General features: G+C 40.0%; 3 long non-coding RNA genes across 3 annotated transcripts; 1 reads left to right on the top strand and 2 right to left on the bottom strand.

Moving 5' to 3' along the window:
- The first annotated feature begins 48,695 nt into the window (after nt 1-48,695).
- Nucleotides 48,696-134,623, top strand: LOC132366907 (uncharacterized). The gene is made up of 4 exons (XR_009503590.1): nt 48,696-48,745; nt 101,268-101,378; nt 114,271-114,464; nt 133,858-134,623. It is a non-coding gene; the product is annotated as an uncharacterized LOC132366907 (long non-coding RNA).
- LOC132367702 (uncharacterized) lies at nt 72,351-76,431 on the bottom strand. Its single transcript, XR_009503837.1, has 3 exons — nt 76,362-76,431; nt 72,599-72,672; nt 72,351-72,483 (listed from the first exon to the last, which is right to left on the bottom strand). It is a non-coding gene; the product is annotated as an uncharacterized LOC132367702 (long non-coding RNA).
- Nucleotides 130,666-138,437, bottom strand: LOC132366908 (uncharacterized). Its single transcript, XR_009503591.1, has 2 exons — nt 138,364-138,437; nt 130,666-130,984 (listed from the first exon to the last, which is right to left on the bottom strand). It is a non-coding gene; the product is annotated as an uncharacterized LOC132366908 (long non-coding RNA).
- Nucleotides 138,438-144,179: the final 5,742 nt, after the last annotated feature.

The raw sequence follows: 144,179 nt of genomic DNA, 5'->3' as shown, positions 1-144,179 counted from the left end.
TAAATTCTCATTATTAAGTTGCAATAGTTCCCTTCTATTTCTAGTTTACTGAACGTTTTTGTCATGAATGAATGCTGGATTTGTCAAATGCTTTTTCTGTATCTATTAATAGGACCATATAGTTTTTCTTCTTTAACCTGTTTATATGATGAATTACACTAGTTGGTTTTCTTATGTTGAACCAGCCTTGTATACCTGGAATAAATCCCACTTGCCCATGGTGTATAATTCTGTTCATACATAGTTGGATTTGATTGACTAATATTTTGTTCAGGATTTTTGCAACTATATTCATTTGTCTGAATTTTTCCTTTTTTTGGTAAGGCTTTGTATGCTTTTGGTGTTAGGATAATGCTGGTTTCATAGAATGAGTTAGAAAGTATTCATTCTAGTTCTATTTTTAGAGAATAAGCATACATTTTCCCTAAAATATTTGTTAAAATTCACCAGTGAACCAATCTGGCCCTAGTGCTTTCTTTTTGGCAGGTTATTAATTATAGTTTCAAATCCTTTAATAGATACAGGCCTATTGAGATTGTCTGTTTCTCCGTGTGTAATTTTGGTGCTGGAACAACTGGACAGCTACATGCAAAAAAAAAAAAACAATGAATCTAGACAAAGACCTTAGACTTTTCATGTACATTAAATGGATCATAGAACTCAATATAAAATGCAACAGGACTTCATTAAAATAAAATAATAATAAAGTAAAATGTAATGCCCCCGGTAAGCCTTTTGAGATTCTTAAATCATGTGTTTCTCCCTAATTATGCCTTAATTTCACCTGGTTTATACCTCTGCAATATTTATAAAAGAAATCTTGCATGTTATATGTACATGCCTATCAACTCCATTGGACTGTGACCTCGTTGAGGGCTGGTAGGATGTGTCATTCATCTTTGGTGCCAGTTCAACATTTGTTCTGGTACAAAATAGTAAGTAGAACATATCCTTTGAATTGAACAATGCAGAGTTTTTGTTAATTGAAAATTCAGTTTCACAGGCCTACAATTACTAAATGGTATAGGGACACAAAACTCTTTATAACTAAAACATTCACGAGTCCATTTATGAAATCAGTGTCCTCTCAGCTCTCCTTTGCTCATCGTAGTGGAATTGATCCCCACCCACCAGGTCAGGTGTTTGATTAGTTCTTTTTGATAGGGGAATGGTGCCAATAACCACTAATCAAAACAATTGCAATGAAGTTGATTGCAAGGGAAATAGTCCCATCAAAGGAGTATGATTAGACTTGGTAAAAGAGGGGCAAAGGGAAGGGAGAAGGAAAAGCAGAAGTGTACAAGCAATCTCCCCAAGTAAGGGGGAAGACCAAAAAGAAGGAAGAGCGGGGCAGTGGTGGAGGTTCTCCCCAGGGTTCTCTGCAGGCAGACAGCGGGAACAAGCAGGGCAGGGAGGTGGTGGTGAGTAAGGACACCTCAGTGTTGTAGGTGTAAGGACACCTACAGTATGGAGCTGCAGGCTTAAACTTTCCAGAATAAATCTCAGCTTTGGATAGGAGCCTGTTATCAGACCCACCCTCAAATCACTAGGCACTAACTATCCTGTGGAAAAGGGCAGAGTCCAAACTTTTGATTAAAAATCATATATGAGCTTAAAACAAATATAAGCCTATATATTTTTAACAGAGAAACTTAACATATCTGCTAGATATCGGGAAATCTGAGCTCTTATGAACCCAAATAAAAGCAGGGAAAAGATAGCAGAGATACTGTTTGAAAGTGACCGGTTTTTTGGTGTGTATGTCCATGCAGGTAGCCCTTCTTACTTTGTGTGCCCATGGTTTGTTGACTGGTGCACATTGTGCTACTCACAATTGCTCCTTGTCAAAGTATCATTTTCATAAATTAAACTCATGACTCTCATGCAAATGTAAAATCAGTATATGGCACAGATTTAATGAACCCATTAATAAGAGAACTGGCATGATGGTAGTGCTGATTCAAAAGAACTAAATGGGGTAGCAGCTTTTCGAGTAGCTGGAAGAATTCTTAAATAGGATTACTGATTTTAGAGAAAAAATAGCTAATGTTCTGTAGGGAAAATCAGCTAACATTCTGAATTTTGGAAATTGTATTTTCCATCAGAAAGGAATCATTTGCATCCCTACTGAACAGACATTATTTGTATTGCTATCTGACAGAAATCAAGGTACAAATTAACATCAACCGCCTCAGAATTACAGCATACCTTTATCAATAGTAAATAACAAGTTACACAAAGATGCAAAGGTACATGCCTAGAGATTCAGATAATCCGCAGGCAGGCCTGATAATCAAACCCTAGCATAACTAAGAAAGAACAGGCAAAAGTCCCTTTAGTTTTTTTCAGGCTTTTGGATAATTTTCCTTAACACCATTTTACAAAGGTTTTTCTCTTCCGTATCTTACTGATGTCAAGGAGACTAGAATTACTGGGAAGGGTATTCTCAGATATAGTATCAAGTTATCCCATTGTAAAAAATACCAAAAACCAAAAAACTAATCTTGAAGCTATCCACATGATTAAAGAAAAACTATACGATTTTGAGTGAGAGCAGAAACTGCTCTTAGAAAGCATAGTGTTAGTGAGTTCTTACAGGCTCCCAGGTAGCTACATCATCAGAGAGAAGGAAGCACCAGAAGAGGTATTTTACCCATGTTTGGTCCATACGAGGGAGTGCAGAATTGCTTTTGACACAGTCTGGAGGCTGACATTGATACCATACCAGAGACCCGTAAGCATGTTGTGCTTTCTCAAAGGTCTTCTCTGTGAGCTGAGCTGCCTTCCAACTTAGAACATGAATTGTATGGTTTTACCTTGAACAAGATTCTGGAAATAGTTTATAAAATAATATCTGCATACAGGCCTCACCTTGGAGAGAGCTCATGACATTCCTGGGCACTGCAGTGCTACCAGATACCATGAGAAATAGAGGCAGGACAAGAATACCAAGGGAGGGTTGCTCAGCATAGATGACTGATGTGACCATTGTGATGATCTGACCAACTCCAAAGTTCATTCCCATGTCACCACGAAAACATTTTTTCCCCTTCATTGCTGATGTCTGAGAGGAAATTTCTTTCCTCTACCCTCTTAGGTTTATTCGTAGGGGCCTGCAAAGTAAACTGACAAACGACAGAATAATGGAAGAAAAAACATATATTATTTTAATTAATATTTTCTGTGTGAAGGAGTCCAACAGGAAGGAAGTGAAACTGAAAGAAGTAGTTAGACTTGGGGGCTTGTATTCCATTTTTAAGAAAGGAAAGGGGGTTTGGAGGAAAGTTTGTAGGAAATATATGGGGAACCTGATGGGAGATAAGCGCTATTTTCATAAGGTTTGTTTATGTAGACTCACCTCAGTGCCCATTCTCCACCTTTGGGGACAAGAGTCACTCTCTTCTTCCTGGTTCGTGAGAGGGGGCCCCGGTCTCAGGGAAAATTCATGCCCTGCTTTTAGGGAGAAAAGGGGAGGGACGATTTCTTCCTGCATCTGCTGATTTTCAGTTGCTTTCAGCTCAAAACCATATTTATGCCAAAGTGGCATATTTTGAGGTGGCATTTTTTTTTTAATTTATTGATTTGTGGCTGTGTTGGGTCTTCGTTTCTGTGCGAGGGCTTTCTCTAGCTGCGGTGAGCGGGGGCCGCTCTTCATCGCGGTGCGCGGGCCTCTTATTATCGTGGCCTCTCTTGTTGCGGAGCACAGGCTCCAGACGCGCAGGCACAGTAATTGTGGCTCACGGGCCTAGTTGCTCCGCGGCATGTGGGATCATCCCAGACCAGGGCTCGAACCCGTGTCCCCTGCATTAGCAGGGAGAGTGTCAACCACTGTGCCACCAGGGAAGCCCCCGAGTTCTTCAGCTTTTTTATAAGATAGCCTCAATTTAACATAATTACACTCATTAGTTTCACTCAGTAAGAGAATGCAATTCTATGCAATCGGTTTGTCAGACATATATCACAAAATAAAACAACCGAATAAAACAATTGAGCATCCCTTCTCCAAACCGTCTTCCTCTCTGTTGCGCTCATGTTCCCTCTTTCTAACACCTAATTTCTATCCGTGGCAAGCCCTCCACCTCGGGTGACGCTTACTGTGTGAGTCCCCATAAACCAGACGTCCATCTGTTCTTTCTTTCTTTCGATTACTTCCGATGATAAAGCCACTCCTCTGTTACTGAGGTGGTGGCAACAATGGATATTTGTAGTGCGCTCCATCTTTTGTATGCCCTTCATTGAAGGCTGCTGAGTTGGTAGCTTCACGAAGGAGGATGCACTCTTCGGCATTTGTACGTGTGTGTTTGGGGAAGAGGGTTTTGTCATCGTTTTCATTCAAAAAGAAATGCTGACAGCTTCACTCCAAATGAATAGTGTATACTTTTCCATGTCATCAATATTGACATTTGGAAATCTTATTCATTAGTCCGTGATCTGGAAGGAAACTCTTTTAATGGCTCTTGGTCCTTGCATCTGTGATTCTCTTGTCATTGAAATCTGTAAAAAAATGATATTAACTCTGAAATTTTATACTTTTAAACATTATTGACTTCCTGGGAAGAAGTCATATGTTAGAACCTTACAGCATACACGTCAGCTATAGAAAAACTATTAAGTGCTGTTTATTTGATTTAATAACACAGATCTAGGCCATTGAATTTTTTAGCCAGACTTATTAAGATATAATTCACATATGATTATAACTCATCCATTTAGAGTGTAAAATTCAGTCGTTTTTAGTATATTCACAGATATGTGCAATGATCACGACGGTTAATTTTAAAACATTTTTGTCACCTCAAGAAGAAATCCCATACCTATCACCCTACTATCCCCACAAGCCTCCTAGCCCTAAGCAATCAGTTACTGCATTTTTGTTAAATCTCTAAAACCTTCATGAATCAGCACTTTGCTACAAATCTACAACTCTCTCTGCCACTATTTCTTTAATTAGAAACTTTTTTTGGAGCAGTGTTAGGTTTACAGAAATATTAAGCCGATATAGAGATTCCATTTATTCTATTCTCCTGCCAACGCCCCATTCCCTTTTCCCCAATTATTAACATCTTGCATTAGTGGTTCATTTTTACAATTGATGAACCAATACTGATATATTGTTGTTAATTAAGTTTTACATTAGAGTTCACTATTTGTGTTGTACGTTCTATAGGTTTGGATAAATGTATAATGACATGTATTGACCATTACAATCTCATACATAATAGTTTCACTGCCCTAAAAATTCTTGTAATCTACCTGTTCATCATTCCTCTCTTGTCCCTAATTCCTGGCAACCCCTAATCTTTTTAGTGTCTCCATTGTTTTGCCTTTTCCAGAGTGTTGTAGAGTTGGAAGATCTTCTTCCATGTTATCTTCCAGAAGTTTTATAGCTTTGTGTTTTATATTTAGGTCTGTGCTCTATTTTCACTTAATGTTCGTGAAAGGTGTAAGGTTTGTTTCTAAATTCACTTGTTTTTTTTTTTTTTTTGCATGTGGATGTCTAGTTATTCCAACATTGTTTGTTGAAAAGACTATCTTTGTTCATCATATTGCCTCTGTTCCTTTATCAAAATCAGTTGACTGTATTGGTCTTGGTCTGTTTCTGGGCTTTCTATTCAGTTCCATTGATCTATTTGTCTATTCTTTTGCCCATACCACACTGTCTTGATTACTGTTAACTTTATAGTAAGTCTTGATTTTGGGTAATGTTAATCCTCCAACTTTGTTCTCTCCCTTCAACACTGTGTCAGCCATTCTGGGTTTTGACAAACCTTAGAATCCGTTTGTCAATATCCACAAGATCACTTGGGATTTTGATTGGGATTAATTAAATCTGTAGATCAAGTTGGGAAGAACTGACATCTTAACAATTTTGATCATCCTATACATGACCATGTAGTATCTCTCCATTTATTTAAATTATTTGATTTCTTTCATCACAGGTTTGTAGTTTTTCCTCATATAGATATTACACATATTTTCTTCGACTTATACCTCAGTATTTCATTTTTGGGTGTTAATGTAAATGATATTGTGTTTTTAATTTCAAAACCCAGTTGTACATTGCTGGTGTACAGGGAAGCAATTAATTTGTATATGTGAAAAATGTATCCTGCAACCTTGCTATAATTGCTTATTAGTTCTCAAAGTTTTTTGTTGATTCTGTGAGATTTCCTACATAGATGATCATGTCATCTACAAAAACAGTTTTATTTCTTCCTTTCCAATTTATATACTTTTAATTTCCTTTTTTTGTCTAATTATATTAGCTGTGAATTCTAGGACAATGTTGAAAAAATGTGTTAAGAGGCGATATCCTTGCCTTGTTCTTTTTTCTTTCTTTCTTTATTTTTGGCTGTGTTGGGTCTTCGTTTCTGTGCGAGGGCTTTCTCCAGTTGCGGCCAGCAGGGGCCACTCTTCATCGCGGTGCGTGGGCCCCTCGCTATCGTTGCCTCTCTTGTTGCGGAGCACAGGCTCCAGGTGCGCAGGCTCAGTAGTTGTGGCTCACGGGCCTGGCTGCTCCGCGGCATGTGGGATCTTCCCAGACCAGGGCTCGAGCCCGTGTCCCCTGCATCGGCAGGCAGATTCTCAACCACTGCGCCACCAGGGAAGCCCCCTTGCCTTGTTTTGTTTTTTGTTTTGTTTTTTTTTAATTTTATTTATTTATTTATTTATTTATTTATTTATGGCTGTGCTGGGTCCTCGCTTCTGTGCGAGGGCCCCCCCCAGCCGCGGCAAGCGGGGGCCACCCTTCATCGCGGCGCGCGGGCCTCCCACCACCGCGGCCTCTCCCGCCGCGGAGCACAGGCTCCAGACGCGCAGGCCCAGCAATTGTGGCTCACGGGCCCAGCCGCTCCGCGGCACGCGGGATCCTCCCAGACCAGGGCTCGAACCCGTATCCCCTGCATTAGCAGGCAGATTCTCAACCACTGCGCCACCAGGTAAGCCCCCTTGCCTTGTTCTTAATCTTACTGAGAAAGCATCTAGTTTCTCACTAATAAATATTATATTAGCTGTAGGTGTTTTGTAAATTCTCATTATTAAGTTGCAATAGTTCCCTTCTATTTCTAGTTTACTGAACGTTTTTGTCATGAATGAATGCTGGATTTGTCAAATGCTTTTTCTGTATCTATTAATAGGACCATATAGTTTTTCTTCTTTAACCTGTTTATATGATGAATTACACTAGTTGGTTTTCTTATGTTGAACCAGCCTTGTATACCTGGAATAAATCCCACTTGCCCATGGTGTATAATTCTGTTCATACATAGTTGGATTTGATTGACTAATATTTTGTTCAGGATTTTTGCAACTATATTCATTTGTCTGAATTTTTCCTTTTTTTGGTAAGGCTTTGTATGCTTTTGGTGTTAGGATAATGCTGGTTTCATAGAATGAGTTAGAAAGTATTCATTCTAGTTCTATTTTTAGAGAATAAGCATACATTTTCCCTAAAATATTTGTTAAAATTCACCAGTGAACCAATCTGGCCCTAGTGCTTTCTTTTTGGCAGGTTATTAATTATAGTTTCAAATCCTTTAATAGATACAGGCCTATTGAGATTGTCTGTTTCTCCGTGTGTAATTTTGGTGCTGGAACAACTGGACAGCTACATGCAAAAAAAAAAAAACAATGAATCTAGACAAAGACCTTAGACTTTTCATGTACATTAAATGGATCATAGAACTCAATATAAAATGCAACAGGACTTCATTAAAATAAAATAATAATAAAGTAAAATGTAATGCCCCCGGTAAGCCTTTTGAGATTCTTAAATCATGTGTTTCTCCCTAATTATGCCTTAATTTCACCTGGTTTATACCTCTGCAATATTTATAAAAGAAATCTTGCATGTTATATGTACATGCCTATCAACTCCATTGGACTGTGACCTCGTTGAGGGCTGGTAGGATGTGTCATTCATCTTTGGTGCCAGTTCAACATTTGTTCTGGTACAAAATAGTAAGTAGAACATATCCTTTGAATTGAACAATGCAGAGTTTTTGTTAATTGAAAATTCAGTTTCACAGGCCTACAATTACTAAATGGTATAGGGACACAAAACTCTTTATAACTAAAACATTCACGAGTCCATTTATGAAATCAGTGTCCTCTCAGCTCTCCTTTGCTCATCGTAGTGGAATTGATCCCCACCCACCAGGTCAGGTGTTTGATTAGTTCTTTTTGATAGGGGAATGGTGCCAATAACCACTAATCAAAACAATTGCAATGAAGTTGATTGCAAGGGAAATAGTCCCATCAAAGGAGTATGATTAGACTTGGTAAAAGAGGGGCAAAGGGAAGGGAGAAGGAAAAGCAGAAGTGTACAAGCAATCTCCCCAAGTAAGGGGGAAGACCAAAAAGAAGGAAGAGCGGGGCAGTGGTGGAGGTTCTCCCCAGGGTTCTCTGCAGGCAGACAGCGGGAACAAGCAGGGCAGGGAGGTGGTGGTGAGTAAGGACACCTCAGTGTTGTAGGTGTAAGGACACCTACAGTATGGAGCTGCAGGCTTAAACTTTCCAGAATAAATCTCAGCTTTGGATAGGAGCCTGTTATCAGACCCACCCTCAAATCACTAGGCACTAACTATCCTGTGGAAAAGGGCAGAGTCCAAACTTTTGATTAAAAATCATATATGAGCTTAAAACAAATATAAGCCTATATATTTTTAACAGAGAAACTTAACATATCTGCTAGATATCGGGAAATCTGAGCTCTTATGAACCCAAATAAAAGCAGGGAAAAGATAGCAGAGATACTGTTTGAAAGTGACCGGTTTTTTGGTGTGTATGTCCATGCAGGTAGCCCTTCTTACTTTGTGTGCCCATGGTTTGTTGACTGGTGCACATTGTGCTACTCACAATTGCTCCTTGTCAAAGTATCATTTTCATAAATTAAACTCATGACTCTCATGCAAATGTAAAATCAGTATATGGCACAGATTTAATGAACCCATTAATAAGAGAACTGGCATGATGGTAGTGCTGATTCAAAAGAACTAAATGGGGTAGCAGCTTTTCGAGTAGCTGGAAGAATTCTTAAATAGGATTACTGATTTTAGAGAAAAAATAGCTAATGTTCTGTAGGGAAAATCAGCTAACATTCTGAATTTTGGAAATTGTATTTTCCATCAGAAAGGAATCATTTGCATCCCTACTGAACAGACATTATTTGTATTGCTATCTGACAGAAATCAAGGTACAAATTAACATCAACCGCCTCAGAATTACAGCATACCTTTATCAATAGTAAATAACAAGTTACACAAAGATGCAAAGGTACATGCCTAGAGATTCAGATAATCCGCAGGCAGGCCTGATAATCAAACCCTAGCATAACTAAGAAAGAACAGGCAAAAGTCCCTTTAGTTTTTTTCAGGCTTTTGGATAATTTTCCTTAACACCATTTTACAAAGGTTTTTCTCTTCCGTATCTTACTGATGTCAAGGAGACTAGAATTACTGGGAAGGGTATTCTCAGATATAGTATCAAGTTATCCCATTGTAAAAAATACCAAAAACCAAAAAACTAATCTTGAAGCTATCCACATGATTAAAGAAAAACTATACGATTTTGAGTGAGAGCAGAAACTGCTCTTAGAAAGCATAGTGTTAGTGAGTTCTTACAGGCTCCCAGGTAGCTACATCATCAGAGAGAAGGAAGCACCAGAAGAGGTATTTTACCCATGTTTGGTCCATACGAGGGAGTGCAGAATTGCTTTTGACACAGTCTGGAGGCTGACATTGATACCATACCAGAGACCCGTAAGCATGTTGTGCTTTCTCAAAGGTCTTCTCTGTGAGCTGAGCTGCCTTCCAACTTAGAACATGAATTGTATGGTTTTACCTTGAACAAGATTCTGGAAATAGTTTATAAAATAATATCTGCATACAGGCCTCACCTTGGAGAGAGCTCATGACATTCCTGGGCACTGCAGTGCTACCAGATACCATGAGAAATAGAGGCAGGACAAGAATACCAAGGGAGGGTTGCTCAGCATAGATGACTGATGTGACCATTGTGATGATCTGACCAACTCCAAAGTTCATTCCCATGTCACCACGAAAACATTTTTTCCCCTTCATTGCTGATGTCTGAGAGGAAATTTCTTTCCTCTACCCTCTTAGGTTTATTCGTAGGGGCCTGCAAAGTAAACTGACAAACGACAGAATAATGGAAGAAAAAACATATATTATTTTAATTAATATTTTCTGTGTGAAGGAGTCCAACAGGAAGGAAGTGAAACTGAAAGAAGTAGTTAGACTTGGGGGCTTGTATTCCATTTTTAAGAAAGGAAAGGGGGTTTGGAGGAAAGTTTGTAGGAAATATATGGGGAACCTGATGGGAGATAAGCGCTATTTTCATAAGGTTTGTTTATGTAGACTCACCTCAGTGCCCATTCTCCACCTTTGGGGACAAGAGTCACTCTCTTCTTCCTGGTTCGTGAGAGGGGGCCCCGGTCTCAGGGAAAATTCATGCCCTGCTTTTAGGGAGAAAAGGGGAGGGACGATTTCTTCCTGCATCTGCTGATTTTCAGTTGCTTTCAGCTCAAAACCATATTTATGCCAAAGTGGCATATTTTGAGGTGGCATTTTTTTTTTAATTTATTGATTTGTGGCTGTGTTGGGTCTTCGTTTCTGTGCGAGGGCTTTCTCTAGCTGCGGTGAGCGGGGGCCGCTCTTCATCGCGGTGCGCGGGCCTCTTATTATCGTGGCCTCTCTTGTTGCGGAGCACAGGCTCCAGACGCGCAGGCACAGTAATTGTGGCTCACGGGCCTAGTTGCTCCGCGGCATGTGGGATCTTCCCAGACCAGGGCTCGAACCCGTGTCCCCTGCATTAGCAGGGAGAGTGTCAACCACTGTGCCACCAGGGAAGCCCCCGAGTTCTTCAGCTTTTTTATAAGATAGCCTCAATTTAACATAATTACACTCATTAGTTTCACTCAGTAAGAGAATGCAATTCTATGCAATCGGTTTGTCAGACATATATCACAAAATAAAACAACCGAATAAAACAATTGAGCATCCCTTCTCCAAACCGTCTTCCTCTCTGTTGCGCTCATGTTCCCTCTTTCTAACACCTAATTTCTATCCGTGGCAAGCCCTCCACCTCGGGTGACGCTTACTGTGTGAGTCCCCATAAACCAGACGTCCATCTGTTCTTTCTTTCTTTCGATTACTTCCGATGATAAAGCCACTCCTCTGTTACTGAGGTGGTGGCAACAATGGATATTTGTAGTGCGCTCCATCTTTTGTATGCCCTTCATTGAAGGCTGCTGAGTTGGTAGCTTCACGAAGGAGGATGCACTCTTCGGCATTTGTACGTGTGTGTTTGGGGAAGAGGGTTTTGTCATCGTTTTCATTCAAAAAGAAATGCTGACAGCTTCACTCCAAATGAATAGTGTATACTTTTCCATGTCATCAATATTGACATTTGGAAATCTTATTCATTAGTCCGTGATCTGGAAGGAAACTCTTTTAATGGCTCTTGGTCCTTGCATCTGTGATTCTCTTGTCATTGAAATCTGTAAAAAAATGATATTAACTCTGAAATTTTATACTTTTAAACATTATTGACTTCCTGGGAAGAAGTCATATGTTAGAACCTTACAGCATACACGTCAGCTATAGAAAAACTATTAAGTGCTGTTTATTTGATTTAATAACACAGATCTAGGCCATTGAATTTTTTAGCCAGACTTATTAAGATATAATTCACATATGATTATAACTCATCCATTTAGAGTGTAAAATTCAGTCGTTTTTAGTATATTCACAGATATGTGCAATGATCACGACGGTTAATTTTAAAACATTTTTGTCACCTCAAGAAGAAATCCCATACCTATCACCCTACTATCCCCACAAGCCTCCTAGCCCTAAGCAATCAGTTACTGCATTTTTGTTAAATCTCTAAAACCTTCATGAATCAGCACTTTGCTACAAATCTACAACTCTCTCTGCCACTATTTCTTTAATTAGAAACTTTTTTTGGAGCAGTGTTAGGTTTACAGAAATATTAAGCCGATATAGAGATTCCATTTATTCTATTCTCCTGCCAACGCCCCATTCCCTTTTCCCCAATTATTAACATCTTGCATTAGTGGTTCATTTTTACAATTGATGAACCAATACTGATATATTGTTGTTAATTAAGTTTTACATTAGAGTTCACTATTTGTGTTGTACGTTCTATAGGTTTGGATAAATGTATAATGACATGTATTGACCATTACAATCTCATACATAATAGTTTCACTGCCCTAAAAATTCTTGTAATCTACCTGTTCATCATTCCTCTCTTGTCCCTAATTCCTGGCAACCCCTAATCTTTTTAGTGTCTCCATTGTTTTGCCTTTTCCAGAGTGTTGTAGAGTTGGAAGATCTTCTTCCATGTTATCTTCCAGAAGTTTTATAGCTTTGTGTTTTATATTTAGGTCTGTGCTCTATTTTCACTTAATGTTCGTGAAAGGTGTAAGGTTTGTTTCTAAATTCACTTGTTTTTTTTTTTTTTTTGCATGTGGATGTCTAGTTATTCCAACATTGTTTGTTGAAAAGACTATCTTTGTTCATCATATTGCCTCTGTTCCTTTATCAAAATCAGTTGACTGTATTGGTCTTGGTCTGTTTCTGGGCTTTCTATTCAGTTCCATTGATCTATTTGTCTATTCTTTTGCCCATACCACACTGTCTTGATTACTGTTAACTTTATAGTAAGTCTTGATTTTGGGTAATGTTAATCCTCCAACTTTGTTCTCTCCCTTCAACACTGTGTCAGCCATTCTGGGTTTTGACAAACCTTAGAATCCGTTTGTCAATATCCACAAGATCACTTGGGATTTTGATTGGGATTAATTAAATCTGTAGATCAAGTTGGGAAGAACTGACATCTTAACAATTTTGATCATCCTATACATGACCATGTAGTATCTCTCCATTTATTTAAATTATTTGATTTCTTTCATCACAGGTTTGTAGTTTTTCCTCATATAGATATTACACATATTTTCTTCGACTTATACCTCAGTATTTCATTTTTGGGTGTTAATGTAAATGATATTGTGTTTTTAATTTCAAAACCCAGTTGTACATTGCTGGTGTACAGGGAAGCAATTAATTTGTATATGTGAAAAATGTATCCTGCAACCTTGCTATAATTGCTTATTAGTTCTCAAAGTTTTTTGTTGATTCTGTGAGATTTCCTACATAGATGATCATGTCATCTACAAAAACAGTTTTATTTCTTCCTTTCCAATTTATATACTTTTAATTTCCTTTTTTTGTCTAATTATATTAGCTGTGAATTCTAGGACAATGTTGAAAAAATGTGTTAAGAGGCGATATCCTTGCCTTGTTCTTTTTTCTTTCTTTCTTTATTTTTGGCTGTGTTGGGTCTTCGTTTCTGTGCGAGGGCTTTCTCCAGTTGCGGCCAGCAGGGGCCACTCTTCATCGCGGTGCGTGGGCCCCTCGCTATCGTTGCCTCTCTTGTTGCGGAGCACAGGCTCCAGGTGCGCAGGCTCAGTAGTTGTGGCTCACGGGCCTGGCTGCTCCGCGGCATGTGGGATCTTCCCAGACCAGGGCTCGAGCCCGTGTCCCCTGCATCGGCAGGCAGATTCTCAACCACTGCGCCACCAGGGAAGCCCCCTTGCCTTGTTTTGTTTTTTGTTTTGTTTTTTTTTAATTTTATTTATTTATTTATTTATTTATTTATGGCTGTGCTGGGTCCTCGCTTCTGTGCGAGGGCCCCCCCCAGCCGCGGCAAGCGGGGGCCACCCTTCATCGCGGCGCGCGGGCCTCCCACCACCGCGGCCTCTCCCGCCGCGGAGCACAGGCTCCAGACGCGCAGGCCCAGCAATTGTGGCTCACGGGCCCAGCCGCTCCGCGGCACGCGGGATCCTCCCAGACCAGGGCTCGAACCCGTATCCCCTGCATTAGCAGGCAGATTCTCAACCACTGCGCCACCAGGTAAGCCCCCTTGCCTTGTTCTTAATCTTACTGAGAAAGCATCTAGTTTCTCACTAATAAATATTATATTAGCTGTAGGTGTTTTGTAAATTCTCATTATTAAGTTGCAATAGTTCCCTTCTATTTCTAGTTTACTGAACGTTTTTGTCATGAATGAATGCTGGATTTGTCAAATGCTTTTTCTGTATCTATTAATAGGACCATATAGTTTTTCTTCTTTAACCTGTTTATATGATGAATTACACTAGTTGGTTTTCTTATGTTGAACCAGCCTTGTATACCTGGAATAAATCCCACTTGCCCATGGTGTATAATTCTGTTCATACATAGTTGGATTTGATTGACTAATATTTTGTTCAGGATTTTTGCAACTATATTCATTTGTCTGAATTTTTCCTTTTTTTGGTAAGGCTTTGTATGCTTTTGGTGTTAGGATAATGCTGGTTTCATAGAATGAGTTAGAAAGTATTCATTCTAGTTCTATTTTTAGAGAATAAGCATACATTTTCCCTAAAATATTTGTTAAAATTCACCAGTGAACCAATCTGGCCCTAGTGCTTTCTTTTTGGCAGGTTATTAATTATAGTTTCAAATCCTTTAATAGATACAGGCCTATTGAGATTGTCTGTTTCTCCGTGTGTAATTTTGGTGCTGGAACAACTGGACAGCTACATGCAAAAAAAAAAAAACAATGAATCTAGACAAAGACCTTAGACTTTTCATGTACATTAAATGGATCATAGAACTCAATATAAAATGCAACAGGACTTCATTAAAATAAAATAATAATAAAGTAAAATGTAATGCCCCCGGTAAGCCTTTTGAGATTCTTAAATCATGTGTTTCTCCCTAATTATGCCTTAATTTCACCTGGTTTATACCTCTGCAATATTTATAAAAGAAATCTTGCATGTTATATGTACATGCCTATCAACTCCATTGGACTGTGACCTCGTTGAGGGCTGGTAGGATGTGTCATTCATCTTTGGTGCCAGTTCAACATTTGTTCTGGTACAAAATAGTAAGTAGAACATATCCTTTGAATTGAACAATGCAGAGTTTTTGTTAATTGAAAATTCAGTTTCACAGGCCTACAATTACTAAATGGTATAGGGACACAAAACTCTTTATAACTAAAACATTCACGAGTCCATTTATGAAATCAGTGTCCTCTCAGCTCTCCTTTGCTCATCGTAGTGGAATTGATCCCCACCCACCAGGTCAGGTGTTTGATTAGTTCTTTTTGATAGGGGAATGGTGCCAATAACCACTAATCAAAACAATTGCAATGAAGTTGATTGCAAGGGAAATAGTCCCATCAAAGGAGTATGATTAGACTTGGTAAAAGAGGGGCAAAGGGAAGGGAGAAGGAAAAGCAGAAGTGTACAAGCAATCTCCCCAAGTAAGGGGGAAGACCAAAAAGAAGGAAGAGCGGGGCAGTGGTGGAGGTTCTCCCCAGGGTTCTCTGCAGGCAGACAGCGGGAACAAGCAGGGCAGGGAGGTGGTGGTGAGTAAGGACACCTCAGTGTTGTAGGTGTAAGGACACCTACAGTATGGAGCTGCAGGCTTAAACTTTCCAGAATAAATCTCAGCTTTGGATAGGAGCCTGTTATCAGACCCACCCTCAAATCACTAGGCACTAACTATCCTGTGGAAAAGGGCAGAGTCCAAACTTTTGATTAAAAATCATATATGAGCTTAAAACAAATATAAGCCTATATATTTTTAACAGAGAAACTTAACATATCTGCTAGATATCGGGAAATCTGAGCTCTTATGAACCCAAATAAAAGCAGGGAAAAGATAGCAGAGATACTGTTTGAAAGTGACCGGTTTTTTGGTGTGTATGTCCATGCAGGTAGCCCTTCTTACTTTGTGTGCCCATGGTTTGTTGACTGGTGCACATTGTGCTACTCACAATTGCTCCTTGTCAAAGTATCATTTTCATAAATTAAACTCATGACTCTCATGCAAATGTAAAATCAGTATATGGCACAGATTTAATGAACCCATTAATAAGAGAACTGGCATGATGGTAGTGCTGATTCAAAAGAACTAAATGGGGTAGCAGCTTTTCGAGTAGCTGGAAGAATTCTTAAATAGGATTACTGATTTTAGAGAAAAAATAGCTAATGTTCTGTAGGGAAAATCAGCTAACATTCTGAATTTTGGAAATTGTATTTTCCATCAGAAAGGAATCATTTGCATCCCTACTGAACAGACATTATTTGTATTGCTATCTGACAGAAATCAAGGTACAAATTAACATCAACCGCCTCAGAATTACAGCATACCTTTATCAATAGTAAATAACAAGTTACACAAAGATGCAAAGGTACATGCCTAGAGATTCAGATAATCCGCAGGCAGGCCTGATAATCAAACCCTAGCATAACTAAGAAAGAACAGGCAAAAGTCCCTTTAGTTTTTTTCAGGCTTTTGGATAATTTTCCTTAACACCATTTTACAAAGGTTTTTCTCTTCCGTATCTTACTGATGTCAAGGAGACTAGAATTACTGGGAAGGGTATTCTCAGATATAGTATCAAGTTATCCCATTGTAAAAAATACCAAAAACCAAAAAACTAATCTTGAAGCTATCCACATGATTAAAGAAAAACTATACGATTTTGAGTGAGAGCAGAAACTGCTCTTAGAAAGCATAGTGTTAGTGAGTTCTTACAGGCTCCCAGGTAGCTACATCATCAGAGAGAAGGAAGCACCAGAAGAGGTATTTTACCCATGTTTGGTCCATACGAGGGAGTGCAGAATTGCTTTTGACACAGTCTGGAGGCTGACATTGATACCATACCAGAGACCCGTAAGCATGTTGTGCTTTCTCAAAGGTCTTCTCTGTGAGCTGAGCTGCCTTCCAACTTAGAACATGAATTGTATGGTTTTACCTTGAACAAGATTCTGGAAATAGTTTATAAAATAATATCTGCATACAGGCCTCACCTTGGAGAGAGCTCATGACATTCCTGGGCACTGCAGTGCTACCAGATACCATGAGAAATAGAGGCAGGACAAGAATACCAAGGGAGGGTTGCTCAGCATAGATGACTGATGTGACCATTGTGATGATCTGACCAACTCCAAAGTTCATTCCCATGTCACCACGAAAACATTTTTTCCCCTTCATTGCTGATGTCTGAGAGGAAATTTCTTTCCTCTACCCTCTTAGGTTTATTCGTAGGGGCCTGCAAAGTAAACTGACAAACGACAGAATAATGGAAGAAAAAACATATATTATTTTAATTAATATTTTCTGTGTGAAGGAGTCCAACAGGAAGGAAGTGAAACTGAAAGAAGTAGTTAGACTTGGGGGCTTGTATTCCATTTTTAAGAAAGGAAAGGGGGTTTGGAGGAAAGTTTGTAGGAAATATATGGGGAACCTGATGGGAGATAAGCGCTATTTTCATAAGGTTTGTTTATGTAGACTCACCTCAGTGCCCATTCTCCACCTTTGGGGACAAGAGTCACTCTCTTCTTCCTGGTTCGTGAGAGGGGGCCCCGGTCTCAGGGAAAATTCATGCCCTGCTTTTAGGGAGAAAAGGGGAGGGACGATTTCTTCCTGCATCTGCTGATTTTCAGTTGCTTTCAGCTCAAAACCATATTTATGCCAAAGTGGCATATTTTGAGGTGGCATTTTTTTTTTAATTTATTGATTTGTGGCTGTGTTGGGTCTTCGTTTCTGTGCGAGGGCTTTCTCTAGCTGCGGTGAGCAGGGGCCGCTCTTCATCGCGGTGCGCGGGCCTCTTATTATCGTGGCCTCTCTTGTTGCGGAGCACAGGCTCCAGACGCGCAGGCACAGTAATTGTGGCTCACGGGCCTAGTTGCTCCGCGGCATGTGGGATCTTCCCAGACCAGGGCTCGAACCCGTGTCCCCTGCATTAGCAGGGAGAGTGTCAACCACTGTGCCACCAGGGAAGCCCCCGAGTTCTTCAGCTTTTTTATAAGATAGCCTCAATTTAACATAATTACACTCATTAGTTTCACTCAGTAAGAGAATGCAATTCTATGCAATCGGTTTGTCAGACATATATCACAAAATAAAACAACCGAATAAAACAATTGAGCATCCCTTCTCCAAACCGTCTTCCTCTCTGTTGCGCTCATGTTCCCTCTTTCTAACACCTAATTTCTATCCGTGGCAAGCCCTCCACCTCGGGTGACGCTTACTGTGTGAGTCCCCATAAACCAGACGTCCATCTGTTCTTTCTTTCTTTCGATTACTTCCGATGATAAAGCCACTCCTCTGTTACTGAGGTGGTGGCAACAATGGATATTTGTAGTGCGCTCCATCTTTTGTATGCCCTTCATTGAAGGCTGCTGAGTTGGTAGCTTCACGAAGGAGGATGCACTCTTCGGCATTTGTACGTGTGTGTTTGGGGAAGAGGGTTTTGTCATCGTTTTCATTCAAAAAGAAATGCTGACAGCTTCACTCCAAATGAATAGTGTATACTTTTCCATGTCATCAATATTGACATTTGGAAATCTTATTCATTAGTCCGTGATCTGGAAGGAAACTCTTTTAATGGCTCTTGGTCCTTGCATCTGTGATTCTCTTGTCATTGAAATCTGTAAAAAAATGATATTAACTCTGAAATTTTATACTTTTAAACATTATTGACTTCCTGGGAAGAAGTCATATGTTAGAACCTTACAGCATACACGTCAGCTATAGAAAAACTATTAAGTGCTGTTTATTTGATTTAATAACACAGATCTAGGCCATTGAATTTTTTAGCCAGACTTATTAAGATATAATTCACATATGATTATAACTCATCCATTTAGAGTGTAAAATTCAGTCGTTTTTAGTATATTCACAGATATGTGCAATGATCACGACGGTTAATTTTAAAACATTTTTGTCACCTCAAGAAGAAATCCCATACCTATCACCCTACTATCCCCACAAGCCTCCTAGCCCTAAGCAATCAGTTACTGCATTTTTGTTAAATCTCTAAAACCTTCATGAATCAGCACTTTGCTACAAATCTACAACTCTCTCTGCCACTATTTCTTTAATTAGAAACTTTTTTTGGAGCAGTGTTAGGTTTACAGAAATATTAAGCCGATATAGAGATTCCATTTATTCTATTCTCCTGCCAACGCCCCATTCCCTTTTCCCCAATTATTAACATCTTGCATTAGTGGTTCATTTTTACAATTGATGAACCAATACTGATATATTGTTGTTAATTAAGTTTTACATTAGAGTTCACTATTTGTGTTGTACGTTCTATAGGTTTGGATAAATGTATAATGACATGTATTGACCATTACAATCTCATACATAATAGTTTCACTGCCCTAAAAATTCTTGTAATCTACCTGTTCATCATTCCTCTCTTGTCCCTAATTCCTGGCAACCCCTAATCTTTTTAGTGTCTCCATTGTTTTGCCTTTTCCAGAGTGTTGTAGAGTTGGAAGATCTTCTTCCATGTTATCTTCCAGAAGTTTTATAGCTTTGTGTTTTATATTTAGGTCTGTGCTCTATTTTCACTTAATGTTCGTGAAAGGTGTAAGGTTTGTTTCTAAATTCACTTGTTTTTTTTTTTTTTTTGCATGTGGATGTCTAGTTATTCCAACATTGTTTGTTGAAAAGACTATCTTTGTTCATCATATTGCCTCTGTTCCTTTATCAAAATCAGTTGACTGTATTGGTCTTGGTCTGTTTCTGGGCTTTCTATTCAGTTCCATTGATCTATTTGTCTATTCTTTTGCCCATACCACACTGTCTTGATTACTGTTAACTTTATAGTAAGTCTTGATTTTGGGTAATGTTAATCCTCCAACTTTGTTCTCTCCCTTCAACACTGTGTCAGCCATTCTGGGTTTTGACAAACCTTAGAATCCGTTTGTCAATATCCACAAGATCACTTGGGATTTTGATTGGGATTAATTAAATCTGTAGATCAAGTTGGGAAGAACTGACATCTTAACAATTTTGATCATCCTATACATGACCATGTAGTATCTCTCCATTTATTTAAATTATTTGATTTCTTTCATCACAGGTTTGTAGTTTTTCCTCATATAGATATTACACATATTTTCTTCGACTTATACCTCAGTATTTCATTTTTGGGTGTTAATGTAAATGATATTGTGTTTTTAATTTCAAAACCCAGTTGTACATTGCTGGTGTACAGGGAAGCAATTAATTTGTATATGTGAAAAATGTATCCTGCAACCTTGCTATAATTGCTTATTAGTTCTCAAAGTTTTTTGTTGATTCTGTGAGATTTCCTACATAGATGATCATGTCATCTACAAAAACAGTTTTATTTCTTCCTTTCCAATTTATATACTTTTAATTTCCTTTTTTTGTCTAATTATATTAGCTGTGAATTCTAGGACAATGTTGAAAAAATGTGTTAAGAGGCGATATCCTTGCCTTGTTCTTTTTTCTTTCTTTCTTTATTTTTGGCTGTGTTGGGTCTTCGTTTCTGTGCGAGGGCTTTCTCCAGTTGCGGCCAGCAGGGGCCACTCTTCATCGCGGTGCGTGGGCCCCTCGCTATCGTTGCCTCTCTTGTTGCGGAGCACAGGCTCCAGGTGCGCAGGCTCAGTAGTTGTGGCTCACGGGCCTGGCTGCTCCGCGGCATGTGGGATCTTCCCAGACCAGGGCTCGAGCCCGTGTCCCCTGCATCGGCAGGCAGATTCTCAACCACTGCGCCACCAGGGAAGCCCCCTTGCCTTGTTTTGTTTTTTGTTTTGTTTTTTTTTAATTTTATTTATTTATTTATTTATTTATTTATGGCTGTGCTGGGTCCTCGCTTCTGTGCGAGGGCCCCCCCCAGCCGCGGCAAGCGGGGGCCACCCTTCATCGCGGCGCGCGGGCCTCCCACCACCGCGGCCTCTCCCGCCGCGGAGCACAGGCTCCAGACGCGCAGGCCCAGCAATTGTGGCTCACGGGCCCAGCCGCTCCGCGGCACGCGGGATCCTCCCAGACCAGGGCTCGAACCCGTATCCCCTGCATTAGCAGGCAGATTCTCAACCACTGCGCCACCAGGTAAGCCCCCTTGCCTTGTTCTTAATCTTACTGAGAAAGCATCTAGTTTCTCACTAATAAATATTATATTAGCTGTAGGTGTTTTGTAAATTCTCATTATTAAGTTGCAATAGTTCCCTTCTATTTCTAGTTTACTGAACGTTTTTGTCATGAATGAATGCTGGATTTGTCAAATGCTTTTTCTGTATCTATTAATAGGACCATATAGTTTTTCTTCTTTAACCTGTTTATATGATGAATTACACTAGTTGGTTTTCTTATGTTGAACCAGCCTTGTATACCTGGAATAAATCCCACTTGCCCATGGTGTATAATTCTGTTCATACATAGTTGGATTTGATTGACTAATATTTTGTTCAGGATTTTTGCAACTATATTCATTTGTCTGAATTTTTCCTTTTTTTGGTAAGGCTTTGTATGCTTTTGGTGTTAGGATAATGCTGGTTTCATAGAATGAGTTAGAAAGTATTCATTCTAGTTCTATTTTTAGAGAATAAGCATACATTTTCCCTAAAATATTTGTTAAAATTCACCAGTGAACCAATCTGGCCCTAGTGCTTTCTTTTTGGCAGGTTATTAATTATAGTTTCAAATCCTTTAATAGATACAGGCCTATTGAGATTGTCTGTTTCTCCGTGTGTAATTTTGGTGCTGGAACAACTGGACAGCTACATGCAAAAAAAAAAAAACAATGAATCTAGACAAAGACCTTAGACTTTTCATGTACATTAAATGGATCATAGAACTCAATATAAAATGCAACAGGACTTCATTAAAATAAAATAATAATAAAGTAAAATGTAATGCCCCCGGTAAGCCTTTTGAGATTCTTAAATCATGTGTTTCTCCCTAATTATGCCTTAATTTCACCTGGTTTATACCTCTGCAATATTTATAAAAGAAATCTTGCATGTTATATGTACATGCCTATCAACTCCATTGGACTGTGACCTCGTTGAGGGCTGGTAGGATGTGTCATTCATCTTTGGTGCCAGTTCAACATTTGTTCTGGTACAAAATAGTAAGTAGAACATATCCTTTGAATTGAACAATGCAGAGTTTTTGTTAATTGAAAATTCAGTTTCACAGGCCTACAATTACTAAATGGTATAGGGACACAAAACTCTTTATAACTAAAACATTCACGAGTCCATTTATGAAATCAGTGTCCTCTCAGCTCTCCTTTGCTCATCGTAGTGGAATTGATCCCCACCCACCAGGTCAGGTGTTTGATTAGTTCTTTTTGATAGGGGAATGGTGCCAATAACCACTAATCAAAACAATTGCAATGAAGTTGATTGCAAGGGAAATAGTCCCATCAAAGGAGTATGATTAGACTTGGTAAAAGAGGGGCAAAGGGAAGGGAGAAGGAAAAGCAGAAGTGTACAAGCAATCTCCCCAAGTAAGGGGGAAGACCAAAAAGAAGGAAGAGCGGGGCAGTGGTGGAGGTTCTCCCCAGGGTTCTCTGCAGGCAGACAGCGGGAACAAGCAGGGCAGGGAGGTGGTGGTGAGTAAGGACACCTCAGTGTTGTAGGTGTAAGGACACCTACAGTATGGAGCTGCAGGCTTAAACTTTCCAGAATAAATCTCAGCTTTGGATAGGAGCCTGTTATCAGACCCACCCTCAAATCACTAGGCACTAACTATCCTGTGGAAAAGGGCAGAGTCCAAACTTTTGATTAAAAATCATATATGAGCTTAAAACAAATATAAGCCTATATATTTTTAACAGAGAAACTTAACATATCTGCTAGATATCGGGAAATCTGAGCTCTTATGAACCCAAATAAAAGCAGGGAAAAGATAGCAGAGATACTGTTTGAAAGTGACCGGTTTTTTGGTGTGTATGTCCATGCAGGTAGCCCTTCTTACTTTGTGTGCCCATGGTTTGTTGACTGGTGCACATTGTGCTACTCACAATTGCTCCTTGTCAAAGTATCATTTTCATAAATTAAACTCATGACTCTCATGCAAATGTAAAATCAGTATATGGCACAGATTTAATGAACCCATTAATAAGAGAACTGGCATGATGGTAGTGCTGATTCAAAAGAACTAAATGGGGTAGCAGCTTTTCGAGTAGCTGGAAGAATTCTTAAATAGGATTACTGATTTTAGAGAAAAAATAGCTAATGTTCTGTAGGGAAAATCAGCTAACATTCTGAATTTTGGAAATTGTATTTTCCATCAGAAAGGAATCATTTGCATCCCTACTGAACAGACATTATTTGTATTGCTATCTGACAGAAATCAAGGTACAAATTAACATCAACCGCCTCAGAATTACAGCATACCTTTATCAATAGTAAATAACAAGTTACACAAAGATGCAAAGGTACATGCCTAGAGATTCAGATAATCCGCAGGCAGGCCTGATAATCAAACCCTAGCATAACTAAGAAAGAACAGGCAAAAGTCCCTTTAGTTTTTTTCAGGCTTTTGGATAATTTTCCTTAACACCATTTTACAAAGGTTTTTCTCTTCCGTATCTTACTGATGTCAAGGAGACTAGAATTACTGGGAAGGGTATTCTCAGATATAGTATCAAGTTATCCCATTGTAAAAAATACCAAAAACCAAAAAACTAATCTTGAAGCTATCCACATGATTAAAGAAAAACTATACGATTTTGAGTGAGAGCAGAAACTGCTCTTAGAAAGCATAGTGTTAGTGAGTTCTTACAGGCTCCCAGGTAGCTACATCATCAGAGAGAAGGAAGCACCAGAAGAGGTATTTTACCCATGTTTGGTCCATACGAGGGAGTGCAGAATTGCTTTTGACACAGTCTGGAGGCTGACATTGATACCATACCAGAGACCCGTAAGCATGTTGTGCTTTCTCAAAGGTCTTCTCTGTGAGCTGAGCTGCCTTCCAACTTAGAACATGAATTGTATGGTTTTACCTTGAACAAGATTCTGGAAATAGTTTATAAAATAATATCTGCATACAGGCCTCACCTTGGAGAGAGCTCATGACATTCCTGGGCACTGCAGTGCTACCAGATACCATGAGAAATAGAGGCAGGACAAGAATACCAAGGGAGGGTTGCTCAGCATAGATGACTGATGTGACCATTGTGATGATCTGACCAACTCCAAAGTTCATTCCCATGTCACCACGAAAACATTTTTTCCCCTTCATTGCTGATGTCTGAGAGGAAATTTCTTTCCTCTACCCTCTTAGGTTTATTCGTAGGGGCCTGCAAAGTAAACTGACAAACGACAGAATAATGGAAGAAAAAACATATATTATTTTAATTAATATTTTCTGTGTGAAGGAGTCCAACAGGAAGGAAGTGAAACTGAAAGAAGTAGTTAGACTTGGGGGCTTGTATTCCATTTTTAAGAAAGGAAAGGGGGTTTGGAGGAAAGTTTGTAGGAAATATATGGGGAACCTGATGGGAGATAAGCGCTATTTTCATAAGGTTTGTTTATGTAGACTCACCTCAGTGCCCATTCTCCACCTTTGGGGACAAGAGTCACTCTCTTCTTCCTGGTTCGTGAGAGGGGGCCCCGGTCTCAGGGAAAATTCATGCCCTGCTTTTAGGGAGAAAAGGGGAGGGACGATTTCTTCCTGCATCTGCTGATTTTCAGTTGCTTTCAGCTCAAAACCATATTTATGCCAAAGTGGCATATTTTGAGGTGGCATTTTTTTTTTAATTTATTGATTTGTGGCTGTGTTGGGTCTTCGTTTCTGTGCGAGGGCTTTCTCTAGCTGCGGTGAGCGGGGGCCGCTCTTCATCGCGGTGCGCGGGCCTCTTATTATCGTGGCCTCTCTTGTTGCGGAGCACAGGCTCCAGACGCGCAGGCACAGTAATTGTGGCTCACGGGCCTAGTTGCTCCGCGGCATGTGGGATCATCCCAGACCAGGGCTCGAACCCGTGTCCCCTGCATTAGCAGGGAGAGTGTCAACCACTGTGCCACCAGGGAAGCCCCCGAGTTCTTCAGCTTTTTTATAAGATAGCCTCAATTTAACATAATTACACTCATTAGTTTCACTCAGTAAGAGAATGCAATTCTATGCAATCGGTTTGTCAGACATATATCACAAAATAAAACAACCGAATAAAACAATTGAGCATCCCTTCTCCAAACCGTCTTCCTCTCTGTTGCGCTCATGTTCCCTCTTTCTAACACCTAATTTCTATCCGTGGCAAGCCCTCCACCTCGGGTGACGCTTACTGTGTGAGTCCCCATAAACCAGACGTCCATCTGTTCTTTCTTTCTTTCGATTACTTCCGATGATAAAGCCACTCCTCTGTTACTGAGGTGGTGGCAACAATGGATATTTGTAGTGCGCTCCATCTTTTGTATGCCCTTCATTGAAGGCTGCTGAGTTGGTAGCTTCACGAAGGAGGATGCACTCTTCGGCATTTGTACGTGTGTGTTTGGGGAAGAGGGTTTTGTCATCGTTTTCATTCAAAAAGAAATGCTGACAGCTTCACTCCAAATGAATAGTGTATACTTTTCCATGTCATCAATATTGACATTTGGAAATCTTATTCATTAGTCCGTGATCTGGAAGGAAACTCTTTTAATGGCTCTTGGTCCTTGCATCTGTGATTCTCTTGTCATTGAAATCTGTAAAAAAATGATATTAACTCTGAAATTTTATACTTTTAAACATTATTGACTTCCTGGGAAGAAGTCATATGTTAGAACCTTACAGCATACACGTCAGCTATAGAAAAACTATTAAGTGCTGTTTATTTGATTTAATAACACAGATCTAGGCCATTGAATTTTTTAGCCAGACTTATTAAGATATAATTCACATATGATTATAACTCATCCATTTAGAGTGTAAAATTCAGTCGTTTTTAGTATATTCACAGATATGTGCAATGATCACGACGGTTAATTTTAAAACATTTTTGTCACCTCAAGAAGAAATCCCATACCTATCACCCTACTATCCCCACAAGCCTCCTAGCCCTAAGCAATCAGTTACTGCATTTTTGTTAAATCTCTAAAACCTTCATGAATCAGCACTTTGCTACAAATCTACAACTCTCTCTGCCACTATTTCTTTAATTAGAAACTTTTTTTGGAGCAGTGTTAGGTTTACAGAAATATTAAGCCGATATAGAGATTCCATTTATTCTATTCTCCTGCCAACGCCCCATTCCCTTTTCCCCAATTATTAACATCTTGCATTAGTGGTTCATTTTTACAATTGATGAACCAATACTGATATATTGTTGTTAATTAAGTTTTACATTAGAGTTCACTATTTGTGTTGTACGTTCTATAGGTTTGGATAAATGTATAATGACATGTATTGACCATTACAATCTCATACATAATAGTTTCACTGCCCTAAAAATTCTTGTAATCTACCTGTTCATCATTCCTCTCTTGTCCCTAATTCCTGGCAACCCCTAATCTTTTTAGTGTCTCCATTGTTTTGCCTTTTCCAGAGTGTTGTAGAGTTGGAAGATCTTCTTCCATGTTATCTTCCAGAAGTTTTATAGCTTTGTGTTTTATATTTAGGTCTGTGCTCTATTTTCACTTAATGTTCGTGAAAGGTGTAAGGTTTGTTTCTAAATTCACTTGTTTTTTTTTTTTTTTTGCATGTGGATGTCTAGTTATTCCAACATTGTTTGTTGAAAAGACTATCTTTGTTCATCATATTGCCTCTGTTCCTTTATCAAAATCAGTTGACTGTATTGGTCTTGGTCTGTTTCTGGGCTTTCTATTCAGTTCCATTGATCTATTTGTCTATTCTTTTGCCCATACCACACTGTCTTGATTACTGTTAACTTTATAGTAAGTCTTGATTTTGGGTAATGTTAATCCTCCAACTTTGTTCTCTCCCTTCAACACTGTGTCAGCCATTCTGGGTTTTGACAAACCTTAGAATCCGTTTGTCAATATCCACAAGATCACTTGGGATTTTGATTGGGATTAATTAAATCTGTAGATCAAGTTGGGAAGAACTGACATCTTAACAATTTTGATCATCCTATACATGACCATGTAGTATCTCTCCATTTATTTAAATTATTTGATTTCTTTCATCACAGGTTTGTAGTTTTTCCTCATATAGATATTACACATATTTTCTTCGACTTATACCTCAGTATTTCATTTTTGGGTGTTAATGTAAATGATATTGTGTTTTTAATTTCAAAACCCAGTTGTACATTGCTGGTGTACAGGGAAGCAATTAATTTGTATATGTGAAAAATGTATCCTGCAACCTTGCTATAATTGCTTATTAGTTCTCAAAGTTTTTTGTTGATTCTGTGAGATTTCCTACATAGATGATCATGTCATCTACAAAAACAGTTTTATTTCTTCCTTTCCAATTTATATACTTTTAATTTCCTTTTTTTGTCTAATTATATTAGCTGTGAATTCTAGGACAATGTTGAAAAAATGTGTTAAGAGGCGATATCCTTGCCTTGTTCTTTTTTCTTTCTTTCTTTATTTTTGGCTGTGTTGGGTCTTCGTTTCTGTGCGAGGGCTTTCTCCAGTTGCGGCCAGCAGGGGCCACTCTTCATCGCGGTGCGTGGGCCCCTCGCTATCGTTGCCTCTCTTGTTGCGGAGCACAGGCTCCAGGTGCGCAGGCTCAGTAGTTGTGGCTCACGGGCCTGGCTGCTCCGCGGCATGTGGGATCTTCCCAGACCAGGGCTCGAGCCCGTGTCCCCTGCATCGGCAGGCAGATTCTCAACCACTGCGCCACCAGGGAAGCCCCCTTGCCTTGTTTTGTTTTTTGTTTTGTTTTTTTTTAATTTTATTTATTTATTTATTTATTTATTTATTTATGGCTGTGCTGGGTCCTCGCTTCTGTGCGAGGGCCCCCCCCAGCCGCGGCAAGCGGGGGCCACCCTTCATCGCGGCGCGCGGGCCTCCCACCACCGCGGCCTCTCCCGCCGCGGAGCACAGGCTCCAGACGCGCAGGCCCAGCAATTGTGGCTCACGGGCCCAGCCGCTCCGCGGCACGCGGGATCCTCCCAGACCAGGGCTCGAACCCGTATCCCCTGCATTAGCAGGCAGATTCTCAACCACTGCGCCACCAGGTAAGCCCCCTTGCCTTGTTCTTAATCTTACTGAGAAAGCATCTAGTTTCTCACTAATAAATATTATATTAGCTGTAGGTGTTTTGTAAATTCTCATTATTAAGTTGCAATAGTTCCCTTCTATTTCTAGTTTACTGAACGTTTTTGTCATGAATGAATGCTGGATTTGTCAAATGCTTTTTCTGTATCTATTAATAGGACCATATAGTTTTTCTTCTTTAACCTGTTTATATGATGAATTACACTAGTTGGTTTTCTTATGTTGAACCAGCCTTGTATACCTGGAATAAATCCCACTTGCCCATGGTGTATAATTCTGTTCATACATAGTTGGATTTGATTGACTAATATTTTGTTCAGGATTTTTGCAACTATATTCATTTGTCTGAATTTTTCCTTTTTTTGGTAAGGCTTTGTATGCTTTTGGTGTTAGGATAATGCTGGTTTCATAGAATGAGTTAGAAAGTATTCATTCTAGTTCTATTTTTAGAGAATAAGCATACATTTTCCCTAAAATATTTGTTAAAATTCACCAGTGAACCAATCTGGCCCTAGTGCTTTCTTTTTGGCAGGTTATTAATTATAGTTTCAAATCCTTTAATAGATACAGGCCTATTGAGATTGTCTGTTTCTCCGTGTGTAATTTTGGTGCTGGAACAACTGGACAGCTACATGCAAAAAAAAAAAAACAATGAATCTAGACAAAGACCTTAGACTTTTCATGTACATTAAATGGATCATAGAACTCAATATAAAATGCAACAGGACTTCATTAAAATAAAATAATAATAAAGTAAAATGTAATGCCCCCGGTAAGCCTTTTGAGATTCTTAAATCATGTGTTTCTCCCTAATTATGCCTTAATTTCACCTGGTTTATACCTCTGCAATATTTATAAAAGAAATCTTGCATGTTATATGTACATGCCTATCAACTCCATTGGACTGTGACCTCGTTGAGGGCTGGTAGGATGTGTCATTCATCTTTGGTGCCAGTTCAACATTTGTTCTGGTACAAAATAGTAAGTAGAACATATCCTTTGAATTGAACAATGCAGAGTTTTTGTTAATTGAAAATTCAGTTTCACAGGCCTACAATTACTAAATGGTATAGGGACACAAAACTCTTTATAACTAAAACATTCACGAGTCCATTTATGAAATCAGTGTCCTCTCAGCTCTCCTTTGCTCATCGTAGTGGAATTGATCCCCACCCACCAGGTCAGGTGTTTGATTAGTTCTTTTTGATAGGGGAATGGTGCCAATAACCACTAATCAAAACAATTGCAATGAAGTTGATTGCAAGGGAAATAGTCCCATCAAAGGAGTATGATTAGACTTGGTAAAAGAGGGGCAAAGGGAAGGGAGAAGGAAAAGCAGAAGTGTACAAGCAATCTCCCCAAGTAAGGGGGAAGACCAAAAAGAAGGAAGAGCGGGGCAGTGGTGGAGGTTCTCCCCAGGGTTCTCTGCAGGCAGACAGCGGGAACAAGCAGGGCAGGGAGGTGGTGGTGAGTAAGGACACCTCAGTGTTGTAGGTGTAAGGACACCTACAGTATGGAGCTGCAGGCTTAAACTTTCCAGAATAAATCTCAGCTTTGGATAGGAGCCTGTTATCAGACCCACCCTCAAATCACTAGGCACTAACTATCCTGTGGAAAAGGGCAGAGTCCAAACTTTTGATTAAAAATCATATATGAGCTTAAAACAAATATAAGCCTATATATTTTTAACAGAGAAACTTAACATATCTGCTAGATATCGGGAAATCTGAGCTCTTATGAACCCAAATAAAAGCAGGGAAAAGATAGCAGAGATACTGTTTGAAAGTGACCGGTTTTTTGGTGTGTATGTCCATGCAGGTAGCCCTTCTTACTTTGTGTGCCCATGGTTTGTTGACTGGTGCACATTGTGCTACTCACAATTGCTCCTTGTCAAAGTATCATTTTCATAAATTAAACTCATGACTCTCATGCAAATGTAAAATCAGTATATGGCACAGATTTAATGAACCCATTAATAAGAGAACTGGCATGATGGTAGTGCTGATTCAAAAGAACTAAATGGGGTAGCAGCTTTTCGAGTAGCTGGAAGAATTCTTAAATAGGATTACTGATTTTAGAGAAAAAATAGCTAATGTTCTGTAGGGAAAATCAGCTAACATTCTGAATTTTGGAAATTGTATTTTCCATCAGAAAGGAATCATTTGCATCCCTACTGAACAGACATTATTTGTATTGCTATCTGACAGAAATCAAGGTACAAATTAACATCAACCGCCTCAGAATTACAGCATACCTTTATCAATAGTAAATAACAAGTTACACAAAGATGCAAAGGTACATGCCTAGAGATTCAGATAATCCGCAGGCAGGCCTGATAATCAAACCCTAGCATAACTAAGAAAGAACAGGCAAAAGTCCCTTTAGTTTTTTTCAGGCTTTTGGATAATTTTCCTTAACACCATTTTACAAAGGTTTTTCTCTTCCGTATCTTACTGATGTCAAGGAGACTAGAATTACTGGGAAGGGTATTCTCAGATATAGTATCAAGTTATCCCATTGTAAAAAATACCAAAAACCAAAAAACTAATCTTGAAGCTATCCACATGATTAAAGAAAAACTATACGATTTTGAGTGAGAGCAGAAACTGCTCTTAGAAAGCATAGTGTTAGTGAGTTCTTACAGGCTCCCAGGTAGCTACATCATCAGAGAGAAGGAAGCACCAGAAGAGGTATTTTACCCATGTTTGGTCCATACGAGGGAGTGCAGAATTGCTTTTGACACAGTCTGGAGGCTGACATTGATACCATACCAGAGACCCGTAAGCATGTTGTGCTTTCTCAAAGGTCTTCTCTGTGAGCTGAGCTGCCTTCCAACTTAGAACATGAATTGTATGGTTTTACCTTGAACAAGATTCTGGAAATAGTTTATAAAATAATATCTGCATACAGGCCTCACCTTGGAGAGAGCTCATGACATTCCTGGGCACTGCAGTGCTACCAGATACCATGAGAAATAGAGGCAGGACAAGAATACCAAGGGAGGGTTGCTCAGCATAGATGACTGATGTGACCATTGTGATGATCTGACCAACTCCAAAGTTCATTCCCATGTCACCACGAAAACATTTTTTCCCCTTCATTGCTGATGTCTGAGAGGAAATTTCTTTCCTCTACCCTCTTAGGTTTATTCGTAGGGGCCTGCAAAGTAAACTGACAAACGACAGAATAATGGAAGAAAAAACATATATTATTTTAATTAATATTTTCTGTGTGAAGGAGTCCAACAGGAAGGAAGTGAAACTGAAAGAAGTAGTTAGACTTGGGGGCTTGTATTCCATTTTTAAGAAAGGAAAGGGGGTTTGGAGGAAAGTTTGTAGGAAATATATGGGGAACCTGATGGGAGATAAGCGCTATTTTCATAAGGTTTGTTTATGTAGACTCACCTCAGTGCCCATTCTCCACCTTTGGGGACAAGAGTCACTCTCTTCTTCCTGGTTCGTGAGAGGGGGCCCCGGTCTCAGGGAAAATTCATGCCCTGCTTTTAGGGAGAAAAGGGGAGGGACGATTTCTTCCTGCATCTGCTGATTTTCAGTTGCTTTCAGCTCAAAACCATATTTATGCCAAAGTGGCATATTTTGAGGTGGCATTTTTTTTTTAATTTATTGATTTGTGGCTGTGTTGGGTCTTCGTTTCTGTGCGAGGGCTTTCTCTAGCTGCGGTGAGCGGGGGCCGCTCTTCATCGCGGTGCGCGGGCCTCTTATTATCGTGGCCTCTCTTGTTGCGGAGCACAGGCTCCAGACGCGCAGGCACAGTAATTGTGGCTCACGGGCCTAGTTGCTCCGCGGCATGTGGGATCTTCCCAGACCAGGGCTCGAACCCGTGTCCCCTGCATTAGCAGGGAGAGTGTCAACCACTGTGCCACCAGGGAAGCCCCCGAGTTCTTCAGCTTTTTTATAAGATAGCCTCAATTTAACATAATTACACTCATTAGTTTCACTCAGTAAGAGAATGCAATTCTATGCAATCGGTTTGTCAGACATATATCACAAAATAAAACAACCGAATAAAACAATTGAGCATCCCTTCTCCAAACCGTCTTCCTCTCTGTTGCGCTCATGTTCCCTCTTTCTAACACCTAATTTCTATCCGTGGCAAGCCCTCCACCTCGGGTGACGCTTACTGTGTGAGTCCCCATAAACCAGACGTCCATCTGTTCTTTCTTTCTTTCGATTACTTCCGATGATAAAGCCACTCCTCTGTTACTGAGGTGGTGGCAACAATGGATATTTGTAGTGCGCTCCATCTTTTGTATGCCCTTCATTGAAGGCTGCTGAGTTGGTAGCTTCACGAAGGAGGATGCACTCTTCGGCATTTGTACGTGTGTGTTTGGGGAAGAGGGTTTTGTCATCGTTTTCATTCAAAAAGAAATGCTGACAGCTTCACTCCAAATGAATAGTGTATACTTTTCCATGTCATCAATATTGACATTTGGAAATCTTATTCATTAGTCCGTGATCTGGAAGGAAACTCTTTTAATGGCTCTTGGTCCTTGCATCTGTGATTCTCTTGTCATTGAAATCTGTAAAAAAATGATATTAACTCTGAAATTTTATACTTTTAAACATTATTGACTTCCTGGGAAGAAGTCATATGTTAGAACCTTACAGCATACACGTCAGCTATAGAAAAACTATTAAGTGCTGTTTATTTGATTTAATAACACAGATCTAGGCCATTGAATTTTTTAGCCAGACTTATTAAGATATAATTCACATATGATTATAACTCATCCATTTAGAGTGTAAAATTCAGTCGTTTTTAGTATATTCACAGATATGTGCAATGATCACGACGGTTAATTTTAAAACATTTTTGTCACCTCAAGAAGAAATCCCATACCTATCACCCTACTATCCCCACAAGCCTCCTAGCCCTAAGCAATCAGTTACTGCATTTTTGTTAAATCTCTAAAACCTTCATGAATCAGCACTTTGCTACAAATCTACAACTCTCTCTGCCACTATTTCTTTAATTAGAAACTTTTTTTGGAGCAGTGTTAGGTTTACAGAAATATTAAGCCGATATAGAGATTCCATTTATTCTATTCTCCTGCCAACGCCCCATTCCCTTTTCCCCAATTATTAACATCTTGCATTAGTGGTTCATTTTTACAATTGATGAACCAATACTGATATATTGTTGTTAATTAAGTTTTACATTAGAGTTCACTATTTGTGTTGTACGTTCTATAGGTTTGGATAAATGTATAATGACATGTATTGACCATTACAATCTCATACATAATAGTTTCACTGCCCTAAAAATTCTTGTAATCTACCTGTTCATCATTCCTCTCTTGTCCCTAATTCCTGGCAACCCCTAATCTTTTTAGTGTCTCCATTGTTTTGCCTTTTCCAGAGTGTTGTAGAGTTGGAAGATCTTCTTCCATGTTATCTTCCAGAAGTTTTATAGCTTTGTGTTTTATATTTAGGTCTGTGCTCTATTTTCACTTAATGTTCGTGAAAGGTGTAAGGTTTGTTTCTAAATTCACTTGTTTTTTTTTTTTTTTTGCATGTGGATGTCTAGTTATTCCAACATTGTTTGTTGAAAAGACTATCTTTGTTCATCATATTGCCTCTGTTCCTTTATCAAAATCAGTTGACTGTATTGGTCTTGGTCTGTTTCTGGGCTTTCTATTCAGTTCCATTGATCTATTTGTCTATTCTTTTGCCCATACCACACTGTCTTGATTACTGTTAACTTTATAGTAAGTCTTGATTTTGGGTAATGTTAATCCTCCAACTTTGTTCTCTCCCTTCAACACTGTGTCAGCCATTCTGGGTTTTGACAAACCTTAGAATCCGTTTGTCAATATCCACAAGATCACTTGGGATTTTGATTGGGATTAATTAAATCTGTAGATCAAGTTGGGAAGAACTGACATCTTAACAATTTTGATCATCCTATACATGACCATGTAGTATCTCTCCATTTATTTAAATTATTTGATTTCTTTCATCACAGGTTTGTAGTTTTTCCTCATATAGATATTACACATATTTTCTTCGACTTATACCTCAGTATTTCATTTTTGGGTGTTAATGTAAATGATATTGTGTTTTTAATTTCAAAACCCAGTTGTACATTGCTGGTGTACAGGGAAGCAATTAATTTGTATATGTGAAAAATGTATCCTGCAACCTTGCTATAATTGCTTATTAGTTCTCAAAGTTTTTTGTTGATTCTGTGAGATTTCCTACATAGATGATCATGTCATCTACAAAAACAGTTTTATTTCTTCCTTTCCAATTTATATACTTTTAATTTCCTTTTTTTGTCTAATTATATTAGCTGTGAATTCTAGGACAATGTTGAAAAAATGTGTTAAGAGGCGATATCCTTGCCTTGTTCTTTTTTCTTTCTTTCTTTATTTTTGGCTGTGTTGGGTCTTCGTTTCTGTGCGAGGGCTTTCTCCAGTTGCGGCCAGCAGGGGCCACTCTTCATCGCGGTGCGTGGGCCCCTCGCTATCGTTGCCTCTCTTGTTGCGGAGCACAGGCTCCAGGTGCGCAGGCTCAGTAGTTGTGGCTCACGGGCCTGGCTGCTCCGCGGCATGTGGGATCTTCCCAGACCAGGGCTCGAGCCCGTGTCCCCTGCATCGGCAGGCAGATTCTCAACCACTGCGCCACCAGGGAAGCCCCCTTGCCTTGTTTTGTTTTTTGTTTTGTTTTTTTTTAATTTTATTTATTTATTTATTTATTTATTTATTTATGGCTGTGCTGGGTCCTCGCTTCTGTGCGAGGGCCCCCCCCAGCCGCGGCAAGCGGGGGCCACCCTTCATCGCGGCGCGCGGGCCTCCCACCACCGCGGCCTCTCCCGCCGCGGAGCACAGGCTCCAGACGCGCAGGCCCAGCAATTGTGGCTCACGGGCCCAGCCGCTCCGCGGCACGCGGGATCCTCCCAGACCAGGGCTCGAACCCGTATCCCCTGCATTAGCAGGCAGATTCTCAACCACTGCGCCACCAGGTAAGCCCCCTTGCCTTGTTCTTAATCTTACTGAGAAAGCATCTAGTTTCTCACTAATAAATATTATATTAGCTGTAGGTGTTTTGTAAATTCTCATTATTAAGTTGCAATAGTTCCCTTCTATTTCTAGTTTACTGAACGTTTTTGTCATGAATGAATGCTGGATTTGTCAAATGCTTTTTCTGTATCTATTAATAGGACCATATAGTTTTTCTTCTTTAACCTGTTTATATGATGAATTACACTAGTTGGTTTTCTTATGTTGAACCAGCCTTGTATACCTGGAATAAATCCCACTTGCCCATGGTGTATAATTCTGTTCATACATAGTTGGATTTGATTGACTAATATTTTGTTCAGGATTTTTGCAACTATATTCATTTGTCTGAATTTTTCCTTTTTTTGGTAAGGCTTTGTATGCTTTTGGTGTTAGGATAATGCTGGTTTCATAGAATGAGTTAGAAAGTATTCATTCTAGTTCTATTTTTAGAGAATAAGCATACATTTTCCCTAAAATATTTGTTAAAATTCACCAGTGAACCAATCTGGCCCTAGTGCTTTCTTTTTGGCAGGTTATTAATTATAGTTTCAAATCCTTTAATAGATACAGGCCTATTGAGATTGTCTGTTTCTCCGTGTGTAATTTTGGTGCTGGAACAACTGGACAGCTACATGCAAAAAAAAAAAAACAATGAATCTAGACAAAGACCTTAGACTTTTCATGTACATTAAATGGATCATAGAACTCAATATAAAATGCAACAGGACTTCATTAAAATAAAATAATAATAAAGTAAAATGTAATGCCCCCGGTAAGCCTTTTGAGATTCTTAAATCATGTGTTTCTCCCTAATTATGCCTTAATTTCACCTGGTTTATACCTCTGCAATATTTATAAAAGAAATCTTGCATGTTATATGTACATGCCTATCAACTCCATTGGACTGTGACCTCGTTGAGGGCTGGTAGGATGTGTCATTCATCTTTGGTGCCAGTTCAACATTTGTTCTGGTACAAAATAGTAAGTAGAACATATCCTTTGAATTGAACAATGCAGAGTTTTTGTTAATTGAAAATTCAGTTTCACAGGCCTACAATTACTAAATGGTATAGGGACACAAAACTCTTTATAACTAAAACATTCACGAGTCCATTTATGAAATCAGTGTCCTCTCAGCTCTCCTTTGCTCATCGTAGTGGAATTGATCCCCACCCACCAGGTCAGGTGTTTGATTAGTTCTTTTTGATAGGGGAATGGTGCCAATAACCACTAATCAAAACAATTGCAATGAAGTTGATTGCAAGGGAAATAGTCCCATCAAAGGAGTATGATTAGACTTGGTAAAAGAGGGGCAAAGGGAAGGGAGAAGGAAAAGCAGAAGTGTACAAGCAATCTCCCCAAGTAAGGGGGAAGACCAAAAAGAAGGAAGAGCGGGGCAGTGGTGGAGGTTCTCCCCAGGGTTCTCTGCAGGCAGACAGCGGGAACAAGCAGGGCAGGGAGGTGGTGGTGAGTAAGGACACCTCAGTGTTGTAGGTGTAAGGACACCTACAGTATGGAGCTGCAGGCTTAAACTTTCCAGAATAAATCTCAGCTTTGGATAGGAGCCTGTTATCAGACCCACCCTCAAATCACTAGGCACTAACTATCCTGTGGAAAAGGGCAGAGTCCAAACTTTTGATTAAAAATCATATATGAGCTTAAAACAAATATAAGCCTATATATTTTTAACAGAGAAACTTAACATATCTGCTAGATATCGGGAAATCTGAGCTCTTATGAACCCAAATAAAAGCAGGGAAAAGATAGCAGAGATACTGTTTGAAAGTGACCGGTTTTTTGGTGTGTATGTCCATGCAGGTAGCCCTTCTTACTTTGTGTGCCCATGGTTTGTTGACTGGTGCACATTGTGCTACTCACAATTGCTCCTTGTCAAAGTATCATTTTCATAAATTAAACTCATGACTCTCATGCAAATGTAAAATCAGTATATGGCACAGATTTAATGAACCCATTAATAAGAGAACTGGCATGATGGTAGTGCTGATTCAAAAGAACTAAATGGGGTAGCAGCTTTTCGAGTAGCTGGAAGAATTCTTAAATAGGATTACTGATTTTAGAGAAAAAATAGCTAATGTTCTGTAGGGAAAATCAGCTAACATTCTGAATTTTGGAAATTGTATTTTCCATCAGAAAGGAATCATTTGCATCCCTACTGAACAGACATTATTTGTATTGCTATCTGACAGAAATCAAGGTACAAATTAACATCAACCGCCTCAGAATTACAGCATACCTTTATCAATAGTAAATAACAAGTTACACAAAGATGCAAAGGTACATGCCTAGAGATTCAGATAATCCGCAGGCAGGCCTGATAATCAAACCCTAGCATAACTAAGAAAGAACAGGCAAAAGTCCCTTTAGTTTTTTTCAGGCTTTTGGATAATTTTCCTTAACACCATTTTACAAAGGTTTTTCTCTTCCGTATCTTACTGATGTCAAGGAGACTAGAATTACTGGGAAGGGTATTCTCAGATATAGTATCAAGTTATCCCATTGTAAAAAATACCAAAAACCAAAAAACTAATCTTGAAGCTATCCACATGATTAAAGAAAAACTATACGATTTTGAGTGAGAGCAGAAACTGCTCTTAGAAAGCATAGTGTTAGTGAGTTCTTACAGGCTCCCAGGTAGCTACATCATCAGAGAGAAGGAAGCACCAGAAGAGGTATTTTACCCATGTTTGGTCCATACGAGGGAGTGCAGAATTGCTTTTGACACAGTCTGGAGGCTGACATTGATACCATACCAGAGACCCGTAAGCATGTTGTGCTTTCTCAAAGGTCTTCTCTGTGAGCTGAGCTGCCTTCCAACTTAGAACATGAATTGTATGGTTTTACCTTGAACAAGATTCTGGAAATAGTTTATAAAATAATATCTGCATACAGGCCTCACCTTGGAGAGAGCTCATGACATTCCTGGGCACTGCAGTGCTACCAGATACCATGAGAAATAGAGGCAGGACAAGAATACCAAGGGAGGGTTGCTCAGCATAGATGACTGATGTGACCATTGTGATGATCTGACCAACTCCAAAGTTCATTCCCATGTCACCACGAAAACATTTTTTCCCCTTCATTGCTGATGTCTGAGAGGAAATTTCTTTCCTCTACCCTCTTAGGTTTATTCGTAGGGGCCTGCAAAGTAAACTGACAAACGACAGAATAATGGAAGAAAAAACATATATTATTTTAATTAATATTTTCTGTGTGAAGGAGTCCAACAGGAAGGAAGTGAAACTGAAAGAAGTAGTTAGACTTGGGGGCTTGTATTCCATTTTTAAGAAAGGAAAGGGGGTTTGGAGGAAAGTTTGTAGGAAATATATGGGGAACCTGATGGGAGATAAGCGCTATTTTCATAAGGTTTGTTTATGTAGACTCACCTCAGTGCCCATTCTCCACCTTTGGGGACAAGAGTCACTCTCTTCTTCCTGGTTCGTGAGAGGGGGCCCCGGTCTCAGGGAAAATTCATGCCCTGCTTTTAGGGAGAAAAGGGGAGGGACGATTTCTTCCTGCATCTGCTGATTTTCAGTTGCTTTCAGCTCAAAACCATATTTATGCCAAAGTGGCATATTTTGAGGTGGCATTTTTTTTTTAATTTATTGATTTGTGGCTGTGTTGGGTCTTCGTTTCTGTGCGAGGGCTTTCTCTAGCTGCGGTGAGCGGGGGCCGCTCTTCATCGCGGTGCGCGGGCCTCTTATTATCGTGGCCTCTCTTGTTGCGGAGCACAGGCTCCAGACGCGCAGGCACAGTAATTGTGGCTCACGGGCCTAGTTGCTCCGCGGCATGTGGGATCTTCCCAGACCAGGGCTCGAACCCGTGTCCCCTGCATTAGCAGGGAGAGTGTCAACCACTGTGCCACCAGGGAAGCCCCCGAGTTCTTCAGCTTTTTTATAAGATAGCCTCAATTTAACATAATTACACTCATTAGTTTCACTCAGTAAGAGAATGCAATTCTATGCAATCGGTTTGTCAGACATATATCACAAAATAAAACAACCGAATAAAACAATTGAGCATCCCTTCTCCAAACCGTCTTCCTCTCTGTTGCGCTCATGTTCCCTCTTTCTAACACCTAATTTCTATCCGTGGCAAGCCCTCCACCTCGGGTGACGCTTACTGTGTGAGTCCCCATAAACCAGACGTCCATCTGTTCTTTCTTTCTTTCGATTACTTCCGATGATAAAGCCACTCCTCTGTTACTGAGGTGGTGGCAACAATGGATATTTGTAGTGCGCTCCATCTTTTGTATGCCCTTCATTGAAGGCTGCTGAGTTGGTAGCTTCACGAAGGAGGATGCACTCTTCGGCATTTGTACGTGTGTGTTTGGGGAAGAGGGTTTTGTCATCGTTTTCATTCAAAAAGAAATGCTGACAGCTTCACTCCAAATGAATAGTGTATACTTTTCCATGTCATCAATATTGACATTTGGAAATCTTATTCATTAGTCCGTGATCTGGAAGGAAACTCTTTTAATGGCTCTTGGTCCTTGCATCTGTGATTCTCTTGTCATTGAAATCTGTAAAAAAATGATATTAACTCTGAAATTTTATACTTTTAAACATTATTGACTTCCTGGGAAGAAGTCATATGTTAGAACCTTACAGCATACACGTCAGCTATAGAAAAACTATTAAGTGCTGTTTATTTGATTTAATAACACAGATCTAGGCCATTGAATTTTTTAGCCAGACTTATTAAGATATAATTCACATATGATTATAACTCATCCATTTAGAGTGTAAAATTCAGTCGTTTTTAGTATATTCACAGATATGTGCAATGATCACGACGGTTAATTTTAAAACATTTTTGTCACCTCAAGAAGAAATCCCATACCTATCACCCTACTATCCCCACAAGCCTCCTAGCCCTAAGCAATCAGTTACTGCATTTTTGTTAAATCTCTAAAACCTTCATGAATCAGCACTTTGCTACAAATCTACAACTCTCTCTGCCACTATTTCTTTAATTAGAAACTTTTTTTGGAGCAGTGTTAGGTTTACAGAAATATTAAGCCGATATAGAGATTCCATTTATTCTATTCTCCTGCCAACGCCCCATTCCCTTTTCCCCAATTATTAACATCTTGCATTAGTGGTTCATTTTTACAATTGATGAACCAATACTGATATATTGTTGTTAATTAAGTTTTACATTAGAGTTCACTATTTGTGTTGTACGTTCTATAGGTTTGGATAAATGTATAATGACATGTATTGACCATTACAATCTCATACATAATAGTTTCACTGCCCTAAAAATTCTTGTAATCTACCTGTTCATCATTCCTCTCTTGTCCCTAATTCCTGGCAACCCCTAATCTTTTTAGTGTCTCCATTGTTTTGCCTTTTCCAGAGTGTTGTAGAGTTGGAAGATCTTCTTCCATGTTATCTTCCAGAAGTTTTATAGCTTTGTGTTTTATATTTAGGTCTGTGCTCTATTTTCACTTAATGTTCGTGAAAGGTGTAAGGTTTGTTTCTAAATTCACTTGTTTTTTTTTTTTTTTTGCATGTGGATGTCTAGTTATTCCAACATTGTTTGTTGAAAAGACTATCTTTGTTCATCATATTGCCTCTGTTCCTTTATCAAAATCAGTTGACTGTATTGGTCTTGGTCTGTTTCTGGGCTTTCTATTCAGTTCCATTGATCTATTTGTCTATTCTTTTGCCCATACCACACTGTCTTGATTACTGTTAACTTTATAGTAAGTCTTGATTTTGGGTAATGTTAATCCTCCAACTTTGTTCTCTCCCTTCAACACTGTGTCAGCCATTCTGGGTTTTGACAAACCTTAGAATCCGTTTGTCAATATCCACAAGATCACTTGGGATTTTGATTGGGATTAATTAAATCTGTAGATCAAGTTGGGAAGAACTGACATCTTAACAATTTTGATCATCCTATACATGACCATGTAGTATCTCTCCATTTATTTAAATTATTTGATTTCTTTCATCACAGGTTTGTAGTTTTTCCTCATATAGATATTACACATATTTTCTTCGACTTATACCTCAGTATTTCATTTTTGGGTGTTAATGTAAATGATATTGTGTTTTTAATTTCAAAACCCAGTTGTACATTGCTGGTGTACAGGGAAGCAATTAATTTGTATATGTGAAAAATGTATCCTGCAACCTTGCTATAATTGCTTATTAGTTCTCAAAGTTTTTTGTTGATTCTGTGAGATTTCCTACATAGATGATCATGTCATCTACAAAAACAGTTTTATTTCTTCCTTTCCAATTTATATACTTTTAATTTCCTTTTTTTGTCTAATTATATTAGCTGTGAATTCTAGGACAATGTTGAAAAAATGTGTTAAGAGGCGATATCCTTGCCTTGTTCTTTTTTCTTTCTTTCTTTATTTTTGGCTGTGTTGGGTCTTCGTTTCTGTGCGAGGGCTTTCTCCAGTTGCGGCCAGCAGGGGCCACTCTTCATCGCGGTGCGTGGGCCCCTCGCTATCGTTGCCTCTCTTGTTGCGGAGCACAGGCTCCAGGTGCGCAGGCTCAGTAGTTGTGGCTCACGGGCCTGGCTGCTCCGCGGCATGTGGGATCTTCCCAGACCAGGGCTCGAGCCCGTGTCCCCTGCATCGGCAGGCAGATTCTCAACCACTGCGCCACCAGGGAAGCCCCCTTGCCTTGTTTTGTTTTTTGTTTTGTTTTTTTTTAATTTTATTTATTTATTTATTTATTTATTTATTTATGGCTGTGCTGGGTCCTCGCTTCTGTGCGAGGGCCCCCCCCAGCCGCGGCAAGCGGGGGCCACCCTTCATCGCGGCGCGCGGGCCTCCCACCACCGCGGCCTCTCCCGCCGCGGAGCACAGGCTCCAGACGCGCAGGCCCAGCAATTGTGGCTCACGGGCCCAGCCGCTCCGCGGCACGCGGGATCCTCCCAGACCAGGGCTCGAACCCGTATCCCCTGCATTAGCAGGCAGATTCTCAACCACTGCGCCACCAGGTAAGCCCCCTTGCCTTGTTCTTAATCTTACTGAGAAAGCATCTAGTTTCTCACTAATAAATATTATATTAGCTGTAGGTGTTTTGTAAATTCTCATTATTAAGTTGCAATAGTTCCCTTCTATTTCTAGTTTACTGAACGTTTTTGTCATGAATGAATGCTGGATTTGTCAAATGCTTTTTCTGTATCTATTAATAGGACCATATAGTTTTTCTTCTTTAACCTGTTTATATGATGAATTACACTAGTTGGTTTTCTTATGTTGAACCAGCCTTGTATACCTGGAATAAATCCCACTTGCCCATGGTGTATAATTCTGTTCATACATAGTTGGATTTGATTGACTAATATTTTGTTCAGGATTTTTGCAACTATATTCATTTGTCTGAATTTTTCCTTTTTTTGGTAAGGCTTTGTATGCTTTTGGTGTTAGGATAATGCTGGTTTCATAGAATGAGTTAGAAAGTATTCATTCTAGTTCTATTTTTAGAGAATAAGCATACATTTTCCCTAAAATATTTGTTAAAATTCACCAGTGAACCAATCTGGCCCTAGTGCTTTCTTTTTGGCAGGTTATTAATTATAGTTTCAAATCCTTTAATAGATACAGGCCTATTGAGATTGTCTGTTTCTCCGTGTGTAATTTTGGTGCTGGAACAACTGGACAGCTACATGCAAAAAAAAAAAAACAATGAATCTAGACAAAGACCTTAGACTTTTCATGTACATTAAATGGATCATAGAACTCAATATAAAATGCAACAGGACTTCATTAAAATAAAATAATAATAAAGTAAAATGTAATGCCCCCGGTAAGCCTTTTGAGATTCTTAAATCATGTGTTTCTCCCTAATTATGCCTTAATTTCACCTGGTTTATACCTCTGCAATATTTATAAAAGAAATCTTGCATGTTATATGTACATGCCTATCAACTCCATTGGACTGTGACCTCGTTGAGGGCTGGTAGGATGTGTCATTCATCTTTGGTGCCAGTTCAACATTTGTTCTGGTACAAAATAGTAAGTAGAACATATCCTTTGAATTGAACAATGCAGAGTTTTTGTTAATTGAAAATTCAGTTTCACAGGCCTACAATTACTAAATGGTATAGGGACACAAAACTCTTTATAACTAAAACATTCACGAGTCCATTTATGAAATCAGTGTCCTCTCAGCTCTCCTTTGCTCATCGTAGTGGAATTGATCCCCACCCACCAGGTCAGGTGTTTGATTAGTTCTTTTTGATAGGGGAATGGTGCCAATAACCACTAATCAAAACAATTGCAATGAAGTTGATTGCAAGGGAAATAGTCCCATCAAAGGAGTATGATTAGACTTGGTAAAAGAGGGGCAAAGGGAAGGGAGAAGGAAAAGCAGAAGTGTACAAGCAATCTCCCCAAGTAAGGGGGAAGACCAAAAAGAAGGAAGAGCGGGGCAGTGGTGGAGGTTCTCCCCAGGGTTCTCTGCAGGCAGACAGCGGGAACAAGCAGGGCAGGGAGGTGGTGGTGAGTAAGGACACCTCAGTGTTGTAGGTGTAAGGACACCTACAGTATGGAGCTGCAGGCTTAAACTTTCCAGAATAAATCTCAGCTTTGGATAGGAGCCTGTTATCAGACCCACCCTCAAATCACTAGGCACTAACTATCCTGTGGAAAAGGGCAGAGTCCAAACTTTTGATTAAAAATCATATATGAGCTTAAAAGAAATATAAGCCTATATATTTTTAACAGAGAAACTTAACATATCTACTAGATATTGGGAAATCTGAGCTCTTATGAACCCAAATAAAAGCAGGGAAAAGATAGCAGAGATACTGTTTGAAAGTGACCGGTTTTTTGGTGTGTATGTCCATGCAGGTAGCCCTTACTTTGTGTGCCCATGGTTTGTTGACTGGTGCACATTGTGCTACTCACAATTGCTCCTTGTCAAAGTATCATTTTCATAAATTAAACTCATGACTCTCATGCAAATGTAAAATCAGTATATGGCACAGATTTAATGAACCCATTAATAAGAGAACTGGCATGATGGTAGTGCTGATTCAAAAGAACTAAATGGGGTAGCAGCTTTTCGAGTAGCTGGAAGAATTCTTAAATAGGATTACTGATTTTAGAGAAAAAATAGCTAATGTTCTGTAGGGAAAATCAGCTAACATTCTGAATTTTGGAAATTGTATTTTCCATCAGAAAGGAATCATTTGCATCCCTACTGAACAGACATTATTTGTATTGCTATCTGACAGAAATCAAGGTACAAATTAACATCAACCGCCTCAGAATTACAGCATACCTTTATCAATAGTAAATAACAAGTTACACAAAGATGCAAAGGTACATGCCTAGAGATTCAGATAATCCGCAGGCAGGCCTGATAATCAAACCCTAGCATAACTAAGAAAGAACAGGCAAAAGTCCCTTTAGTTTTTTTCAGGCTTTTGGATAATTTTCCTTAACACCATTTTACAAAGGTTTTTCTCTTCCGTATCTTACTGATGTCAAGGAGACTAGAATTACTGGGAAGGGTATTCTCAGATATAGTATCAAGTTATCCCATTGTAAAAAATACCAAAAACCAAAAAACTAATCTTGAAGCTATCCACATGATTAAAGAAAAACTATACGATTTTGAGTGAGAGCAGAAACTGCTCTTAGAAAGCATAGTGTTAGTGAGTTCTTACAGGCTCCCAGGTAGCTACATCATCAGAGAGAAGGAAGCACCAGAAGAGGTATTTTACCCATGTTTGGTCCATACGAGGGAGTGCAGAATTGCTTTTGACACAGTCTGGAGGCTGACATTGATACCATACCAGAGACCCGTAAGCATGTTGTGCTTTCTCAAAGGTCTTCTCTGTGAGCTGAGCTGCCTTCCAACTTAGAACATGAATTGTATGGTTTTACCTTGAACAAGATTGTGGAAATAGTTTATAAAAGAATATCTGCATACAGGCCTCACCTTGGAGAGAGCTCATGACATTCCTGGGCACTGCAGTGCTACCAGATACCATGAGAAATAGAGGCAGGACAAGAATGCCAAGGGAGGGTTGCTCAGCATAGATGACTGATGTGACCATTGTGATGATCTGACCAACTCCAAAGTTCATTCCCATGTCACCACGAAAACATTTTTTCCCCTTCATTGCTGATGTCTGAGAGGAAATTTCTTTCCTCTACCCTCTTAGGTTTATTCGTAGGGGCCTGCAAAGTAAACTGACAAACGACAGAATAATGGAAGAAAAAAACATAAATTATTTTAATTAATATTTTCTGTGTGAAAGAGTCCAACAGGAAGGAAGTAAAACTCAAAGAAGTAGTTAGACTTGGGGGCTTATATTCCATTTTTAAGAAAGGAAAGGGGGTTTGGAGGAAAGTGAGTAGGAAATATATGGGGAACCTGATGGGAGATGAGTCCTATTTTCATAAGGTTTGTTTATGTAGACTCATCTCAGTGCCCATTCTCCACCTTTGGTGACAAGAGTCACTCTCTTCTTCCTGGTTCGTGAGAGGGGGCCCCGGTCTCAGGGAAAATTCATGCCCTGCTTTTAGGGAGAAAAGGGGAGGGAAGATTTCTTCCTGCATCTGCTGATTTTCAATTGCTTTCAGCTCAAAACCATATTTATGCCAAAGTGGCATATTTTGAGGTGGCATTTTTTTTTTTAATTTATTTATTTGTGGCTGTGTTGGGTCTTAGTTTCTGGGCGAGGGCTTTCTCTAGCTGCGGTGAGCGGGGGCCACTCTTCATCGCGGTGCGCGGGCCTCTTATTATCGTGGCCTCTCTTGTTGCGGAGCACAGGCTCCAGACGCGCAGGCTCAGTAGTTGTGGCTCACGGGCCCAGTTGCTTCGCGGCATGTGGGATCTTCCCAGACCAGGGCTCGAACCCATGTTCCCTGCATTGGCAGGCAGATTCTCCACCAGTGCACCACCAGGGAAGCCCTCCCCAAAGATTTTTATTGTTCCTTTATAAACTTGCCCTCCCACCCCTCTTTGCTCTTCCCATCAACTGACCATTAGACATGATGCCATTAGACATCAGGTTAATTGGCATAGAGAATTTTATATAAATAGACTCGTACAGTATATATTGTTTTTTTGCCTGGTTTCTTCCACTGCATAATTATCATGTAATTAATCCACATTCTTGCACTTATCTATAATGTATTTATTTTTATTATCGACTATTCTACTATATGGATTTACCACAATTTGTTTATCCTTTCCCTTACTGATAAATATTTGTGTTGTTTCCAGGTTAGGCCTTATAAATAAAACATTTGCTGTCATTAATCTTTTTAATTTTAGCCATCTAACAGGTGTGTAGAAGAATACCATTGTGACATTTGTCTGCATTTCCCTAATGACTATCATATAGAATAGCTTTTTATGTGCTAAATTGTGTTACATATATCTTTGGTAAAGTGTCTATTCAAAATTTTTGGCCACTTTTTCAAAAGGTGGGTTTTTAAATTTGTATTATTATTTTAAAAAATTAAAGTATAATGACACACAACATTATATTAGTCTCAGGTGTACACATAATGATTCAACATTTGTATATATTGCAAAATGATCATTGCAATAATTCTAGTTAACATCCGTCACCATACATAGTTACAAAATTGTTTTTTCTTGTATTGACAACTTTTAAGATTTATACTCTTAGCAACTTTCAAATATGCTATACAGTATTATTAACTATAGTCTCAGTGCTGTAGTTGACATTCTAATGACTTATTTATTTTATAACTGCAAGTTTGTACCTTTTGATCCCCTTTACCTATTTCATGCATACCACCATCCCCCACCTCTGGCAACCACTAATTTGTTCTCTAAATCTATAACCTTGTTTTGTTTATTTGTTTGTTTCTGTTTTCCTTAGATTCCACATATAGGTAAGATCATATGGTATTTGTCTTTCTCTATCTGACATATTTTTCTTAGCATAATGCCCTCAAGGTCCATCCATGTTATCTCAAATGTCAAGATTTCTTTCTTTTTTTATGACTGAATAATATTTCATTGTGTATATATATATATTTTTTTATACATTCATTCATCAGTGGACACTTTGTTTCCATATCTTGGCTATAGTAAATAATGCTGCAATGAACATGGGGGTGCATATATCTTTTCGAGTTATTGTTTTTATTTTCTTTGTCTAAAAACCCAGAAGTGGAATTGCTGGATCCCATGGGAGTTCCAGTTTTAATTTTTTGAGTAACCTCATACTGCTTTTCACAATGGCTATACCAATTTACTTTCCCACCAAGAGTGCAGAGGGGTTCCCTTTATTCCACATTCTTGCCAATGCTTATCTCTTATGTTTTTGGTGATAGCCATACTAACAGGTGTAAAGTGATATCTCCTTGTGGTTTTGATTCCCATTTCCCAGTAATTAGTGATATTGAGCATCTTTTATGTGCTACCTGTTGGCCATTTGAATACCTTCTTTGGAAAAATGTCTTTTCAGATTCTTTGTTCATTTTTTAATTGGATTATTTGACTTTTCTGCTATTCAGTTGCATGAGTTCCTTACATATTTTGGATATTAACTCCTAATCAAATGTGTGGTTCGCAAATATTTTTTCCCATTCCATAGGTTGCCTTTTCATTTTGTTTATTATTTCCTTTGGTGCTCAGAAGCTTTTTAATTTGATATAGACTCACTTGTTTGTTTTTTATTTTGTTGCTTGTGCTTTAGGTGTCATATCCAAAAAAATCATTGCCAAGATCGTTGTGAAGAAGGATTTTTTTTATGTTTTCATCTGGGAGTTTTATGGAAGCCTGGTTTCAGGGCTTACATTCAAGTCTTTAATCTATTTTGTGTTAATTTCTGTGTATGGCGGAAGACACTGGTCTTGTTTTATTCTTTTCCGTGTGGTTGTCCAGTTTCCCCAGCACCATTTCTTAAAAAGACTGTCCTTTCCCCATTGTATATTCTTGGCTCCTTTGTTACAAATTAATTTACCATATACATGTGGGTTTATTCCTGGTCTCTCTATTTTGTTCCATTAATCAATGTATCTTTTTTTTATACCAATGTATATCATAGTTTTGATTACTATAGCTTTATAATATAATTTGAAATCAAGGAGCATGATGCCTCCAGCTTTGTTCTTCTATCTCAAGACTGGTTTGGCTATTTGGGGTCTTTTGTGATTCCATACAAATTTTAGAATTTTTGGTTCTATGTATGTGAAAAATACCATTGAAATTTTGATGAGGATTGCACTGAACCTGTAGATTGCTTTGAGTAGTATGGACATTTTAACAATATTAATTTTCCCAACCCATGAGCACAAAATATCTTTTTCTTTGTTTCCTCTTCAACTTCTTTCATTAATGTCATAGTTTTCAGCGTACAGGTCTTTCACCTCCTTGGTTAATAAAAGTGTGGGCATCCTTGTCTTGATCCTGATCTCAAAGGAAAATCTTTCAGCTTTCCACCATGGTGTATGATGTTAGCTGTGGACTTGTTATATAAGCCCTTTATTATGTTGAGGTATGGTCCCTCTATGCCCATTTTGTTGAGAGTTTTTCTTAAATGAATGTTGAATTGTGTCAAGTGCTTTTTTTCTGCGTCTATTGAGATGGTCATGTGATTTTTATCCTTCAATTTGTTAATGCAGTGTGTCACATTGATTGATTTGTGGATATTGAACAATCCTTGCATCCCTAGAATAAATCCCAGTTGCTCAGGTATGTGATTCTATTAATTACTGTAGAATCTTGTTTGCTAATGTCTTGTTGAGGATTTTTGCATCTATATTTACTGTTCATCAGGGATTAAATCTTTGGGAAAGAAATAGGTGATCCAAAATGATTAGGTTATAAAACATGTTCTTATTAGGTTCTTGTATTTATTTTTATTAGTAATTATATGAGCCATTTATTGATTTTATTTTTTTGGCATCCTTTTCTGGTTTTGGTATCAGGGTAATGCTGGCCTCCTAAACTGAGTTTTAAAGTGTTTCCACTTCATTTTTTGGAAAATTTTGAAAAGGATTGGTATTAATTCTTCTTTGAATGTTTGGTAGAATTTACCAGTGAAGTCATCTGGTTCTGGACTTTTTTGTTGGGATATTTTTGATCACTAATTCAATCTCTTCTTGGTTTGTTCAAATCTTATTATTGGGTTTTAAGAGTTCTTTATTATGTTCTTTATAGATACCAGTTCTTTATCAAATATGTTACTTACAAGTATTTTCTCCAGTCCATGGCTCCTATTTCGATTTTCTTCACTGTGAATGCTTTTTTCAAAGAGCAGACATTTTTATCATGATGAAGTCCAGTTGATTGATTTTTTTCTTTTATGTATTGTGATTTTAGTGTCATATCAAAGAAATATTTGCCTAACCCAAGGTCACAAAGATTTTCTCCTATGTTTTCTTGTAAAAGTTGTATAATTCTAGGTTTTACAATTAGGTCTACAATCCATTTTGAGCTAACTTTGGTATAAAGTGTGAGATATGAATGAAAATTTATTTTTTGTTTACACAAGGATCAAATTGCTCCAGGACTATTTGTTGAACAGACGATCTTTTCTCTACTGAGTTGCCTTTGTAGCACAAAATCAAAACTATTATGTCATGAGTTTTGCCCAGACCCAGTCAGATTCCCATCTTGAAAATCCACCTTAAACCATTGGAGTTCAGACCCCTAATCTTGTAAATATGTTCCCACAACTCCTGCTTCTGATAACTGCTAAGATTCTGCCAAGGTGGTGTTCTCACTCGCTGATGGAGGTTTAAAAAACTTAGCGGTGCTTCATGGAGAGATAACCAACTGACAAATTCCAACCCAATCTGATAATTTCTTTATTTTAAATTGAAATAATTATTTAAGAATGTGTTTAGATAGGAGATATTATACATAATTAGGGTTCATTTTGTCAGGTGTGATTTCACAAGGAATTTTTTATCATAACTTAAGATTTACTGTTGTGAAAAATATTTGACAGTAGCTTTTGAAAAGCACAATTAGTCAAATTTGCACTTAAAATTATAATTCTTTTATTTTTAAATTAGAACTGTTTATCCTTTAATATTTAATAAGGGCTTCATAGGAGTGCTTCTCACTTTTATTTGTTTATTCATACAAAAATTACTTTTGGGAAACATTAGTTTGTAACACTGCAACAAGAAACTACAGGAACTATAGGACTAAAAACAGTAACATTTGAAAAAAAAAAATAAAAAATAAAAATAAAAACAGTAACATTTGGTCACAGCAACTCGTGGCAAACATAATATAAACTACGGCTTAGAGACCACGATGGTATAGATTAAATCTTTGGGATAGAAATGAGTGATCCAAAATGCATTAGGTTATAAAACATATTCTTATTAGATTCTTGTATTTATTTCTGTTAGTAATTATAAATATAAGCCATTTATTGAAGTCTCATGATATTTCTAGCCGTGACCATTTTCCAGGAAGTGTTTTTATAAAATACACGTGATTTTATTCTCATATTAAAACTGTGGATACTGAGGGCTTCCCTGGTGGCGCAGTGGTTAAGAATCCACTTGCCAATGCAGGGGACACGGGTTCGAGCCCTGGTCTGGGAAGATCTCACATGCTGCGGAGCAGCTAAGCCTGCAAGCTACAACTACTGAAACCCGCGCCTAGATCCCGTGCTCTGCAACAAGAGAAGCCACCGCAATGAGAAGCCTGCGCACCGCAAGAAAGAGTAGCTCCCGCTTGCTGCAGCTAGAGAAAGCCCACGAGCCCAAGGCAACCAAAAATAAAATAAATAAACATAAATAAATTTTTTAAAAAATGTGGATACTGAGATTTAGTGAGCTCTGGTGAGGAGCAGAGCTCCAATGCCTTCCTTGTCTCCTATCCTGTTGGGCTCTGTACCCTCTCCTTCCCTAGGTCCACAGAGCCTCAAGTCTATTGAAACTGATTTGGTCCTCTCTCCTCAATGTCAACCTGCCTGTTTTCTTTGTTACTTCTTTGCTCTAATACACTACCCAGATCGTGGCTTGGAGGATTTGTATGCAGGGTTATTTACCATCCACAATTAGGAAACCCCTCCCCGTGTGTTCTTCCGTCTCTGGCCACGGCGTTGGCAGTAGTCTGGGCTCACTCTCACTTATCATTGGAGTCCTGGCGGCCGAGGCACTGTCACTCATGACAGCACAGCCTTTCTCCTTCGATACTTTCATAATCTGAAAATGAAATGCACATCTTTCACTGGTAGATTAGAAATAGAATTTTCTTCTCTACTTTTCGTTTGCAGACTAGGTTTTAAAGCCTCAAGTGACTGTGTGAACTTTATCTTGTCTCTGCCAGCCGTCTGCATCAGCAGCATGGGGTGACTTTGGTTGCCAGACCTTTCTCATGCTATCCACCCATCAAATGGCTTCAACCCAGGGTCCCAGGAGTGTGCTGGTTTCCTGAGGAACAAAATCCTATCTTCCAATAGAACGCTTACTTCCAGCTACTCACTGGCACATACAGCGTCATACAGAGTTTGTAAACCTAGCTTTTCTTCTTACTACTTGGAGATTAATCCTATAATGCCCTCATTCTTCCAGAACAATAGTTCTCCACATGAGAATTAAACAATTGCTTCTTTAAGCCACATTGAGCCACATCTGACAGGAAATGTTGTACTGAAAATTGGAAGATCTAACTGGTGGCTGGATTTGACATCGCTGAGTCTTTTGTAATATCCTCTGCTTCATTTTGCTGAGAAATGAAAGTTTGCATTAGGTGGTCTGGAGTTGTGAAACACAAATGTGGACATATGGAAAAAATTCTCAAAGCTCTTTTTATTTTTCTTGAAGTGACAATATTGCCTTATGTTTAAATCCATTGAGTAGAATAATATTATTTATTTAAAAGCCTACATATTTTCAGCTTTATCATATCAGGCATGCCTATGGAAAGAAGCCTTTCATCAGAGAGGGGAAATAGTGAGTATTTAGAATGACGATTGTAATTTTAGCAGTTTAACTGGGACTTTTTATTTTTTATTATTTGGTTAAAGGGCCAGATAGTAAATATTTAGGCTCTGTGGGCCTGCAACTACTGAACGCTGCCACTGCAGAGTGAAAGCAGCCTTGGACTGTACTTAATGAATGGGTGTGGCAGTGTTTCAATGAAACATTGTTTAGACAGGAACAGAGCAGATTTGGACCTCATGCCAGTTTGTTGACCCTTACCCTAGAAAAAACTCTGAGTTTCACATTCTTTTTTTATATCCCCATGACCCTCCTTTCTAAAATCATCTGCCATCTGTATGGTGCAGTGCAATGTTAAGTTGCCAGATTTATATTTGTTGATTGTAAGTATGTCTCCCAAACTATATATTAAACTATATATATAAACTGAGTTAAATAATAGTATTCTTTAGATACCTATACATTTTTAAATAAGATAAAATACTGAAAATTAGTTACTAAACATAATTTTAAGTTTATATGATTTTGCCTCTAATTTTCACATGGAAAAGAGAGGGTACAGACTTTTTACTTACTATAATATTTTATGTTAATATTTCTCTTCTTCATTTTAGAATCCCTCTTTTAAGATGCCTGATCTCCAGAACTCTAAAACGCTCATCTTTTCCACTTCCTCTCAACAATTGTTCAAATGATTTTGCAGGAACAACGCCAAACAAGAGTCTTCAGGAGATTATTCCTTAGACCCAGATTTGCCCCACTCAAAGGTTTATGATTGCCTCTGTGTTGTTCAACAATGAATGACATTTCTTGGTCATGAACAAAACTGAGGCCCAACCGTTTTGAATTCTACCTGTGATTTGTGATCTCAGAAAACGGCAACAGTTAAGAAATCACCCTATCCTCTGTTTTCTGAAATCCTCCACCTTTTGTGTACCACAAAGAACCACCCCACTTAAGATAAGATTTGCTACCCAGGCCTTCTCAGGATTCCCCTAAGACCTGGAGATCACTCCCTTGTTTATCTGTGACCAGGGAAACACCAACTTTTCCCCTTTTGCCTTAACCTGCTGATAAGACCAGGCACTGATCTCTCAACTTCCCTTTCTTTGTTCCATGAATGATTCGCTGAGCTCAGAACTGTTTGTCCTTCTAAAACTAGCCAGACACAGAGATGAACCTTCCTGTTCATCTAACTGACTGAGACTTCACCTAATTGCAAAATAATTCCAACTGTAAATCAGCCCCACCTGTAACTTTTCTACTTTCCCTAAAAAAGTCTAAGGTAAAAACCACCCTGCAAGACATTCTGATTTCTTATTGCAAAAGCCTGAATAAAATCAATCCTCTTACTTGTTTTGTCTTTGAAAACATGAATCAGGGCATATATATCCAGCAATCTATGTGGGCATATTCTGTTACATACATTAATGGGGCATACATAGCTACAGTGACAGCTGTATTAGCATCCTAAAAAGAACTAAATAATCTATATAGCCAAATGAGGGACAATGCGGAGAGAATCACCTGGAGTGGGGTGGAGAAACTGACTTAAATGTGCTAATTTTTCCAGGATTTTTTACTTTTCAAAAATTAGGAACTGAGGGCAAGAGATGCACCATTAATTTATTTGAGACAGTTTCATAATTAAGCAAGTACACTTAAGGAACATATTAAACTACTACTTTGGGAATAATTTTAGAATAACAGCAAAGTTGCAAAAATAGTACAGACTGTTCCTTGTACCCAGTTTCCCCTAATGTTTCCATTTTATCTCCTCACTTAAGAGTGTAAGCTATACTTCTTAAATTTTTTATGGTTTCCTTAGAGTTTACAATATGCATTTTTAAAATAATCTAATCCCACCTTGAAATAACACTACACCACTTGATGGGTGCAGGAACTTTATAACATAGTATTCCCAATTCTTTTCTCCCATCCTTGTGACGTGGCTGTCATTAATTTCACTTATCCATGTGCCATAATTCCTTAACACATTGTAACTATTGTCCCTTAAAACAGTTATATGTTATCCATTAGGCCACCAGGGCTGATAAAAGTTATTTTTTAGACTGATTAAGAAGCAGAGAACTCAAGGATTTAATTTTACCAGCATTCATTTCTCCTTGGAAGTTCCTCCTTTATGTAGCTATAATTTTCTGATCTTTGTCAGTTGTTCTGTTTTTAATGTTTGTGGTAACATAGGTGCCAAAGGCTTCAAATTCCTCTAATGTCCTTGTTTTTGTCTCTCCTCTTTTTTTTTTTTTTTTTTTTTAATACTTATTTATTTGGCCGAGCCGGGTTTTAGTTGCGGCATTCAGGATCTGGTTCCCTGACCAGGGATCAGACCTGGGCCCCCTGAATTGGGAGCACAGAGTCTTAACCACTGGACCACCAGGGAAGCCCCTTGTCTCTCATCTTGATTTTGGGGTTTCCCTAAGTACTGTTGCTCAGCTTGAGTCTGTGTCTTGCAGTTCTCTTGGCTGTGATCTACTCTTAACTATCCTGGAGGCCTGCGGGTGTGATGGTGAACTGTGCAGGAGGGAAAACATTCTATAATCTTGCAGTAAATCCCAGTCTCTAGTGGGACTCTGTTTGAGGGTGTGGCCTTCACAACTGTTTCTGACTCTCCCCAAGGATATGGCTCTTTCCCCTGCACCTACGCCTTCCCTTGGCTGCAGCATTTCCTTGAAGCCCTATCCCCTGCTGACATGTTCCCCCAACACACCGCATCACATGAGAAAGGAAGGATGTAGAAGGCTGAATTGGGGGAGAATTTATTTCCTCTAGCTGGGATAAGATTTCAGAATTGCACTCTGGCCAAGTCCTTTCTCTGGAGAGTAAGATTCTGCTACATAGAAAGCTCCATTGCCACCCCTTCGTCCCCACCCTCTCCAGAGCCACCTCGGGCACCTCTCTCCATCCTCACCATGAGAGCCTGCAGGGGTTCCTGAAGGTAATGCACCCCAAGAGTCTGGCTCCCAGGATTTTCTCCCTCTCAACTAGTCATCCTTGGCTTCCAGCAGTTTGTCAAAATTACCTTTTAAGTCATCCTGCTCGTCTATGGCTCCTGCTGCAAGTAAGCAGATCTTGGCTCCTATATCTCTCTGGATGTGCCTGGCTCTCCAACTTTCGGGGTGACAATTAGCCTTGCAACTTTAGTTCTTTGATGAGTCTATGAAAACTTGCTGATTTCCAGTTTTTCCAGATTTTCCTTATCGTAAGGATAGGAGTGATGACTTCTGGAAACTGCTTCTCTTAATGTTAACATCTTATATAACCATAGTACAGTTGTTAATACTAAGAAATTAACATTGGTACTACACTATTAAGTAAAATGCAGACTTCATTCTACTTTCACCAAGCTTTTCCATTAACGTCCTTTGTCTGTTCCAGAACCAAATAAGAATAACATGTTGCATTTAGTTACCTATCTGCCTAGTCATCCTCAATCTGTGAGAGCTTCTCAGTCTTTTCTTGATTTTCATGACTTTTTCAAGTTTGAATATCTCTCATTTTGCTTTTTTCTGATATTTTCTCATGATTAGACTTGGGTTATGGGTTTGGGGGAAGCATAGTACAGAGGTGAATGCTTTTCTTATGCATCATATCAGAGGGTACATGATTTCAAGATGACTTGTAATTGAGGATGTTATCAGGACCACTAGACTTAGGTGGTACCTGCCAGGTTTATTCACTGTAAAGTATTCTTTTTCTCTCTCAAATCTCTGTTAGCTAGAAACCCAACACTAAACCCAATACATGATCAAAATAAAACTCCACTTCTTGGAGGCAGGAATATCTAAATATCTTTATATATTATTTGTAATTTTTCTGTAATTTATTTTTCTGGTCAATGATTTATTTATATAAGTATGGACTCATGGACATTTATTTTATTCTTTGGTTTATAATCTGGTATTTGGTTGTTTGTTTTGTTGCTCAATTTGTTAAAATTCTCTAGTTTAATCTCTGGGCTTATAATTCATTCAGTCTGTGTCTGTTTTAAGTAAATGAATGTCAAGTTGCTGTTTCTCCCTGCAGGTGCCTGTCACTCTCTAGAGTTCCTGTTGGTTGCTTGTCCTGCAACCTCAGTTTTAGGAAGGGTTTGAAAAAAGTCATTAATTTCCAACAACACTCTTTCCAGCTCTCTACATCTCTGAAGTCAATTGTAAAATGTTGATACCTGCCTTTCCTGCCTATCAGGAACACCTTTCCATTTATTCAGAAAAATGTTTCAGAAAAACACCTGGTAAAACATGATCTAAGAACTCACATGAAAATAATGGATGTATAATTACAATATAATTTTTGACTCATTGGTTCTATGTGCTTTGAAGTCTTTTCATCCAGGCTGGTGACATTGAAGAAAATAAAAATGGAGAGATTGTTTCTTAGTTTCATTTCCATTCTCTCTCTTTGCATCACTTCCATTTGTCCCTCACTTGATGGAACCTATTACACACATGAGGACCACGACTCTTGGCTTGTTTTACACCCACCTTATCAATCATGCTTTTTTGCCTTACAGCAATATGCTCACTCCCTGCTTTGTCCACAGTGGAGAACATAGTAAATTATCTAAAACAGAAAGCTCACATTACTCCCATAAAGCACAGAAAACAAGCAGGGGGAATGTGCATGTAACACCCCCATCAAGCAGCCCTCGCAGAGAGGTATAACAGTAAATATCAATGGCGATAAAAAGTGAAGGCTTTTCAAATGGCCACACCTCCCAGGATCTTAGAAAGAAATGCAACGTGCATTTAGGACTCGAAGAGGTTTAAAGGTCAAAACAGGTCAGAGAGAGTAGACCTAAAACCATCTTACAGATTTGAGCAATTACCTGAGGAAAAAACCCATTTCCTAATATACCTGACAGATGCTGAGGAAGTAGTAGGGAAATGTACCATCTTGTATGATAAAACACAATAAAAACGTATTCTGACAGGAGACCAATGACATTTAAATTGTAAAAAGCTGTTTTCGCCTTTCTCTCCAGACAACATTAATTAGAAAGAGATCCATACCTATGGCGGGTATTATCCAAATGAACTGGATAATCCGCAGACCACTTGAATTAATAAAAAAAAAAAAAACTTTTGATTGTTGAGGGCTCAAATTATTTGTCAAAAAACAGAAAACTTGAGTTTCTCAACTGAATATTATCACAACATTAAATGATGATTCCAGAATCACTAAAATTGGAAAGGGAAGCAAAAAGTGTACTGCATATTAATGGCCTTCCTATTGTATCTTCAGCTTCTGCTGAAATAAGTAATGGTTCAATAGGAGAGAAAGGGAATCTTTCGAAATCCCCAAGAGATCTGAGGAACCAGGAAAAATGTGATTTCCAGGTGGAATGGATAGAAAATTGACTAAGGTCTAGAAGACCCATGAGGGTGGAGGGATAGAGCTGTGGGGCGGATGGTGGGGAGGGGCCATGGTCCAGCCTCCTCCTCTATTACTCCCTCCTCCACCCTCAAGAGCCCTTTGTGACCAGACCACAGCTCTATGATGTAGGCCTAGGACTTCAGTCCCCAAGTACACATCCTGTGCTCAGTTGCCTGAAGCCAGCAATGTGATTCAGATGATGGAGAATCCTCTCTTTTCTCTGAAAAGCACTTTTGATACTTGGCTGTACTCCAGTCACACTTCCTGGGCGAGTGCCACCATCCTTGGCTTTCTGTGTGGACTGGGGCTCTATTTCCTGTTACTCTCCTACCTCCAGAATAATCTATCTTCACCACCTCCTAGGAAACATGGAAACATCACGAAGGTAAGGAACCCTTGGGCCAGACCCACAAGCACATGCTTCTCCCTTCTTTTCTATTATTATTTCCACTTTTCTGAATCACCTACAGAGACTCCTGAAATGGGAAAGAATTCTTGATTTCCAGTTTTTCCAGATTTTCCTTATCGTAAGGATAGGAGTGATGACTTCTGGAAACTGCTTCTCTTAATGTTAACCTCTTATATAACCATAGTACAGTTGTTAATACTAAGAAATTAACATTGGTACTACGTTATTAAGTAAACTGCAGACTTCATTCTACTTTCACCAAGTCTTTCCATTAATGTCCTTTGTCTGTTCCAGATCCAAATAAGAACATGTTGCATTTAGTTACCTATCTGTCTAGTCATCCTCAATCTGTGAGAGCTTCTCAGTCTTTTCTTGATTTTCATGACTTTTTCAAGTTTGAGTATCTCTCATTTTGCTTTTTTCTGATATTTTCTCATGATTAGACTTGGGTTATGGGTTTGGGGGAAGCATAGTACAGAGGTGAATGCTTTTCTTATGCATCATATCAGAGGGTACATGATTTCAAGATGACTTGTAATTGAGGATGTTATCAGGACCACTAGACTTAGGTGGTACCTGCCAGGTTTATTCACTGTAAAGTTATTCTTTTTCTCTCTCAAATCTCTGTTAGCTAGAAACCCAACACTAAACCCAATACATGATCAAAATAAAACTCCACTTCTTGGAGGCAGGAATATCTAAATATCTTTATATATTATTTGTAATTTTTCTGTAATTTATTTTTCTGGTCAATGATTTATTTATATAAGTATGGACTCATGGACATTTATTTTATTCTTTGGTTTATAATCTGGTATTTGGTTGTTTGTTTTGTTGCTCAATTTGTTAAAATTCTCTAGTTTAATCTCTGGGCTTATAATTCATTCAGTCTGTGTCTGTTTTAAGTAAATGAATGTCAAGTTGCTGTTTCTCCCTGCAGGTGCCTGTCACTCTCTAGAGTTCCTGTTGGTTGCTTGTCCTGCAACCTCAGTTTTAGGAAGGGTTTGAAAAAAGTCATTAATTTCCAACAACACTCTTTCCAGCTCTCTACATCTCTGAAGTCAATTGTAAAATGTTGATACCTGCCTTTCCTGCCTATCAGGAACACCTTTCCATTTATTCAGAAAAATGTTTCAGAAAAACACCTGGTAAAACATGATCTAAGAACTCACATGAAAATAATGGATGTATAATTACAATATAATTTTTGACTCATTGGTTCTATGTGCTTTGAAGTCTTTTCATCCAGGCTGGTGACATTGAAGAAAATAAAAATGGAGAGATTATTTCTTAGTTTCATTTCCATTCTCTCTCTTTGCATCACTTCCATTTGTCCCTCACTTGATGGAACCTATTACACACATGAGGACCACGACTCTTGGCTTGTTTTACACCCACCTTATCAATCATGCTTTTTTGCCTTACAGCAATATGCTCACTCCCTGCTTTGTCCACAGTGGAGAACATAGTAAATTATCTAAAACAGAAAGCTCACATTACTCCCATAAAGCACAGAAAACAAGCAGGGGGAATGTGCATGTAACACCCCCATCAAGCAGCCCTCGCAGAGAGGTATAACAGTAAATATCAATGGCGATAAAAAGTGAAGGCTTTTCAAATGGCCACACCTCCCAGGATCTTAGAAAGAAATGCAACGTGCATTTAGGACTCGAAGAGGTTTAAAGGTCAAAACAGGTCAGAGAGAGTAGACCTAAAACCATCTTATAGATTTGAGCAATTACCTGAGGAAAAAACCCATTTCCTAATATACCTGACAGATGCTGAGGAAGTAGTAGGGAAATGTACCATCTTGTATGATAAAACACAATAAAAACGTATTCTGACAGGAGACCAATGACATTTAAATTGTAAAAAGCTGTTTTCGCCTTTCTCTCCAGACAACATTAATTAGAAAGAGATCCATACCTATGGCGGGTATTATCCAAATGAACTGGATAATCCGCAGACCACTTGAATTAATAAAAAAAAAAAAAACTTTTGATTGTTGAGGGCTCAAATTATTTGTCAAAAAACAGAAAACTTGAGTTTCTCAACTGAATATTATCACAACATTAAATGATGACTCCAGAAACACTAAAATTGGAAAGGGAAGCAAAAAGTGTACTGTATATTAATGGCCTTCCTATTGTATCTTCAGCTTCTGCTGAAATAAGTAATGATTCAATAGGAGAGAAAGGGAATCTTTCGAAATCCCCAAGAGATCTGAGGAACCAGGAAAAATGTGATTTCCAGGTGGAATGAATAGAAAATTGACTAAGGTCTAGAAGACCCATGAGGGTGGAGGGATAGAGCTGTGGGGCGGATGGTGGGGAGGGGCCATGGTCCAGCCTCCTCCTCTATTACTCCCTCCTCCACCCTCAAGAGCCCTTTGTGACCAGACCACAGCTCTATGATGTAGGCCTAGGACTTCAGTCCCCAAGTACACATCCTGTGCTCAGTTGCCTGAAGCCAGCAATGTGATTCAGATGATGGAGAATCCTCTCTTTTCTCTGAAAAGCACTTTTGATACTTGGCTGTACTCCAGTCGCACTTCCTGGGCAAGTGCCACCATCCTTGGCTTTCTGTGTGGACTGGGGCTCTATTTCCTGTTACTCTCCTACCTCCAGAATAATCTATCTTCACCACCTCCTAGGAAACATGGAAACATCACGAAGGTAAAGAACCCTTGGGCCAGACCCACAAGCGCATGCTTCTCCCTTCTTTTCTATTATTATTTCCACTTTTCTGAATCAACTTCAGAGACTCCTGAAATGGGAAAGAATAGGACATCTACTCCTAAGAATAGGACGTCATCCCTCTAAGGGCAAGCCAGCCTGGGCAGGGGATAGAGTGAACACTAGGATTTGTATCCAAAGATCTCAGACCAGTTGTCCAGGTGTGGTAGAGGGCTCCAGGGCAAGTCTCACACACAGTGACCAGAGGTCGAGGACTGGATACTGAGTTCAATCTCAGCCAGAGGACAGGCCCATGAGCAATGGATCACCAGCTGTGAACATGTGTCTCGGATGAGGGCTGATCTGCTGGCAGTGCTGAGGCCCTGAGAGCCTCAGAGCGGGGGTTGGAGTGGCCCTGGCCTCGGGAAGCAGAGACCCACCTGTTGGAGCTCAGATGAACCCGTAGTTCAGAGAATGTGTGTGTTTCTTGAGCAGAGGAACAGTGACAAAAGAAATCCAGGGTGAATCTCACATTGAAAATCCTTCTTTATGTTCTTCAGAGAAGGAAAACAGAAAATATTTTTATCCTCTTTAAAAATGAGTGAAAGGAAAGAAAAACCACAGAGCTCTGTTAGTTAAATGTAAAAAGTCATATTATGTATGGACACTGAGTGTCTGATGCTTGTCTAGAGAGGGGAGAGTGAGAATTGGGTCCCAGGTCCTCGTTTTTTCTGTCTCTCAGCATCAGACGGAGTGGAGGGGGAAACGCAAGGTTAAGATGAAAAACAGAGCTTCGAAAGGTAAGTTGTGCCATTCAGCCCTGTGTGCCCCGAGGGTTAGGCCCCATCTCTCCCAGCCCTGAGGGCCCACTCCACAGGCTCCGAGGAGGCCAGTGGCAGGGCCTGTGCCTCAAGAAGCAGAACCCTCAGGGAGCTTCCTGGGAAGGAGAGCAGAACCCAGATACTTCCCAGATTCCATGCGCACAATGAAGCAGTAAGGGGCCCGGAAAAGGGTGTGGCCCAGCAGGGGTGTGTGGGCTACAGTGGACCAATAGATTGCCTGGATTGGGAGGAGGGACCTCCAGGTCCGACCGTGGACAAGTTGTTTAACTTTGCTCAGATTCCTCTGTGATGTGACCCCTGCCCATTGTCCCCCACAGGGAGGATGTGAGCGCAGCAAGGGGTAATGGATATGGAAGTACTTTGTAAATGATAAACCCTTTCATGAGCTTCGCCATCACTGTCAGGGATCTTGTGGCCCTGGACGCTGGTGCTTGGGCTCCAATCTCCCAATGGTGTCCCCTTAAAGGGACACAGCACTCAGCCTCCTGTAAGACCCCCTAAGCCCTTGCCTTCACCACCATGACCCAGTCTGCTGTTTTCCAGTTTTCAGAGATTGCCTGGAAGAGGTTCGGGCCCTGACTTCACTTCTACAAAGGTAAAGAATCTTCCCCTTCTCTCCTGGGTTCTTCTTCCACCCAAAGCCTATGGTGTGACACCTGGGCTGCAGGCAGCCTGGGGCTGAGCTGGGAGGGGGAGCGCTGAGGGTGGGGTATGGCCAAAGCCCTGGGGTGAGGGACAGCAGGAGCACTGTGAAGTCAGCATGGGGGCCGTGGAGGGCCGTGGGCCACAGGTGCCCACCCCTGCCTGGCCTGCCCCGCCCTCCTGGCCCTGGGGGCTCCTGGCTGCAGCTTGTGCCTCATGTCTCCTGAAGCCACGTGGGGAGGCTCCCTGACAAGGGCAGCTCTCATCAGCTCTCCTATCAAGACCCCCCTGGTGAGGTGTGCAGAGCAGCGTCTGTTGGAGCCCACCAGCCCTGCAGGGAACCTGCTGAAGAGGCTGTTCCTGCCACGTGCCCATCAGCTGCCCTGGCTCCTCTGACCCAGGGCTCTTTACCTGTGGCCTCCACCCTGTCAAAAGAACCTCAAGACCAATCCAACTTGAAGAAAATCACCCTTGGCACTGTTGCAAAGAGCTCACCTCCAGGTAACTCTTTTTTGGCATCTACCATCGCAGCCATCTTGAGTCTTGGCCTCGTATGCTATCCCATTTTGTTCCTGTCCTTCTGGTGGAAGACTACCAAGGCCTTGTTCTTCCCCACCTCATCACAGAGTGAGTCCCGGCAAGAACACCTGTCCCACCAGCCACCAGGGGCCCCGTTCCAGGAAGAGCCCAGAGACAAGCAGGTAGAGACTGGTAGCCCCTCACTTGTCAACCCTGAAGTCCAGAAGCTGCTGGAGATTCTAATCACCAAGAAAGTAGAACTAAAGATTCATAAGGGGAAAGAAAAGGATGGGTCATTCTCGGAACAAATGAGCTCAGACTACCACCTGAACACTTTAGGGAATGCGTGGAAATCACTGGGTGCTGAGCAGGACAACACAACCCCTCAATCTTTCTGGAACAGGAAAGACAAAACAGAGCAGCTACCCGGTCCTCGGCAGCTCTTACACTCCGAGGTCTTGAGGGACCACTTGGAACTGACATACACCCAGCTCTACTGGGGTCACCCCTCTCTGCACAGTGCGTCCCTGGTGGCTACTAGGAGCTCTACTCAACAGCAGGCACTCTTTGTTTTATTCAGTGGAGTTTCTAATGGCTTTCCAGTTTCAACTCAACTTAGAATACCTTTAGGTCCTTCCCAGGTCGCAGTCTTGCCCTGCCCGGGGGTCCCACCCCAGCCTTTCACTCAAAACTTGCCTCCGTGCCAGTCCCCACCTCTGGCTCAGATCCAGGCCCAGCCCTACCTCCCATCTTCTCTCCCATTCAGACCACCTTATTCTCCACCCCAGATGAGTACCTGTGGACTAGATTGTCCTACATTTCAGAACAAGACACCATATTTTATCCCAACTGAAACTCAATGTCTGAAATGCCCCTTGTTGCAGAAGCAACTGAAAAGTGGGAAGCCTTCATCCTCTGTGGTCAAAAGATCTCAGAAAGGCTTTAGCCAACTCAGTCTCAACCTTCCCCAAGAGAGGGGGCGCTCTCAGGCCGAAAGGTCAGTTTCTATTCATCATGAGGACTTAATTGGCCCTGATCTCCAGAAGCAACATCTTCAAAAGAGGCTCATCAAAGATCAAACCAAGAGGGGCCTGTGCCTCAGTATCCACCTGTCTCTGTCTCTGGAATTGAGTTCCTCTCAGCGCCAATTTTTAAGGACTTATCAGGCACAGGGCAAGCAGGGACCCTGGCAGCCCTCTGCTTTTACAGGCAAAAGGAGACTGGACCCACAGAAGATAAGGTCCAGGCGCCCTAGGAGATCCCATAGGAAGGGTCAAATGCAATTTCAACCAGGGAAGGATTTCGGCAAGGGTCTAAGGCCATGTCTGAGGAGGATCTCAAAAGCTTCCTCCAGGGCCAGGCTCCCAGGGAAGTTTCTGCAAAGAAACTCTGAAAAGGAGTCAGAAAGATACCTGATGAGGCCCTTGATGAGTGACTCTGGAAACTGTTTACCCAGTAGCCCAGAGAAGAAACATCTAGAAAAAATCTTGAAAGCCCATTTGAGCACAAAGTTGATGCAGATTAATCAAGGTTTGATCCCTGTGATTGTGCGTCAATCCTGGCTTGCTGCCAACTGTGTTTTTTCTAAGCCCCACCCTCACGAGGAAATCAGAAATCTAGCACCCTTGAAGTCTTGGAAACCCTGTGTAAACTCCTCCCGTGTGCTTTCCTTCCTCAGTCCAAGCATTCGGCAGATGCTGGAAGCACATATTATAAGGTGGCGGGTAAGGCACAGGTGGGGCCTACCCGAACAGGCCTTTGAGCCCATAAATCTCAAGCCATGTGGGGCTCAACCTTTGTCCTCTCCAAGGTCCACCGTTTCCCCCTCTGCCACCTGGCAATCTGGGGCACACTCAAAAGCCAACTTTGCTAATAAGTTCTTGGGAAAACCTCAGCCCCATCAGGGAATGAAAGTGATAACAAAAGCAACAGTTCCCACCCTGGTGAGTCCCCTCCCTGTTCCCTCACCTGAGCATACAGAAATCCAGAGGGCCCTGGGAAAGACTTCACCTGGTGACAGGTATGGGCCCTCAGAGGCCCCTCTGACTGGACAGGAGGGCAGACTGCCTTATCAGGTGCCCACAGTCAACCTCATGGGCAGAAGCTGGGAGAATGGGACTGTCTTGGGGTTTCCAGCCGCTAGGAAAACCCTGTCACTACCAACAAAGTCAGTTGCCCAACATCCAAAGGAGCCATGCCTTAAAACACAGGTGGCTCAAGGCCGTGCCACTGGTGAGCTCCTTCAAGACTCTCACACTGATGTGCTCCTTCCTGCAGACATCTTGGCTTCTCATAGGTCTCTTTCCAGTTCCCAGAGGGAACATGCTAGTGAGGACGCGCCAGCTTTCCAGGTGGTGCCATATGACCTCAACGTGAGTGAACAGAGCAGCCAGGGGCAGCAGAAATTCAGAAAACCAAAACTTAAGGACTCATTTAAGAGCCAGAGTGAGATGTCTGTCCCAACTGAGGAGTGGAGGGGCTTTAAGAGGCTCCAACCTGGAAAGCATGAAGAAATGAGGAGCAGCCAGGGACAAGAGGAACCCAGGAAACCAAAAATTAGGGACCTGTGTAAGAGCCAGTTTGCCTCAGCTGATGAGGGGGTGGTCTGTGAGAGGCTCGAACTAGAAGAGGATGAAGAAATGAACAGCCAGAGCAAGATGTCTGCCCCAACTGAGGAGCGGAGGGACTTTAAGGGGCCCCAACCGAAAGAGCATGAAGAAATGAAGGGCCAGAGGGAGGTGCTCGCATCAGCTGAGGAGTGGAGGGGTTTCACGAAGCCCCAACCAGGACAGCATGAAGAAACAAGAAGCCAGAGCGAGACGCCTGCCCCAGCTGAGGAGTGCAGGAGCGTTAGGAGACTACAACCAGGAGAACACGAAGAAACGAGAAGCAACCAGGGACAACAGGAACCCAGGAAAGCAAAGGTTAGGGACCCGTGTAAGGGCCAGTTTGCCTCAAGTGATGATGGGGAGGTCTGTGAGAGGCTCAAACCAGAAGAGGATGAAGAAATGAACAGCCAGAGCAAGATGTTTGCCCCAACTGATGAGAGGGAGGACGATTGGAGGCCCAAACCGGGAGAGTATGAAGAAAGGTCTTCAGGACTAAAGGCTTCTCAAGCAAGTGGGATGAGCCACGCTTCTCAGGTCAGGGAAAGAGGAGAGTCCCTTGGGAGCAAATACCCCCAGCTCTCGCCAGAGAAGAGAGAGCTTTCACCAGAAAGCCACAAATGGACAAGGCACTTTCTGCAGTGTCTTAGCCACAATAAAAAAGGCAAAGGAACAGAAGAATCCCTTCAAAAAGGCAAGCCTGTATCAGCCACTGCTCACCACCAGGAACCAATCAAAGGCAAATCTGTTGTAGAGAGCAGGGCTCAAAAAGGCAAGCCTGTATCAGCCACTGCTCACCACCAGGAACCAATCAAAGGCAAGTCTGTTGTAGAGAGCAGGGCTCAAAAAGGCAAGCCTGTATCAGCCACTGCTCACCACCAGGAACCAATCAAAGGCAAATCTGTTGTAGAGAGCAGGGCTCAAAAAGGCAAGCCTGTATCAGCCACTGCTCACCACCAGGAACCAATCAAAGGCAAGTCTGTTGTAGAGAGCAGGGCTCAAAAAGGCAAGCCTGTATCAGCCACTGCTCACCACCAGGAACCAATCAAAGGCAAATCTGTTGTAGAGAGCAGGGCTCAAAAAGGCAAGCCTGTATCAGCCACTGCTCACCACCAGGAACCAATCAAAGGCAAGTCTGTTGTAGAGAGCAGGGCTCAAAAAGGCAAGCCTGTATCAGCCACTGCTCACCACCAGGAACCAATCAAAGGCAAATCTGTTGTAGAGAGCAGGGCTCAAAAAGGCAAGCCTGTATCAGCCACTGCTCACCACCAGGAACCAATCAAAGGCAAGTCTGTTGTAGAGAGCAGGGCTCAAAAAGGCAAGCCTGTATCAGCCACTGCTCACCACCAGGAACCAATCAAAGGCAAATCTGTTGTAGAGAGCAGGGCTCAAAAAGGCAAGCCTGTATCAGCCACTGCTCACCACCAGGAACCAATCAAAGGCAAATCTGTTGTAGAGAGCAGGGCTATTGATCCTCGGGCGGTTGGAACAGCTGTTGGACAGGTCCTAGTAGACAAACTGGGGCTTCACCAAGGACTCTGTGCCTCAGAGTTAAATCAGCACCCAGAACAGCTCCAGGCCCCAGCAGAGGGGCATTCCCACTACCACAGGGTTCTCTCCTCTTCAGAACAGAGAAGAGTGTTGAAAGATACAGCCTACAGTCACCAAGCCACCCGCAAGGACCACAGCTACCTTAACAACAGCAGGCATACCAGAGGCAGGGGCGACAAGTTGGCCTTCCCACCCAGGGAACTGGAGTCCCCAGTCAGACCCTGCCAGCATAGACCAAGGGTGGCAGGTGACTCAGGCCTGTGTTCCCTCTGGTCAATCAGAGCGTGCTTCTCATGCCTCTCCTGGTAGGAAAGCAGTGCAAGGAAAAGTGCAGTTCATGCAAAGAAAACCTGTTTCTTCTCATGTTAAGACATTGTCTATGTGTTAATGGCTTCTTCCTACCACAATTTTTGTTTCCCAAAATAAATGTTTCTTCTCATGAGAGGTGGTGGCCTCTGTCTGTGCCCTGCTCGGGGGAAGGAAGGGATCAGGGTCCACTCTTCCCAGGTGCCTGCTTTGGCTTCCAGATGGGATGGGGCCATGGAGGGAGGTTGATCCCAGCGTGGAATACCCATCCTCACCTCAATTCCCTCACTGCATTTAAGTTTCCATAATAGCAGCATTACAGAAACAAGCAACAGCATTCAGGACGTGTCAAGGTGAACTAAACCTAAAGACCTCCCCCTTCTCAGGAACCAGCTCAGTCCTCTCCTGCTCTCTCTCTACCTTGAACTTGTGGGACTGTAGGGGAGGGGTCTGAAGAGGCTGAAATTCCCCTCAGGCTCCAGAAAGTGTCAGAGACAAGTTCACATGTCAGAATAAGGAGAGGAGTTTGGGGGCAGTGCTAGCCCAGAGTCCAGACGTGGCAGAAACCTTGCCCCCATGTCTTGGTGGGGATAGATGATGCCTGCCCTGGAAGCTCCTTCTCTCCCCGATGGAGCTGGGATTGAGGTGGGCCGGGAGCGTCACCCGTCCTCTGTCCTTCTCGCACCCTGGAGCAGCGGTGAGGAGGAGGACCGCGCACTCCCAGGTCTGAGGGTGTGAGGTGATGAGCATGGAGGCCGCCGAGGGCCGTCCACCCCTGCCCCGGAGGAGAGGACAGCCCTACTCACAGTGCTCACCGCCCCCTGGGGAACGAGCAGGGGTGTGACTGTGTGTGCAGTCACCTCACTGTCTGTCATGTGCCCCTAGGGTGGGATGCAGGGGAAGGAGGCAAGTGGCAGAGGCGCCCATAAATGGCGCAGTGACCAAGGAGCCCCTGGCGTCCCACCACCGTGTACAGGCCCAGAGAAAAGAAGTCAGGGGCCAGTGGCTTATGGTGGCCCCAGCCCAGACTCTCCCCCTACTCCAGCTCCCGGAGCCCAGACAGAGGGAAGGCCCCTGGAGCTCCTCCACAGAGGGCCAGGCTCCCAGAGGCCGTGGAGCCCCCAAGCAGGGAAGGTTCACTTCCCCACAATGTATTTAATCAACTTTCACAGGACTGGGAGCTCACGACAGACTCGCGGTCTGTGACCTGTACCTACACGCCTGGCCCAAGGAGGCCCCCAGGGGACAAGTGGGACTTAACAGGCTCAGGGACTGTGCTGGGGTCATAGCAAGTCTCACCTGCTGTCAGCCTTGCTCACCCCAGAGCCTGGAGGGGGAAGAGGCCAGCAGACAGGATGTGTCACCCGGCGGGCGGGAAGTGACCTGCGGAGAACGAGGGTGCCGTCAGCTCTCCTCCCCGGCCCGTCCACACGGGAAACCAGGGAGACAGGAGCAATTCTACAGAGCAATCTGGGGCTCTGTGTCACAGTCACTCCCGTGCTGCAGAGTCCTGCTCCAGGAGGGTCCCCTGATCCAGGTGACAGCTTGAATGGCCCTGCCCTACGCCTGTCAGGACCCCAACATGCGGGACCAGGACCTGCTGAGGGGGAGCGGCCACAGGCCTGCTTGTGCTGTGGTTTCTCCCTGGAGCCAGGTCTCACCTCTGGGCCCCCTCCTCCGGGGCAGACACAGCACTGGGGGCACAGCCAGGGGCCCTGGGAGGGGCTGGGACCCAGAGCACAGAACAACTTCCAGAGCTCAGGAGAGGCTGGCACAGAGCGGGGCCCCTGAGCCTGACTGCTGCCGGGTCCTCTCAGGGGCACCAAGAGGTGAGTGCTGGGTTTGAGGGTGCCGGACGCCCAAGGCACCTGTCGGGAGAAGTGACACAGAGGGACACTGACAGAACAGCAAGAAACAAGAAGCTGCAAGTCCCTTTGCCCTTCTCCTTCTGTGAGGTGCAGACAGGCCAGCAATGGAGGGCCCCCCACTAAGAGTCCCCACAGGGGGACCCACACTGACCCCACACGGGGACCCACACTCACCCCACACGGGGACCCACACTGATACCACACGGGGACCCACACTCACCCCACACGGGGACCCACACTCACCCCACACGGGGACCCACACTGATACCACACGGGGACCCACACTCACCCCACACGGGGACCCACACTCACCCCACACGGGGACCCACACTCACCCCACACGGGGACCCACACTGATACCACACGGGGACCCACACTCACCCCACACGGGGACCCACACTGATACCACACGGGGACCCACACTCACCCCACACGGGGACCCACACTGATACCACACGGGGACCCACACTCACCCCACACGGGGACCCACACTGATACCACACGGGGACCCACACTCACCCCACACGGGGACCCACACTGATACCACACGGGGACCCACACTCACCCCACACGGGGACCCACACTGATACCACACGGGGACCCACACTCACCCCACACGGGGACCCACACTCACCCCACACGGGGACCCACACTCACCCCACACGGGGACCTCTCAGAGATAATACATAGACTTCACAGAGCCCTCTCACAGGAGCCTTATACACAGAGCCCTCTCACAGGAGCCTTCCGCGGAGCCCTCGCTGAGAAATCTCAAGGGACCTGCACGCAATTCCATGCAGTCCACACACAGGCGCCCAGCGCCCCGGCGAGACCACGGAGACCCTTCAAACAGCGGCCTGACACCCACTCAAATGAGCCTGAGCCACCAGCCGGCTCTGAGTGGATCCCAAGCCATGTAGCAAACTGAAGGTGCAGGAGATCGGTACCAGTGCCCCCAGAGAAAATTCTTGTGTAGTTTTTAATTACTTCTGAAAAAGAATTACAGATTCCCCGTGAAAACCCGCAAAATCCTTTCCTTCACAGGTTTTAGTTAGCTTGAGCTCTGACTCACAGTTGAAAGAATGACAGACTTTGAAAAGAAGCAAAACTCTGCCAGCATCTAATGAGGGAAAAATCTTTGTCCAATTTTAAATATCGTTCAGTCAAATGGCATCAGGGGGTCACATGCTTTGTTTTGCTGGGGACAAGTTCCTGCACTCAAAGTGACTTCTCTCCTTTGGAAACATGATGTAGAGAGGCCTACAGCAAGTGGGATCCATGGTGAAATGAACCAGCAAAGAGGCATCTAACCCCTACTTCCTAGCTGTGCAAATGGCGTGGGATTTCACACAGAATAGCTTGTGCCAGGTTTGTGAGGTTTGCTTTATTTTTCAATGAAGTGAGCCACCTTATCAGACACACGAAGCTTATTCACAAATGTGACAGATGTTTGGCAATATCTCTATTACATTATCTGGCATATTTGTACTTAACTGCCTAATATTAAATGATATTGTTTATTTTACTCCTTTTAAAATACAGTAGTACAGTCAAGATGGTTGTATGGGATGCATGTCTCTAGAACGTGAAAAAATCCTAATGTTCACCTGTGATAACTTAAACTTCTGAACCATTTAGAAGAATTCATAGTTTATATAATTATAAGAAACGTGCATTTTCCAAGACTCAGGAAATTTATATTTTATTTATTTATTATAGGGCTACAAAAAGGATACATTGCTTAAAAGAATTTTGAAATCTTAGAAAATATGTCACTTAATTGGTGCTTGAAATATATATTACCTCATATCGCTTGGGAATTGGCATTTTAACATCTGTTAAAGAAAGTATATCTTTAATCAGCATTTCTATTATAATAATAATAGAGGTCTCACTGTCTGCCTAATACTTTCCAAATTTTGCACTCAGTTGAGACTACATATTTCTCATTGGTCATAAATTCTGTTGCCCTTTACATGGTAAAAACTGGATAATGTACAGATGTCAAGTATTATGTCTGGTTAAGTCTCTCAGGTCACTCTGTGGGGTAACAGTGTCATGGTCCTTTCTCTCAAAAGAGAGGAGTGAGCTGATGTGAGGGCCCTGTGTATTTTCTTTAATTAAGAAAAACAAATATTCAGGCTGTAAAATGTTTTACAAAATCATAGCTATTAATTTTTTGAAATGTGCTCCCTTTGTGACATTTTCTTATGTTACTGAATCACAGAACTCTGGAACGTAGCCACAGATGTCCTCTAATAGCCAATCAATAGTATTTACTAACTAGACTAGCTCGTCGTTTTCCTATAGATACCCACAACTACAACATCTCACATTCATGAAAATGACACTCTCTTCTTGGAAGTTTAAGCTAATATTTCTAAACCATGTATTTGAGATAAAACTAAATTCTAGTAAGAGGTATTATAAAATAATGTAATTCCCAACAAAATATATGAGGATTTAGGAAATACTGGCATGTTTCATAGGAAAACACAGTTGCCTCATCTCATCCTGATAACAAGAAATTTGAGTGACACAGCTCTTTGGTCTAAGCATTTGTGTGTGTGTGTGTGCTTTAGCTGGTCCTCTGGATGGGATGCATTAACATTCTTTTTTTAAGATTTGTGGGCTAGAATATTTTTACATAAGTGATGCATAGGATATGCGGTTTATAAATTAGGCTCTATGACCATTCTCATCCGTCATGGAATGGAACATGAGGGTAAACAGAACAACCGGCACAAACAGTTTCTGGAAAAACCATTACATTTCCTTGAACTTTCCCAGTAGAAGGAAAAAGGGGGGGACTTCAGGTAGGCAGCTGAGATACATTTGCCCCACAAATAAGTACATAAATTTTAGTCTATTAAAACTGGAAGGACTCCCCCAAAGCTATCTGATGAAAGGATTTGCAAAGAGTAGATCAAGAAGGACAGGCAGGTCTAGGGTCTGCTGGCCACGGCCAGGATACCACCTAAAAGATTTGTCCATAGTTGAAGGAGGAACTACAACTTGGCCAAAGTGATGGGTGCTGCTCCTTCCCTCTATTTACTCCTAGATGACCCTGCCTTTCACCACCCTTCACCCTATAGCCCTCCTTCATTGTCTGTCTGGGGACTCACTGAGGACTTTAGATGAAGGAGATTAGGTGAGGAAGAAGAAGAGGAGAAGGAGGAGAGCAGGAGTGGGGAGGGAACAGGAGAAGGAGGATGATGAAGGAAAGTCATTACCAAAAAATGACTGTGGCCTCTTCTGTAGTCTGGTCACCTAATGAACAAATGGGGACCCTGAGACAGAGAGGGATTCCCCAAACCATACAGATATTCGCTTTCCACAACTGACTCAGACCAAATGCTTCCTCTGCTACATCATATAACCTGTGTGAAAGAATCCTTTTCATAGATCATCCAGATGATAAACCTAGTGTAAATTATTTCCACCACCACGAGGTTATGGCACGTATTACTGTTTTAGCAAAAAAAAAAAAAAAAAAAAAAAAATTCATTTTGCCACTTAAAGTATTTAAGAGTATACTACCCTTCTTTGATAACAGTCTGTTATTTTTCATCATAACATGGCTTAAAAGGAAAAGAAAAACAAGAGAAAGAAACTTCCAGGAAAAACAATGCAATGTAGTGTGATCCACATCCACTTCTCTGGATAGAACTCCATCATGAAAAACATTAACTCTCTGAATCTTGAATCCACCTGCAATTCAAGGTCATCCATGCAGATTTTGAGAGTTGAAGGCAAAAGTACACAAAATCCAGTTCCTGGAAATACCATCCCTGCTTTGCCCCCATGTCCCCACACACCCCCTCACCTGAGCAGCATGGAGTTTCACTAAGAGACTTCTTGATGGGGAAGCCCGCCAGTCAGAGTGGACAAGACAGTATGCTAGGAGGCAGGAAGAAAATGTTAGAACTTCCATTTGCGTTCCTCCTCATCTCATTCTTTTAAAATTCCTATATCTGTATAATCTTTGTCTTGCATATAAATTACGGAACCATAGAACATGCATTTAATTTGCAAATGCATAAATATACACACTGGATCTTCATGCTCAGAAAACTTTTTACTGAGTAGGAGAAGGATAGAAATGTTGGAGAACACTGACATGAACCAGATTCCTGGCCTTTTCTAAGGAATCAAACCAGAATCCAAAACAGCCATGGGCTCTGGGCTCTGTCAGGCAAAGCACATGTGTGTGGCCTGTCCAGGGAGAAGGAGAACCATGAATAAACTCTAGAATATCTGTTTCACCAAACTCTGAAACTCAGAGGGACCCCGTCAGCCCTGAGTTTCACCTTGTAGGCAGAGGGCAGATAACACAGGTAAGTGAACCATTCTCCCCCCACTTGCCTGCAAACACCATGCAGCTGTGGATTGGTAGGGACCCCAAGTCTGTAGTAAGAGCACAGATCCAGTTAGAATACAGTGCAGGAACTTCCGGACCTTCCAGCAGCATCAGAGCTGCAGGGGGAATGTGTGAGGGTGTAGAAGCAAGGGGGACCTCAGGCAGCATCTAGCAGAGATTGGTGAACAGCAGCACACACCATACCCAGGAGAATGGCTTTTAGTTAAGAATGCAGTGGTTTGCATTTACATTAGATTGTTGAAAGCGTCCTGTTGCTTTCGAGGCAAAATTCTGAAGGCAGTAGTTTTATTTACTAATTTAAAAAACAGGTTTTACATATAGAAAATCCACTGGAAGGTGTTTTGGATCAGGTAAACAGTTCTGAAGAAAGAAAAGAAAAATGGACTCATGAAGTCAAATTTATGGATATAGTGACTTGACTAGTAAGCAGGAGAGTAAAAATATTAGACAAAATTAAACATCAGATCAATATACCTAGGGTGCACAACCACTGATCACACTCACAAGCTGGCATATTGAGAAAGGGTCTCAGCTATTAGGCCAAGCAACTGCTGTGATCCAGCTTAAGCACAGGCAGATCGGATACACTTTCTCCCAATTCAGGGGTTTTAAGCTAAGATGAGGGGAGTTTAGTCAATAATGAAGTTTTAGTGAAAGCAGCATCTGTAGTTGTCAGCACTTGCCATTGGAAGATAATGTGTGAACAGCAAGTTGAGAAAGAGAAGTATTTCAGTTTTGATGCCAAAACCAATCACTTGAACACATTACTAGACGTAGAAAATGGACTTAAGAGTCTATACTGGTTGATCCACTGCACACTGTCTACATTACCCAGTAATCTTCAGTAGTTGTCAATATTTCACACACTCTGATCTCTAACACAGCGGGAAGGTCAGATATACTTGTCAAGGTCAAGCTGGATGCCAGTGAAGGACTCAGTGAAAGTGTGAAAATCTTGCAACTTGCTCTCAGATAGATGACCATCAAATGAAACATTTCATGATATGATATATAATAAATGATATATAATATGACATGACATGATTAATGTATCAATACACAAAGGAATGGTAAAAAATACTGATTGATATGATATGACATATAATACAAAATATATGATATGATATGACATGATTGATTTATCAATACAAAAAGGAATGGTAAAAAAAATACTATACATTACAAACTTGAAAAAAGTGTTGCCTGATAATCTCTGGAGACATACTCTATTTTTAACTTCATCCCACATGGCTTCATGGGCTATCATGTCTACACTCTTTTTATTAGGGTAACATTTTTGCTTTTACTCAGTATATGGATAATTTAGCAGTGGTTAAATTCTTTTTTATTAAAACACTTTGTATTCAAATTATGAGCAGACTTTATATACAGTTTATTTGTGCGTGTGGATGTCTTCTTTGTTTTATGTCATCCCACTCTGATATCATTTCACCAGTTTCCTACTGAATAGAGTTGGGGAGGTGTACTGATAAGAGATTTAAATCCTAAGCAAAGGGAATCAACGTGCCCAGGCTGAGAAAGTATTTAAGGGAAGATGGATGAACTGAAATCTTACTGGTGGTGTTCACATTTATGAATTTTTACTATATCAAAATATAACAAGTATAAAATATGGGAGTAGGGGAGCTAAGCAAATCTTAGAAAATAAATTCAAGCTACCAATGCACTTACTCTGTTAATCTGTTTGTCCTTCATACAAACAGATGTATGGGTTTGGCTAGAAGACCTGTACTTTTCCATTGATTTCTAAAATTCTAGAATGATGCCTTCCAATTGAAGCTAAATGCTTCCCCCATGCTTCATTTGTCTTGTGAGAGAAAAAAAAAAAAAAAAAAGCAAAAACAACAACAGCCCTGATGATATCCAGAGGTAAGCCTGGACATAAATACCAAAAGGTATCACAGAATACCAATGCCAAGCAAGATTACTCTGAGATAATGATGAAGTGAGATAAAGTGAAGGCAATTCACAACTGTTTTCTAAGTACAGAAAAAGAAGTCACTGTGCCATCCCCCCAAAATACCAAACACTCCATTCTCTTGGTTAAAATGAGTGACATCTACTTTGTTTCCAGTAATGGCTTTATTTTGACTATAGTCTTCCCTCTTGTAGCTAAAATTTATTGAGATGAATTATAGAATTGCCTTGGCTTTCAGCATCCAATTTAAAGTGGCCCATCACTTTTAGACCCTCTCCCAAGTCACCCAACTAAAGCCCAAATCTTGTAGTAGCTCTTTTCTAACACCCTCTTACTGAGACACCCCAGGATTCCCCATGGTGTGTGTCTTCCCTCACTGCCATGAGTAATAAATCCAACTTGTTCTAGACTAAACTGGTTCCCAGGTGTGTTCCTGGTTGTTTTGGCTGGAGAACATAGACGTTGGAATGATCTCATCCTAACCAGCTAACTCTGGCACCCCGTGGAGAACACCCCCATTCTTCAGCCCTTTCACTAAACACTGCTTACTCCAGAAAGCCTTCTCTACTGCCCCAATGAGGACTGGTCCCCTGTGCTGTGTTGCCTAGACCACTTTGCACTTCTCCCCTGTGACAACCACTGCATATCTTTTTTTTTTTTTAACATCTTTATTGGAGTATAATTGCTTTACAATGGTGTGTTAGTTTCTGCTTTATAACAAAGTGTATTAGTTATACATATACATATGTTCCCATATCTCTTCCCTCTTGTGTCTCCCTCCCTCCCACCCTCCCTATCCTACCCCTCTAGGTGGTCACAAAGCACCGAGCTGATCTCCCTGTGCTATGTGGCTGCTTCCCACTAGCTATCTATTTTACATTTGGTATTGTATATATGTCCATGCCACTCTCTCACTTTGTCACAGCTTACCCTTCCCCCTCCCCATATCCTCAAGTCCATTCTCTAGTAGGTCTGTGTCTTTATTTCCGTCCTGCCCCTAGGTTCTTCATGACCTTTTTTTTTTTTTTTCTTAGATTCCATATATACGTGTTAGCATACGGTATTTGTTTTTCTCTTTCTGACTTACTTCACTCTGTATGACAGACTCTAGGTCCATCCACCCCACTACACTGAAAGCTCCTTGCAGGCAAGAGAGAGGAGTGAAGCATGTCTGACCACATTGCCAGTACTTACTCTAGTCCCTGATGAAAAGTGTTTATTAAAAGTTTGTTAATTAATGGACACAAGAATTAAAGTTTTCTAACTTACCTTCTGTATAAATCACAGGAGTGTAATGACATCTCTCAAGTAGCCAATATATTTTGAGAAGAATCTGTAAGAATAAAACAGCATTAAAAATTGATGTTTAATAGGGCAAAGAAAATTCCCAATTATTGAATTTATCATTTATTTTATATTTCAAATATGGATATCCTTGTAGGTTTTGAAATTTTTCATTGTAAAATTTAGGTGTTCACAGAATATGGATTAAAAAGCAAATTTACTTCGAGGTATTGTTTCTATTTTGACACAAAGTCATAAAAAAAAAACTATTACCAAAGAAGATGTTTAAAATAATTTAAATATGTGACTTGTAACAGCTACATATATTGTAAATCTACTGTTCTAAAAATAAGGAGCAATTATCCCTTGTTTACTTTAACATTTAATATGCTGAACAGTCTGGAGAACCATTTATTTACTAACAAATATATGTAAAATAGGGTAGTGAAAAACAACTCCGTGTGCTTTTTTGACTGTTTGAAAATTATATTTGAATTACTGAAAAAACTGAAAATGTTTCAAAACATTATTTGAAAGATGTGTAAGAGAGAGGATAGGAAAATATGCCTGCATATTTATTGCCTAACAATTTAAATTACAAATATGGAGAGTACAAACTTTCAGTTATGAGTAGTTCTAGAAATTTCATGTACAGCATGGTGACTATAGTTAATAATAATGTACTGTATACTTGAAGTTTTCTAGAAGAATAGATCTCAAGTGTTCTCACCACACACACAGACACACAGGCACACACGCACACAAAAGATAACTATGGGAAATAATGAATATGTAAATTAGCTTGATTATGGTATGATTTCCTGATTTCACTTTGTGAAATGATTGTGGAATCATTTTCACAATGTGTATGTAGATCAAAACATTATATTGTACAACCTAAAAATATACAATTTTTATTTGTCAATCATACTTCAATAAAGCTGGAAAAAATACACAGACGTATATATACAGATATATACATGTATACATATATATGTTTTGTGTATGTATATATACACATACATATGTGTGCGTTTTAGCATCCTTAAATTTGCATTACCTATTCCAGTTTTTGCTGGAAAATACTATTTTTATTGTTCCACAAAACATAGCACACCAAGGTTGATCAGCAGATTTGAATCCCAAGTAACTGTCCTCTCTCTCCAGCAGTTTCTGACAGGTTTGCCTGTCCTTGGGTTTGGTGAATTCCCTCCCTGCTCTCACCTCCACTGGCAGAATCCCCAGCTTACCCCGACCCTCTAGTTACAGCCCTAATCCTCCAAAAATTTCATGAACATAAAGAAAGGTTTCTCCTCAGGAAAACACTGCATGGTTCTACTGTTGACCAACTATGGGTTTATAATATGATCAATTCATGTGATTTGTCTACAAACCTGGAAGGGCAAATTGAATACATTTTATTTTCTCTCAGAATAAGTGAAGGTACACATCAATCTACAATTGAAAATAAAATTTCATTAAAATGTACTTAAAAAAGAACTCCTTGCCTAGCCCTAGATCCCAGAGGTTTTCTCCCAGGATTTTTTCTAAAAGTTTTATAGTATTATATTTTATATTTAATTTTGTGATCCATTTTTGAGTTAATTAGTGTGAAAGGGGTGAAGTTTGGGTTGAGTTTTTTTAGCCTGTGGACATCCGTTTTCTCCAGCATCATTTGTTAAAAAGACTAGGCTTCCTCTCTCAGAACGAAATTAGTAAAGTGAAAAAAAAAATGAAACATAAAACTGAAAGTGAAGATTTTTATTCTTTGTAAAAAAGTTTTAATATCTCTCCGTTAATAAACAAATAACAATTTATGGATAGAGTTATGTTAAACAATAATTTTGCAATTGAATCATGCTCAAAATCAACCCACCAAGTTTGAGAAAAAGACCTCGTTAACTGAACCGCTATGGAGACCAGCACAACTCCCAGGTATATTGGTGAATTTGAGAGAGAACTTGATAGCACATGGCCGCAGTTTACTTGGCTGAGTGCCACCTGCATAGGCACAAATGACCCAGTTCTGAAACTCATCTGGCTCCTGAGCAAACGAAATGTAAAGGACTATGTATTAGTTTCCTGTTGATGCATAACAGATTACCACAAGCTAAGTGGCTTCAAATAACACCCATTTATTAACGTATAGTTTACAGCAGGCTGGATTCAATGGTCAGAGTATCATAAGGCTGAGAGGAAGGTGTTAGCAAGGCAGATTCCTTGTCTGGAGGCTCTAGGAAGACATCTGCCTCTAGGCTCATTTAGGTTGTTAGAGTACGGTTCCTTGCTGTTGGAAGTGTTAGGTCCCTTATTTTCTGGCTGTCACCCAGAGTCCTTTCTCAGCATCTTAAGACCACCCACATTCCTTTTCATGTGTTTTCCTCTGCCTTCAAGCCAGCAATGATCTATCAAGTCACCTTGTACATCAAATCTCTCTGACCTTCTCTTCTGCTGCCAGATGGAGCAAACTCTGTACGCAAAGTGCTTACCTGATTGGGTCCAGTCCACCTGGATAAACTCTATGTATTAAGATCAATCCATTCAGTTTTAACTACAACTGCAAATTCTCTTCACAGCAGTATCCAGATTAGTGTTTGAATGAAGAATCAGAGAACAGGAATCTTGGAAAACCAGGTTTAGAAATCTTCCTACTATAAGCCTGTAATGAGTTAAGCGCATTTAAGCCCTTCTGGGCTTTCCCAGAGGGGTCTTGTAGTTGATGATGAAACATTCTAGTTAGTTACCATGTGATATTTACACATTAATCCTCTACATCTTCCTGGGACCTGCGATGTCCTCCAGCTCTTCCACATTCATCAGGTTCCATAAAGTTCCTCAAAGGCACTACCATCCTCACCTGGTGTGGCCGGAAATTCCACCAGTGGCAAAGCAGGAGATTCCTTGAGGTGCCCCTTGATGAGGGGCAGGAGAGAGGACATGGTCTTCTTTTTTGCTTTGGTTTACAAAATTTAAAGACGTATCAAAATTTCAGAGCTTTTGTTGACAGTTTTTTTGTTTTCACGTCTAACTCTTTGTCCTCTCCTCCACGGGGCTCAGGCATCAATGAATGGACCTGGTCCAGGTGATGAATCTAACTAACAGGAACAACCAGGATTTGACCCGGACCAGACCTCCTCTAAGATGTCTAAGTTTTGGTCTCACTTTAAATCACGACCAATAACTTCACAAGGGCCCTCATTGTTGCCCAACAATTCTAACATATTCCTTTGTCTGTTCACTCTCTCATGCTCCTAAATTATTTCATACTTCACATCTTCTCTTTCTGAAAACTTCCCAAGTCTCCTCCTCAGTGACCACCCTCAGCTGATGACTTGCTTCTGCTGACTAAAAACAATTGCACAGCGTGAGAGTTGTGAGTTAAGTTTTATCTGGGGCAAAATGAGGACTATAGCCTGGGAAACAGCATATCGAATAGCTCTGAGAAAGTGCTCCAAAGAGGAAGTGGGGAAGGTCAGTATATATGTGATTTTGGTGAAGGGGGAGTACATGCAATCAAGCAGATATTTTTTGCAGAAGGTTCTGCTAGTTTCGTGAAGGTTACTGCTAGTCATGAGGAGCAGACATCACCATGAAGAATTTTTTAGTGCTTTTCTAAATATGAGGAGATGCAAGAATTGGGCTCATAAAATCACCTCCTGAAAATATCTAACTGTCTAAGGACCTGTTCTGCCAGTTTTTTCCAGAGCACAGAGTGCCTCATTTCTGATCTCCACCCTGAATTCCTTTCAGGGGGTGATGAAGGTCAGCAGATGCAGTGGCTCATAATTTAATTTTTGTAGAGGTAGATGGCAAGTGCCAATTTGTATGTGACATTTCCATAGGCCTGAGAAGACAGAAGCAATCGGAAGGCAACTTCCCTATTTTCCCCACATCTGCCCACCTACAGGCCATTGTGTCCATGCACCCTGCCTTCCCTCCTGACACAGTGGATTCACTGTCCATGCCCCGTTCAGAGACCAAACCTTCCACTTTGCACCAGAATCTATCTACTCTCTCCAACAAAAAGATACAAGGCAGTATACTGCCCCAGATATTCAACACCACCACCTCATGGATAAACAATAAAAATTTTATTTAATCATTACAATCAGCATACAATGGTACCATACTTTTTGCATCTTAAAAAATAAATACATAATACCTCTTTTAACCTCCATATCCACCTCTAAATACTCCTCCATTTCTCTTCTCCAACTTACATATATACTTGAAATTTTCTTTTTTTAAATTGAGGTACAATTGACATAGAACATTATATTACTTTCAAGTATACAACATAATGATTCAATATTTACATATATTGCAAAATGATCACCACAACAGATCTAGTTAGCATCCATCACCATACACAAGAATTTTTTTCTTGTGATGAGAACTTTTTTTTTTTTAATTTATTTTCTTTTGGCTGTGCTGGGTCTTTGTTGCTGCATGTGGGCTTTCTCTAGTTGCAGCAGGCAGGGGCTTCTCATTGCAGTGGCTTCTCTTGTTGTGGAGCACGGGCTCTAGGCACGTGGGCTTCAGTAGTTTCAGCATGTGGGCTCAGTGGTTGTGGCACATGGGCCCTAGAGCGCGCAGGCTTCAGTAGTTGCAGCACGTGGGCTCTAGGGCACACGGGCTCAGTAGCTGTGGCTCACTGGCTTAGTTGCTCCAAGGCACGTGGGATCTTCCCGGACCAGGGATTGAACCCATGTCCCCTGCATTGACAGGCGGATTCTTAACCACTGCGCCACCAGGGAAGTCCTGATGAGAACTTTTAAGATCTACTCTCTTAGCAACTTTCAAATACGCAGTACAGTATTATTAACTGTAGTCACCATGCTGTACATTACATCCCTATGACTTAATTATTTTATAGCTGAAAATAAATTTTATTTTAAATGAATTTTATTTTATAGCAGATGCAAACTATTATATACAGGATGGATAAACAACAAGGTCCTACTGTATAGCACAGGGAACTATACCCAAGCACAGGGAACTGTATCCAATCTCCTGGGATAAACCATAATGGAAAATAATATTTTTAAAAATGTCTCTATGTGTATAACTGAGTCACTTTGCTGTACAACAGAGATTGGCACAACATTGTACACCAACTAGACCACAATTAAATAAATAAATAAATAAATAGGATGGCAAAGAGTAGAAATCAATCAGTCTCCTTCCTTTATGTTTAAAAGTAAGCATGCTGTTATGTTAAACAAAATTCAAAATTGAAATTACGTAAAAATTCCTACAGAATTCATTCTGCAGAAGAGGCTGAGGAAATAACAAGCATGGCAGCCATAGCAATACAATAAAATATGAGTCCTATGGGACCACAGAGCTCTTGCTATCATTAGCAGTTGAACAGAAGTGGAGAGTCAACATCAAATAGCAGCTACCTGGATCTGTAACAGCTAAAATAATACTCATATGATTATAAATATAAATAGCACAGGGGAGAGAAATGGGCGTGGGTTTAATAAATTGAAATTCAAGTATAATTCCAGAATGAAAACCAATTCCTTAGGACTGATTATGGCAAGATAGTTGTACTTTATATACTTTATCTTTTGGTACATTATTAGAAACTTGTGCAAACATCAGAGCACCTTATTACTTTTCCAGCACAAGAATTATTGATTATAAGAGACACCATTAATACTTTAAGAGGACTAAAAGAGGAAAAATAAATACTAGATTAAATATGCACTTTAATTTTAAAATTCATACTGACTAGTAAGTATGAAATAGTAAGTATGAAGAACATGTCTAACCACTGAAGGATCACAGCAACAGTCTCAACATACTGATTAGTAATTAGACTATTTTAGTAGCTTCAGTCAGGGTGGATACCACATTACAAAAGGCACATTAATGAACAAATGTAGCTCTAGAGGAAAACAAACAGGAGATGAGGATTCTGAAAATTTTTCCTTAGAACTCAATGGCCATGTCTAAGATTGGCTGAGAGTATAAGACCTAACGGAGGAGTAGTAACATATGGAAGTAAGATCCAACTAGCTAAGAAAAGATAGGTGAATACCACGGACATTGGTTTTCAAAGAGGGATGTTTGTAATGAACCCAGACTCTCCTGGTCTGCCTGGAGCCCTCTCAGCAGAGTTGGACAACACTTGCAGGATGCTATACAAAGCAACATCTGTGGCACAGAACGTTTAACTAGAGGACTGACATGTGTGCGACCAGAGGACATGCATTTAAGAGGGACTTTAAGGATATCTAGTGTGACTCTACAATTCCATGGATGAGTTAACCAAGGCCCAAGGAAGAGAATAATAATGCAGTTGATAAAGAGCTGGGCTTGGTCTAATCCAACTTTGCAAATTTAGTGATAAGACTAAAATTCTAGAGGGTCACCACTTTTCATTCTGAGAGCCCTGAATTTCAAACTCAGAGCTGTTTTTTCTCAGGAGATGGGTTCTCAGGCAGCTGCTTCCTGAAGAACATACACTGCTAATAAAAGACTAATACACAATTAAACATTCTAGCAGTCCTCATTTATTTGGCTTACATCCTCATATTCCCCTTTAATATTTTTAGACACTATCAAGGTTTACAATCCTAATCCAGTATAAACTGTAAACACACACATATACATACACAGACAGGAAGTTTCTTTCAGAAGTTTCGTAATTTTCTACGGTCTTTATTACAAAACTGTATCCCATGGAGTGCACAGCTTGGGAAGTCAACGGCATTTCCTTTCTAAATCCCTCTTTGTTAAGTCATGCCTTTAAGTGCACTTATAGCACCAAACTCAGGGCTATTAAAGGCAAATTGATAATTTTTCACGCTGAAATCTATCTATACTTACCCACCTATTTTTACCATGGTGGTACTCTCCAAAACTTTGAAGTCACTCAAGCTGATTTTTCCCAGAAGGAACTCATTCTATTAGTAAATGTTAATGCCAAGAATATAGATAATCACAACAAAAAGAATAAAATACCTAGGAATAAACCTACCTAAGGAGGCAAAAGACCTGTACTCAGGAAACTGTAAGATACTGATGAAATAAATCAAAGATGACACAAACAGATGGAGAGATGTACCATGTTCTTGGACTGGAAGAAGAAATATTGTGAAAATGACTATACTACCCAAAGCAATCTACAGATTCAATGCAATCCCTATCAAATTACCAATGGCATTTTTTACAGAACTAGAACAAAAAATCTTAAAATTTGTATGGAGACAAAAAAGACCCCAAATAGCCAAAGCAGTCTTGAGGGAAAAAAACGGAGCTGGAGGAATCAGGTCAGGAAAGATACTTGATATGATTTCAATTTTCTCTAAATTTACCGAGGCTTGATTTGTGACCCAAGATATGATCTATCCTGGAGAATGTTCCATGAGCACTTGAGAAGAAAGTGTATTCTGTTGTTTTTGGATGGAATGTCCTATAAATATCAATTAAGTCCATCTTGTTTAGTGTATCATTTAAAGCTTGTGTTTCCTTATTTATTTTCATTTTGGATGGTCTGTCCGTTGGTGAAAGAGGGGTTTTAAAGTCCCCTACTATGATTGTGTTACTGTTGATTTCCCCTTTTATGGCTGTTAGCATTTGCCTTATGTATTGAGGTGCTCCTATGTTGGGTGCATAAATATTTACAATTTTTATATCTTCTTCTTGGATTGATTCCTTGATCATTATGTAGTGTCCTTCTTTGTCTCTTGTAATAGTCTTTGTTTTCACCTCCAAATAGTTATTTTATCTTTATATATGTATCTAATGAGATACCTGAGAATGCACTGCTTTATTCAATAGTAATCTAATTTTTTATTTACTTGTTAAATATGTGCATGCACGCATGCGTGTGCATGTGCACACACACACACTTCCTAAAATGATTGGGTTTTCTACTCTTGTAACAGCAGTGGCCTGTATTTTTGAATAAACATGAACAATTAAACATAATGATTGTTTTATGGAAACTTTTTGGTCAGAGACCCAAGTTTTCAGTGAACTGTTGCTATTAATCATTAAATAATTTTTAGGTAAACATTACATTAAACAGCAATGCTATATTGTAATAGTGTACCTCAGTAAATTAAACCTGAAAATATTTACCAGGAATTAATTGTTTTAAAACTTTAGGTGTCATTTGGATCCAAATTCTAAAATATAAAATTTTCCTTTTTCCTCTATATATTTTGTGTATATTCTTGGAACTCTACAAAGAAGTTACTGTCTTGTTTTTTTTCCCCTCTGGCAAAATGAGAAAAGGGGTATTTTATGGAGGGATCATTAACAGGTACTTGTGCTTTGAATGGATTGATTGTACTTGCTGCCTTTAGCTATGAACATCTTTTTGACAACTGTCCCCTGTTGAATATCTTGGAGAAAAGAAGGAAGAGAGGAAAGGAGGAAGACAAGGAAGAAGGAGAGGGTGGGAGGAGGAGAGACGGATGGACAAAAGGAAAGTATTTCCAAATTGCAAGACAGCGTATGAATGGAGTCTTATCCTAGTTAGACAAGCTTTTTGAAACTCCCAGTTGATTATTTAAAGCACCAAATACACATTTGTTTGCAATGATGTGTATTCTCTTTTCTCATTCTACCACAAAGCAGTGAATCTTTAGCTTTGGAGTATGTTGGTTATTTTATTTTAAATTTTTTCCAATGAAAATGCCCAAATTACCAAACATAGTGTAAAAATTTCTTGTGTAACTTAAATCTTGTCCTAAAATTTTAACAATTGTTATAGTATTTATGGATCAAATATTATAGTATAGGTGTTATTTTTTTGTTAAATTTTGTAAGTTTTTAAAGTTACATGGACTTTTAGAAGAAGCACACCTGTAAATATAAAGGAACATCTAACCCTTTCATGTTCATCACAGGTTTTTAAAAAATTTGTGCAGCAGTTTTTAACTCTTCTACAATCATATAATACAGAAAGAAATACATAATTTTGTCTCCAATTTTTAGTGGAGAAAATTGAAGGATAAAAAAAATCTCTAAAGTTTCAAAATAAATTATTCACTCAAAAAATATTTATTAGGGGGCTTCCCTGGTGGCGCAGTGGTTGAGAATCTGCCTGCCAATGCAGGGGACACGGGTTCGAGCCCTGCTCTGGGAGGATCCCACATGCCGCGGAGCAACAAAGCCTGTGAGCCACAACTACTGAGCCTGCGCGTCTGGAGCCTGTGCTCCGCAACAAGAGAGGCTGCGATAGTGAGAGGCCTGTGCACCGCGATGAAGAGTGGCCCCCGCTTGCCGCAACTAGAGAAAGCCCTCGCACGGAAACGAAGACCCAACACAGCCAAAAATAAATTAAAAAAAAAAAAATTTATTAGGTCCTTGCTCCATGAAGCAACTTATATAGCAGCAACATTTGTAGAAGAAAATTATGTGATTTTGGCAATTACAGTAATTTGGTAATTCACGTGAACAATGTATGAACAGAAAAATATAAAATTGCACACTTTTTTATTGAGTAAATTTGACTTGTAACATTGCATATGTTTAAGGTATACAGTATGTTACTTTGATACATTTATATATTGTTAATGTGATTGCTGAAGTAATACCACATTATATAATTATAATACACATGATCACGTTATATAATTATAGTATAGTATTACTGTCTATTTATTATACTGTTCATTAGATCTTCATGGCTCATTTACCAGTTCGTACAAGTTTGTACCCTTAAAGACCATCCCTCTTGTCCCTGTCCCTGGTAACCACCGTTTTATTCTGTTTTTCACAGGTTTAACTTTTAGATTTCACATGTAAGTGACATCATACAGTACTTGTCTTTCTCTATCTGACTTACTCTCTTAGCATAATGTTGTAGCAAATGGGAGGATCTCTTCCTTTCTCATGGCTGAATAACATTTCACGGTGTATGTATACCACATATTTTTTTACCCATTCATCCACTGATGGTCTTTTGGGTTGTTTCCGTATCTTGGCTGTTGTGAGTAATGCTGTGATAAACATGGGAGTGCGTATATTTTGTCAAAATCCTATTTTCATTTTCTTTGGTTGTATACCCAGAAGTGGAATACCTGGAGTATATGATAGATCTACTTTTAATTTTTTGAGGCGCTTCCATCTTGCTTTCTATAGTTGTTAGACTAATTTACATTCCCACATCCTCACCAGCATCTGTTGGTCCTTGTCTTCTTGATGATAGCCATTCTCACAGGTGTGAGGTAATGTTTCACTGTGATTTTGATTTGCAGTCCACTTAGGATTAGTGATGTTGAGCATCTTTTCATGTGTCTCTTGGCCATTTTGATGTCCTTTTCGGAGAAATGACTATTTACTTCTTCTTCCCATCTTTTAACCAGATTGTTTGTTTTCTGTTATTGAGTTGACTGAGTTCCTTATATATTTTGGATATTAATCACTTATTCGATAAATGGTTTGCAAAATTTTTCTCCCATTCTGTAGGGTGTCTTTTCATTTTGTTAATTAATTAATTCTTTTGATGTGCAGAAGCTCTTGAGTTTGATGTAGTCCCATGCTTTGATTATTTTCTTTTATTGTTTGTTCTTTTGGCATCATGCCCACCAAATGATTGCCAAGACCAATATCAATAAACTTCTCCCCTAACATTTTCTTTTAGGATTCTTATGGCATCAGGTCTTATGTTTAAGTCTTTGACCCATTTTGAGTTAATTATTGTGAGTGGTGTGAGATAGGGGTCTACTTTCAGTGTTCTGCATATGTTTCTCCAATTTTTGCAGCACCATTTGTTGAAGAGGCTATCCTTTCTCCACCGGGTATTCTTGGCTTCCTTGTTGAATACTAGTTGACCGTATATGCCAGGGTTTAATTCTGGGCTCTCTATTCTGTTCCGTTGGTCAATTTGTCTTTTTTCCCCCCAAGTACAATACTGTTTATCTACTATGGTTTTGTGGTATAGCTTGAAATCCAGAAGTGTGGTATCTCTGGCTTTGCTCTTTTCTCTCAAGATTGCTTTGGCTGTTTGAGGTCTTTTGTGGTTCCACACACATTTTAGGATTGTTTCTTCTATTTCTGTGAAGAATGCCTTTGGTATTTTGGTGAGGACTATGTTCAATTTGTTGATGGCTTTTAGAACTATTGATATTTTAACAATATTAACTCTTTGGATCCATGAACATTTGTTTGTGTCTTCAATTTCTTTGATTTTGTTTGTGTCTTTCCATTTGTTGGTGTCCTTGATTTCTTTCAGCAGTTTTGCAGTTCTAATTGTACAGATCTTCCACTTCCTTGGTTAAATTTATTCCTAAGTATTTTATTGTTTTTGATGCTATTGTGAAAGGGATGGTTTTCTTTATTTCTTTCTCAGATGCTTTATCGTTAGTGTAGAGGAATGAAATTGAGTTCTGTACGTTGACTTTGTATCCTGCCAATTTACTGAAATTGTTGATTAATTTCAATAGTTTTTTGGCTGATTCTTTGGGATTTTCTATATATTCCATCATATCATCAGCAAATACTGACAGTTTTACTCTTTCATTTCTGATTTGGATCTATTTTCTTTCTTTGTCTTGCATAATTGCTCTAGCTAGGACTTCCAGTACTATATTGAAGAAGAATAGTGAGACTGGGCATCCTTGCCTTGTTCCTGGTCTCAGAGGAAACACTTTCCATTTCTCTCCATCAGGTATAATGTTACCCTTGTGTTTGTTATACATGGCCTTTATGTTGAAGTATGTTCCTTCTATACCCAGTCTGTTAAGGGTTTTTATTATGAAAGGATGTTGTTTTATGTCAAATGCTTTTTCTTTCTCTATTGAAAAGATCATGTGATTTTTATTTTTTCTTTTATTGATGTGATGTGTTGGATTTATTGATTTGCATATGTTGACCCATCCTTTCATCCTAGGAGTAAATTCCGCTTGGTCATCGTATATACTTCTATTAATGTGTTCTTGAATTTGGTTTGCTAATATTTTGTTGAGAATTTTTGCACCTATGTTCATCAGGGATATTGGTCTATAGTTTGCTTTTCTTGTGGTATCTTTATCTGGCTTTGGTATCAAGGTAATGCTGGCCTCATAGAACAAGTTTGGAAGTGTTTTCTCCCCCTCAATATTTTGAAAGAGTTTGAGGAGGATTGGTAGTACTTCTTTCAATGTTTGATAGAATTATCCAGGGGAGTTTTCTGGTCCTGGAGTTTTCTGTGTTGGGAATTTTTAAATGACTGATACAGTGTCTTTACTCATTATTGGTCTGTTCCTACTTTCTATTTCTTCCTGATTCAGTCATGGTAGGTTGTGTGTTTCTAGAAATGTATCCATTTCTTTTAGGTTGTATAATCCATTGGCATATAATTGTTCATAGTAGTCTCTTATGATTCTATGTATTTCTGTAGTATCAGTTGTAATGTCTTCTCTTTTCATTTCTAATTTTATTTATTTGACTCTTCTTTTTTTTCCTGAGTCTAACTAAAGGTTTGTCAATGTTGTTTATCTTTTTGAAGAAACATTTTGTAGCTTCCTTGATCCTTTCTATTGTTTTTCTGGTTTCTATTTCATTTATTTGCATTCTGATACTTACTATTTCCTTAGTTCTGCTAACTTTGGGCTTAATTTTTTCTTCTTTTTCTAGTTCCTTGAGGTATAAAGTTAGGTTGTTTACTTGAGATTTTTCTAACATCTTAATGTATTTATTGCTATAAACTTTCCACCCAGATCTGCTTTTGCTGCATGCCATGATATTTGATATGTTGTGTTTTCATTTTCATTTGTTTTGAGATATTTTTTATTTCCTTTTTGATTTCTTCTTTGACACAATGGTTGTTTAGACGTGTGTTTACTTTCCACATGTTTGTAGATCTTCTCATCTTCCTCTTGTTGTGGACTTCTAGTTTCATACCAATTGTGGTCACAGAAGATAGCTGATATGATTTCAGTCTTCTTAAGTTTGCTAAGATTTGTTTTGTGACCTATATCATATGATCCAGCCTGAATGTTCTATGTGCACTTGAGAAGAATGTGTGTTCTGCTACTGTTGGATGGAATATTCTATATGTGTCTATTAAATCCATTTGTTCTAAGGTGTGGTTCAAGTCCAACGTTTCTTTGTTGATTTTCTGTCAAGACAATCTATCCATTGCTGATAGTGGGGTATTGAAATTCCTGCAATGACTGCATTGTTGTCTGTTTGTTCCTTAATATCTATTATTGCATACTTGTATATTTCAGTGATCAGGTTTTGGGAACGTACATATTTATTATTGTTATATCTTCTTGATGTAGTGACCCCTTTACTGACCTTCTTTGTCTCTTCTCTACCTTTTTTGGCTTGAAGTGTGTTTTGTCTGATACAAGGATGGCTATACCCACCTTCTTTTCATTTCTATTTGCTTGGAATATCATCTTCCATCCTTTCACTTTGAGCCTATGTGCCTTTAGAGCTGAAATGAGTCTTCTGTAGAGAGCATAGAGTTGGACCTTGTTTTTTCAGCCATCCACCCACTATGTGCCTTTTGATCGGTGAGTTCAATCTGCTTACATTTAGGGGTGATTATTGATATGTAAGAATTTACTATTGCCATTTTATCTTTGGCCTTCTGCTTATTTTGTCTCTCTGTTGTTCCTTTTTTCTTCTCTTTCTGTCTGCCCTTATAAGTTGGTGGTTTTCCATGGTGATTTGCTCACTCTCCCCTTTTTTATGTTTATGTTTCTGCTCTAGATTTTTGCTTGTGGTTACCATGAAGTTTACATGAAACATCCTACAGGTAAAATAGCCCCTTTCCTGCTGATGCCAGTTTATCTTCATTCACCTATAAAGTTTTCATCTGCTTACTCTTCCCCTTTTCTATTTTTAATGTTAGAAATGATCTCTATGCTGTGATTTCATTACCAAGTTGTACTATCTATAGCTATTTTTAATGCTCTTTTCCTTTAACCATTATATTATAGTTAAGAATTTAATATACTGTTCTAGAAAAGATTTACAGTATTCTAATTATGAGTATTTATCATCTTAATCAGAGTTTTGTGTACTTTTGTCTTTTTGTTTCAGCTTGAAGAGCTCCTTTCAACATTTCTCATAAGGCAGGTCTAGTGGTGGTAAACTCCCTCAGCTTTAGTTTGTCTGGGAAAGGCTTTAATTCTCCTTTATATCTGAAGGATAACTGCCACATATTCTTAGATGGAAATTTTTATCTTTCAATATTTTGAATATGTCATTCCACTATCTATCTCCTGACCTTCAAAGTTTCTGCTGAGAAATCTACTGTAGCCTAATGGGGGTACCTCTGTAGGTTGCTGTCTTTTTTTTTTTTTTCCCCCCCTGGCTGCCTTTAAAATTGCTTCTTTATAATTGAATTTTGACAGCTTCATTAAAATGTGTTTTGGAGGTCTTTCTGTGATGAGATAACAAGATATTCTGTTAGCTTCGTGGATCTGTATATTCATCCCTTCCCCAGATTTGGGAATTTCTCAGCTATTATTTCTTTAAATAAACTCTGTCCCCTTCCCACTCTCTTCTCCTTCTGGGATGCCCATTATTCTTACGTTTCCCTTTCCAATAGAATCAGATATTTCTCATAGGCCTCACTTTTTAAAAATCTTAGCTCTCTCTTTTCTTCCACCTGAATTATTTCTATATTTCTATCCTTGAGCTTGCTAATTCCTCTTCTACCTGATTTGCTCTATTTCCAGTGCATTGTAATGCATTCTTTATCTCATTTATTGAGTTCTTCAGCTCCCGAAATCTGTCTGATTCTTTTTTAGAATTTTAATCTCTTTGGTAAAGTATTCCTTGTGCTTGTTATTTTCATTCCTAATATCATTGCATTGCCTTTATGAGTTTTCTATTGAATTTCTTCATAACAGCTATTTAAAACTCTTTATCAGTTAGATCACAGTACTCCATACCTTTGGGTTTGGCTACTGGAAAATTGTCTTGCTTTTTTTTGCGATACCCTATTACCATGATTCCCTAAATAAAAAATGGAACACCATTTTTATTTAGGTAAAACTTTGTTTACTTTGATCCTAAGAATGCAACAGGGTGGCAGTTAGGAGCCTTCCTTTCCAGAAGGTGGCGCTATGGCACAAGTTTTTGGTTTCTCTTACCAGCGTTAACTAGCGGCTTCTAAGATTGGGAACCCACACAGTTAAAACAAAACAAAACAAAAACAACAACAACAAAAACAACGCGTGGTGGCAGAATGTGGGCGCAGGGGGGAGGTGTGTGTACTTAGCACTTGGGGCTTTGTGGGTGTCCATGGCCTGGTAGAGGTATCCTCAAGTTGGGATGGGGGCGGTGTCCTGGGGGTCCTTGGGTGGCTGGTCCCCTTGCCTCCAGGGGCAGACAGCAGGAGACATTTTACTTCAGTTCTCTTTGTCTGTCTACTTACCTTTCCTTTCCCTCTGCCCATTCACTGCAGTCTCTCCTCAGAGAGAGCAACTGGTCCCGCCAGCTGTAACACACGTGGCTGGGCAGACTTCCAGTCACTGCCTTCATCCTCCAGCTCCTCTGCCGGAAAGGTGGTGCTGGCTCGCTGCCAGAACAGCAGCCGCCTTCTGTGCTGTCACAGCCTCCTGCCACCAGCTCTGCAGCCACTTACCTCAATCCCTGCTACCTACTCCATGGTCCAATCCACCCACTTTGGATGCACAGGTGGATGGACCTCTTGGATGTCGTTGTATGCTGTGGATAGGTGCTTTTTTTTTTTTTTTTTTTTTCTGGTTATGGACGTCCTAATAGTTTTAAATCAAAGGAGAGAGAGAAAAAAGGAACGATTCACACTATCATGATACTGACGTCACCCCAAAACTGCATATTTCATTGCTCTGTGACTATTTCAACAATTTGAGTAAGTTGCGTGGAATATTAGACTTTGCCCCTTAAATGGATATTTCAGATTTATATACAAGCAAGGAAGTTTTCCAGTTAATGAGCTATGGATAGTGAAAGTCTTTTTAAACTAAATATTTAAAGTAATATCAATACTAATATGAGTCAACAGCTGAGTTTCCCAAGTGCATCTTTCTGGGCACTAGCGTGATAGGGCTTCAGATTTTTGAAAGTATGTCTTTTACACTGCCCAACTCTCCAATTCTGGTTTAATAACCACAGAACCTAATACAGATACCAGGGCTACTCATATGAAAACTGCAATTTAGTGCACACTCCTGGTGGCTACGTTGAGGGTCTCTCCTGGCACAGTTGAGGTTTTCATCCACTGCAGAGATCTCTCAGCTCCTGTCCCGAGCGTTGTACATTTCCTTCTCTGAAGAACAGAATGTGTCTGCCTTAAGTACACAAATAAATCCTCTCACTAAATCAGAATTTCAGGGGCACGGATGGGGAATTGCCCCTTGGGTATCAGTGTCTGAAAAACTGCTGTGTCTATTTCTCCCCTGAATTTCATTGCACAAAATTATACAATCTTGATAAATCTAGACGTGTTACTTCTAACACAGACATGTTCTCATCTTTCCATTTGTGAATTATTTTTGAAAAATATCTGAGTGTGTTGGATTGCTGAATTTTACTGACATGCCCTGTTTAAGCAGGAATGAGAATGCCTTCTGAAATGAATACTTCATTGGCAGTCCCTTCCTATTAGTGAGAACCCCTCTTCTCTATCTATATTTTCCTGGGTCCCACTATCACATACCTACCCCACACCCAGCCTGGAAATTAAGACCGCATGATTTTTCTGTTAGGATGAACTTGGCTGTTTCAATGTTTTAAGCTCAATATATGTCAGGGTTGAAATATAACTTAGATATGGAGATTTAAGAAAGTTGCTCTCGCACTTGTGATCAATTTAATTCAGCAAACATTTATCAAATGCTTACCATGTGCCAGACACTGTGATGGAAGCTGAAGAAATAAAGATAAATAGTGGTTCTTTAAAAAAAAAAAAAGTGCTGTTCCTGTATGAGAAGCAGTATGATTCATTAAACTGGCACAAGTTATAATTTTAGAAACACTCCCACCACTGGGAATCTGTTCCTCTTGTCGAATATAATTTTTCAGCAGTCATGAGTGAATAATAATTGGGATAATTAAAATTGACGTTTAAAACAGATCTAAATCCTTGTCTGCTTAGGGTGCTGAAGCAGGACAATCCATGAAAAACTACAGCCATTCTCCCTCCAGATATTTGATTCCTCTGAAGGCTGGTAGAGTCACACACCCTTGCACAATTTTAAAACCATGAAGGGATAGAACTAAGTTTTATAAATGGGCTCCAGGATGTATAACTGGGGAAAAAAAACCCTGAAAGTTTCTCTTCTTTCTCAGTAAGTTATTTAAATCATAGCACTTATTTTTAAGTGAATACTCAGGGTAGTTGATAAAGAGAAAGCCCCCCTGCCCTTTTTTAAAAATAAACTTTATTTTTTGAGCAGTTTTAGGTTTATGTAAAATTGAGCAGAAAGTACAGAGATTTCCCATATACCCCCTTCCCTCACACATGCTTAGCCTCTGCCATTACCAGCATCCTTCTGCAGAGTGGTGGTGATACTTTTTTTAGTTTACAATTGATGAACCTGTGCTGACACATGATAGTCAGCCCAAGTTCATAGTTGATGTTTCACTCTCGGTGTTGTACATTCTGTGGGTTTGGACAAATGTATAATGACATGTATCCAGCATTATATTATTGTACAGAATAGTTTCACTGCTCTTAAAATCCCTTGTGTTCCTCTTATTCATTCCTCTCTCCCATCTAAACACTGGCAACCACTGATCATTTTACTGGCTTCACACTTCTGTTTTTTCCAGAATATCATATAGCTAGAATCGTACGGTATGTAGCCTTTAAAGACTGGCTTCTTTCACTTAGTAATATGCATTTGGGTTTCTTCTGTGTCTTTTCATGGCTTGATGGATCATTTCTTTTTATTACTAATGTTCCACTATATGGATGTACCACAGTTTGTTTATCCATTCCCTACTAAAGGTGTCTTGGTTGCTTCCAAGTGTTGGCGTTTAATGACTAAAGCTGCTATAAACATTTTTGTGCCTGTTTTTGTGTAGACATAAGTTTTCAACCCCTTTGGGTAAATACCAAGGAACAGATTTTGGATTGCATGTAGGAATATGTTTAGTTTTGTAAGAACCGGCCAAACAGTCTTCCAAAAAGGCTGCACCATTTTGCATTCCCACCACCAATGAGAGTTCCTGTTGCTCTACATCCTTGCCAGCATTTGGTGTCATTAGTGTTCCAGATTTTGACCATTTTCATAGGAGTGTAGTGGTATCTCATTGTTGTTTTAATGTGCATTTCTCTGAAGACATATGATGTGGAGCATCTTTTCATATGCTTCTTTCTCATCTGTGTATCTTCTTCGGTGAAGTGTCTGTTAAAGTCAGCTTAGGACCATTTTTTAATTGGAGTTGTTTGTTTTCTTATTGGTAAGTTTGAGTTCTTTGCATATTTTGGATCAAAGTCATTTGTTCGATGTGTATTTTGCAAATATTTTCTCCCATCCTATGGCTTGTGTTTTCATTCTCTTGACTGTCTTTTGCAGGGCAGAACTTTTTAATTTTAATAAAGTCCATCTTATCAGTTCTTTTCTTCATGGATCGTTGCTTTGTATCTACAAAGTCTTTGCAGAACACAAGTTCATCTAGATTTTCTCCTATGTTATCTTCAAGGAGTTTTATAGTTTTGTGCTTTACAGTTAGATCTGTGAACCATTTTGAATTAATTTTTGTGAGGGGTAAAATGTCTGTGTCTAGATTCATGTTTTTGCTTATGGAAGTCCATTTGTTCCATTACCACTTATTGAAAAGACTATCTTTGGTCTATTGTATTGCCTTCGCTACTTTGTCAAAGGTCAATTGATTATATTTGTGTAGGTCTACTTCAGGGCTCTCTGTTCTGTTTCACTGATCTATTTGCCAGTTCTTTTGCCAATACACTGTCTTAATTACTGTACCTTTATGGTAAGTCTTGAAATCAGGTAGTGTCATTCCTACCACTCTGTTCTTCTTCAATATTGTTTTGGCCATTCTGGGTCTTTTGCTTCACCACATAAACTTTAGAATCAGTTTGTTGATATCCACAAAATAACTTGCTTGAATTTTGATTGAGATTGCCTTGAATCTATAGATCAAATTGGGAAAAACTGAAATCTTGACAATATTGAGTATTGTCCATGAACATGGAGTATCTCTCCATTTATTTAGTTCTTCCTCGATTAATTGCTCAGAGTTTTGTAGTTTTCCTCATATAGATCTCATGCATATTTTGTTAGATTTATACCTAAGTATTTTATATTTCTTAGGTGCTAATGTAAATAGCATAGTGTTTCAGATTCCTAATTCCACTTGATCATTGCTAGTATATAGAAAAACAATTGACTTTTGTATTTTAACCTTGTATCCTGTGACCTTGCTATAACCACTTATTAGTTCCAGGAGTTTTTGCATAGATGATCTTGTCATCCATAACAAAGACATTTCTTTCCTAATCTGTATCCCTTCTATTTCCTTTTCTTGTCTAATTGCATTAACTAAGACTTCTAGTAGGATGTGGAAAAGGAGTGGTGAGAGGGAAAATCTTTGCCTAGTCTTGATCTTAGTGGGGAAAGTTTCCAGTTTCTCACCATTAAGTGTGGTGTTAGCTGTAAGTTTTCGGTAGATATTCTTTATCAATTTGTGAAAGTTCAACTCTATTCCTAGTTTACCAAGAGTTTTTACCATGAATGGGTGTTGGATTTTGTCAGATGCTTTTCTTCATCTATCGATAGCACCATGTGATTTTTCTTTGTTAGCTTGTGGATGTGATGGATTACATAAACTGATTTTTGAATGTTGAACCAGCCCTGGATACCTGGGACAAATTCCACTTGTTTCAGTATGTAATTCTTCTTCTATTTGTTAAATATCTGTTAAAATTTTTATTTTATTTTACTTTATTATTTTGTTTTTGGCCACACCGTGTGGCTTGTGGGATCCTAGTTCCCTCACCAGGGATTGAACCCGGGCCCCCTGCAGTGGAAGCATGGAGCCCTAACCACTGGACTGCCCGGGAATTCCCTGTAATTCTTCTTATACATTGTTGGATTTGATAGCTAATATTTTGTTGAGGATTTTGCATCTGTGTTCGTGAGAAATATTGGTCTGTAGGTTTCATTTCTTGTAATATCTGTGATTGGTTTTGGTATTATGGTACTATTAGCCTCATAGGATAAGTTAAAAAGTATTCCTCTGTTTCTATCTTCTAAAAGGGATTATGGAGACATGGCATGATTTCTTCCTTAAATGTTTGGCAGAATTCACCAGGGAAGCCCTCTGGACTTTGTGCTTTCTGTTTTGGAAGGTTATTATTATATTATTAAAATAATTATTTGAATTATTGTTTTAAATTTTTTAATAGATATTTGTCTTTCTCCGTCTGACTTATTTCACTTAGTATGATAATCTCCAGGTCCATCCATGTTGCTGCAAATGGCATTATTTCATTCTTTTTAATGGCTGAGTAATATCCCATTGTATATAAGTAGCACATCTTCTTTATCCATTCATCTGTCCTCAACAAAATACTAGCAATGCAAATCCAACAATACATTAAAAGGATCATACACTATGATCAAGTGGGATTTATCCTAGGGATGCCAGGATTTTTCAGTATCTGCAAATCAATGGCTGTGATACACCACCACAAGTTAAAGAATAAAAACCATATGATCATCTCAATAGCTGCAGAAAAAGCTTTTGACAGAAATTCAACACCTATTTATGATTAAAGACTCTCCAGAAAGGGTCCTAGAGGGAACATATTTCAAAATAATATAGACCATATACAACTAACCTACAGCTAACATCATACTCAACAGTGAAAATCTAAAAGCATGTCCTCTAAGATCAGGAGCAAGACAAGGATGTCCACTCTCACCACTTTTATTCAACATAGTTTTGGAAGTCCTAGCTGTGGCAAACAGAGAAGAAAAAGAAAAGGAATCTAAATTGGAAAAGAAAGAAGTAAAACTGTCACTGTTTGCAGATGATATGATATTAGACATAGAAAATCCTAAAGGTGCTACCAGATAACTACTAGAGCTCATCAATGAATTCAGTAAAGTGACATTTTCTTTGCTGAGGAATTTTTAGTCTACTTTAGAACATAATGCATATTGAAAAGATGCCATTTATATACAGTTGTGTATAAACTGGATTTGAAAGTTCTGAAGAAACTAAGAGCATGCATCACCAAGGAGCTGTAGTAATCCAAAGAGGTTTGTCTGGGTCTGTTTTTTATTTATGGAGGGGGTAGATTTAAGTAGTTTTAGGAGGAGGTCAAGGGTCTGGAAAACACTCAGATAGTGTCACTTAGATTGAGGGGATTAAGGCAATTATGTTTTCCCCAGCTATGGGAAGTTCCAAATTTCTAAGATTTTACCTGGAGAAAAGAATATATATATAATTTTTAAAAACAGAAGCTGAAATATTGTTTAATAATTTCAGTATAAAGCTGTTCTGTTGGCAGGACAAACAATAGGCTATTGATTAAAATGATGTTACAATAGGTACAACTACTGAGACAATGTTTGCTCATTTAATACATAAGAACGTATTATAGAAGCATGCACACAAGGATGTTCCGAGCACTCTGATCTGAATCATACATAAATCATGAACAATTACGGTGTGTCTGTATTTTCTATAAGACACGTTACAATGGATCATCAGTTTCCCTTTAGAGTTCCTAAGCTTTTCTGAGAACATTTGAGCTTCTGAGTACATTTGCACTTTTGAAGGAATAAGTGCATTTCAAAACTGAGATTATTTCATAGAATAATTTCTTATTAATATGAGTGTTATTATGAAGAGAAATAAACTTACTTTAGCCTATTTAACTGTAATATTATCTGTCTATTTTCATTTGTTAATTCTTACAAGATTATTACTTGTACTCACCTCATTTTCCCCCTAAGTGGTAAATAGTTGTACTTTTCAGTTGTTTTGCCATCTCGTTTGTTAAAAACAATTATTTATGAATAATTGTTGTAGCTTTGAAGCATTTCAGGATTCATCTTTTTTTTTTGGATAGAAATAGTATGTATCAGACTATTGATAAGAATAATATTCAGTGGAAATCAAATATTTTTTAATGATTCCAGAAAAAGAAAATTAAGTTGTGTCTTAACAATTTTGGCTCCAGGAATCGTAGTATAAAATATAGACATTTCAGATGGAAAACAATGGTTAAGGAGATTTTTGGGTGGCATCTGAGACTTCACCTTACTTGAATGTAATTTAGTTAAAACCACAGTGAATGTACTGAAAACACTGTCCAAACACAGAGCTGCTCTTTTCCAAGTACCTTATTGGACATGGTCACGTTTTTTGATCACGTGCATTCTCAAATTTGACTGTGTGGAAGTGAATTGGAACAACCAATTAGGGTTGTAAAGAAAATGATCACTTTTAAAATTGTTTCTCAAAGGCAAAGATGACTTCATAAGAGCGAGTACATCTTACTCTTTTTTTTTTTTTTAAAGACTAAGATTCATATGCCTTCTTTTGAGGAAAGAATAAAAAATGAGAATATGGCTTGGAACGTTGAATGCTGCCTTCTATATCTCTCTATAGGGAAAACGTCCTTATAGAATATTTTGAAGAAGCTTATGTGATGACTTGTCTTACCATACTGAAAATAATAAAAGCAAACACTATTAATCCTCATAGAAACCCTATGAATTCTGTGATTCCCCTTTGTCCAGTTGTGTGATTCAGTTGTGTGACATCCTCATTGTACAGGTGAGGTAACTGAGGCTTAGGGAGGGCCAGTGACTTCCCAAGAGTAGGCAGCTTGGTAAATGTCATGCCCACACCCTGTCTGGCTCCAGAATCTACACTTGGTCCTCACTGTTTCCAACCCAGAAAGGAGAGACCCCAATACTGTGAGATGAGAAAGATGTGAGCAGAGGGGACTGAGTGGGGAGCGTCTGGGGAGACTCAGAAAGGAAGGCGTGCTGGGGGGGGTGGGGGAGGCTGGGAAAGGAGCAGGCTTCCCAAGCTAAACAGTTGATGGAGATAATCTTCACTTACCCTCCACCAGCTCTGTGACTTTGAGCAGGTTACTTAGATCCCTGGGACCCCTTTACCTAAAGGGGGAATGATGCAGGCCTGGTCTGCTCAACAGGCAGAGAAATTGTCCCCTGAGAAATTGTCACGTTAACATTCAAGTTAGCACAGCTGACTGTGGATTGTGGATAATCCCAATCTTCTGGAATTTTCTGAATGGCTAATAATGCCCCAGTAATGTCTCAACAGCTTTGTACTTGCAGTGCACACACTCACAACGGGTGTTTCTTTGCTCTTCCTTGTGCCAAGGACCCTTCGGGCACTTTGCTGAAGCCTGACCCCTTCTCACAGCAATGCTTGTAAATGCATAAAATGTATACATAGGGTTACAAAGTAAATAGTTATATTGAAATGCTGATATCAATGTACTAGAAATTGTAACATAGTGGTTTCTTAGTTATTAGCGCATTCAAAAACAAGATCTAGTGGTGACTTTAATAAATACTGTTATTTTGAAGTAAAGGGGACCATAAACAATATTTCTAGATGTCTTGGACAACGATTGCTATTAAAATATCTGTAACTTATGTTGGTAACATATGCACGGGCACTGGTGAATATAGTCTGGTTTGTCTACATTTGTGACTGAAGAATATGCTAAATTTTAGCTAGAGGTTAGTGAAAATAAAGATGTAATTTTTTTCTATTCATCTCAACAGACCCCCTATATCATATTTGTACCACACGTTAAGAACCCCTGAGCTGTGTGGTTCACTGCTTCAGGTTCTGTGAAAAACCCTCCTGAGCTTTGATTGAACTTCTAATGAATCTTTAGATCAAGCTAGGGAAAAGCAGTACCTTAAAAGTAGTCTTCCTATTTGCAATCATTGTAGTCTGAATTTCTGTAGTTTTTCTTTAATGTCTTTCAATACAATTTTTATAATAATCTCCATAAATGTCCTGCAAATTCTGTAAGATTCATTCTTAGATACTTTATATGTTTTGTTAGTATTTGCTATCCTATTTAATTTAATTTCTAACTATGGATAAGTTTAGAAATACTATCAGCTTTTGTATAATGAATTGTTAAGCTAGCCAATGACTTTCAGAATTTCTACCTCCATAATCATATCATCTGGAAACAATAACGGTTGCTCTTTTTTATCCAATTTTGTGCTTTTAATTTTTAAATTTTCTCTTACGTACTGATAGGACTTTCAGTGCAATGTTCAATAGAAACGGTGGTGTCTGTGAAAGTGTTCTTTCTGATTTTCAAGAAAATACTTTTAATATTTTCCCATTTAGGAGTGACGTGCTGGAACCAATTTTTAGCAGCTAGCAAGAGCCAATCATTAACTTTTCATGAATTTTGCATGAAAATACAATCATTATTAAAAATTAAATTATATAAACATAATTAATTAAATCATATTAAAACAAAAGTAGTACATTCTGAAAACTCACCACTTCCTACTTTATTTTATGTCATCTTGCTGTTATCAGTGCTCTTGAGGTTATTTACATACCTTGTGTCTGCGTGGTGAAAATACTATATAATGATTCTTTTTCCAACTTCCTGGTCAGTGACATCACGCTGCTAGCTTTGAATTGGCCATGGTACGAGTATTTACACCATGGAAAGTGGCAAATGCTACCAATCAGGGTTTTTAATTTTCCTTAAGAGCCTGTTGTTCAACGTTTACTAACACACCTCTGATCAAGACTGATGTTTGCCACAGGCTCTAGCATTTTCCTAGCCTGTTAACTAAAAAGAAAGGAAATTAAGGAAGAAGAGAAGGGAGGGTGGCAGGGAAATAGGAAGGAAAGGAAAGTAAAAGGGAAGGAAGAAGAGAGGAAGAGAGGACAGGAAAGCTTTAATCAGTGTATTAACCCGCACGTGGTGTTTCCCCCCAGATAGCGGTGACGCTCCTCTGGCGTCTGCCCTGGCCCGGGCTTCCTTCAGCAGCTCCTCAGAGCGGTCCAGCAGCCACGGCCCTGGCTTCGCAAGCCTTAATCGCAGAGACGGTGAGTCTGCAGCTGTCTTTTTGTCAATCCACGCTGATTCTTTCCCAGAGAGAATTATTTTCATTTTTAGTTCATATTCCTTCTTATAGGTCAAAACTTAATTATATTGAGTTTAATGAAACTGAAGAAAGCCGCAGGTTCATCATATCTGCTAGTATTCCTCTGCTAGCTTTCTTCTTGCTTATGATCCATTGTTTGGTTTGTTTTGATATCTTCCTTCCCTATTGATTGCCAGCAAATGATCATCAATAAGATTTATGAGAAGGGAATTATTGGAGTCTAGATTTTTTCCAGGGTTATCATCCCTTTTTAGTTTTAGGACCGGCGACAGAAGGGTGACTAGTCAAGTGCGCTGGTCATGAATAACGACAACAACACAAGAAGGAGCCAGTGCTGCAGCCACTGGGGAAGCCTGATGTTTGCAAGATGTGAAGCTGCCAAAGGATGTCATGGGAAAATGACTCCATTCCCAGGACTTGGCCTGGGAGGAGACCAGGTGAAGGCTGCTACTGAAAATAAAGATTCCCTTCCTATTAGTGGGAAGGGAGTTAATGACTTACTTTTTGGAAAGGTCCATTTTTGCTACTTGAATGTTGTCGAGTGAATTACCTCTTCTATTGCACAAATACTAATTCAGTGGATTAAATAAGTGAATATATACACTTCAAATTCAAATGCTTTGCTACTTTTTTTGATTAACTTTCATTGGAGTATGGTTGCTTGACAATGTTGTGTTAGCCTCCACTGCACAACAAAATGAATCAGCCGTACCCATACAGATATCCCCTCCCTTTTGGACTTCCCTCCCACTTAGGTCACCACAGTGCATTAGGTAGAGCTCCCTGTGCTATACAGTATGTTCCCATCAGTTGTCTATTTTATACATAGTATCAATAATGTATATATGTCAATCCCAGTCTCCTAATTCCTCCCACCCCACCCCTTTCCCCCTTGGTATCCATACATTTGTTCTCTACGTCTGTGTCTCTATTTCTGCTTTTGTTTTGCTACTGCTTTAAGGGATAGATTTTTTAAATGAAAGATGAATTCAGAAAGTAAAAGTTAAAATTAACTGTGTCCCATGTAAACGCACTGCTGTAAATTCTGGAGATACTACTAAGGAATTGAGTGTTTTCCTCCCTTTCTTTGACATTTCTAAGATCAGAGTTAAAGTCTAGCTTGAACTTTACTGTGTCCTTAAGGATCAAATTTGGGAACCTAGTAAGTGATCAAATAGATTGGCAGGGAAGAGTAAGAACACGGGTGAAGAAATTCAATGAGCTCAGGATGGGAAGGCATGTCCATTAATTGTCCACCTTCATGGTCTTTTCCCAGGAAAAAGCATTTTGTGGCCAGATATTTACTCCTCAAAGCATCATTCATAATCATTTTTAGCACCCCAGTAAAAATATATTCTCATTGAAACCAGATTTCAATGAGATCAGTTATCAAATTACCCATTTTCGGTCTGGTGGTTATTCTAATATCAGCTTAACATCTAAACTTTCCAGTGGTTTCCCTAAAATTGTAAAAACTAAATAAGCCATATTTAATTAGTTTAAAGAGGCCCGAGGGGCTTGTGTGTTGTGTTTCTAATTTGCATGTGTAGAGTATCTTTATGATTCAGGCCTCCAGTGCTATGAATGTGGTGGCACTGGGAAGTTTATAAACATTAGAAGGGAAAATCCTGAAGCTTAAGATGAACTTATTTCCATTATATTTAATTAAAAAACTAATAACTCAGAATATTATAAGCCATCATTATAAAATGGTAAGTACAAAGCTTATCTTTTATATTTAAACTACTCTCTTTGCAAATTTAAATTAATTATTTTAAGAGTGGCAATCAACTGATGAGGGTTTTTTTTTCATGGTTGTTGCTACTCTGATTGCATATAGTGTACATTTCACTAAATATCCCTAGATATTACCACCTGATTTCAGACCCATTTCTAAAGCATGCTTTAGACAGCACAATTTATCAATATTCCTTCTGAAAGATTATCTATATGTGTTTTCTGTTAAAAGCCAGCATCCCAGAGTCTTTATTGACATTTCCTTTGCCTTGGTAAATGCTGGAGAACATATTAGTTCACTTTAGTTTAGATGATTATGATGTAAAATGTGGATAGTATGAAATGTGGATGAATATAATGAGGGCGATGATTCTTCATATATAGTAGTTTTAGCTTTTTGGAATATTTTGTGTATGATCTAGTGAGGAAAATCATGTTAGACTCCCTGATTGTATGGTTAAAATTTCCTTGGTCTGTGTTGTGGTATTTGGAAGTTTTAAAGAAGGTGGTCTGTCTTACACCCCTAGTTTCTTATTTTGCCCATAAGTCATTGCGCTTCTAGAATGTTCATGAAGAATTAGAAATGTCTCAAATATCACAGCTTCCACCAAGAACTTTATACATAGCAGCTGATCAATTCATCTACCTGATACATAAAGGTAGTAAGAGAATAGTCTATACATAATTTTTGATTGTATGTGTGTGCATATATATAAATTTGACCCACTGTCTAACCCCCCAAAGCCAAATAATTCAAACTTTAAGGCATTTTATGATTTTAAAGTACTTCACTGATTCAACACATAACAAATGTTAATTAATTGACTAGAACTTATTGCACATTTCATGTTTTCTCTTTTACATATTTTTTACTTATGCAGTTTATGTATTTATTTTGTTTTCTATTAATTTATGAAAAGTAGTAAAATATTTCTTAGAAAAGACTTTGCAATAAATAGAAGAAAGAAGTCTATGAAGGATATTAAGAGGAATGAGCAGAGAAGTTAGGAGGGATCCAGGCGTTTCTAGGGACAGGTGGGCCAAAGCAGAGAGATGCAGACCTTGCATCTTTGAAAACCATGATTCCTGAGCATGTTACCACCTGTTTGCCAGTGTTTTCTGTGAGCTCCCTAATGGAAGTGTTGGTTATTGTAGAGATAGTAATGGGCTAGTATCATCACTCAACATTGGACTAAGTGCTCCTGGAGTTTACTTTTGAAATTTCTAGTCTGGTTCCTCTAGCATTCCCATTTTGAAGTCTGGGATTGGGTTCCAGATAATACATTTAACAAAGTATCCCCTCTGAGGTCATACACCTTACCTTTTTATACAGAGAAACACAAATTACTGGAAATGCCTGAATGTATAATTTTTCTGAACTGATGGATTTTTTTTAAGGGATAAAACACAGACACGTACATGTATTCATATACCTATTCAAGAAAATTGATGCCATTAGATAAAAATGTAAAGTTCTTGAAGCTTTACATCTTTACAGTCAAATTGGGTTTGACTATTCATATTAGCTGAATTTGTTTCCATCAATATTAAATTGATATTTCCTAGAATTACAAGTGACCTAATATTTCTCATGTAAAATCAAGATTGCTGAAATCTGTGTATTCTAAATAAGAACATGCTATAATACTGACTTCATTTTTTTCTTCTCAAAAATCTCCTAAAGGAACTTTATGCAGTTTATTCAAAACAAAAGTTAAAAAACCAAAACCAAAAGTAAAAAAACTACCTTAGAGTAAATCATGCTGGACTTTCATTCTAGATCTTGCATGTGAGAATAAACTTTTGTTTTTACAATTATTGTTACTGGAGGTGACCCTTCATGAAACTGGCTTTAGCATTTCAGATGCTGCTTTCCAACTCCGGATAACATGTTCTTTTTAGCCATGTGACGTGTTCTCTTTAGTCACCGCAGGCATGGTGGTGAGATAAGTGGTCTGGCCAGAGCTGATTGAGATTGATTAGGAGGAAGCGTTCACACATTTTGTTCTCCTTTTTTGTTCCCCCAAAGTGCTTGCATAAACAATCATCCCCAGAAAGAGGGACAACTCCATTCATGTCCCAGATGCTGAAAATCACGCCCTCTAATGCGGCAAGCCACTCATCACTGACAGCACAAATGAGACTGCTTTAAATTTAACTTGATCAAAAATGGCATATCAGATTACTATATTGTGTATTGCAAACAGAAAGTAGATGGAGACAAGCTGAACTGACTGGATGTTTTCTTTTCTCTTTGTAATTCTTCACCTTTCCCGTACCGAGACGTTGATCATATTTCCTCACAACAGACTTATGTGTTGGTGGAGCCAGGAAAGATTTTGTCTAATGCTCCCAATACAATTGATGGCTGAGCATATTAGCAACAATTCTCAGCGTTAAGATATTTATTTCTCACTTTAGGAAGTACATTTACTAGTACAAGTTAATACTCCAGGTTTTAGCAGGAAATAAATACACATGATTAGATTAGCAGAAAATGCTTAGGCCTGGGCATCAGACACTAAATATTTTCTTATAACCTGGAACGTCTGATTATTTGGACTCTGCAATATCCCAAATAAGCTGTGATGTAAAATTCACTGTGTTTTACAAAGAAATGTTAGAAAATGGAAAGAGTGAATAATAATTTAAAATATCTAGACGTATATCAACTCCTGATATAAATCAGAATATTACTGAATACATCAAAAATGTTTGATGCAAATCTTATAATAATAAACTTGTCCCTCATATTTTTTCATAAAATCGTAGTTCTCCAGTCTTTCTATCTTTTATTCACAGGCTAGGTGCCTGGTAGAACTGGTCAGTATTCCCAAATACTAGTCTGAGCAATTCAGATGGCAATAAAAGGGCTTGCAAACCAGATTTTTATAAAGGCATATGAATGTACTGGGGAATTTTTGCCTCTGGATGTCAGATTTTTCATTCTGTTTATCTGTGCTTCCTAAAAGTTTTTAGACCTATTAGGGCCAAGACACATTCTTTATCCGATTTTTCTTAACAAATGATCCTGCAGATGCAACTGTGGGTATTGAGTGCAGTGGACAGGCCAAATGTAATAGCATCCATGTAAAATACACCCATGTACTAAAGCACAGAGCACTGTCTTGGTGACCATGCAACTTTATTAAATCACGGCATGATGGTAGCATGTGAGAGGAGAAGCCCCCAAATCCCAGGGTTCGTGCAGACCCTGCCGTACAGTTGTCACACAGAACTCATCTGCTCAGGTTTTCCCATGGTCCTTTTCAAGGTCTGGAGTCTCCAGGTTACCTCCATAGAACCTAAGATGCTAGATGAGACAAACCAGAACAAACCAAACGTGTTTTTCAGCGTTGTCAACAACCTTCAGGGAGGCAATGTTGTCATTTCTCTCTACCAAGTAGCCCAAATTATAGCACTACCCCCAGAATAAGGCAATCCTCAGTCTCTTTTGGATTCAGTGGACTCTTTTGAATGGGTGAGCATCTTCCAGGGATGCTCAGATTTCTTTGTTCCTGCTTCTTTCCAAGACAGTGTTTGGGTTTACAGAAGGGCTGGTGCCCTCATGGAGCTGGATGGTGGGGCTTCTCACGTTGGGGCTCAGCTCCTTGCTATCTGCTGAAGGGAGTTTGTCTGCTTTTAACGCTGAGGGTTACTTGGCACCTGCTCCTGAAGCCTGTGGTGGATTTACCTCTTGGTAAGACCGTGTTCCCAGGGAACAGGTCATTGTCCCCTCCGGGATCTTTGCGATGTCACTTCTTGCCTCCCTGAAGGCTGACCATGAGTCTCATTTGGTGTCCAGCCTGAGCAGCCTTGGTTACAGGTTTAATTTGCCTTTTCCAAGTTGACCTTCTGTTCAGATCCAGTCAGACTCTCATCTCACTTCTGTGCCCCCTTTTGATGGCCTGTGGGCAGTCTGGTTCACCATACCAAGGGGAAAAAGATCGTCAAATGGTTTTGTCCTGGCAGTTTAGTCCAGAAGTAACGTATCACTTCCACTCAGAGCTTGTTGGCCAGAGCTGGTCACATAGCCCCACCCAACCACCAGGGGGCGTGGAAATCGCAATCCTCCAAGTGCCTGGAAGGTAGAAGAAGGGAAATAGTTGGCAACCATTAGTAATGACTACACAGCCCCCTACAAGGTGATCTCCCAAAATTCCAAATGGAAGCCAAGACAAAGCCTTTCCACAGCTTGCTTATTCCTCTCACTTTTCTGATCCCCCTGGGACTTCGTTCCTGAGCAAGGTGTCTGAATCACCCTCCCACCACCTTTTACCCTTCCTCCATTTCCTCTCTTTCCCAAGATCGTCTGGGTTCCCATCTCTTCTTCCTGCCAAAGAGGGAGACATCACACGTCCTGTTTCCTATTTTTCTCAGTTGGTTTTTGCCCTCCCTGGCTTCTCTAGGGCTTCATGGGATAATGATCACCAGCTAACAGGATTTACCAGAGAGGAATGAAAAAATTTTGCAATCCTTGCAAAATTATGTCTGTGTTTATAATCTGCCCAGTAAGTATCTTATGGTGGCCACAGTTTTGCCATAGTATTTTTCCAAGAGTAAGTACTGCCTATGACGTACTTGGCAACTTCCCAAAAGGTATGTGGAAGCCCTTCTAAGCACTATCCAAATTCAAAAATAGTTGTCTAGCAAATTCTACTCTGTTCTTTTCCAAAGTAATTCACTTTTATATCATGTATAATATACAGAAATGTTCATGAAATTTATTTATTTAACAGTATGTATCCTTGACATACACCATGATGTCTTTGTTTACTCCACTTTTAATAAATATTATTGGCATCCCTATGGAGATATATTTTATCCCATTACATACTGCTTTACTCATCCAATGCAATTACATTGCCTCTTGTAGGGATATTCCCTTTTTCTTGTTTGGAGTCACTGATGAAAGACGTACCAAATGAGGTGACCTTCAATCCTGCCAAAGGGGTGAGGTTCAATTAGCAACCTTTCATGAGGCATCTGGGATCACTAATGATCAAAGCACACAGGAGTCTTGAACTTCTGGTTTAACTTGTGGCACAGAGACTGGTCCAGGAAGGCCACAGCCAGTGACAAAGGCTAATGGAATATCTCAGTGGACCCTGTGGTCAGCTACTCCCACCTTTGCTCTGAACATTAATGAGGAGCTTCTGGACTAGGGGCTGACTGGAAGATGGTATTTCAGGGGTTCCCTGTTCTCTCTGTCCTGTGATCCTTGCAGTAGACTCTTCCCTTGTTGCCATGTTTCCTCCAAGGAAATCCAGTGGAGCAGGCTTTTCTCCGACACAAAATAATGCCATACTTTGCTGGGGATGAATGCCTACACCCCAAAAAAATGCACCTTTGTCAGTAGTATTTACATTTTGTGATGCTTAGACCTCATCCTTTTTGCATTCTCATTTTACTACTCTATTTTGTATAGCAGCTCGTCTGTATATATCTCTTTTTATCCAAGGCTTCCACAGTGTGCTTACAAATTGTAATGAATTCAGCTACATAACATCACTAAAGAAAATGGTAAGTTTTACCATCAATGGACTTTTTTTCCAAAGGCTTCTGGCTAACTGAGCAGTCAAGTATGGATGGATAATTTAGTACTCATGGTTTTATTTCTAAGCATGTCACCCTTGCATTTCCTGACATGATCCTACACTGAATTTAATTAAAAAGAAAAAGGAGCTCTTGCCTTAAGAAGAGTAACGGTGTGTCCCTGGGAAGTGGTGGGGGCCTTGGAGCAGAGCGCCTGGCCTCCTGCCCTTCTGGGCATCCTGGATTCCCCACTGCTCTCTACATATCAGAGGGAGATGCAGCTATTCTGAGTGGCCTCAACAATGATCTGGAATCATATCTGTTCTGAATAACTCAGGGGGCCTCTGAAAGATGCACAATGATGCTTTTATAGAATTAGACCAGATCTCAGAGCTGCATCTCTCATAAACATGAAGATTTCACGGGAGATGCACAAATAAACTTGGTCATACATTTTATTCAGTCATGCATGAGGTATTTAGCACATGTTCGGATGGTTTATAGGCTTGCTGGGCAATTCGTATTTTATTTCTAAGGTGAGAAATGAGCAAAATCATCTTATAGTCTTGTCAATACAGAACTTCAAACACATAAGAACTGCAAAGCCTGAGATCAGTTCAGATCTGAATGCCTCTCTACTGTGTGTTTCTTTAAAACTTGGTCAGGAGTGTCTATGAGAGAAGCAAAACAAAACACACAGTAGCAATGGATTTTTGTTTATTTTATGCAGAAAGAGCTGCAGTGATGAATGTTAATTGCCAAGGGCATTGAAAGTTGTCCCTCGGGACACTGCACACAGAACTTAAGGGAGTCACGTGTGAACAGTCACACTGTACTTTTTTTCTTTAATATCACTGGCATTTAATTTGAATCACAAATTAACAAGTATACACTTATTTTTTATTTAATTTTAAATTGTCTGTTTACAAAACCATTATAGGGTATGTCTGCATTTAGTACAGGAATCTGTTTTACAATTAGGCAGCTCTGTGTGATTTTTTCATTATGGATACACTTTTTGGAAAACTACCTGTTGTCTCCTGCTCAGGCTGCTAGCAGACTGCAGGAAGCACAGCAGTCAGGGAATCAGAGGTTACCTAGACAGGTCCAGAGGGAGGATTTCTGCAATTTTTACATCCTGATAGCCAGAAATGGTATATGTAGATAGTTGGAATTGCTCCTTAAGAAATCAGAGCTGGAGCAAATGCTTAAATTTCCCTCAGCAATGTAGGCAGGGTTGTGACAAAAACACCAATATATAAATCCCAGAGATCTCTGAGTGGGATGGTCAGGGAGCATCCCCAGGGCCTGCCGCCCTATGGCCCCTTTTTCCTGGGAACATCTGTTACTCCTGCTTATCTCACCCTCTCCCCACTCACCCAGCCCCACCTGGAATCTGGAATGAGTTTTCTGTGAATTAAGATACATTTAAGAGAGGAAAGAAATACACAGAGCTTGATGAGCTCCCATTTGAGACAATGTAATGGAGATCTTGGAGGGAAACTTCCCTTGGTTACAATTTCAATTTAGCCATTTACTTGCTTGACATTTAGATGCCCTGGAGATAGGTTAGTCTGTTCACTTCAGATTATCCCACTTGACTTTGCTCCCTTTGGTATCTTTCTGCTCTGGACCTTGTTCCAACTTGAAGAAGGCATGAGCTATTCTCCTTTTCAACTCTGGGTAATTTCTACCTCTGGGTAATTTCCCCCTCTGCACAAAGCTGACACTCATTATGACAGTGCATGCCCCGTGGCCACCAGGGGCAGGGGTCATTTTCATCTTGATCAGTGACCAGAATAATTAAGGCCCTAGCTGAGAGTTTCCTGTTCAGCCTTTCCTCTCCCCAAAGACACAAGTCACTGCCTGTGTCTGAGCCAACGAAAGGGGGGGGGGGGGAAACAATCACACAGGGATAACTAGAGACAGAAACCTTCCAATATATCTGCCAGTATATCAATATAAAAGACAGTCTGGTATTGATAAGCAAACAATACTGAATAACTGACAAATCGCAGGGATATGTTCTTAGAAGGGGTAGAGAATGAAAAGGGAGCTAAGCTTTAATAAAATACCCTCACCCGAACCTAAAATGATTGTTTTTTGCTTGTCTGCAAAGCAGAGACTGTAACACCCGTCCCACTTGCCGGGTGCATGGAGGAGTTGTGAGGTAGCACTTAGAGCATCAGGGAGGGTCCTGAACACATCACATGCTTGTGACAAGTTTTGGCTTTCCTCATTTTCTCTCCTTTATCTAGTATAAAGTGGCAGGTAACGGGCCATTCAGTAATGAAAAGACTGCAATGCCCCACACTCTGGATGTCACCCCTCTTTCACCATGACTGTCTCCCGTCTTGCGATCGTGTATGGGAGAGAAAGTATTGTGCTAGATGCTCTAACACAGCTTCTTGTTGAATTCTCATTGCAGCCCTAAAGCATACCTATCACACTTTGCTGGGAGGGATGTTTTGTGTTCAGTGTCCTAAGCTGTGGAACCTTGTTCTGTGCAAGTCAGACCCTCTGGACATGTTTTCCTTTGTATGAATTGTGACACTTTATTCAACTAAGGGGCTGAGGCAGGAGACAGGACGGTGACAATGGAAAAAGACAGTCTGTGGTGTGGTCAGGGGAAGAGCTGGGTGGGAGGGCAAGTGCCTTTCTTGTGGGTTCAGCGCTGGTGACTCCAAAACAGTAATTGCAAATCCCTGGGCTCTGTTTCAGGGGGTGTTGGTTCCCAGGGGGAATTTACTGAAGATTTGCAACATTGAATAATGCAGGCTGATCAGTTTCAGAACCACTGCTCTGCAGCTAAGAGCTGGTGGGGCGGCTGTGCTCAAGCGTACCCACTTTAATGTTGTTTCAGTGTATTTTGTTTTGTTTTCCATTACAGAACAGTGATCTCCCTTACCCGTCAGTAAAACTGTTCGGGGCTCCCTAACAGTCCTCAGGTTACATTTGTGCATTTCCCACTTTTTCCAGTCATTAGAAAAAAGGGCATCTACCCCGGTGGACTGCGTGCATGGGCGAATGCACAGTAATTCAGCATCATCACCCTACAGGGGTCTGGGGATTACGCCGTGGCTGTGTTACCCAGCTGAAATGAATTGCTTTGCAGCACAGGGAATTCTGCAGTTTCATTACTTTATCAGAGTACCTACTTAATCACATAGCTTAATTTGCATACCAGTAGCACCTTCTCACCACAGGTAAGGAATATGAAATGTTCAAGGTTGATTACCAGCAGATGGTGAAGAGTGGTTGACAGAGACGTGGCTGCATCATCTGTGGGAGAGGCTGGTCCCAGGGCAGATGCTGGAAGCATGCTGACGCTTTTTACTCTGTTGCATTTCTGTCCATGTGGTACCCGTGTTGATGATACTTCCCGCTTCAAGAGAGATTAAAGATGACAGAGAAAGATTGTGAAATGCAAAAAGAAGAAGTTATCTTCAGTACATTCTTTACAACCTTGATACTAAGAATACAGGACATTTAGCAGTTTCGCAGAGATTGAAACTGATTCATATAAAACTTCAAATGTAGAACCTTTAAGTTAAAATGATCAGCTAAATGCCAACACCTAATTTCTGACTTCTTTTGGCAATTATTATAAAATTACAGGCAGTTGCAGAGTAATGTTACTTGGGACTGTTAGTTAACCCTCAGCTAGAACCCAGAAGGACTTAGCATTCATCAAACATTAGATGGGACCTTTGCACAAATCAGTAGAAGTAGCAGGGAGGTGTTGGGTGGTGATCAATCTTGTTATTAAAGACAAAGAAAGACTGAAAACTATCACAGGTTGGAAGACACTAAGGAGACAAGGTGACTAAATGCAATGTGGGGTTCTGGAACAGAAAAAGGGAGTTAGTGGAAAAACTGGAGACATCAAAAGAAAGTTTGTCATTTTGTTACCATTGTACCAGTGTTAATAGCTTAGTTTTGATCAAAATACCATGGTGATGTCAGATATTAACATTAGGACACACTGAGTAAAAAGTAGACAGGAACTCCCTATCCCATCTTTGCAACTCATTTGTAAATCTGAAATTATTTCAAAATAAAAAGTTTAATAATGCATTACAGAACAGCCAGAGTTGTGGCACGTTTAAGACGTGGATCAAAGGAAAAGACATTGTGCTTGTGGTTGAGAGGAAATTTTGGAATTTTGGAATAAAGATTGCAGGAAATGAGGAAATCTTAGAAAGAATTTGAGTTTTAAAGAATTTGTAAGCTTTCAATTTTGCTAAGGGTTATACACGTAGTGCCGTTAGCAGAGGACATAGTGAAGCAACAGATGTGCCCACTTGCTAGTTTCACCTCCACACCCTGATGTAAGCGCTCCACTTCCATTTTCCTTTGAGCTGTCTTGTAACCATGTCACACACCCCCTGACATGTACTTGGTCGTAACAGCTTTTGTAAACAGGACATGGATGTTAATAATAGCCCCTAATAAAAAAGATAATAAATGTTGTCTAAAGTGTCAGACCTTATTATGAGAGCCTCAAATTAGATGTCAGGACAATGGGGAAAATTTTTTTTAAAGCTAGTTTTTTTGTGTTAGGGACTGTTTACATGACACTGTGTTTTCTAGACATGGATAATTAGCAAAATATCAGTTCCAGAATGCATTTCAAACCTGTTTCCCAATTTTTATATTGCATAATAATTTAAATTCAGAAAATTTAATATGACATCTAAATCCAAATTCAAAACTCATGTTTCTGTTAAACTAGAAGAACAAAATATATCAATAATACATTCACAGGTATCCCTAATTCTTCGGTGTCTCACAGGCACTGGAGAAAACAAAGCACAGTAATTTCCACTCTGTGCCTATTGTCTTGAATACCTGAGAAACTCCTCCCCATTCACTTCCTCTGGGTTCTCGCTCACCCTCCTTGCTGACTTTTTAGAACTCTCCCTCCCTGCACAGAAATCACTTTCACCTCCACCCCTCCCATATTGCATTTCAAATCGTTCTTTGAAATGTCTGCTTCTCCTATGAGTCTGTAAGCACCATGAGTGTAGGGCTATGCCATAGCCATCTTTGTTATCCCAACATTCAACATTGTACTTCCTCATGCTGGGAATCCACAATTAAGGTTTTCTAGCTTTATTTTCCAACAAAGGAAAGTTTGTTATTTTCCAACAAAGGAAAGTTTGCCCTTTGTTTATGTCCAACAAAGGGCAAGTCATGCATTGAAGCCAGTAACGACACTAGTTCCAAGCACTGATGTAATGGCATGATGTTTAGTTGTCCACCTATTACATTAAGCAATTTCACTTAGCGGGACACCCCAATACCAGAGAGTCAGGGGTTATGAACTAAGAAACAAAATTAATATAGGCTTCATCCATTTACATTTAACCTGTGTTTTTATGTTGTGTTTGTGTATGTGTATGTGAGTGTGTTTGTAAAATTCTGAGGCATTATATAATGCAGAATTTGAAACTATGATTTTCATAAATCTTATTTATGACCCCATTCTTACAGGTTAATATAGATTTCAAAGATTTCTCTGTCTTTAACGGTTTTCTTCTTTTTATTCCCACAAAAAGGAGCTGGTGGCTGGTCTCCCCTGGTGTCAAATAAATACCAGTGGCTGCAGATTGACCTTGGAGAAAGAATGGAGGTCACAGCTGTGGCCACCCAGGGAGGATACGGGAGCTCCGACTGGGTGACCAGCTACCTCCTGATGTTCAGCGATGGCGGGAGGAACTGGAAGCAATATCGACGAGAGGAAAGCATCTGGGTATGTGCTTTATTGAAAAGCAGTCTGTCGGAGTATGAATTATGCCAGTTACTGCATGTTGCTGCCCATCTGTCAGATCAAGTATAGAACCAGAGCCTCCTAAGTTACTTGAAAATGTTTCCACTGAATGTAAGCCACATGTGACGTTCCAGAATACACCGTCCATGGCTAATTTATGAAATAAGTAAAACAATTTTATAATGTAGCGAAATATTGAAAATGTCTTCCCATTATTCCTTTAAATAGTGTGAAGTCTAAGGAATAAATAAGTCACATACGACTGATTTTATTTTTGTTTTATAACAAACACAATAGTTTATATTGCCTCAGCATTTTTAAATAAAGCGAATTCATTTTCTCTGTGCCCTCTGATAAACTGAAATTTCTGAAAGACCCTGAACATGTAAAAATAGATGTAATGGAGAGTCTCTCTGTGGAGGACTTGTTGAGGGATATGTTGAGTTCCTGCTCCAACAGGAACTTGGGCACCATGTGGCCCCTTGTAATTTATGGACAATAGATCCCTAGGATTCTTTGGAATCATAACTATTTTACATCAGTGACATAGTTTCTACTTCTGATTACATATCCATGCTTCTTTTAGAAGAATTAAATTTTGTTTGCTTAACTTTTTGAATATTAAAATTTATGTAATTTATTCTATATTTAGCATTTCATATCTTTAAATCACAGTCTGCTCTGAATGAGAAGCTCTAAAAGTAGAGTGTTGTAAAGGTCTGCAGCAGGTTTGCAATTGGCTGATGGGGTGTGGCCTGAAGAAGATTCATCAGGTGGAGAAGAAATTACTTTTTTCTTCTTCTTAAAAATATAATTTAGATGGTTGCCAAGAGCCAGGGGAAGGGAGTAATGGACTGTAAGTGTTTTAATGGAGACAAAGTTTCAGTTTGAGAAGATGAAAAAGTTCTTGAGATGGAAGGTGGTGATGTTTGCACAACAATGTGAATGTTAATGTCCAGAACTGTACACTTAAAAGTGGCTAAAATGCTAAACTTTTTGTTATGTATATCTTACCACAATAAAAAATACACAGTGTATCTTCCATTTAATTTAGGCTAAGAATGTTGTATAACTTAAGAAATTTTTTTTCTTAATTGTCAGAGTAAGAAGAAAATTGTCAGCTAAAAAGCCGTTATGTCTTAGCACATAGCTTATCTATAAAAGTAACAGGCAACAAAATGATAATATTCGTTGTGTAACAAACGGCCCTCATTTGAATTTCCTTAGAACTCTGTAACTTATTATAACTTAATAGATTGTGGTCTACTTAATTTCTTATCCCTGGAGCTTTTATTAGTTAGTCAATAAATGTTGATGCAAATTGAATCAAGAAAAACTAGTTAGTTGTCTAATACTAGATAAAAGAACAAAGTGGGAAGGGCTATGTGAGTGTTTTTAGGGCTGGCTGACCTAAGGTTTCCAAACAAGTAATTGCCATGTGTATGATCCGAAGCAGATATTAATGTTGTGCTTATTCTAAGAACACCAAGTCCAAAGCAGGGTTAAGGTCAATATTGCTTAAGTGAGTTAAAGCTTAATGAAACATCTACTTACATAGAGAACTTTTGTTCAAAATTAAATATTATTTTTCAAAATTAGTTAACTAATAGTTAATGCCTACTTATTCTTCATTGTATTAATTAAGGTTCATATTTTCGCCCCGCTCCAATCCCATTTGATTGAGCAACTCTAACAATTCTTGTTTTTAGTTAAGCAGGTTGGAGAGGAATCATATGTAAGCATCACCCTCTGCTGATTTCTTTAAAGGTCAGGCACCCTTGGGGAAGTAGGGTCAAGAATATAGTGGCATTATTAACCCTAGATCATGCAGGTGAGGACAGAAGTGGACCCCTCAATCCTATCCATCCTATCACACAATAAACATGGGTAAAGTGGCCTGCCTTACACTCCTGCTGAGCTTGCATCCCTCCCTGTGTCCCCAGCACTTCATGGTGCCTGGGGCCGAGCACGTTGGTAAATGTTTGCTGAATTAAAACGAATGAGTGGAAGATCCTCACATCTTCTGCGTGCACCACCGTGGGTTAAGTGAATTCATCTCCTAATCTGGGCCCGACTATACACAACTGGCATTGACAGCAGTAAATCACACTAGTGGATGATTCTGACATTATCCTCACAGTTTCTTTAAAAAGATTGGGCTGGTTTGGCTGCTTTCCAGACCTCTCACAAAATGTCAGCTGCTCTTAAAAATCAACCATACACCTTACCAGAGGTTCTACCCCTTCTTCACGTGGTTGTTTTAGATATGAATTGCTGATGTTAACTTGAGAATGAATTTAAGATTTTAAAAAATGTCCTTGAGATATTATACTCTTCATTAGTGAAAGTAATATGTTTATTCATGGTGCCATTTACTTAATTTCCTATCACTGCTTTAACACATTTTCATGGATTTAGTGACCTAATACAAGACAGAGTTATTATGTCATAGTTCTGTAGGTCTAAAGTACAGTAGACCTGGCTGGGTTCTCTGCTTAAGGCATTTTTCCTGGAGGCTCTGGGGAAGACTTGTCCTTCAAGGTGTCTGGAGATTCCCAGAACCTTCCCCAGGTTCCATGATTTGCTGGGAGGATTCACAGGACCAGTGTGTAGTCATACAGCTATGATTTAGCAGAGTGAAAGGACACAGAGCAAAATGAGCAAAGGAAGAGGGTGCTTGGGGTGAAGCGCAGAGGAAATCAGGCGCAGGTTTCTAGAGTCCTCTCCCAGGGAAGTCATACGGGACTAGCTTAATCGCCCAGCAGTGAGTTATAGAAACCCACATGGAATATTACCAACCAGCTGAGCTCATGTACTGGGGGCTGGTCATGTAGGCACCCTCTGCCTTGCGTGTAACAAAATCCCAGGCTCCCAGAAGGAAGGCAGGTACTGAGTATGAACCACAGTGTTTGAGCAAACATTAGGCACAGTAAGCCACCTTTCTCATTAGAGTCTTGGGAATGGGCCAGCCTTGCAAGCAGGCCTTTCAGAGGGCAGCAGTCAGGACTGCCCTCCTGATGCTTCTGCATACACACTCACGCACTTCCTTGTGGGTGTAGGACTGAGACACTGATCTCCTGTAGGTTGCCAGCTGGGGGCTGGTCTTTGCTCCTAGAGGTTTCCCACATCCCTTATGCTTTCTGTGTGGCCTGTTCTTGCAGCAGGGGGTCAAGTCCCTTTCATCTTTAAATCGCTCTTTGTTCTTGTTCTCCTTCTGCTGCACCTCTCTGATTTCCTCTTCTTCTAGCTGGAGAAAGTCCTCTACTTTAAGGGCTCCTGTGGTTAGACTGGATCGACTTGGGTAATCTAGGACAGTCTTCCTAACCATAATCCCATCTGCAGAGTCCCTTTTGCCATGCAAAGTAACATATTCACAGTTCCTTTCTTTAGGGCCTGGACATCTTTGAGGCCTTTCTGCCCACCCCACTGTATTTATACATCTCTGATTTTTTTTTTCTTAATGCATTTGGTATCCTTTCCTAGCAAACACGTTTCTCATTGGATCTGAAGATGTTTTCCAGAGTCATATGAAGTCATGTTGCAGGGGTATCTGAGCACCTGCTCGCAGTTGGTGTGTCACAGGTGTCCCCCCTGAGAGGCTGCTGCCCCGCCATCACTAGTGTAGCTCTCACCCACAGCAGTGTCCCCAGCTTGTGGCCTCGCTGATGTAACCTTGACCCCCAGCAAGAAAGACTGTGTATTGGCTTTCTTCTCAGGAAGCCTCCTTCTACTTTTATAAGAAAGTCCAAATCAAGCACTCCTTCTCTGGCCTTAAAAGTTTTGTGGATGTTCTCCCTGTCATAATTATTTTAAGTGACTTTTCTTGTTCTTCTGGGTCTATCTGCTGTCTGTGCTAACTCTGTCCGCTAATACATGTTAACTCTTTCCAAATTCTGAAAACTCTGAGAAAAAGGTCTATCCTAACTGCTTACTGAAAATGGACATGAGATGATAATAAGACAGAAGATCTTTACTTATGTTACTTTGGGCAAGTTGTCCATATGCTTTGCCACATGTCTGCCATGGAATATTAATTAATATGTGAAATGCAATGTATACCTCTCTAAATTCTCAAAATTATAAAATTGAGACATGGCTGGCCACAGAGTCTTTGACTAAAGGATTTGAGGACTGCAGGTCCAGTTACTGAAGGTTAGTTATCCAAATTGACTTTCTTAAAACAAGAAATTATGTTCTTCACTGGTGATATGTTCCACTTTAATATTTTTTCTTAATGAGTGACTGCTTCCATGGCTGAACGGGATTTCTATGTGAAAATAACCAAAAAAATTAAACAAATACTCAGATCTGTGAAATACATTCCAAAAGGGTTTTATTTAAATGGAAATATAGGCATGTGTCTTACATGACAGAAAAGGCATCACCATCTCTCACCAAGGGATGCACTACATCTCAGGACATACAAACTCTTTTGATGTGCAGAGTAAATGTCCTCACTTGAAATGTAGTGGAAGAAGTATCACTGTTTGAACAAGTTTAGAAGGGGTGCATTTCCTATACGATGTGAACAATCATGGTTTATATCGGTCATTTAGTAAACCAGGTGGCTTGACCAAGCTTGGTGCTAAACGTCCATAGGACTTAGAAGATGAGTTTGCAACTTCAGCCCAACTAAATCAGGAAGTGGCCAGAGTCTTAGGACGCTGAGGATCATAGAACAGCATTGCAGTGAGCAGTGCAGCAGATCAGTGATCACTGACAGAGCTCACTAATGTTTATTTTCTACTGTTTCCCTGAGAATATGTCAGCCAACACTTACATCAATCTACTGTGACTCTGAGATTCATTACAAGAATTTTGTGGGGCAGCCCTTGCGAACCAGGATTCTTACCTGCAAGCTAATGTGAGCTCTGAGCTCCCTGGGGGCCTCTGGACCAGGCTGGGGAGAGGTGTGGGCGCCAACCACTGTCCTGCTCTGAGTCTGGGTCTGTGAGCATCCCTGGTGGGCAGGAGAGGTCTATGAGTGGGCAGCCTAGAGCACTGGCAGTATTCTAGAGGGGTGTTGGGGCAGCTCCATCACCACCCTCCTGGGCACCTATTTGGTCTTCTTGGGACCCTCTAGCAAGCCTTGTCCTTCCCAGACCACCTGCCTGCCCTGACTCTGTCTCTCCTCCCTCCCCGTTCCAGTTGTTTGGGAACAATGGGCTGACTCAATGAGAGCCAGGCCAATACCCCCCTCTCCTCTCGGGAGACTGTGCCTAATGGTGTCCACTGCAATGGTGTCCTCTGTTGAGGCTTATCGGGCCCAGGGACCACTGGGTCCCTATTGGCCATGGGGACCTTTCCTCCTGCAATTCCTGGGTGTTTTTTCTTCTATTTTATCAATACTTTGTCTTCATTCTCATCTCCTTACTATTTCTCCCTCTTCTCCTCTATCCTTCTATTCTTTCCTTATCTATTTTTTCACCTTTCATTAAATACTTTTCTCCTTATTTCTCTCTTCTCTCTCCATTTTCCCCTATATCCCTCTTCTATCTGTATTGTTACAAATTCTAGAAAATCCACTTGAATCAGTCTAGGTAGTTTGGGAATCCGAGCACACGGAGAAGGGGAGGATTTAGCTGGGTCTCTGGAATGGCTGTAACTAAGAGGCAGCCCTGCCCTGTGCCTTCTGTGGATTAGCTTCTGGCATTCATTTTCCTATATTGGTTCAAAAATCTGAGGAAATGCTCGGACTTACTTGGCTCTGGCTGAGGGGAGTCTCAGATCTCACCACCTGTGAAGAGCTGATCTGATCAGGACGGCTCCCAGGCCACCCTACACTTAGCACCGAAGCCCCTGGATTGGGGGGTGGGGCCATGTAAAGACTTGATGTCCACCCTAATGGGGGCACTTAGAAGGGAGGGATGCTGGGAGGGCCATATTATCAAATTTCCTGTTCTTTCTCTCTCTCTCTCTCTCTCTCTTTCACTCTCTCTCCATGACCTTTTGCTTTCTTTTCTATTTCTCTGCTTTCCTCTTCGTATACATCTTATCTTTCTACTCCTCGCCTTCCTTTTTTCTCTATGAATTAAAGGACCTAGATTGCTATGAGTCCTGCTACTCAACATGTAACCTACGGACCAGCAGCATCACCCGGGATCTTGATACAAATATGGAATCTCAGCCCCCACCCCGACCTATTGAATAGAATCTGCATTTTAACAAGATGAGCAGGGGATTCCAGTACAAGCTAGATTGTGAGAAGCACTGACTGGGATGAACCAAGTCCCATCTGTGGGGGAAATTGTTTTGCCCCTTAACTATCCTCCAGCTGCCTGGATCAGAGGAGACTGTGCCGCCTGCTCTAGGATGCAGCTTATCCCACGCACGTGTTAGCCTGAACAGGTGATGCTCTCTGTAACAGGGCCTCAGGAAGCTTGCTCCAGTGCCCTCTGACTGCAAGACACCCTCTTTCTCCCTGATAGTCACCAACCTAGGGGGGCGGAGCCCAGGTATTTTCTCATTGTTATCAGTGAATAACAATCAAGTGGTTAAAGTTAGTCCTATCTTTGAGAACTATAATATTTCCTGAATCGCTGTACTCTGCATTCATTAGGAGTTTATTCTTCCTATTAAAAACTCATCAGAACTCTAATTCAGAAGTTATATCCTTTATGAATTTAAGATGGAAATTGTTATTCAAAATGCATTGAATTAAACTTAGAATTTAAGTGCATTTTTCTTCCTACGCAGGCCCTTTGTGTGAAAAAGGCATTCTTCTAGGAAAGGACTGGCAAAATATATTTGAGAAAAATAAGAAAAGAAATTACTTGAAATAAACATAAGTTCTAGTATAAATAATTCTATTTAATAGATTTCTTTCGCCTTGAAAAATAGGTAGCAGTAGGTCCTTAAATGAATATAAAATAGACATAGCAAATCGTTTGAACCTTTGTTCTTCTCTAGATCATTTCCAACCTAGAACACCAAGTAGACTAATTAATAAGGCTAATTAATATTGTATTGAAAGATTCACAACAATCTCACAGTGCTCTAAGAGAGCAACAAAGGTTACCCCAAATTTGCAGGGCAGAAAAAAGACACGGAAATACTGGAAGCATGGGGGTTGGGAAGGGGACTGTTTGTTATACCTGCACCACTTCATTTATTTAAGAGAAAGAGCTGATGCACATATGGCAAAATATTTACCTTGTTAAAATAAATCTAGATTATCAGTACATGCATATCTGTTTTGGGGGGATGTTTGAAATATTGCATAATCAAATTAATAAAGAATATTGGATTCAGGTTTAAAAGAATTACGTTTACTTGGTATAAATAGAAAGATCATATGACTGTGTAGTTTCAGAATAAAGAGGGATAAGAACAGTGTCAAATCATAATAAGAAAAACTGGACTCAGAGATAAGGAGGGTTTGTACATAAGGAAGCAGACACTCTGCTAAGTGTGAAGCTCTATTGGTAGAAGGAGCGGAAATTCTCTTGACAGAGATTCCTGCTAATTCAGTCATTTAAATATATGTTGGTTTATTTCAGGTCTAGGTTAATACATTTATTGCTAATGAGTTGATGACTCAACAGAGCCAAGCCCCACATCAGGTAGGAGGTTGCAAAGAAGGGTCCATCCTACCACATCAGGTAAGAGGTTGCAAAGAAGGGTCTGCAGAGTGTGCCTTGGCTGTCTGAGGCTTGTGCCAGCTCCAGGCTTGCCGATTTCAAGTTTGGCTCTGAGTCTGGGTGGTTTTGGGCAGAATAGGAGCAGCATTTCAATGATTCTGTATCGATCTCTTCCATGTACTTGGCCTTGTCAGGGACACGGCCCTCTCCTTCCTAACCATTCACCTCATTACGTCAAGCGCATTGATCCCCGAGGCAGTGACTTTGTACCATGGACAGTCTTGTTGATTGCACTTACCATTGTGGACCACAGTTGAATTTTCTGTACATGTCTTCCCCCTTCTGGGCTCTGAGAGCCATTAGGTCAGGGATTAATCTCCTCAGAGGGCCAGGCCTATAACAGATTCTCAATAAGGAGTTGTTAGATTGAGTTAAGGAAAAGTTGCTGTTCTCAAACAGACCTCAACCCAGATGGTTAGTTAAGTGAAAACTTAGCCAACTGTGTGATGCTGCTTGTGTGATGGGAGGCTTTCGGTGCCAAGCCTAAGTGTAACAAGAGGCTTAACACTTCTTCCCCACAAAGTTGTACAAGGACGATGCCCTACTGAACCTGAGAGAGAGGTGGTTCCATTTGCCCTTCATTGCAGGTCTCAGTGACAATAGAGATAAAAGCTGGATTTGGTCTGTCGAAAACTCTCAGAGCAGCTGAAAAGGTTGAGGCAGAGAAGTGAATGAGACACCTGAGCTGCTACCACAAAGTAACCGATGGGTCCCTGGAAACCCAGGATCCAGTAACAACTGCCTCTTGCCAGGGTCAGCTGCATTCGGTGGGTGTGGAGCGTCCTTCCTTCCATTTGTCGATTACAATCCTTCCCAACTTGAAAACCTTCACTCAAATCCCTTTTACTCTGTACTAAAATTGTGTAGACACGCCCTTCTTTTTCTACTCCTAGGATTTTTCATTTTTATTTCTCAAGTATTACTTTTCTTTTGCCATATTTATTCACCTCGTGCTTATTTCACATCAATTCTGGCATCAGGGGCTACAGCTTGTTTATCCTGATATCCTTTGTACCTACTTTATTGCTTTGCAAAAGTAACGATTTTGCTCATTTGAATTGCCAGGTGTTATCAGGTTGGGAGGGAGGGGTGTGGTGGTGAGTAGAATTTTAAATATGCAGCAGGATAAATAGCAACTCTTGAGACATCTTACAAATTACAGTTTTACTTTTCCTGGAATGAAGTAGTTCCAGAAGTGGTGTTATTAGAGATATATGGAAATTAGGATATATTTTATGAAAAAGGTAAATCTTAAACAGTAATATGAACAGAGTATGGCAGAGTTGTGGGGGAAATAGCTTTAGAAGTAGACTTTTTTATTCATTTGGGAGATGGCAAAAGTATTGTTTTTGATCAAGAAAAGTAAATGATGGAAAAAGTGAATTTTTACCAAAAAAGGTGCTCCGGCAGCAGACTCATTGAAAGGAAGTGCTGCAGAGCCAAGTTTTGGGAAGGTGGAAGGCAGGACAGCCCAGGGAGCATCTCACCAGGGTTTCATGGAAATTCTTCCTCGTGACTGCAGTTCTGGCAGCTTAGCGTCATAGGATGTTGTACTAATAGTGGGTCTCATAGGGAACGACAGTCAAAGTCTACAAATTCTACAATTTGCACACATAATGTAAATGTACAGAAGGCACAGATATGGTTATGTACTTCAGGCTATTCATGGGTGATTTCCTGGGTCTGTTGTTTTGACATAAAAGACTCAAGTGGTTTGGTACCAAACTAATTGGGATCTTGCGAAAATGGCCCACAGCAGAGGTGGAGTGTTTAGAGCACTGCTGTGTTCACAGCCCTTGATAACTCCTATGGTTTCTGCACTCTGCAGTCCTATGCCACTTAACACTTAGAACAATTTTCTGCCTTTGATGCAGACCACATTTTATATATTTGTATAGACAAAAGCAATGATGAAATTTAAAAATTTTGCAAAACAGGAAGACAGGCTTTGAGTACTTTTTTTAATATTAATATCACAGTCTCAAAACTCTGAGATGTTGAGAATTTCTCATCAGCAAACCTCAAACTTTCAGAGTGGCTAAGACTAGGGCAGCAGTTGAGAAGCTGGATGCTGTTCAAGCATGTTTAAGGGTCTCAGACAGAGAGAAATATTGGTTTAGACCAGGGGCCAGCCAACTTTCTCTATAAAGGGACAGATAATAAATATTTTTGGTTTTGTAGACCATGCAGTCTCTGTTGTGACTGCTCAACTCTGCTGTTGTGTGAAAGTAGCCAGAAGCAATATGTAAATGAACGAGTGTGGCAGTGTTCCAATAAAACTTTATTTAAAAAGCCACACAGCCAGCTGGTTCTGGGTTTAGGTTGCTTACCCCTGGTCTAGTCCACTTTGTATCTATTTAAGGTATGATGTACGGATTCAGTATGAAGAAATGAAAATTACAACATCAGTGTGATACAATGTAACCTCTCCCACTTGAACTCCACAAAACCTTTGCTAATACTCTTGCTTAGGACAGTCCTTTTCAAACTGTGTCCTAGAAAAACTTTCTTTTCATTTTAAATGTATGCATGTAATTTGATGTCTTTCAGAATAAGATATAGATAGTATACATCTGATCTATGATATTATTACATAGCATTTAGCATAAAACTAAGGTTAAAAAGAGAATCAATTTAAAGAAAACTATTAAACCAATAAGAAGTGTTATACTGAGCACTTAGTGAGTGCCTGACACTGCTTCATGCGCTTTATACATATTTATTAAACACATCCTCACAACAGCCCTCTTATGCCCAGTTTACAGAAAAGGACACTGAGGCATGAAAAGTTCAAGTTCACTATCCTCAAATCACAGAACTAGTTAGTGATGTAACAAGGATTTGAACCCTAGCTGTCTGGCTGCAGGGCCCACACTCAAACCACCTTAGCACAGTAGAGAGGATTCATGTTGGAGGTGAATAAAGTGATGATACAGGATGGGGATCCTCTTCCTCAGGGCATGGGAAGCAAGCACTCTCAGACAGTGCTGGTAGGAGCATAAAATGGCATAAGATGGGGATATGCCCAAAGCATATACCCAAAGCGGGATCTTGAAGAGATGTTTGTACACCCATGTTCATCACAGCATTATGCACGTCCTTGGAGGACAATTTCTATAAACTTAAGTGTTCAAAAGCACCCGCTATTTAGAGCGCTGAAGATGACAGCCCAAAAGGAGTAATGCTTTTAAGTCCTGTCAATATATCGTCTACACCAAGTAACAATTCCACTTCTAGGAGTTAGTCCCACAGGAACACTCAGAGGTGCACAGAAAGTGCCTGTAAGAAAACTAAGTGCATTGTTTACAGTCAAGATCCAGTTTTCTGGCAATAGGTGAACACAAAGAAATTACGATACTCCATTTTATGGAATAATATAGTATTATATGGAATTCATTCCTTTGAAAACAATGAGGTTATTTAATTAATTGATCTGTTTATTTATTTGAGGTAACGCTGGTTTAAAACATTATATAAGTTTCATGTGTACAAGATTATCAAATGCATTTATTCATAATGAGATTTAAGAAACATTTTTTTTTTACAGCTAGGAAAAGGGATGTATTTATTGTGCTTCCATTAGAAATTTCCAAGATGAACATATACGTATATGTGCATGTAAATATATATAGACTATTTCTGGAAGCATACAAGATAAATTATTAATAGCATTTCTCATTTTGGGTAAAGATATGCCATGAGTACGCGATGAATGGTATTTTTAAACTACATGCGTATATTGCTGTTCAATTCAATACCAGGTTTTGAAAGGATTAGAGGAAAAAAAGCAAAGGAAATACAAAATAGTTTTTTAAGTGTGGTAAAAAAAACATAACATTAAATTTACCATCCTTACCATTTTTAAGTGTACGGTTCAGTGGTGTTAAGTATATTCACATTGTTGTGGAATAGATCTCTAGATCTTTCTCATCTTGTAAAGCAAACTTAAACCCACTAAACACAAATTTCCCTCCCCCATCCCCTCAGCCCTTGGCAACCATCTCTCTACTATCTGTTTCAATGATTTTGACTACCGTAGATACTTCATATTAGTGAAATCATACAGTATTTGTCCTTTCGTGATGGTTTATTTCAAGTAGCATAATGTCCTTGAGTATCCATATTATTAGCACATGACAGAATTTCCTTCTTTTTAGGGCTGCATAATATTCTATTGTATGTATATCCCAGATTTTGTTTATCAGTTGCTATGGTCTGAATGTTTGTATCCCACCAGAATTCATACGTTGAAATCCTAACCCCTTAAGGTGATAGTATTAGTAGGTAGGGGGTTTTGGGAAGTGACTAAGTCTTCCACTAAGAAAGGGCTTAGTGACTCATAAAGAGGCTCCAGAGAGATCCCTACCTGATTCCAACATGAGAGAATGCAACAAAAGTCTGAGACCCAGGGCTTCCCTGGTGGCGCAGTGGATGAGAGTCTGCCTGCCAATGCAGGAGACACGGGTTCGAGCCCTGGTCTGGGAAGATCCCACATGCCGCGGAGCGACTAGGCCCGTGAGCCACAATTGCTGAGCCTGCGTGTCTGGAGCCTGTGCTCCGCAACAAGAGAGGCCGCGATAGTGAGAGGCCCGCGCACCGTGATGAAGAGTGGCCCCAATTGCCGCAACTAGAGAAAGCCCTCGCACAGAAATGAAGACCCAACACAGCCATAAATAAATAAATTAATTAAATTAAAAAAAAAAAAGTCTGAGACCCAGAAGAGGGCCCTCACCCAAACTTACTGGCACCCTGACCTCAGACTGTCAGCCTCTAGAACTGTGAGCAATAAATTTCTATTGTTTGTAAACCACCCAGTCTGTGGTATTTTGTTATATCAACTTGAATGGACTAAGAGATCTATTCATCCATCTACGGGCAATTGGGTTGTTTGCACCTGTTGGCTATTGCGAATAATGCTGTGATAAACATGGGTATACAAATATCCCTTCAAGATCCAGATTTCAGTTGTTTTGGACATATACCCGGCAGAGGAATTGCTGGAGCTTATTATGCTGATGATGATATTGCTTATTATGCTAATTCTATTTTTACTTTTTTTGAGGAACCTTCATATTGTTTTTTATAGTGGCTGCACCATTTTGCATTTCCACAAGGGTTCCAATTTCTCTGCATCCTCCCCTAAATAGTGTTTCCCTTACCCACTGAAATAGCCTCAAGATATGTGGGGAGATGCAATCCACATGGACCCTGAGTGCTTGTGTGCTCTTTCTAGATAGGCTAAGAGTGAAGGCTCTAGCTGCATTTTATCCAGGCCATTCTAAGGATGTGCTAGAGAAACAGCAGGCCTGAGAGATGAGAGGCCAGCCTCCCCCAGGCAAGGAGCAGGTCTGCATCTTCTCATTACAAGAGCAGTGAATCCCCCGAGCGTGGTGCTCGATCCTCTAAGGCAGCCCACTGCCTGCAGCATCATCCGTCCTGGACCCTTTGCATTACCTGTAGCACATAGGGAGGTTCATGGGAAACCGAGGCAGTATTCACTAAGCCGTGTCTCTGCCACGTGAACAGCTTCCAAAATGGTGCCATTTCTCAGATGTCTTTCTGGATGACCATGAACTATACGACGCTCAGTCTCTCTGTGCTGGTGTTTGGAATGCTTTCAGTTATCGTCTTTTCTCTTTCATGGTGCTTTTGTGCTGATCTTGTTTCCCAAATTATACACTCGACCTAAATTATGTCAAATATAAGATCTGTGTACTAACTGTTAGAAGTCAAACCATTTATATGGCCTTTTTATTAAACATAAAAAATATACTCATTACTTACTTGAGATTTTCAGCTCAAATTGGGATTTAGACTTAAGTTTCCTTCATGTAAGTAGATTCTAAGTCATTTCCACAGTGAATATATTCCTAATACAGGCTTTTAGATGATATAGATAAGAGTAAGTACTATTTCAACTTAAGGAAAACCTTTTTGGGTGACTTTCTTCTTTTTTAAAAATTAATTTGATTGAAATAGAGTTGATTTACAATGTTGTGTTCATTTCTGCCATGCAGCAAAGTGATTCAGTTATGTATATATACACATTCTTTTTCATATTCTTTTCCATTATGTTTTATCACAGGATATTGAATATAGTTCCCTGTGCTATACAGTAGGACCTTGTTGTCTATCCATTCTATATATAACAGTTTGCATCTGCTAATCCCAAACTCCCAATCCATCTCTCCCCCAGCCCTCCTCACTCTTGGCAACTTCAAGTCTGTTCTCTATGTCTGTGAGTCTGTTTCTGTTTCCTAGATAAATTCATTTGTGTTGTATTTTAGATTCCACATAGAAGTGATAGCATCTGATATTTCTTTTTCTCTGTCTGACTTACTTCACTTAATGTGATAATCTCTAGGTCCATCTGTGTTGCTGCAAATGGCATTATTTCATGCTTTTTATGGCTGAGTAGTATTCCATTGCATATGTGTACCACGTCTTCTTTATCCATTCATCTGTCGATAGACATTTAGGTTGTTTCCATGTCTTGACTATTGTAAATAGTGCTGTAATGAACATCGGGGTGCATGTGTCTTTTCTAATTATAGTTTTCTCTTGATATATGCCCAGGAGGGGGATTGCAGGATCATATGGCAACTCTATTTTTAGTTTTTTCAGGAACCTCCATACTGTTTTCCAGAGTGGCTGCACCAGTTTACATTGCCAGCAACAGCGTAGGAGGGTTCCCTTTTCTCCATACCCTCTCCAGAATTTGTTATTTGTAGACATTTTAATGATGGCCATTCTGACTGGTGTGAGGTGGTACCTCATTGTAGTTTTGATTTGCATTTCTCTAACAATTAGCAGTGTTGAACATCTTTTCATGTGCATGTTGGCCATTTGTTTGTCTTCTTTGGAGAAATGTCTATTTAGGTTTTCTGCCCATTTTTCAATTGGGTTTTGTTGTTGTTGTTGTTATTGAGTTGTATGAGCTGTTTGTATATTTTGGAAATCAAGCCCTTGTTGGTTGCATCATTTGCAAATATTTTGTCCCAGTCCGTATGTTGTCTTTTCATTTTGTTTATAGTTTCCTTTACTGTACAAAAGCTTGTGTGTTTGATTAGGTCCCATTTGTTTATTTTTGCTTTTATTTCTATTGCCTTGGGACACTGACCTAAGAAAACATTGGTACTATTTACGTCAGAGAATGTTTTGCCTATGTTCTCTTCTAAGAGTTTTATGGTGAGGTGGCTTTCTTCTGGCATATATAAGGGTAAGCTAGGGCTTCCCTGGTGGCGCAGTGGTTGAGAATCTGCCTGCCAATGCAGGGGACACGGGTTCGAGCCCTGGTCTGGGAGGATCCCACATGCTGCGGAGCAACTGGGCCCGTGAGCCACAACTACTGAGCCTGTGTGTCTGGAGCCTGTGCTCCGCGATGGTGAGAGGCCCACGTGGCCCCAGCTCACCGCAACTGGAGAGAGCCCTCGCACAGAAACGAAGACCCAACACAGCCAAAAATAAATAAATAAATTTATTTTTTAAAAAAAGGATAAAATCAATCAGTTCAATTTAAAAAAAATAAAATAAAAAAAAAAATAAAAGGATAAGCTGTCTCTGAGATTATATTACATTGGTTTGGATGCATGGACAGGAGTGCATCTGTCTGCCATGCACCCTAAATACCTATAGGGTGAGCTCCGGACCTGAAGCACATGACTCATCTTCCAGTCATTTTCCCAATTACCCTGTGGTATGCTTGAAAACCTCTGCTTATTTTATTGGCATACTCTACCTTTCACTTTGTCCTTGAGGAGGGATCAGTTAAGAGCTAAGGAAGAGCAGTTTTGAAGAAGAGTCGAAGGTCAGGGCATTTTTCTAGAAGGAGCTGTGCATAAGAAAGAAGAAGGGCAGGTGGTGGAAATACCAGAACTTAGCCTCACACTACAGCTATGGCCAAGGGAGAGAAGTTCAAAATAAATAATGTTTGATGTGCATTAGACAAATGAAGTTTATTTGGATTTGAACTCCTGCCTTCTCTTTTGTGTTTTTTAATGTTCTTAATCATTCAACCTGAATGGCTTATCTTCCTCTCAGAGCTTTGAACATTTTAATGATTCAGTATCCTTCTTTTTTAGAAGAGAGAGAAGAGAAAAATCACTTGAGCAGTGGAAAGAGATCCCTGGGGAGCTCTTGTGTATGCTGCAGCAAATGCTTTATTAGCTAAAGTTCCCACTGATGGAAAATTCAGACATAGGAAAAGCTCCTACATATTGGAAGAAAATTTGAGAGTTACCAAAAAATATCGTCAGAATGGAATGCAAAATTACTGTGGCAACACTTTTTCATCCATATATACCCAAGTAATAATAAGTGAAATGGTCAGTGAATTACATCGCCAATAAGTTTTCTATCCTTAGATTAAATAAATAATAAATACATGAGTCACTTATTAAAGGAACCTGACTGTGATATCTAGGGTCTTTTGAAAACCCTCCCCTGTCAAACAGTACAGGGCACCTTTAAACTGAAAGGAATTAAATCTCTCCCTGTATGAGTTTCCTAGGGCTGCTGTAACAAAGTACTGGAAAATGAGGGGCTTAAAACAACAGAAATTTATTCTCATAATTCTGGAGGCTGGAAGTCCAAAATCAGTGTCTTGGCAGGGCATGGGCAGGGCAAGGGTCTCGGGAGAATCTCTTCCAGGTCATTCTCTTAGTTTATGATGTTGTCAGTAATTCTTGGAGTTCTTTGGCTTGTAGATCATCACTCCAATCTCTGCCTCCACTGTCATGGGGTGTTCTCCCTCTGTGTCTTTATTTCATCTTCCCTCTGTGCATGTCTCTTCTCTTCTTGTAAGGACCCAGGTCATATTGGATTAGGGTCCACTGTCATGACCTCATCTTAACTTGATGACTTCTGCAAAGACCAGATTTCCAAATAAGTTCACATTCACAGGTTCCGGAGTAAGAACTCCAATATATCTCAACGTGAACATGACAGTGGCCTGGAAGGACAGAGGTGGCTATAGTCAAACGATGCTTATCATAAAGGAAAAGAGGCACTTTCTCATTTTGTTTGTTGTGCCCACTTTTTGTAAGGGAAGAAGATTAATCTGGAATTGATGAGAAATTGATAAGAAATGCTCTGGACACCAAGGCAAATGGAATGTGAGAAAATGAGCAAACAACACCCCTGAGTACTACAAGGAGTGGCATCTAGAAAGGGAGGCTGGAGTTTGTGTCAAGGTGAAGAACCGTGGTTGGTGTCTGACGTTTACTGAGTGTTTATTGTGAGCCAGGCATGGTTTTAAGCATTTGAGGTGCATCATATCATTTAATCTTTCTCCCTGAGTGTCTTCATTTTACAGACGAAGAAACTGAGGCTCAGAGTTACACAATGGTCAATTTCTGTGTTACTCTGGAATATTCTAAGGTATGATTGAAGTAGCCCTTTATTTTCCTGTTTATTATTATTATTATTAATTACGTGCAGTGAGATAGATTCCCAGAGCACACAGAAGAAAGAGAGGATGAGAGGGAGGAAGACTTTACAATGCAATCGTGTTCTTGGTGGGGCAGAGGCAAGTCTGGGTCACCTTAGGGCTGGGTTTAGGAGGTGAGGGTGCACCCAAGGGCAGTGGTCAGAAAAGACCTGGAGAACTGCTGACCTCAGGATCCTGAATGGACACCTATGTGCTGTGGTTTTGCTGTTGTCCCAGCCCAGGCTGTGGCTCTGTTCTTAGGGATCTGCCATCTTTGCTCAAGGTTCCACATAGAAACAAAGATGCTGGATTGTTTGGTGCCTTTGTGAATTCTGTCTCCCTACTGGGAGTGAGATGTAGAATAGACACAGATGTTCCTGCCAGGTTTGGAAGCCAGCGATGAGGAGTTCAGCGTTGGACAAAACGCATTCCCTGCTTCCTAAAGGGGTGTGGACTTGCTCAGCTCACGACCTGGGGCGTCTTGGTTCAGGGAAATGAGAGACAGAGCAGTTCCAGGCCAGGCTTTGCTTTTCTGCCCTCTTATCTGGACACAACCTCTCTGAGCATCAGTTTTTCCTGAGTCTTTGTCCTTTACTGGTCCTTTCCTCAGTCATAGGAAGCCCTCAAGATGCATCAAGATGTATATTATTCTCTAAATCGATCTGAACCCAATGCCTGGTCCTCAAGAACTACCTTAGGCCCAGAATCAACCAGGGAAGGGGAGAAAGGATGAAAGGAGGATGCAGGGGAGAGGTGCACAGGTAAGGGTCCTAGCTCAGCTGTCACCTGCAGAACAGAAGCAAGTGGCCTTGATTGTTCACACCTCACTTTACCTGCCTCCAGGTTGGAGCCTGAAGAGCTTGACTGGATTCACTTCTCTCTATTAGAAAGTTGTTAGGTCATTTTCAAATTTCATTTTAATTTATTTTCTCATTTACACTTACTTTGGTTTTGCTTTCTGCTTTTTTCTCCTGATTTTGGCTTTATTACTTTCAAGTAACACTTTTCTTTCAATCCCCATTTTCTTCTTCTTAATGCCAGTTTACGTTGTTAGCTAAGGGCTGATTTTGTTACCTTCACTCCTGTTTTGTCTATTTGACAGCCCCCTGAGATGATCTGTTTACTGCACTGTGTTCCCCAAGAAACAGTGGGGAAGCTGCCTAACAGACAATCTCCTGGGAGACTTTCCGCTACCCGTTTTCAGTGGGAAGCAGTTTCAGTCAGAACTGGCTCGCTCATCATAGCTGGGTAATATAAGCATCCAAATCACAGGGGGTGGGAGCACGTGGCCTCTCGGCGTTTATCTTGATTGAATCATGGGTGTGTAACTTTCCGTCGTTCAGCTCTTGATTTGTATTAATGATTCAGAGTTCATTACCTTAAGATAAAAAAGGTGTTCCTGCTGGCAAGAGCTAGATAAGATTGTGGGCAATTTGAGACTCTCACTGTGTGAAGTTGATGATGACTATATTCCCTGGTAAGAACTGAGAAATTCTGTCCTGTCCTGTCCTGCCACCGCGTGACACCAAACAAGGTACAGTCGCAATGGACTTTGTGTCACTGACATGAAATTGAGGGTGGGCGTGGTGGCACCCACCCAGAGTGCCCAGGAAATCTGCAGCAGTGGCTGGGACGAGTAGAGTTTCCCAGTACCACAGGGAGTTCATAGGCAGGAAACTTTCTGTTTCTCATTGTATCAGTCTGGGTCTCATTGCTAACATTTCACCTAAATGAAAATGCACTTTTACTTTGTTTAAATTTTTCTTGTGGTAAAATATACATAACATATAATTTACCCTTTGAAGTATTTTAAGTGGCATTAAGTACACTCACATTGTTGTGTCTCTATCACCCCACTATTCATCTTCAGAATTTTTTTGAGAGGTAAAACAACTAATATTTACTGTGTATATTTTGTATACAATTGTTAAAGGTTACACTCCATTTTCAGTGATTACAAAATATTGGCTATATTCTTCGTGTCGTACAATGCGTCCTTGCAGCCTCTCTTACACCCAATAGCTTGTACCTCCCACTCCCCACCCTTTTTTTGCCCCCCTCCCCCCGGGAACCACTAGTTTGTTCTCTATATCTGTGAGTCTGCTTCTTTTTTGTTATATTCACTAGTTTGTTATAGGTTTTAGATTCCACGTGTAAGTAATATCATACAGTGTTTGTCTTTCTCTGTCTGACTTCTTTCATTCAGCACAATGCCCTCCAAGTGCATCCATCAGAACTTCTTTCATCGTCCCAAACTGAAACTTGCTACCCATTAAAAACTAACTCCCCATTTCCTTTCTTTCTCCAGGCGCTGGCAATCACCATTTTACTGGCTTTAGAAATTTGACTAGATACCTCATATAAGTGGAATCATATAATTTTTGTTCTTTTGTAACTAGCTTATTTCACTTAATGTTTTCAAGGGTCATCCATTCGGTGGCATGTGTCAGAATTTCCTTCATTTTAAGGCTGAATAATATTCCACTGTATGTATATCCCAGATTTTTTTAATCCATTCATCTGTTGGTAGATATTTGGATTGTTTCCACCTTTTGGCTATGGTGGATAATGTTGCTGTGAACATGAGTGTACAGATATCTCCTTGAGACACTTCTTTCAACTTTTTTGGATATATACCCAGAAGTGAAATTGCTGGATCATATGGTAATTCTATTTTTAATTTTTTGAAGAACTGCCATAACGGTCTTGCAAGTGGCTGCACTGTTTTACATTCCTACCAGCAGTGCACGAAGTTTCCTATATATCCTTGCCGACACATCTTATTTTCCATTAAAAAAAAATATATAGCCAATCTAAAGGGAGTGAAGTAGTATCTTACTATGGTTTTGATTTGTATTTCCCTAACAAACATCTTTTTCTGTGCTTATTGGGCATTTGTGTATCTTCTTTAGATAAATGTTTATTGCAGTACTTTGTGCATTTTAAAATCAGATTGATTTTTTTGTTGTTGAGATGTACAAAGTTCTTTATATATTCTGGATGTGAACCCCTTATCATATATATGATTTGCAAATATTTTCTCTTGTTCCATTGGTTGCCTTTTTCACTCTGTTGATAATGTTCTTTGATGTATCCAAGTTTTAAATTCTGTTGTTATGTTTTGATATTTCTTCTTTTTCAATGTAAGCATTTATAGCTATATGTTATATTGTTATCTATTTTGGCTTATGTTGTCTGTACTTTTGGTTTCATATCCAAGAAATCATTGCCAAATCCAATGTGATGAAATTTTTATACTATGTTTTCTTCTAAGTGTTTTATAGTTTTAGGTCTTATGTTTAGGACTTTGGTCCATTTTGAGTTAATTTTTGTATATGGTGTAAGGTAAGGGTCCAATTTTATTCCTTTACATGTGAATATCCAATTTTCCCAGCACCAATTGTTGAAAAGACTGTCCTTTCTGAATACATGGTACCCTTGTTGAAAATGATTTGTAGATCACTTTGTGAAACATTGACATCTTAAAAATATTAAGTTTTCTAATCCATGAACACAGAATGGTTTTCCATTTATTTGTGTCCTTAATTTCTTTTAGCAATGTTTTGTAGTTTTCAGAGTACAAGTCTTTTGCCTCCTTGACTAAGCTTATTCCAAAGTATTTTATTCTTTTTGATAATGTTGTAAATGGAATTGCTTTCTTAATTTTATTTTTGGATTGTTCCTTACTAGTGTATTGAATTGCAACTGATTTTTGTGTTTTGATTTTGTATCCCGAAACATTGTTCCCTGATTAGTTCTAACAATTTTGGGGGGGGGGTGGATCTTTAGGGTTTTCTACATATAAAATCATGTTGTCTGCAGAGATAATTTTACTTCTTACTTTACAATTTGGATGTCTTTCATGCCTAATTTCTCTGGCTAGGACTTCCAGTATTATGTTGAACAGAAGTGACAAAATCTAGCATCCTTGTCTTGTTCCTGATCTTAGAGGAAAAGCTTTCAACCTTCACCAAAAATTATCATGTTCAGTGTGGGTTTTTCATATATGGCTTTTTATTATGTGGAGGTAGTTTCTTCTATTCTTAGTCTCTTGAGTGCTTTTATCATGTAAGTGTGCTGACTTTTGTCAAGTGCTCTTTCTGTATCAGTTGAGATGATCCTGTGCTTTTCCCCTTCATTTTATTAATACTGTATATGACATTGCTGGTTTTCTATATATTGAACCACCCTTGCATTCCAGAAATAAATCCCACTTGGTCATGGTGCATAATCCTTTTAATATGCTGCTAAATTTGATTTACCAGTATTTTGTTGAGGATTTTTGCATCATTGTTTATAAGGGATGTTGGTTACAGTTGTCTTTTCTTGTAGTGTCTATGTGGCTTTGGTATCAGAGAAATGCTGGCCTCAGAATGAGTTAGAGAGTGTTCCTTCTCCTTTAAGTTTTGTAAGAGTTTGAGAGGATTGGTGTTGGTTCTTCTTAGTTCTTCTAAATATTTGGTAGAATTCATCCATGAAGTCATCTGGTCCAAGGCTTTTCTCTGCCAGGAAACTTTTGGTTACCAATTAAATCTCCTTACTAGGTCTATTCAAATTTTCTGTTTCTTTTTGATTTAGTTTTGGTAAGTTATGTGTTTCTAGGAATTCATCCATTTCACCTGGATTATCCAGTTTTTTAGTGTACAGTTCATAGTAATCTCTTATAATCCTTTTATTTCTGTTAAATATGTAGCCATGTCTTTGTCTTTATTTCTGATTTCAATTATTTGAGTCGTCTTTTTTTAATTTTCCTTAGTCAATCTAGCTAAAGATTTGTCAATTTTGTTGATTTTCAGAGAACCAGACTCTTGGTTTCATGGATTTTTTCTATTGTTTTTCTAGTCTCTCTTTGTTTATCTCTGCTCTAATCTTTATTATTTCCTTCCTTCTTTGAGCTTTCAATTTAATTTGTTCTTCTTTTTCTAGTCCCTTAAGGTGTAAGGTTAGGTGGCTGATTGTGATATGTTTCTTCTGTTTCAATGTAAGCTTTTACATTATATTTTCCTCTAAGTACTGCTTTCCCTGCATCCCATGAGTTTTGGTAAGTTGTGCTTTCATTTTCATTTTCATTTCATTGTTTTCTTGATTTCCTTTAGTTCTTTGTTGGTGTATTCCTTTAACGTTTTGCGCTTACATGAGATAGTTGTTCTAAAATCTTTTTCCAGTAAGTCCAAAACCTGTTTCTTGAGGTATGGTGTCTGGATATTTATTTTGTTCCTTTGAATGAGCCTAGTTTTACTGTTTCTTTGTATGCCTGGTGATCTTTTGTTGAAAACTGGGCATTTTAAAAAAACAGCCACCTCTCCCAGTCTTCTTATACTTGCTCTACACAGGGGAAGACCTTTGTAATCAGCCTAATGTGATGTCTTAGGGTCTTTTCAGACCTGTGTTGTCTCTGGACCAGTGCGTGTGTTTTTTCCCCCCAGTTCTCCTATTTATACATCTGCTTTTAAATGTCTTGCTTTTCTAAGAGTCTCACTCTTGCTTACTCTTGGGGCCTTAGCTGTCCTATTGTACTCCTCAATCAGTAATCTCTTGTCCTTGGTGTCTGTGGGTCTATAGTTACCTTTGCAACCATTTTTACAAATCATACCCGCTGCTTCCCATGGCTCCCTTATTCTGAGATCTGAGCCATTTTTGATTGTCTGAACTCTGAGTTAGGTGTCAAAAGACCAGTCCTTAGGCAGCCCACAGACAGGTTAGAACATTGCAGATCAGTCTGCTCTCTCTCAGGTTTGCAAAAGGGGGCTGGGGATCTGGCTGCCAGTTTCCTCAAGCTGCACTAAAAAGTGACTAAAAAATGCCACAGGTTTCCTACCCTTTTAAATGTGACATTTTTTGATGGTGCGTTCGCTTGGTTGTTGTAGATCTTTGACTCATTTCTATAGTTTCTATAATGCCTTTTTAGTCTGTTTCTGGTTATGTACTTAAATCAAAACAGGAACATATTCTCATCACTGCTGGAAGAAAAGAGTCTTTACTCTGCCAGCCTGTCATGTGTGATGGATAAAAGGGCCCTTAGGACTGCACGTGGACACTGTCACTTTTTACAGAGAACCAGTTGACCTTGTATAACTGGAGATGCTTCCCCTCAAACACAGCTCTGCTCCCTCTGCTGAGGGTGGTGTCAGTCTCTCCCGATGCTGCTGGAAATGGAACACTGCATGCCTGGACACCCCACAAAAATAAAGGGTACTGACGTGCTCCCAGGCCAATACTTGTTCAGGAAGTGAGAGAAGTACTGTAGATATAAAAACATGCCAGTTTCTAAGGCAGCCTTCACTCCACATAGGAAGTACATGGCCAGGGTTTGATTTGATAAAAAATTAGTATCACAGTTAGAAACCAGACCTGACCCTGAGCTCCCTTAATGACTTCATCTAATGTCTCCCTGTTGACCCACCCAGGCCTTATCTTATCCTGTGTCTGGCTATCATTGGCTCTGCCGTCCCCTAAGCCCTTCCCTGCCCCAGGATCTCCTCTCTCTAGGTGCATTTCAGGTGACCTACACTTACCAATTTCTATCAGATGTTTCCTGAGGGCCATCTGGACGTGATCCTAACAACCCGGGCTGAGTGATGCCACTTTGTGGATTCACTAAATGACACATTTCTGTGGGTCACGTCCTCCCAGCCCAGCAGCCCTAACAAGCACCAGCACGGAAGCTGCTGGCAAACGCTGGGAGGAGGCCTTAGTACTGCAGGGAGCTGCCGGGGGCAGCCTCTCAGGGCCCCACACCCAGGGCTCATCCCAGGAGACACTCCTGAGGAGGGGAAGGCAGGGCTGTGCCCTTGAGGAAGGAGGGACCGCTCACCTCTCTGACCTCGGGCTGGAGAAGGACGAGGGCTCGGGACCGCGGAAGACGGCAGGGAGCTCGCCCTCCTCCCTGAGAGCTCGGTGAGCTGCATCGAGGCGAGGAGGTGAGACCCTGCTCACTGCCCCTCCCTCCGGAATGCAGTCACTGCTACTGAGAACTCTACCCCAGCCCTGATTTCATTGTGGCTGGTTAGAAAAAAGGGAAAACAAACAAAACTAAAACCAAAACCTGACTCAGCACCAGAAGATAAATGAACTTCCATGTGTATGTAGCACCTTTTAAGGATTTGTCTAATTCCAAATGAAATGATCTCTATTTTAACTCCTTACTGATTACTAATTTTCTTCATTTCAGATACAGTCTATAACAGTAGATTCCCGTCTGTGTTCTGAAGCAAATCCCCCAGCCTCGCCTCCCACCCCTGTGGGGCCTGGGGAGAGGGGAGGCATCTTCCCCCAGAGAAGGTGGGCATATGCCCCCCTCTCCCCCGTGCCTCCCTGGGCACCCCCTTGCCTGGGGACTGCGGTCTCCCTTCCTTACTCTCACACTCAGGGCCCCTCACAGAGTGGCCCTGACCTGACTCCCCAGACTCTTCTCACCATCCTGTTTCCTAAACTTCAGCCAAGTTCCGCCCAGCATCCTGCTTGTCCGGAGAGTGTGCCGCCTTCTTCCAAGTCCAGGCCTCTGCATGGAGGTTTGCTCTACCAGAAATGCCCCTCCTCTTGTGGCAACAGTTTAAATTCCTCGTTATTAAATTACAAATCTGCAGCCTCCTCCTCCTTGAGCGTTGCCTGATTTCCCAGCAAACGTATCTGCTGCAATTCCCTGCAGAATCACGTCAGGTCAGGGGCCACTTGGTGCTAGTTTCGGTTCCTGCATCCCAGCCCGTGCATCCCTGAGCGCACAGCTCCGTCTCATTTGTCTCTGCCGTGGGTGTTTCCTCATCAGTTAGTCTCCGTAAACGTTGTGAGTGAAGTATTTTCTACATTTCCAGGTATAAGCAGCTGCCATCTCATAAGATAACTTTCTTAAAAGAAGTGATTCACGGTGTATAGAGCATATTGTAGTTTAACCAGTGGTGGGGGGCAGGGTTGATACAAGTTTCTTCTCATGATTCCTAATACCAGCTCACCAGAGTGATGCTTAAAGGCAAGGACAGTTATGCTAATTTTTGCAGAATAATTTTTAATTCACAAAAACCATTAATTCTAAGACTGAAAAGTTGTATGTGAGATAAGCGTATGGTTACTACATCCACAAGCAAATTTTTACAGCCCTGGGACATTATGATGCCCTTAAATCCTCCTGGAACAGGTTGAAAGTTAAACTGCATTGAGGATTTCTGAATTGCTGATACTATGATATACTATAGTTCTTTTTTTTTTTTTAATTTTATTTATTATTTATTTATTTATTTATTTATTTATTTATTTATGGCTGTGTTGGGTCTTCATTTCTGTGCAAGGGCTTTCTCTAGTTGCGGCAAGCGGGGGCCACTGTTCATCACGGTGCGTGGGCCTCTCACTACCACGGCCTCTCTTGTTGCGGAGCACAGGCTCCAGACGCGCAGGCTCAGTAGTTGTGGCTCACGGGCCCAGTTGCTCCGCGGCATGTGGGATCTTCCCGGACCAGGGCTCGAACCCGTGTCCCCTGCATTGGCAGGCAGATTCTCAACCACTGCGCCACCAGGGAAGCCCCCATAGTTCTATAGTTCATCTAAATTAATAAAATGAGATTTAAAAATCACATTCAAAATTGAGCAAAAGCCAAACTAACTCTTTTCGTATTAATTAAATGATAATAATGAGAAGTATGATTGTCCCTTTCGTAAAACATACCAAAATTATATGTTAGATTACATTCACTTAGCACAAAATGTCTTTCAAAAATAAATTCTAAGCACTAAACAATCTGAGGGATACACCTGTACAGTTTTAGTTGCATATCTGCGTGTGCATGACTGACATGCCTGACAGCTTGTAATTCATGTTTTAAAAAATGATTCAGTATTTTAAAAGAATATAGCAGAAGGATAGCTTCTTATGCCTAAATCACCTGTTGTGCAAGGTCCTCACTCTAGTGCATTTTACACAATAGGGTTTTATTAGTCATAAACCATGGCTGACAGTCATAAGCGCCAGTGTAAATGGGGAGAATGAAAATAAAGATGGGGCCTGAGAAACTGAGCTATTGTGAGCCAAGGTCCAGGAAGCAGACTCTCTAATAGCTTATTGGGTGTCTAGGAGCCAACAGAACCTTCTAGATAGTCTGTATAGGAAATCATCTAGCTTTCCCAAACTACATACATTTGGAATTAAAATTCCATTTGCTGCCAGTATCATTGTAAATGGGGGAGTAAGTCCCCCCTGTAGGGTCTTTAAGGGCCACTGCAATATTTCTGCAGAAGAAATTACAGGGTTTATTATACTCACAGGTCCTAGAGGAGAAGACAGGGCGCACCTCACCATTCAGCAGCCACCTAGCAGGTGGGGAGTCGAGAGAGAGTGAGGACCTTGGGCAAGTCTGGGTGGAGCAGAAACAAGGCTTGAGGAGATTTCATTGTTTCTTGGAATGTCTAGGTCACAGTCGGGGAGGGCAAAAAGGGAATCTTGCGGCAGGAAGCAGCCTGGGCACACCCACGCACCTGGTCCCCTGGGTGTTGAGGCAGCAGGAAAATAGGAAATTTAAAAAAAAATTTACAATCCAATCATCTTCACTCTTTATTCTCATTTTCAACCTTATTTTCCAAAATATACAATCCTTAGTTCTCCGAAAGTTAGGGAGAGGAAACTGGCTTCCTATTAGTTAACGGTGATGCAACATTGAAACACTGGACATCCCGCTGAGGTTTCCATGGTGTCCGCTGGGCTCTGCAGCACCCAGCTCCTGGAGCTTTTCAGACTCCTCAGTGAATTCATTATTGTTTAAAAGAAAAGAACACCCCGTCTTTCTGTTTTTGTTCCTTCTGTCACTGTTTTTATTCTACCTTGCCTCATTCTACAAACCGTCGGCCATGGAACTCCTGTATAGTTTTTCATTGTACGGAAAACACCAATACATCTTCCATCGTGGAGGTAGTCAGGGCAATCACTGTTACCTCTCTTTTGCGCAGAAAAATGGAGGTTCATGGAGATTAAGAGATGTATACAAAGTTGGAATCACAACAGGTCAGGAACTCTAATTTAGTTCTTTGGACTTAAAAAAATATTGTTTTCTCCACAAATTCATCACTGCCTCACTAAGTTTATATGGGCAGCAAACATGGACAGAAGGCTCTTAGGTCTGGGCATTCATCACTACCTCCAGGGAGGGAGCCCAGGGGCAGCGGTGCTGAGAGCTCTCACTGCCCTCAATCTCCCCCTTTGCTCCCCTGAGCTCAGGTAGGACCCTGCGGGCAACTCATGTGGTCCCCCAGGGCTCTCCTAATGGGTCCAACATTGAAACCAGGACACAGACCCCATGGGGCCTGTAAACTGCCTGCCCATCTGCACGAGGATGACAGGCAGACTCAGTGATGGGACAGGCAGAGCCCACACAGAAACAGTAAGGAAGTCACCTGCTCCTCTGTGCTTCATTGAACCTTTGAGAGACAGGCACGGAACCGAAAATGCCATCCTTGTATCAGGACACCTAACCACACTTATGTCACTTTCAAACACAAAGTCAAAGAGACTTTATGTCACTCAAAAACACAAAGTAAAAGCTTCTTCAAGACAGGAGGTGAACAGGAGAATTCTATCTTTGAATATTCCTACAATATTTGTAGTGAGTATTTAACATGAAAAAAGTAGTCAAAGTATTTTTCTTAAAATCACCTCCTATGCAGCTATAAAAATCTTTAAGAAAAATCGTCCAGGATAGAAATATAATAGAGACTGCACACATTCATGAATTTATCTGCCTCCTAACAAGTCCAACTTGTGAAGTGCAGAGCATTTTATATGTTAGAGGCACAATTATAAATCGCTAAAATACCCGCTTGGTCACACTGCAGTACATTTTCATTGCTTTACTTGAATGCTCACCTAAGATTTTTCTCTGAAATGTACTCAGAGCAGAGACAGTTATACAATGAAAGTGAGAAATTGTAAGAGCATAACACTGTCTTAGAAATAGTCCATGTAGAAACCACTTACCCCAGCACAGTCTTGCCACATGTTTTATGTTCTGTCCACAGAGCCAGCCCATGGCAGCTCATAGTAAGGCGGTCAAAGAGAGTGTTCTGTCCTTTCCCTCTTACCTACTCAGACATCAACATTTTCTCCTGCTCTTTCTGTGTCAGCTGCTCTCAGGTGAGAATAAAGGAGGTGAAAATGTGAGCTTTCCTAGGAAAGCTCTGCCTCTGTCTCCCATCCTCTTCAGAGCCTTACACGGCGCCTGCTGGCAATTGTGGTTCAAGTAATATTGTTGGATGAATAAACGGATGAGAGACCCTGACTTAAAAGAGTCACTTTGTTGTACAACAGAAACTAACACAGTATTGTGAAGCAATTATACTCCAATAAAGATCTATTTTAAAAAATAATTAATTAATTAATTTTTTAAAAAAAAGAATGCCACAAAGGGTAGTTCCATTTCAGAAAGACACTTTTTAAGATTGAAAAGTCTTTGAGATTCACAGTAAATCAATATTTCAATGCCATGGTGGCCCCTTCGACACTATGGGGAAGACTAGAAGGGATATTTTGAAAGACACTGACCATTTCTAGTATATTTCAAATCGTACCTCATGGTTTGCCCAGTGATTATAAATTTGATGCTGTTCATCATATAGTCCTTCTTTATAGTGAGGCGAGCGGGGGCTACTCTTCGTTGCAGTGCGCGGGCTTCTCATTGCGGTGGCTTTCTCATGTTGCAGAGCTTGCGGGCTCTAGAGCACAGGCTCAGAGTTGTGGTGCACGGGCTTAGTTGCTCTGCAGCACATGGGATCTTCGTGGATCAGGGCTCAAACCCGTGTCCCCTGCATTGGCAGGCGGACTCCTAACCACTGCGCCACCAGGGGAGTCCCTGTAGTTTGTCTTCTATAGACGTTTATTCATCTGTAGTAGCCTGTAGTAGTCAGGTGTTAAGTTTAAAGCATTAATTCTGCTATCTTGCTTTTTTAGCATTTTTGTGAATGAGATAAATCTTTGCTTTTACTTATTTGTAAAGAGTATATTATATTACATTATATATTTGCATTTCTGAAATTTTTATAGCTAAGACATGATAAACACATGGGAAGATCTGCTCAACTAAAATGGGGAATTTTCTTCTAAAACTTCGATCTAATGTCTGTGAAATAATCCAGAAGAGAAGTAATAACAAGCAGTTTTCTTTATAAACCAGGGAACATCAGTGAACTCTTCCTTGCATTTCCACCAGTCAGACTGATTGAATTCATATTTAGGTGAGAGTGATTACGCTGTCGAGACAATTAAGTGAGGTGATCTAAGCCAAGTGCTTGGCTCAGGGCGTCATTTATGGGAAGCTCTCCACAAACACACAACATCATTATCATTATTATTTCATGAATAATTTGATAATGTCTTTGCTCCTGGCTTGGATTCTTCTCTCTTGGATACTTTTGCTAGCACAAAATTTTTTTTCAATTATTGTAAATTTCACTAAATTTTGGAAACTGATGATCTTTTGTTGCCTAATGGTAAAATACCATCGGATTCTGATTTGAAATGGTACATAGAAAAACTCCTCTCTCATGCAGTTAAGAAGTGATTAGTTAGCAGTGTGCAAAACATTCAGGTAGAAATAGTGCCTCCAGGAGTCTCTATTTCAGAATTCCCCAGATAAGGGTAAACTCCCTACTCCCTCAT

Source organism: Balaenoptera ricei, chromosome 6 (genome assembly GCF_028023285.1).
Source record: "Balaenoptera ricei isolate mBalRic1 chromosome 6, mBalRic1.hap2, whole genome shotgun sequence".
In the NCBI taxonomy this organism is placed as follows: Eukaryota; Metazoa; Chordata; class Mammalia; order Artiodactyla; family Balaenopteridae; genus Balaenoptera; species Balaenoptera ricei.
Note: the sequence above shows the minus strand (reverse complement) of the source record. Positions and strands in the feature narration are given on the sequence as shown.